The 144,179-nt window shown below is 40.0% G+C and overlaps 2 protein-coding genes and 2 pseudogenes across 5 annotated transcripts; 1 reads left to right on the forward strand and 3 right to left on the reverse strand.

Moving 5' to 3' along the window:
* Positions 1-412: 412 nt before the first annotated feature.
* On the reverse strand, positions 413-80,283 carry ANKRD9 (ankyrin repeat domain 9). 4 transcript variants are annotated; one of them, XM_074213150.1, is made up of 3 exons: positions 80,196-80,250; positions 18,407-18,488; positions 413-1,781 (listed from the first exon to the last, which is right to left on the reverse strand). In XM_074213150.1, the coding sequence occupies exon 3, from the start codon at positions 1,707-1,709 to the stop codon at positions 813-815; it is 897 nt and encodes a 298-aa protein (XP_074069251.1). In that variant the 5' UTR covers positions 1,710-1,781; positions 18,407-18,488; positions 80,196-80,250; the 3' UTR covers positions 413-812. The 4 variants fall into 4 exon arrangements, with proteins under 4 accessions (XP_074069251.1, XP_074069249.1, XP_074069250.1 ...); XM_074213148.1 differs by lacking the exon at positions 18,407-18,488 and having other exon boundaries at positions 80,196-80,283; XM_074213149.1 differs by lacking the exons at positions 18,407-18,488; positions 80,196-80,250 and adding an exon at positions 17,660-17,755.
* C1H3orf33 (chromosome 1 C3orf33 homolog) lies at positions 25,533-26,625 on the forward strand. Its single transcript, XM_074231035.1, is given in 3 exon segments — positions 25,533-25,899; positions 25,902-26,045; positions 26,047-26,625. Coding segments are annotated over 3 exon segments (756 nt in total). The 5' UTR covers positions 25,533-25,623; the 3' UTR covers positions 26,383-26,625.
* LOC141504302 (heat shock cognate 71 kDa protein pseudogene) lies at positions 36,193-38,658 on the reverse strand (annotated as a pseudogene).
* An 11,153-nt stretch (positions 80,284-91,436) lies between the features above and the next one.
* On the reverse strand, positions 91,437-93,968 carry LOC141504310 (tudor domain-containing protein 3 pseudogene; annotated as a pseudogene).
* Between the last annotated feature and the right edge of the window lie 50,211 nt (positions 93,969-144,179).

The raw sequence follows: 144,179 nt of genomic DNA on the forward strand, positions 1-144,179 counted from the left end.
AAATCTAAACCTTTCATTTTAAAGCTTAAAAAATCCAAGCCCAGAAAGGGAAGGGCCAGGAAGTCAGTGGCAGAGGAAGGGCTAGAAATCCTCACTCCCAACCAAGGACTCCTCCTGCTGAATCTTGGTGTCTAGACAGAGGTGGGAGGTAAGTGGAAAGAATAAAATGGACATACAACCACTAAAACCAGTGATTCAAAGAGCTGTGACTGGATGAACTCCCACAGAAGTCCCCTCATGACTCAGACTCGTGCTTCTTTTGAAGTTTAATTCTCCTCCTCCTAAGCTCCCTCTTCATCTGTTTTCATATGTATCCCCTTTCTTCTCCTCTTCACCCCCTCGGCTCCCCCTGCCCCTCCCTTTTTTTTCCCAGATGAGCAGAACCAGGAAGCCTTTAGAGAAGAGGCGAGAATGATGTCAACTCCCAGTGTTTATTGTCCCCCTCCTACTACATAGCAGCCTTAGGACCACAGTTGCATTACAGTCCCCTCACCTCCACTGTGAATCACCCCCCTCAAGCCCAGTGATGACTTGTCAGCTATTTGTTTTTTTAAACAAAATATAGAATGCATTATAGATGTAGATATAGATTCTCCATACGTATGTAAAGTGCTAGAGACAACTCTGAAAAATAGTTTTCATAAAACAAGTGCTTAGTACCTGCCTCCAGCAGAAAGTTATCATGCATTCACATTGCACGCATGCATCCAACACACGTGCACGCGCGCACACACACACAAACCACACACACACACGCACGCACGCAGAAGTCCATTGCAACACTCCAGTAGCAGCTACGAGGACAGGCACCCCTAACTTTTCAACTTTAAGTCCAAGGGTTGGAGGAATGGTGGGAGAGGCAGTTCATCCAGAGCTTCAGGAAAGCGCCGGGGCGAGATGGACCTCACAAGGGCCTGCATGGCCCGGGCAAATAGGGATGGTGGGGCCAGGCCAGCGAGCCACTGGAACTTTTCCTCCCCGAGAAGGCGCTGCCAGCGGACTCGGTCACTGAGCAGCTCTCTCTGCATGGGAGATGCAGAACCTGGGGGCATGTAAAGGAAGAGCAAGTCGAGCAAGACCAGAGGATCCCCAGTGGTCGGAGCTGTGGCTGTTGTGTCCTGCCCAACCCGCCGGAGCAGCAAGTCCAAGGGAGTGTTGCCAGCACCATCACACAGTCCAGGGGAAGCACCATGGCCCAGCAATAAAAAGAGGCACTCAGGTCGGGCCAGCTCACAAGCAACGTGCAGAGAGGTCTTGCCTTCTTCCACACGGTTACATCCCCGGCGGTCTAGGTAGTGAGTACGTTCCTCATCTGGAAAGTCGCGGATGGTCCGCAAGATGTGGCGTAGGATGTGTATGCGGTTATATCGGACCGCCAAGGCCAGGTGCGGTGACGAAGACTGACAGCAACTGAAATTGCGGCTCGGTACTGCCAGAGCCCCCCGCGGGAACTTGGCCAACAGATAGTGGGCGTAGGGTTGGTGGTCATGGACCAGGGCGTATAGCATGGCCTCAGAGGGTGAGTAGGTGCTGGCCCGTCCACCTTCCTCCCAATGGAAGGCCTCAGTGGCCCGCATGTCCTCCAGAAACCACACGGGCAGCAAGTCCCTCACTGCCTGGTAAAAAGCAAAAGACGACTTCTTGCATTGCTTCTGGGACTGGGATGGCGCGTCAAGGCCACCACCCTGTCGCTTGACATCCCAGGGCATGGCTGGGGACTGGCGTCACAAAGGGAACCACAGGACGCCCACGGCATGGGGGCTGGAAGGGTGTGCACAAGCCTGGTGGAAGGAAAAGACATCTGAATCAAATAGGAGCATTGTAAAAACCTCCTCCCTTCACCCTGAAAATGGCCTTGAAGCCCAACCTATTTACTTCACATCACTTTGCTCAGAGGCAAAATGTCAAGTGTGTATGTGGTAGGATTTGAGGAATACAGAAAATAACACAACCCCCCCCCAAAAAAATATCCTTTCTGGGTCTAAATTCCACCATTGAGGTTTTATTCATATATAATATATATAGGTTCAAGCCTCACCCCCCCCCCCCTTTAAATGAATACAAAAGAGGAGTGATCCATTCAGGCCTCTTGGACAGTGAAGTAGGTCTGCATTTATCACTGAGTTAAGGCTTCTGGGAGGGCACTATATGACTTCACAAATTTGTAGCCATTCCTTCCCCTCAAAACTGACTCCTCTTGTCAATGAAAAGTACGTGCGTGGAATCATCTCCTCCTTACAATTTCCTCAAGGCTGTCTTTTCTTTCATTAGATTGTAAGGTCCTTGAAGGCAGGAACTATCTTTTGCCTCTTTCTGTCTCCCCAGTATTTAGCTCAGAAGCGGGCACAAGTAGACACTTGATAATGTTTACTGATTGACTGAAAACAGTTCCCCAAATTCCACCACCTTCAAAATGCTTTCTTTTATCAATCCAAGAAGAGATGCTTTTTCAAGCCTTATTCAATCCCGTGTTTCTCCCCCCAATAAATACAGACTACAGATTCTTTTGCTGCCTATTTCTATTGGTTCAGTGTTTTAGGACATTAAAAATGTCCATTCTTCACCATTTGTACATATTATATATACTGGAAGGCCCCTCCCCATACACTGCACAAAGACTGAAGCCAGATCTTTCTGGCTAAGGACATCCCCATGCTGAGTCATTTTGTCAAAAAAAGGAAGGGGGAAAACCTTGAATAAGCAAATATATGGCATCTACCACGTTCTACATTTAAAACAAGTATTGCAAAGAGCCACCATGACCCACCTTTTCCTTAACTAGCATCTGAACATCTCATTCTCTGGTCTACAATGGATACTGATTCACTTTGCTTTATAATCATGAAAAGAACCCTGGACTCAGAGCTGGGAGTCGGGAAGTCAGTTTCAGTATCAACCATGCCCCAACTTTACTTTGTATGTGACTCTGGTCAAGTCCTTTGCTCAACCCTGAGCCTCAGTTTCCCAACATGCAAAAATGGGAAAAAATAATCCCTATATTCCCACCCAAGTTGCTGTGGGAGGATGGAAAGTATTGAAAGGCTAGAAAGATTTACAGATTCACAGTCCAAATGTGGATTGATTAAACACTATATCTCTATGAAGATAACCTGAAATCAAAGATCAGTTTAGCTTTCTGGCTGTTAAGTGTCTATTTGACCTTACTGAATTTCCTCTTGCTCTAGACTAAGCTCCTCATTCTCACTGGTTGAGAGCTTTTTGGATCCTGTGACATTCTCCATATGAGCCAATTCTCTTGACTTTCAGTCATATATCTATAAATCGGATAAGCCTACCACACAATCTGCTTCATTCAAATCACTGATACAAATTCAGACAGCATGGGGTGTCCAGGAGAGATCACCAAGGCATTATTACACTTTAAGCCTGCTCATTTAACTAGTTGTTAATGTATTTAAATGTATACATTATCATCTATCCCACATATATTCATATCGTCCATAAGAATAAAAAGGAAAGACATGGTTCAAATCTTAATGAAATGCAGATCTGTGGAATTCCCTCTGCACTCCTAACTACCTTTGCTTTTATTATTTTTGTTCTGACCCTCTGATGGGATATTCAGACCTTATTGATTCCAAGACCAACCTCCTAGTCACTATATTATGCCTCCTTGCTATGGGTTTATTGACACATCAAAAACACTTTTAAAATTAAACAAGGTTGGTCTGGCACACCTTGTACTCTTGATCTATTTAATGCTGGTTCCCAGTAACTAGACACATGTCTCTTTTTTTTTTTGCAAGGCAAACGGGGTTAAGTTACTTGCCCAAGGCCACACAGCTAGGTAATTATTAAGTGTCTGAGACCGGATTTGAACCCAGGTACTCCTGACTCCAAGGCCGGTGCTTTATCTACTACACCACCTAGCCGCCCCTACATGTCTCCTTCTAAATGCTCATAAATCAAACTCACCTAATTTATAATTTGAAAGCACTATCTACTTGCCTTTTGTAAAAAAATAATATAATATAAAAAAACACAAACATTTTCCTTCCTATCTCCACTCCTGTAGGGTCTAACTTTCTACAGTTAAAAAAATATCAACAGTTACTCAAGAATCCTAGGATCTTAGATCTGCAGGTAAAGAGGACTCCAAAGGGCCCAACCTTCTCATATGAGAGATGAGGAAGGAGGCCTAAGTGGGTTAAGCAACTTGCCCAGGATAGCAACTTTCAGAGGTAGGATTTGAACATATTCTCCAGCTCCAGAATACAATATCCTTTCTTCCTATTGCACCATTCTTGAGTTCTCATTCAGTCTTGGTATCGTGAACTCAATTCATGACAGCTAAATAGTTTCTTTTAACATACTAGGAAGAGAAAGCACTGTAGAAATGGGAATTTAGAAGAGACCTAGATTTCAGTCTTGCCTCTGGTCATCATATCCATGGGTGACCATGGATGGAGTCAAGGTTCTTCATTCCCTGAGCCACATTTTCCTCATATGTAAAACGGGGATGACAAAACCTACTTCACAGGGCTGTTGTGAGAAACAAATGGGAATGTAAATATACTTTGCAAACCTTCAAGTACTATATAATGTTGAGGATTATTGTTACCACTACTGCTGCTTTACATATCCTAGATTACAGCTCCCTGTTGACCATTCTCAGATTCTTAGGGGAAAAAATAATCTGCTAGAGAAAAGAGAATAAAGGTGAAAGTTTTGCCTTCTCTCACCATCTATGTTCACCCCATTCACTCCTACCAGTGGTACTTTCCCTTCCTTGGGCTTTTTGCCCCAAGCATAGCTAAAAAGCCTGTCTATGATCCTTATGATTAATCAGCCTCTTCAGATCATTCTGAGGTTTAGTGTTTTTAGCCCTTCTCATTTATTAACTTTCAGGTACATCTACCCTGTCTTCCAACTTGTAAATAAGATTTTTTTTCAAAATTTTAATGATCAATGAATTTCTTATGCATCCACATCAATCTCCTTGGACAGCTTCCTCTTAACACATCACCATGCTTTTTAAGTGTCTTCAGGATTCCATTATTTAGAGTATTATTCCCTTTCCATTTGACTTCCCTGTAGAATTTTAGGCTATAGGGTAATGATAGTGGGCCTTCAAACAACAATTTTAGGCACTTTACTATACAGTATACTTCATTTAATTCTCAGAAATGCCTGGGAAGACCAGGTGGTATTATTCACATTTTAAAGATGAGAAGCTGAAGGTCTACAGAAGCAGATTGTAAACATCAGGAAAAGGAAAAGAATCCAGGGTTCTCCGGACTCTCAGACACTGCCCTTCCAGTTGAAAAACTATTTATTAAAGACCTACTATATAACAAAACAATATGCCATGAACTGTGGACACAAGGCTAAAAAATGTAATAACTATTTTCTTTAATGAGCTAACATTCTTCTGGACAGATACAACATAACATCCACACTATAAAAAAAGAGAAGGTATTTTAAGGAAGGAAAGAGCATTAATAACTGAAGAAAAGCAGGAACAGCTTCAAGAAAGTGGCTGAGAAAATCTTAAAGGAAACCAGAGATTCTAAGAAGCAGAGGTGAGAAAGAAATAGACTCTAGTCATAGACTCAGACTGTGGAAAACCAGAGGAGAAGGAGGAGGAATGCTGAATCTGGGTAACAGCTAGTTAGGATATGTTGGCTGAAATATATTGTGTGTGAAGGGAAGTACGATGAAGTAAGTTTGTAAAAAGTAGAAGGTGGGAACCAAATTATGGAGGAATCAAGTTGAGTCAACAAGAGAATAACATGGTAAGCTCTATGTCATAGGAAGATGATTTTGCCAGCCACAAATGGACTGGGGAAAGGAAAGAAATGGGAAAACCAATCAGGAGGCAAGAAAAGAATTCAAGTGGGAAGCAATAAGAGTCTGAACCATGTAGGGACTTTGTGAGTTGAAGGAATTATTTATTAAGGACAGCTCAGAGGTTATGAATCTAAGTGTTACTCTTAACAAATCTAATAGGGACATTTGAAGAAGAGAAAGGAGGGGAAAATAATCCCTGTTTTGGATATGTGAGATTTTGAGAATATAGATTACCAAGGGTAAAGTGCTGAGCTCAGAGTTAGATGTGAGTTCAAATTAGACACTTCCTAACTATGTGATCCTGGGGCAAGTCACCTAACCTATTTTGCCTTGGTTTCTTCACTTGTAAAATGAAAATGATAATAGGTCCTACCCCCCAGGGTTGTTTTAAGGATCAAATGAGATAATAATTGTAACGTGCTTAATAGGGCACTATTTTAAAGTTAACTCTTTATTGTTATCTCCTCCTCTATAAAGAACTCTTAAGATAGAAAATATTGAAGAGAAAAAAAAAAGAAAATAGATCCTTGCTGTCAAAGTTACTTTCAGAGTCACATCCTTCAATTTTGAAGGATGAAATTATTAGTAAGGCAAATCAAGAATGTATAATTTGTTCTGATTAGAGCAGAGACCAATAAGATGTCTAGGCAGTTGAGATCATCTATATTTCCTGGTCTGAGTGTCTCCCAGGGAATCTCCTGGAAGGGGCAGCAAAAATATGAAATACTGACATGGATGGGCAAAGCTAGCTCGCAGGCCTCTTGGCTGTCACTTTTTCTGTCCTTCCAAATCAATGTCACCTTCTCTAGCAGATTCAGGGACAAAGGAATCCAGAGGCCAGGTATGCTGCCCCTTCATCCTCAGCTTAGGCTAAGGAGTTTGATAGAAATGTCTGGTCTGTGATCTTCATTAACTTCTAACCAGTTTGCTAGCATTTAATAAAAAACTACCTATCGGGGCAGCTAGGTGGCGCAGTGGATAAAGCACCGGCCCTGGAGTCAGGAGTACCTGGGTTCAAATCCGGTCTCAGACACTTAATTACGTAGCTGTGTGGCCTTGCGCAAGCCACTTAACCCCATTTGCCTTGCAAAATCCTAAAAAAAAAAACCCAAAAAACTATCTAGCATCATAGCTGATCCTTCACCAGTTTTAGTGCTTTCCTCCTTCGTAATATCCTTATCCTGTTCTCTAGGCAGCTGCAGAGAACATAAAATGTCAGGGCAGAAAAGGGTCTTCAAATCAGCTGGAAGAGATCTTAGAACATAGGACAGAGAGGATAGAGCTGGAGAGAACGCTAGGATCATAATACCACAAAATGTCAGAGTTAAAAGGGTCTTATTCCAATTTCCCACACAGGTAAGAATTGTCTCTGGACCAAGAAAGATCCAGGCTCTACCTGAGGTCTGTCACCAAAGGGTGACAAGACTATCTCCCTAGGTAACCTGATACTTTGACAGATAGCTCCGATGTCACAGATTTGCAATAAGATTAAATGAAGTGTATGAATGCACATATATAAATAAAGTATGTGTGTGTAGTGTTTTGTAAACTGCAAAGTTCTTCAAAATGTTAACTACTTTCTAAAGTACCGTTTTGTTTTGTTTTTTGATTGGAACTGTGATTTCAAATTGGTATGGGGAGCTCCATGATGAAATTCTTCTGCTAATATAGATCTAAACTTAGTTGAGACATCTAGGTAGCACTGACCTTGAAGTCAGGAAGACACAATTTCAAATCCAACCTCAGATAAACTTAGTAGATGTGCAGCTTTAGGCAAATCACTTCAATACCTTCTCAAGTTTCCACACCTGTAAAATTAGACTAGGGAAACTAGGTGACATTGTGAATAGTATTGGACCTGGAGTCAGAAGACTTATCTTCCTGAGTTCAAATCTGGTCTCAGACACTTACTAGCTGTGTGACCCTGGGCAAGTCACTTATCCCTGTTTGCCTCCATTTCCTTATCTGTAAAATGAGCTGGAGAAAGAAATCACAAACTACTCCAGTATCTTTTCCAAGAAAATCCTAAATAGGGTCCCAATGGGACAAGACAACAAAAAATAACAAGAACAAATAAGACTAATAATATCACTTCCATCTCAGAATTTAGGAAAAGCATGCTAATAAGTTGTCTAGGACTGTAGGGTGGTGATTTGTCCCAGATTACCCAGTCAATACTTACCAAGAGACAAGGCTTTTAACCCAAATTATCTTAACAGTATGACGGGTTGCTTCTTAGAGAAGCATTATTATGTGTAAATACAATCTTTTAATTTTTAATTTAATCTTTTAATTTTGCACCATTACTCCTAGATTTGTCTCATGGGGCCAAAAACAGTCCAATCACTCTTGCATGGCAGCTTTTCAAATATTCAAATTCTGCTACATTTTGCCCCTACTGTTGTTGGGTTCTGTCTGCCTCTTCATGACCCCATTTGGGGTTCTTGGCAAAGATATTGGAGAAACTTGCCATTCCCTTTTCTAGTTAATTTTACAGATGAGGAAACTGAAGCAAACCAGATTAAGTGGCTTGACCAGGGTCACACAGCTATTCAGTGTCTGAGGTCAGATTTGAACCCAGAAAACCCAGAAAGATGAGTCTTCCTTTCTCCAGGCTTAGCACACTAACCACTTGGTTACCTAGCTCCCCTATGTCCCACCCACCCCACATCTTCTCTTCATTTTCTTCTCATATAAGTTGATGGTCCCCCCCCCAAAAAAAACACACACCTTTTTTTTTTAACCAATCACTCAGGCTGAGGCTAGAAAACTTGTTATCTTCAAATGAGTCAACTCCTCACTTTAACTTGCCCAACAAATCCAATCCAATGTCAGTCTTGTTCCTCCCTTTAAAACATCTTTTGTATATATCCCCTTCCCTCTATCTACATAGTCACCATACTGGTATAGACTCATACCTGGACTGTTACTACTATTACTAGCCTTCTAATTATTCTGCTTCAAGCCTCTTCCATTCTCCACTCTGTGACCAAACTGACCTTTCTAGAGCATCAGAGTGACCACCTCATTCCCCTAACTCAATAAACTGCCATGCTTCCCAACTACCTCATGAATCAAATATCAAATCTTTTCTTTGGCATTTAAAGCCCTTAACAACCTGGCCCCTTCCTACCTTTCCAATCTTCTCCTAATCCCCCTCCTTCACACTTTCCACATTCCATCTAAAATGGCCTACTGGCAGTTTCTCTATTCCCTTCTCCAAGTCTTTGCATTAACTGTCTTCTCTTGTCTGGATTGCTCTCCCCCTCCTCACCAAAATCTGGCATCCCTGGATTGCTTCAAGACTAAACTCAAATCCCTCCCTTCTGCTGGAGGCCTTTCTTTCCCAGTTTCCCTCCCTTATAGGTAAAGCCTTCTTTCTGAGAGTATTATCCTTTATATACACAGTATCTTGTGTGTACATAGGTACTGACATGTTGCCTTCCCTATTAGAACGTGAGTTTTTTGAGGGCAGGAACCAAATTTTTGCCTTCCTTGTATCTTTGGCACTTAACACAATACCTCAGCATATAAAAGAGCTTACTAGATAGTTGTTGACTGGTTTTGTTTGCCATTCCGGTTTGTTCTACATAATCTGTCTTAACATCTTTCTTTAAATGTGTTGCACAAGGGGTGGCTAGGTGCAGTGAATAGAGCACTGGCCTTGGAGTCAGGAGTACCTGGGTTCAAATCCGACCTCAGACACTTAATAATTACCTAGCTGTGTGGTCTTGGGCAAGCCACTTAACCCTTGAAAAATCTAAAAAAAAAAAATAATAAATGTGTTGCACAATATTCCCAAAAATGGTTTAAAGAGGATATTAACTAGTTCTAGTCAATGGAAACATGGAAAGAAGGAATTGAAGAGATAGAGGGCATGAAGGACACCTGGGAGGGGATGGATAAAGAAGGGTCAGGTGGAGTTGGGGAAAAACTATCAAGGAAGAATTACACTGTATGAAATGGAAAGAAAAGCTTTTTCTTTTACCTCTCTAACCAAATTGGGGGTTCTCTGAGGGCAGGAGGGCAAGGGAGCCAAGTTTAACTTAAATTCAGTTTCCCTCTTCCAAATCTATCCAACACTCCAGCATTACTTCTTTCCTTAAGATATCATTTAGGGGGTGGCTAGGTGGTGCAGTGGATAGAATGCTGGCCCTGGAGTCAGGAGTACCTGAGTTCAAATCTGGCCTCAGACACTTAATAATTACCTATCCCTGTAGCCTTGGGCAAGCCACTTAACCCCACTGCCTTGCAAAAACCTAAAAAAAAAAATTGTCGTTTAGAATGTGATATTCCCCTGCTCCAGAATTTTCCAAAGTTCCCTATTTCATACCATGGGCAATCCAATGATTGATAAGAGTTGAAATGCATCTTGGAAATCATCTTAATGTGACCTTTCTCATTTTAAAAATAAGGAAAAGGGGGCACAGAGGAGTTAAAACTGATTTGCCCAAGATCACACTGGTATTAAGTAAAGAACAGAACTTGAACTCAAGATTTGGGAGCCCAAAGAAAGGGTTAAGAGTCCTGGCGCAATGTTCTTCCTATGTGGAATACCCCCTCCTCTCCCTTTTAATCCTACCTTGAGTTTAAGACCCAACTCAAGTCCTACATTATCCAGGAACCTACACTCTTCTGTTTTCTGGTACATTTAAAAGTTGGGAGTTTTTGTGGTTTTGTTTTTTTGTACCACCTAGTCTAGCAATTAATTGGTATCTAGTCAAACCCTATTTCCCAGGTCACACTGAGGGTTTCAGGACAGCACCAGCCTGGTTTGCTGCTTCTACTTTAACATGAACTCAGCATTCTTTGGAGCATCTACTGTGTTGCCATGTCTTAAACCTCGCCATAGTTTCAGCCCTGACCATCCTGCTGTATCTTAACTCTGACAAGGGATTTTTTGTTTTTTTAGGTTTTTGCAAGGCAATGGGGTTCAGTGGCTTGCCCAAGGCCACACGGCTAGGTCATTATGAAGCGTCTGAGGCCGGATTTGAACTCAGGTCCTCCTGACTCCAGGGCCGGCGCTCTATGCACTTTGCAGCTAGGTGCCCCTCTGCCGGGGCATTCTGTAGCGGTGTGCGCGGGTCGGGCTGCTTCAGGGCGGCCGGGGCTCGTTACAAGTGCTCTAGCGGCCGTGTGTCCACCTGAAAGGACGCTCTGCGTCCGTGCCTGCTCCATGAGAACCGCACATGCTGCTGCGCTGCTACAGATGTATTTGCTGTAGCCACTACATAGACATATACATGTGCTTTAAGTGTTTTTCCAAATATTAAGTTTTCTTAGTGTTATGGCATTCCCAAGAAGGAAATTCCCTCCAGCAACACTGCATCAACCATTACTTTGCAATGTAAACATGTGGGAGCCCGGGGGCCAAGGGGGTAAGTGACTCGCGTAGGGTCACACAGCCGCCGCGTTTCTGGGGCAGACTGGGCTCCGGTCCTGCCCACACCAGAGCTGGCGCGCACTTCCCGGCGCCACGCGCACTTCCCGGCGCCACGCGCACTTCCCGGCGCCACGCGCACTTCCCGGCGCCACGCGCACTTCCCGGCGCCACGCGCACTTCCCGGCGCCACGCGCACTTCCCGGCGCCACGCGCACTTCCCGGCGCCACGCGCACTTCCCGGCGCCACGCGCACTTCCCGGCGCCACGCGCACTTCCCGGCGCCACGCGCACTTCCCGGCGCCACGCGCACTTCCCGGCGCCACGCGCACTTCCCGGCGCCACGCGCACTTCCCGGCGCCACGCGCACTTCCCGCCGCGCGCACACGCACCCTCCCAGTGCTGCGCTACAGGCCGTGCACGTGGCCCCATGCACACTGGCCCGGCGCTATGCCGGGGCGCCCCGGGCTGGGCGCCTCCTCCGGCGCTGCCCCAGGCTGGGGGCGCGGCCGCGCTTCACCTGCGCTCCCCCGCGGGGGCTCCGCCCGCCCCCGGCCCCCTCTGCCCACCGGCCGCGGGCCGCCCTCCCCCGGCCTCCCTCTGCAGCGCGGGCTCCGGCGGCCCGGGCCCCCCAAGCTTCCTCCGGCGGGGGCCGGGGCGGGGGCCGCCGCGGGGGGCCCTGCGCCCGGGGGCTCCGTACTCACGGCGATGCTGGAAGCGGCGGCGGCGTCCTCCCTTCCCGGCCGGGCCGGGCCCCGGCGCCTCCCCGCGCCTCCGCAGCCGGCTCCGGCCGGGCCCGGCACGCAGGGACGGCCGCCTCGCCGCGGCCGCGCTCACCGCCCGGCGCACTGCAGCCCCGGGGGGAGGTCGGGGCCCCGGAACCGTCCGGCGCCCGCTGATTGGGCCTCGCCGGGGACCCTCTCGGCCGCCCATTGGCCGCGGCCCCGGGGACGGGGCCCTGCACCACTGCGTGCGTCACAGGGCGCGGGGCGTGGGTGGGGGCAGAGCCGCGCGCGGGGCGGAACCGGGGGCAGGAAAAGTTCGGCCCAACTCGCGGGGCGCCCGGGAGGGCCCAGCCGCCGGCCCGCGGCCCGGGGGGTGCGCCGATGCGGGGAGGGGGGCGACCTGCCGAGACCCCCCCCCGGGCCGCGGGCCTGCCCAGGCCCCGCCCCCAGCGGGTGGGGGAGGGGCCCTGGGTGCCCCCCCCGGCACGCAGGGGCTCGGCCCCCCCAGCTTGTCCCGGAAGGCGAAACTGGGAGCTCCGAGAGGGGCTGGGCCGGGGCTGCCGCCTCCCCGCCGCCAGGCGTGCGACGGCAAACTGGCTCTGTAGCTGGCTGTCTGTCCCTATGTCCGTGTGTCCGTCCCTGTCCGTCTCTGTCTCTATGTCTCTATATCTGTATCAGTCTCTGTCTCTCTATATATACCTATATCTGTGTCTCTCTCTCTGTGTCCCAGTCTGTCTCTCTGTCTCTCTCTGTCTCTCTCTCCACATATATATATATATATGTGTATATATATATATACACACACACACACACACATATATATATATATATCTTTATCTCAGTCCATCTCTGTGGCTCTGTCTCTGTGTCTGTTTCTCTCTCTCTCTCTCTCTCTCTCTGTATATATATATATATATAATCTGTATCTATCTCTATCTCTCTCTGTCTATCTGTCTCAGTCTGTCTGTCTCTGTGGCTCAGTGTCTGTGTCTGTCTCTCTCACTGATCTATGTCCTTTTGTCACTCTAGCTCTCCTCCTTTCTCTGTCTCTCTTTGCCTCTCTTTCTGTTTCTGTCCTCATCTGTCTCTGTCCTGCCTCCATCTTTATTTCTCCCTCTATCTCTTTGTTTTTCTCTGTCTCCCTTTGTCCCTGTCTCTGTCTGTCTGTCTGTCTGTCTGTCTCTCTCTCTCTCTCTCTCTCTCTCTCTCTCTCTCTATATATATATATATATATATATATATATATATATATCTGTGTCTCAGTCTCTGTCTCTGTGACTGTCTCTGTCTCTCTATATACATCTGTGTCTCAGTCTCTGTCTCTCTATATCTGAGGTCTCAGTCTCTGTGTCTCTGTCTCTGTGTCTCTTTTAAACAGGGAATGTGTATTCTTCCCGGTTTAGGGAGCATGTTTTCTTCCTAGGGGTTCACATACCCCAGGCCTTGCAGTCAGGGTGCAGTGAACTGGACATGTAGTGACCCAGGCATATCGAGTTCTGGAGCTGCCACCGGCTAATCTGCAGCCTTGGACAAGCCCTCTCTTTTCTCTGGGTCTCAGATTTCTCTGTAAAAGAAGGGGTTTGACCCAGACAATTTCTTTGGTTTCTTTACAAGGGCAGCATCTGAGTTCTTGGGGGTTTGCCCCGGGAGGGGGAGAGTTGTCCTTCCAGATCTGCCACTGCATGGTTCTAAGCTTGACCTGGATTTCTCTCCTTGTGATCTGGCTTGAAAAAGGAGGGGGAAGGAGAGTTGAAAGTAGTTGTTTGCCTGGTGACCAGGGAGTGAGTGGCAGAGTAGAAATGGTGAAAGAGGAGGGCCGATACATAATAGAACTGGTGGAAAGGATCCTCTCTCCTGGAAGACTTGGACGTCATTAAGCACCGTGAAATTAGTGGGTAATTATAAAACCATTAATTCTCCAGCTTATACAAAGGCAAAAATAAACATCTCTGTTTTCCCTATTCCTGAGGAGAAGGGAAATGTACACAAACACAAATATAAATAGCAGGTAATTTAGGGGGAGGCACTAGCCACTGAAGGTGAGAAAGACCCCAGGATCAAAAAAATGAGAAGATTGAGCTGAGACAAGTGACACAAATTCCAGCCTTTAGCCTAGCTAGGTATCTGACTTTTTCCTGGTCGAAGTCCCCTCTCCGTGCCCCCCACCTTGTACCCCCAGTAGAATGCTTGAACTTCGAGAGTCCCTAGTGAGCAGTGAAGTGACCCTGCTTCCCCCCTCCAGGCTGCTTTCTTGAATGGGCAATTAACATTCTCCCCTCAACACCCCACCCCCACCCTCACTAATTCTCTAAGATGTTTTTAGTCCTTAAACTTTTCCTGCTAGTTAATGAAGAAAGAGTAAAGGTGGAATAGAAATATGGTTGAACCCTCCTGGAGTTGAACCAAATCTCAGGAGAACCAACATTTTCATCCCACTGGTCAAAGTCAACCAGAAAAGCTGAATCCTGAGGTCCAAGATTTTTTAAAATGGGATTCACACTATATCCCTCCTCTGTTTAATGAGACTTCCCATAATTAATACTATCCACCTAATTAATAAGCCTGATGACTGTGATTCAGGAAGCATTCAGGTCGAGTCAAATTATGGTTCCAAAGGGGAGAAAAATCTCAGCAAACCCTGAACTTTATCATCATGGTAAGTCCAATAATTAAAGTGAAGGAGTTCTAGGGTAAAGGCAAAGAATTAACTCAACCAGGGCAACCTTTCAGAAGATCTAACCAATCTTTTCAGACTGGCTGCCATGGGGAGGGAAGGAGGAGCATGTCTGTGGGATCTGTGTGGGGGTCTGTGATGTTTCAAAAGGCTCCTACTATTGTCAAATAAAAAAAGCTCTGAACTTGGCATCAGAAGCCCAGAGTTTGATTCTTGGTTTAACAGTAAACTATTCGATTTAGGTTGTCTCATTGCCTCTGTCTCAATTTTCCCATCCATAAAATAGGGATAATAAATACACCATCTCCCTCACAGGGTTGTTGAGAACTTTAGAATCATGGACTCCTATAGAACAAATTGATTCCATGTGAATTTTTCAAGTTTGTGCTGTGTACTAGGTGCTTAACATGGTTAATGCTAGGGATACAAAATCAAACAAGTCAGTACCTGCCCTCAAGGAGCTTATAAGAGATATTAAATATTGTTCAGTCCAACATCTTCATTTTATAAAGTTTTTCCTCTTAATCATAATTCTCCTTCCTATTCTATTTATGAGTAGATGTTCTCAAACCTGCCTTCCACCTCTAAAGTCTATGTGTCCTAAGATCTTTGCTTGTGTACAAATTATCTTTGGTCAACTGAAGCACACAGTAGAAGAAGGGGAAGGGAAAAACATTAAGTGCCAAATATTAACTAATGACAAAATTAATAGATGAGGGGGTGGGGGTGAGGTGGGAGAGTGTATCTTCTACTTTCTGGAAGTCTTCTGCAAAGGGCAAACTATAGCACCCTTCAATAAACAATTGTTGAGGCCTACTGCCTGCAAGGCCCCTGGGCTAGATAAACATAGCTATGGGAAGTCTAATTTTTGGAAGACAGACCTAGCTGATAGGGGCATTTAAATTTTAATAAGGGGTTTTTGTACATGTTCCAAAAAGTCTAATTGCTCCTTGGGAGTTGGGAGACCTAGAACTTTGGCACCCATTTCTGGAGGTATGGATGGATAAATTCTGTCATTCCTCATTCCTCCATTCCTTCAAGCCTCCTCCTGCCCCCATGGCCCTCAGTCTGGGCTAGATAGATTAACTAATCTTTAAAGCCCCTTTCAGCTCTGATAGTCAAGATCCCATGAGTCTTTTTATATAAAAATGTATTTTCCTATGTTTTGATTTTGTTACCTATTTCCATTTTATCCTCCTACCTCCTCCTAGAGAGCTTCTCCCTTATAATGAATTTTAAAAAGAGAGGGGAAATATTAAAAAGTAATCAATATATTGAAAAAGTTGACATTCTATGCAGTATTCCACATCCACAATCAGGACTATTATTTACTTTGTCCAGCATTGTTTTTCCTACCTCACAACATCCTCTGGTTCCATGAATAGACACTTGTTAGACCAATTCACAGAAGTGTCTAAACCCTGCTCTCCAGTATGTTATTTAAAAGAGTAATCCTCCTTGCTTTCTTTGATAACTTAGATTTTATTGTCCATGCTTGGTCCACTTGACTACTACTTTAAAAACAATCAAAGCCAAATAGGGTTTGCACTAAATTGCTTTTGGATAGCACAGATCTCTAGGCTTTCAAAATCTGTAATTGGAACACAACTGGAGAAGTATCAGGATTTAAAAGAATAAATTCATCAGCCAATGATCAGGTATGGTTTATTACCTGAAAAAATCTCAGATTTTGGATAAGACAATGTTTTGGGATTCACACTGAGCTTTCAGTTTTCACTAGGCAGGTTGTTCAGCAGAAACAGTGTTTCACTGTATAACTTGGAATCAGGAAGATTGTGTTCAAATCAGCCTCAGACGCTTAACCAGCTGAGTACCTAGACAAGTCACTAAAACTCTTTCAGTTTCTTCAATTGTAAAATGGAGATAATAGCACCTACATTTGTTATGAAGATCAAAGGAGCTATTTGTAAGGTGCCTAACAGATAAGGGCTTAATAAACTATTATTCCTTTCTCCCACCTTTCACTAAAATTTCCACATCTATTTTTTTTAGTATTTATATCTAATCATGTGTCCTCCATCCTATTTTATCTTTAGACAGTTGAATTTTTGAACCCAACTGAAGGACTTTATGAGGCAGCTAGGTGGTACCAGGCCTGGTCTTTGTGATTTCAAATCTGGCCCCAGACACTTATCATCACTGTACATCTCTGGATAAGTCACTTAACCCTGATGCTTCAGTTTTCTCATCTGGTAAAATGAGCCGGAGAAAATGGCTAATCACTTAAATATCTTTGCCATGAAAATCCCAAATGGGATAATAAAGAGTCATATATGACAAACAACAGCAAAGTAGGGTTTCATATTTAGTTTTTAAAAATTTTAGTTTATGGGATTAAACCCATTTTTCTAACCTAGCAAGATCTTTTGTGGATTCTGATTGTCATCAGAAATACGTTGGTCATCCTAGCTTTGTCATCTACATATTTGTGTCATCTACATATTTGATGATTCTGTCTTCCTTTGCCTTCATATCACCTATAACAATTTTTAGGAAGGCAGGGACAAGGCTAGTTGCCTGAGACACTTTTCTAGAGACTTTCCAGGTCCAATTTTTTTTTATTTGAATTTTATTTTCAGTTCCATATTCTGCTCTCCCTGGAATCCAGTTTAAGAGACATTTATTTTGTACATGCTATGTGCAAAGTACTGGTAGATAGAAAGGCAAATTTTAGGCTGGGCTGGGCTGGGCTAGGTAAGATAAGAATTTAGTATGTTTTGATGTCAGTCTCCCTGGAGGGCCAATTCTAGTGCTTTACCCTAAGAGAGAGAAATCTACCTGTATGTTTAACCTCTTTCCCTCTTGCATTTTAAATCACATTACCTGCCTTGCAGTGGAAAATAGTTTTTACCCATGAAAGTTGTTGCCCAATTGTTTCTCCCTCTCCTAACTTCAACCTCTCTCAACTTTTCTCAAAGGCTTTAATTCTCTTATATAAATGCACCCCACAACCAGAAAGACCATTCTGACTCCTCCCCACCCTCACCCCCTTCTTTCTCCTTCATAATTTACTGAATTTTTGTAGTGAATAAGGTAGAATCAACCTACCTGTATGAGTAACTCAAACAGGACTCACCCCTGAGTTCAGCTATACAAGGTCCAGTTCTCCTCTGATCTTGATTTTGAAGGTCAGGCAGAACTAGGGACTAGACATCTGCCCAAGTCTATATTTACCACCTCCCCCACTTTCCACCACTTGCTCTGCGTTTGATAATCAACTCGACATTAACCTTTGCTACTGTGAAAGTGTGATAATCTACTGCTCTATGGTTTTACCCAGAATACCTCAGAGTCTGATGAGTAGGCTTCCTCGGCCACAGTTCTCTGACCATCACTCCCTGTTTCGTCCTTCAAATCCATGCCTGCCCCATTCTGTAATGTCTTAACCCATTACATTTCCATTATGATCTCTGGAACCCTTCTATATTGTTTAATAAACTGCCCTTCATTTTAGGCCTATGTTCCTCCATCCCCTCCCCCCCCATTTTGTTTATGCTAAAGGATATCAGGAAGCCAGTTAACTTGTATGTTCAGACACTTACTGTGTGACCCTGGGCAAGTCATTTAACCTTGATTGCCTTGCATAAAAGAAAAAGAGATAACAAGAGTGCACTGAACATGAGCTCTTTGGGAAACCTTGCCCTCGACACTAGAAGGTCAGGGACAGGGAAGAGGAATGAGATAGAGAGAAGGAGAAAGGGGAGATCATACAAAGTTTTCCTTGATGCTGGGTGCTTATAGCTCAGTTGAGCTGACCCCATAGGACTAAAGGAACTGCATCCTACAATGACTTACCAAATACAGGAGGACTGATTTTGGAGTCAGAGGCTGTGAATTGAATTCAAGTTCTTCTATTTTCTGCTATTACTTGGATGACCTTGGAGGTAAATTAAAGATGATAAAACAGAGGGGGAAAAAAACTCTCTTGGTCTCAGTTTTCTTCTATAAAATGAAGAGACTGGACTAAATCATTTCTAGAGCCTCTTTCAGTGCTAAATTTTATGATTTTATGTTCCTATGTAAGTAGGGGCAGCTAGGTGACTCAGTGGCTAGAATACCAGGCCTGGAGTCAGGAAGATACATTTTCCAGAATTTAAAGCTAACCTCAGACATTTACTAGCTATATGACCCTTGGCAAGTCACTTTAACCCTGTATACCTCAGTTTCCTCATCCACAGACTAAGCTGGAGGAAGAAATGGTAATCCTTGCCATCTTAGTCAAGAAAATTCTAAGCAGGCTCTCAGAGTCATGAAGACTGAAAACAATTTGTGAGCCTCTTATGAGGACTTGGAGGAAAAGGGTATCAGCATGGGGTGAGGTGTTTAGGGAGACTTCCTGGAGGAGATGTTTTGCTATGGATCTTGAAATCTCTAGGGAGGGGCAGAGGACTTCATGTCCAAGAAAAGAATGCTGGCAAATAACACAGTCTCCTCCCTTTCCATTTCTGACTCACTTCCACTCCCCTTTGTATCTGATATCCAAGATTCAGGCATTAGCATTTCTCTCAAACACTCTGCTGGTCCGTGAATTCCGAGGAGGAATGAGTATGTAGAAGACCTGGTCACTGATTGGCACTCCACAGGCAAACATTTCCCTGAACTAGGACAGAAAGTCTGGTTCAGCTCCTGGCTCTGCACTGAACTATATGACCTTGGGTCAGGTAGAAATCATAAACCACAGAAAGCTGGACTTGAAAGGAGCCTTTGAGTAACAGCTCATAGAATATCTGAATTGAAAAGGACATTGGAATCAAAGTACAGAACATCAGCTGGAAGAGCCTTTGGAACCAGAGAAGGCAAAACCTAGAAAGAGCATCCAATTCAATCTCATCAAATCACAGAGATGATAGCTGCAGCTCTCCAAAATGGAGGTGTGATGAATGGAAGTGATGCTGGACCACCTCTTTTTACAGTTTTCAAAAGTGGTTTTCCATTCATTCTCTTATTTGATCTTGAGTGGGAAAGAGGCAGGTTAAGGCTTATTACGATCATCCCTGTTTTACCAAAAGTGAGACCCAAAGAGGAGAATTCTTTCAGTTCAGTGTATAAAAGTAAAAAAAAAATGCCTAAGAATTTTTCATGTTCCATAGTGGAATAGAGATAGTAAGTTTCCTATCAAAGATTTCAAGTAGAGGTTACATAACTCGTTGAGGATTTAAAGGGATTTTATGCTTGGATAGGAATTTTAACTACGCTAATGCCTTCCAATTCTGAAATCCTGTGATTGTGTGTGAATAATTTGCCCAATGTGGGAAAAAAATCCATATTCTACATTTTGAATAGCTAGATGGCACATTGGATAGAGTACTGGACCTGAAGTGTGAGCCTGGGCAAATCACCTAACCCTGTTTGCCTCAGTTTTCCCATTGGTGAAATGAGCTGGGGAAGGAGATGGTAAACCATTTCAGCATCTCTGCCAAGAAAACCTCAAATGTGGTCTTGAAGAATAGAATGTGATGGAACAACACCAATATATTTTGGGCATAATCCTAACAGAGGCAACTTTATTAATGAAATACTAATTCAAGGTATCTCTGCTTAGGGAAAAAATTTACAAAGGAATGGAAATTCATCCTATCTGTTAAAATCTCTTGATTCCTTTCCAGATTTCTTCCTCTCTCCTCCTTGTCCCCTACACATACCAGGCCATTGAATGACACTAAACTTCTTGATGTTCTTCAAACAAAACACTCTATCTGACTTTAGGCATTTTCACTGGCTGACCCCTAGATCTGAAATTTTCTCCTTCATTTCTGTGTCTTTGGTTTCCCTCAATTTCTTTAAGTCCCAGCTGAAATCCTACCTCCTGATTCCACCTTAATTTCTTTCCTCTGTTGATTATCTTCAGATTATCCTTCCTACATCTTTCCTACATCTTCCTATATCCTTCCTATATCTAATTGTTATCAGTGGACTATGGCTGCCTTGAGAGCAGGGATCATTCCTTTTTTTTTTCTGTGTATCCCCAAGGGTTTGTAAGGTTTATAAGGTTTGTTGTTGTTGTTCATTCATTTCAGTCATGTCCCACTCTTTGTGATTCCATTTGAGATTTTCTTGGCAAGGTTACTAGAGTTGTTTGCTATTTCCTTCTGCAGCTCATTTTACAGATAAGAAAACTGAGGTAAAGAGGGTTAGATGACTTGCTCAAGATCACACAGCAGAGATCTTCCTCCAGGCCCAGGGCTCTATCCATCATATTATCTAGCTGCCCCCCCCCCCCATACTGACTAAACTTTAAGGGTTCTATAGTGCCCTTCTTCTGCCACCTTCATGACCATTGGAAAAAATTATTCTTATCCTCTCATTCCACCAGGGGAAATCTTCACATGCTTGGGGTAGGCATCACCCTAACTCACTGATGGACTTGAGGCCTCTTGGTTATACTGAACCTAGTTTAGCTTATCTGCCCAGATGGTTTTACTGGAATATGACCATTATACATACTACAACTTCTTTGAGGCTTTGAGTGAATTGGGTCAACCAGGTGGATACCAGGTGGGTGAGCAGCCCTGGAAAGGACTTGGCAAGCCTTCACACCAAGGTACTAATCCTCCTTGAATACCCTATATATCCCTATAATATGTATCTATATCTATATTATTACATGTACATATATGTATATAATGTATAACCTAAAGAGGGATTTGCAAAAATGAATTCATGATAGTTCATTTAGAATACTTCTGTTTAAAGGTCACATTGTGAATCAGTGACAAAACTGGGCCTACCACTCAGATCTCTTGCCAATATGTTTTTTAATAAACTGGTCTCCACCCATACCCGAGTCCTTCTTTTTTCTTTTCCTTCTGGTCTTTAAGTCCCACTTAATGGCAAGAAGATTGGGCCTTAGAAGATTACAAGAGCCTAAATTTCAAAGAAGAGATTCTTGGAGACCATCTAGTCCCTTCATTTTACAGAAACAGAAATAGAATTCCAGAGAAGTTGTAACAAGGCTATCTATCAGGGGTAGACAGTACTCTGAAGTACAATGTTGTGATTCTGTTGTCTTTTCTGTGTGTGCACATGTGACTCCTGATTGAGCTACTTCTGAGACAGTGATGATGGCTATGCCAAGTATAAAGGAAATATGAGTTCAAATAGTTTTAGGACTTCAAGAGAGGTATTGGAGAGAGGGAAGTATGAACTTTAGAACAGGAGACAAGAAATCTCCATGAAACTACATAGTCTCAAAAATGAACTTGATTCCCAGGTCTTCTAACCTAGAGAGCCCATTTATTCAAAATTATTCTATTGTCTACTCTATTATGTATATTTTCTCCAGTTTTTCTGTTAACTGTTTATTTTGATAAAGAAGCTAACTAGGGGCGGCTAGGTGGCCCAGTGGATAAAGCAGGAGTACCAGGAGTACCTGGGTTCAAATCCGATTTCAGACACTTAATAATTACCTAGCTGTGTGGCCTTGGGCAAGCCTCTTAACCCCATTTGCCTTGCAAAAAAAAAAAAACAACTAAAAAAAAAAGAAGCTAACTGATAGTCTTGTGTAATCAGTTTGGTGGGAAGGAGCTATATTTGGCAATAAGCTCAGCATTACACTCCCCTTGAGAGTAATCAAGAAAGAGGCTTTTATTCTGAATCCTAAAATATCATGCCCCTAGATTACCAATATTTGAAGGGTGGGAGATGACAATTATAACCCTTTGGAGATAGATAAGAAAGGGAGCAAACCCTCAGATATATCCTTATGTTCCCCACAAAGTTGTACATCTTGTCTCTCCAAGGATATAGATGGCTAGATTTCAGATCAGAGGAGAAAGGGAAGAAAATAAGTATTTAAATAGTGCCTACTCCATTCCAGGAACTGTGCTAAGTGCTTTTTACAAATTTTATTTCATTATTTTTCTCACAACTCCAGGAGGTCAGTATAGTTATTATCCTCATTTTACACTTGAGGAAAATGAGGCAAACAGAGCTTAAATGACTTTCAGGGTTACACAGACATTAGTCAATGCCTGGGGCCACATTTGGCAGACCAAGAACTATATCTATACCATATGTAAGCAGGTCCATATCTATATTAGATTGCCCACATACATATCTTACAGAGATAAAATGAAATACCCAAAGTCACACAAGTGTAAACAACAGAGCTCTAACTTTTTTTTGTCTTTTGGCAAGGAAATCGTTGTTAAGTTACCCAGAGTCACATAACTAGGAAGTATCAAAAGTCTGAAGCTGGATTTGATCTTCAGCCTCCTGACTCCAGAGTCAGAACTCTATCTACTTATGCCACCTAGCTGCCCCAATCACATGATTTTTGGACACCCTGATACATTAAGTTGTTAAGCTAGAGCTTTGGAATGTTTGTCAGGTATATCATTTTCCCAAGGACACTAAGGTTTTGTTTTCTTTATCTGGGTATAGCTTTTGGAGGACAGGTAAATGACCACTGAATAGCAGAATCTGGTTTTAGGAGAGTAGATAGCATAAAAAAACAACAGTGTATTTCTGTCTATACCTTCCTCTGCACTTCTCCCCTTTCCTAACTCACTAGAACAGAGGAGATTTCAGAGATCTGGGAATTCAAATAACAAATAACTCTTGAGTTCCTAACTCTGATATAGTAGGAATAAAACTGGATCTGACTCAGAGAGACATAAAATAGAATTTTTGAACTTTCTACTTATTACTTGTGTATCCTTAGGAAAGTCCTTCAACCTCTTTGAAGCTCAGTTTCACAATATGAGTGAGCTGGGAAACTCACTACTTCATACATATGTGAATACATCATTTTGTAAACCTTAAGGTCTTATATAAATGAGGATTAACATCCATATGCTGACAGCTAGATAGTGCAACAGACAAGAGTCCCAGGACTGAACCCAGAAAGACCCAAGTTCATAAATGAAGTTGGACACTGGCTGTGTGATCCTGGACAAGTCACTTAACCCTGGTTGCTTCAGTTTCCTCATCTATAAAATAAGCTGGAGAAGGAAATGGCACTCTGCCTTCTAGGTGATTCCCAAATCTACAAATCTAATTCTAATCTTTCTTCTGAGCTATATCAGGATCATCAATTGCCTTTTGGATATCTTGAATCTGATGTGCTGTAGGCATCTCAAATGCAACATGTCCTAAATAGAAATTATTTTTCCTCAGTCCTCTCCTCTTCTGAACTTCTCTGGTACTGTCCAAGGTACCACAAACCTCTCAGTTCCTCAAGCTTGAAACCTCAGTGCCACCCTAAACTTGTCACTCTTTCACTCCACAGATCAAATCCACAAGCCAAATCATTTCATTATTACCTTCACAACATGTCTTCCTTCCACTCACTCATCACCTTGCACCCAGGCTATTGCAATAGATTTCTAGTTGGTCTTCCTGCCACTTCTCTCCCTATTTCAAACTATCCTCCACTCAGCTGCCAAAGTGACTCCTAAAACCATAAACCTGATTATGTTATCCACACCTCACACCTCAATGAACTCTGTTAGGTCCCTATTATCTCCAGGATCAGCTAAAACTGTTAAACATTTAAAGCTCTTCATAACTTGATCCCTTCATACCTTTCAAGCCTTCTTATTTTGTTTGGGGTCTTTAAGAAGACTAGCACCTCTGGTGGCTTGCCAAGTCCTTTTCAGGTTTCTTCGTCCACCTTTGGTATCCACCTGATTAACTCAACTCTTATCTATGACTCCAAGAAACCATAGCATGCCACACCTTGGTAAAACCATCTGGGCAAATAGACTAAACCAAGTTGAGAGTAACCAATAGGCCTCAAGTCCATTAAGTTCATTATTTACCTATCCCAGATATGTGAAAACTTCCCCTAATGGAATGGGATAATGAGAACAATTTGTTTCAGTGGCCATTGAAGGTGGCTGTATCAGGTGCTATGGAGCTCTTAGAGCTGGGTCAGACATCAAAGTTGCCAAAGTCATCCAGTAAATCCTGGACCATTGTCAGTCATCTTGACTTCTATCACTCTGCTGAACTTTTTTACTGATGACTTTGTGCAACTGTTTCAAATCCAATTCATACTCAAATCAAGACATCACCTGTGATATCATTAATGCTCTTTGAAAATGAAGGACAAGGTAGGGGCGGCTAGGTGGCACAGTGGATAAAGCACCAGCCCTGGAGTCAGGAGTACCTGGGTTCAAATCCGGTCTCAGACACTTAATAATTACCTAGCCGTGTGGCCTTGGGCAAGCCACTTAACCCCATTTGCCTTGCAAAAAAAAACAACCTTACAAAAAAAAATGAAAATGAAGGACAAGCAGCAGCAACAACCTTACTCCCTTCTATGAACTCTATGATCCACACTGGTAGTCATTCCTCCAATTTGATTATCCCCCTTGCCTGAAAATGCTCTCTCTTTCTTCTCACATAAGCCTCTTTAGTTTATTAACTTCTTCATTAGCTCAAAGCATGTCTAAAGGATATCTTTCTCAGTTTTCCCAAGTTGCTAGTGTCTTCTCTGAAATTCTCCTCTTAAAGAAACAGTTCAATAAAACGGAAAGTTATGCACAGGAACAAGTCCTTTCTGCAGTTGTAAAGAGAACCAGATTACCAAAATTTTGAATGTTTTTTTCCAAAGAATAAGTTTACATTTGGATGTAAGTATGTTATCAGTTATAATTTACAACTTGCAGAGGATCCAAAAACATAAAAAAAGGTGAACTTTATATCTTGAAATTATTTCACATTCTTATTATCAACAAGATTTTGCATAGTTAGGACAAATGACCTCCCTAGATTAAAATAACATTTGAGCCCAGTTTAAGAATCGTGTTAAGAATTTATGGCTCAGTCAAGAACCACAACTTTTTACAACTTTATAATTTCCTGAGGGCAGGAGACGCCACCCCCAGAGGAGCGTCCGGCGGAGCCGTCGCCCGAAGACTCGCCGGCCTCCAAGAGGTCGCTGTGGAAGAGCCCGCGGAGCCCCCCGAAGCCGGCTGGGCACTAACGTCCAACGGCAACGTGGTGGCACGCCTTGGACAAGCTGGGAGACGACCACCTCTGCCTCATCCGGAATATTAAGCACTGCGATGGCAGTCACAGGACTCATGGTACTGGGAAGAAGCATTAAATTGACAACCAAATTTGTAAGTCCTTCAAATATTCCATTGGATTTTATTAGAAAAAACGTTAAATTACGAGGACGACTACACCGGGTAACTGAAAGAGGGCTGGAACTGGAGCATATTCCCATTACCATCCCTCTAATTTCAAGATGGAAAAGTCAGCCCTATGAGGTTTTGCTGATAAAGATAGCCAGAGTGGAACTCACTGATGCTGGTCCAGTGTGCTTGAGAAACGAGTTGAGAGACCTTACCGAACTCTGTGGTTCCAGCTGCTGGCAAGGGAAAACTTATCACTTCTTTGTTACCTGCTGATGAATAGAGGCATGTATTTTACTGTAAGTTTGAACGAAGAGATTTTAAGAAGAGGGCTTGGCAGAACTGTTCTTTATCAAAGAACTAGATCATAACTCCAAGGCGTATTGGACAATTCACAAGAACCTACTAAGAGCAGAGCTAGAAGCTGTAAGAACTGGCGCAGGAATTTGGAAGGAAGAGATTGAGAAATTGAATCATGTAGAGAAATTTAAAGATTCATGGAGAGAAATATGGACCAAAGAGAATCCTTTCAAGAGAAGACTATCATGGCGGTTGAACCCAGAGAAAGAATCCTATTATGAAAAGTTAAAACAACAGTCTGAAAACTATAAAAGTAAAGTAAGTAATTGCACTTTTATATTAAAGGTCAGAGAGGTTCTGAGTCATGTGAAACTTGGTAGAAGATAGTGAAATTTTGGAAGATTTCTAGAGGTCGTTGGAAAATATCCGAGAATCCATGAAGTTATGTATGTTTCCTTGAGAAGTATTGATGAGAAAGCCCCAAACTATCAGAGTTTTAGACTTTGTAAGAAGAAAACCTCTAATGGGATTTGAATGTTTTAAAAAAGATGACGGTTGTATATTTTAGTTCAGAATTTAAACAGATTCTAATGAGTGTGCTTTTTAATGTACTTTCATGGAAATGAAAAATACTCTGTAATAAATCACCAAGTTTCAGGTTGTACAAGAATTATGATGTCATTTTAAAAAGACTGTCTAAAACAACTTTATAGTTTCCTTTTATTGAATATTTTAATAAAACTTGTTCAAATTCAATATTGTCCTTATTATGGGCTCTTAACATTTATTGGACCAAAAATTCAGGGATGTTCTGGAGCTGACTTCTCATAAGGGCCTATTGTTAAAATTTTTTAGAGTGAGCTTTGACACCTGAAATCAACATGGATTGATTTATTGTTTTGTTGGTTGTATAAAAAAAGAATGAAGAAAACATTAACAATGGAAATTAAACTTGAAAGTCTGTAGTGTGTTTGTGGGGGAAGGGAGAGAATTGGTTGTTGAACATTTACAAGCACACCCTAAATATTTCTGGCTTCAAGTCCATTCAGGTTGCAGAGTGTGGAACAATAAAACATAATTTAATGCCTGAGTAAATTGGCTCAGTGGATTAAGAGCTGGACCTAAAGTCCCTGGACAAGTCATTTAACTTCTTTTTGCCCTAATCCATTGGAGAAGGAAGTGACAAACCACACTAGGATATTTGCCAAGAAAATCCTATGTATAGGATGTCTAAGGTCCATAGAGTCACGACTGAACAACAACCACAACAAAACCAAAAGCAAGAGGGTAGCATTTCTATATACTGATCTATCCCAATTGCCTTGGTTCAAGAGCAAGATGTTTGGACAAGTGATATTTATAAATTTGAAACAGCAGAAATGACAAAAGACAAGATCTGGACTTAATTCTGATGCTTCTGCTCCTTCTTTTGGTGAATTCTTTCTAGAACTTCCATTTGAGAGAAATGACTTCGACTAGCCTGAGCCATATTCTTTGGATTATATTTCCATGTCCAACCTTCCCTATCTCATCTTCCACTTTTCAGCTTTCTTGTATGAATTGTTTTCTTCCATTAGACTGTGAGCTGTATGTATACTTTGCCTAGCTCACAGTAGTTGCAAAATAAATGTTTATTGTCTAATTCTGATTCTGGATTTCATCTCAGAACAAATTAAAGTTACAGTCCCAAAAGGTTCTATGTCACCCAGCATTTTCTACTGGTTAGAACTTAGATCAGTGTGGAGTTGTTCATAATATCTGACCAATAACAGTAACAGTAGAACAACTTGGTTACACAGTGGATAAAGAATTGGATCTGGAGTCATCTTATTGAGTTCAAATCTTATTTCAAACACCTACTAGCTGTGTGATCCTGGGGAAGTCACTTAACCCCATTTGCCTCAGTTTCCTCATCTATAAATGAATTGCAAAAGGAAATGGCAAACCACTTTGAGAATCTCATCAAAGAAAACCCCAAATAGAGTCAGGAAGAGTCAGACAGGTTTGAAAAACCATTGAACAACAAAAACCTGATTAGCATTTAAAACATCTATCCCTTGTAGTCATTAACCTTATAGACAAGGTCTCTCTAAAAGCTTTTATCTTTTTTTCCTTTCTTCCCCAATTAACACCTTCTGATACTACTGCTAATCATTACAAATGAATAAAATAATGACTTTCTGGAATTTTACCAAAAAGGTGAATACATGCCATTTCAATATATTGATTGGCTATGCTGATTTTTTTCCCTTTCTTTGTTTTTAAAAAATTTTTGTTATATTTGACTGTCTGGGAAGGGGAGAAAGAAGTATATTGGAAAAAATTATGATGATGCAAAAACAAAAGACATCAATAAAAACTTAAATTTTATATAGATGTATAAAATTATATATCTATATAAAATAAGTTTGCTTATAGTCAGAAAGGCAATAGTTAGAATTAGCCTTGGTGGCCCACATTAGCTATTAGGCAAAAGTGCTTTAGACTGTGGTCTGTAAATCCAAGGTTGAACAGCAACTCTCATGTTCTGGGATCTCTGAGGGGACCCTTTCCACAACAAGTAGGCTTTAAGACTGATTTGTCTGTATGATGGCTTGATGCAGAAAGTGTAGCCCTGGTAATGACAGTCTTTACACATGACAGCAAATCACAAATTCATCAGACACAAAGGTCTGGAAGCAGTTTGCTTTTTTAATATTGTTCCATCTTTTTGAGCATTACATAACTAACAGTTGGGGGAATAAGAATCTATAGTGGGGGGCAGATAGGTGGTACAGTAGATAGAGCACCAGCCCTGGAGTCAAGGACCTGAGTTCAACTCTGGAATCAGATACTTAATAATTACCTAGCTGTGTGACCTCAGGCAAGTCACTTAACCCCATTGCCTTGCAAAAAAACCCCACAATCTACCAAAAACCTGTGGTGCACACCAATCAATTTACAATTTGCCCAGTTAGTTTCCATAGAGTCTATAATCATCTGGTTGATACAGTGGAGGGATCTTGATGCCAGAGACAGGAAAACCTGAGATGAAATCTAACTACAGACACTTAGGAGCTGTGTTCCCTGGGTAAGTCACTTGACCCCTGTATGCCTCATTTTCCTCATCTGTAAAATGAGGGTAATAATGGCACCTGGGTTATTGGATCAAATGATCATATTTATTAAGTGCTTAGAAATCCTTAAAGTATTAATTATATAAATGATTATTTTCAACCATTTAGTTATTGCTTATTTATTTGTTATGAATATTTACAAAAAAATGTTTATTATTTATTTTAAAATATAACTATTATTATTGTAGTTATAATACATTAACTATTATTAATACATGTATATAATATATAATTATAATTGATATAATACAATTAAATATATCTATTATTATAGTAGTTAATTACAAATCACTTCTGTACTGTAAATGTAAGCTTTACAAGCTATTTCTCTTAACAGACTGTCATAGAAATCACAATCTGGCAGAGGGAGGAGAGGTAGATAATATCTCTGGGAGTTGTTTTTCTAATTACTTTGATTTCAGATTTATGATTCACAAAGATTTCCCTTGTTTTCATACACATTTCTGTAGCTTCCTTCCTCATAGAGCTCATTGAAATAATTTTAGGATATTTTAAAAGGCTGGGAATTCACTTTTCTTCAAAGAGCTAAGTAAACTTTCTTGTAGGGTTTCTGCCAATGAAGTAGATATCAGTAGGTCCCCAGCTTCCCTGGAGACATCAGAGTCTAGAACAGTTAACCTTTTAGCTGGTCTTTCTCACTGGATTCAGAGATACCACAGTGAATTTGTAGCATGAAGTATGAAGCCAAGAGACTGGCTGGAGGTCACAATTCAGTACTTCTTGTAGTACAGATTAGATCACTTAAACTTCTTTGGAGACAGCGCTTGCAAATTTGATTATAGCAATAAAGTCAATTTGACTGGAGTGAGTTGGCTAATTCTGTTGAAGATAAATCAATGAAGTCTACTTGGAAATGGGAGAAAGGCTAGGTACCTTTAGGTATAGTAAAATAATCATTACATCAGAGATGGTTTTTCCAAGATTATAATGCTGACAAATAACAACACTAAACGCCTTCCTTTTGGTGATGCTTGAAACTGGCCAATGAGAATCTTAACAGAGAATGAGACTCAATCCAGTGGTCATCAGGGGATTTTCCAGGCATCCTGAATTATTGCTTCTTCACTCCTTTAGAAGGACCTTGATCTCAACTCAGGAAAAAGAAAGGTGGTAAAAAGGAGAGAAATGACTAAATATGCTATTACATCAACAAGTAGGTATCCATTACCCTGAGAGGAGGGAGAATTCCCAGAAAAAAGGTTCAAGAAGGCACTAAAGCAATTATTCACTGGAAGATATCCCTGGATTGTTGCATCATTATTAATATCAGTGATAATAGCATTTGTAAAGCTTCTTAAAATTGCAAAGTACTTTACAAATAGAATCTTATTTGATCCTTACAATAACTTTGGGAATAATTACCTAGCTGTGTGGCCTTGGGCAAGCCACTTAACCCCATTTGCCTTGCAAAAACCTAACCCCCCCCCAATAACTTTGGGAGATAGATATTGCTGTCCCATTTACAGATGAGGAAACTGAGGTAGATTGGGGTTTAATGACTTGCCCAGGGTCACATAGCTGGTTCAGTATCTGAGGTCCTTATGACTCCAGGAGCTGTGCTCTAGGTACTGCTACTGCTAGCTGTCTTGGTACTACCTCTCCTATTTGTTTTCTGTTTGAAAAAAGATATCAACTATGGTATGAATTCTCTCAGTTGCAAGAATTTTTAGTCTCTCAGAAAGAACATGACTGGTACAGGTAACCATAATTTAACAGAACCAGAATTTGCATTTAGAAGATTTATGTCTGAAATAGGCAAGATGATACCTCCAAAAAGACCAAAAAGATATCATGATGTTGGGGACAATGCACAGTGTGTCTGACTATGATCAATCATATCAATATGAACTTGGAAGGCTTTGCCATAGGTCCATATGATCATTCAAGTTCATATGATCATTTGGGAGGGAGGATTTTCTAAATTTTCAAATCAAGATAATGTAGGGCAGCTAGGTGGTACAGTGGATAGAGCACCAGCCCTGGAATCAGGAGAACCTGAGTTCAAAACCAGCCTCAAACACTTAATAATTGCCTAGCTGGGTGACCTGGAACAAGTCACTTAACCCCATTGCCTTAAATAAAAAAAAATTTTAAAGATAATGTATTAGAAAAATACAAACTGAAGCACAATTTTCTGATGGACCTTAGCAATGAAGATACTATTTACATATTGCCTAGTGACACATCAGGAACAGATAGATGGGACCAGACTCAGATCTGATGTGAGGTTTGGCTATACAGATCGAGGCTGTCACAGAACTCCTTAGGAAGTCTGGTCTAGGTCATTAGGTCAATCTGGAAAGCAAGTAAGTTTTTAGGATAGAGGTGAACAGAGTGGAAAGGAAAAGAAATCAGTAGGCACATAAGATATTTTGCAATTAGAGGAGTCAAAAGAATCACATAGGCTAGATTTGGCCCAGTTACCTTGGAATAACAATCATTGGTAATGCCTGTTGTGAAAGAGAGTGCTGAACAACAAAGGAAAGGAAAATTCCAGTTTTTATTTAGGACTTGCATTCTTTCAAAAGGTCTGAATCCACAAGTCCTTTGATCAGAAAAACCACCTGATCAAACTCAGCAATTCCTATTTCTGTGAAGACTGGGTGTAATTGAATACACAGATTAGTCCAGCCAACAAAGTAGGAGCATGAGAATTACTTGCTATCATAGCCTTTAATTTGTATTAGAAGGTCCCTCCCAACAAAATTGTACTAGGATTTTCAGAAAAGAAGAAAATATTTTGAAATAAAAGGAAGGAAAAAAGCTATTCTTAAATATCCACAGCCCCTATATTCTTGGTTGTTCACAGACTTAGGATCAGAAATCACAAGAAAGAATAAAATGTCACTCCAGTATCCATCAAGAAAATTTCTGAATCCCAGAAAAAAAAACAGTCCATCCATGGGGATTAAGGAGGTGGAACCCAAATTAAAAGAAATTTTATCTGATTTGCTTTAGATTTATACATCTAGTTCCTTTTTATTATCAATGCAACAAAATATAGGAATCACAGAGACCTTTTCTCTTAGTATTTTTACATTATAGCTTTTTTTTTCACTTTTTCCCTTCATGAATGGATAGATCAGGAAAATATAGACAATAGACCTGTGATCAGTGATCAATTGGATAATTCAGGAAAGTTTCATTATTGAGAAATTGCTGTTACCTACATTACATCACATTTTAAAAATGAGTTCAATTTAGGGGCTTTCCCTTTTGTAATGAGCAGGTCTAGGTTTCAACACGTCCCAATAACACAAAGACATCACTTATGTCATTCATTCAACCAACATAACAAATAAATGCAAATAAAATATTAAACTAACTCCTTTCTCTCCTTCCTAATAATATTATATGATTGTTCCAATTTTTACCTTCTGTCTCTAAGCAGTAATTTAGGAGCTATCTTGTTGCAGAAAGAGATCACTAGTTTAAACAGGTATTTTGTCTTGTCTTGTTTTGTTTTTTGCAACTTTTATGTTCACCATTTTTCTCTACTCAAAGACTGGGAAGAGAATGGTAAACTTTTCTCTGGGCATTAGAATTAGAACTAGGAGGGGTTTCATGTTCCCAGGGAATTGATAGTGGTCTTTAGAATTAAGTCTGGGCAAAAAAAAAAAAAAGGTGGCTTGTGGTGGCTAGGTGGTGCAATGGATAGAGCACCAGCTCTGGAGTCAGGGTTCAAATGGGGCCTCAGACACTTAATAATTACCTAGCTGTGTGGCCTTGGGCAAGCCACTTAACCCCGTTTGCCTTGCAAAAAAAGCCTTAAAAAAATAGGTGGCTTGTGAAAACCTTCTCCTGTTAAATTGTCAGAATGCTAAGTTTGTCCTGGATGGAACTTTTTGCACTGGTTTATTGTAAGAATATTTGTTACTGCAACAACTCCAATAAATGAATTTTGCTTTTCACACCCTTTCAGAAAACCCTGGAGAGTCTTTTGAGAACTAGGAATGAAGCTTTGTAAAAGCATGAGTTGTGGTGGATTTTCTGGGTCAGGACTAAAAGAACGTTTGTTTTAAACTCAAATAGTTTTCTATAATGATTGAAGGGGTATTCCTTTGTTGCTTAGGTTTTTAATTGATGTCTGTTATCTGACCCCAATCACTTTGCCCTTCCATTCCCTGGTCCTCAACTGCTTTAAAGAGATCTTGGTCATTTTGTAGTCATGTGAAGATCTGTCAGTCAACAAACATTTATTAAGTGTCTACTTTGTGCCAGACTCTGTGCCACCTCTGGAAATAATACAAAGGATTTCAGAGTTTAATTAGGGAAGACAAAATTCTAACCCTGTACAAAAAAGATATAGGCTGGATAAATTAGAATTGTTCACAAGCCTGACAGCAGTTTGTTTTTCTCTGCCCAGGTGGACTGATCTACTGCAAATACTTAATATAACTTACTTCTAGAGTCACCTGGACTTTCACACACTTTAGGAAAGATGGCTGACCATTTGAAAATATTCAAAAGGGATCAAAGTACCTAGACCAGATAACTACTATTTATCTCCTTGAGGACTGGAATCTAGATAGAAGGGCAACTGAATTTTCAAGATGATTTCTGGATGAAGGTGAAGCTGAGAGCACCTTATAGTTTTGCTCACCCAGGGATCAATTTCTTCTTCCAGAATTAACCTTGATGGATTATCTGGGAATCAGAGTAACAACTGACTCTTCCTTCACAGTTAGGTTGATGTCAGTTGGACCCTTTTGATTCTGAACAACATGAAGATCTATTCTTAGAGTCTTTCTAGGCAGCTGCTGGAAGAGCAGAAGTTGTCTGAAACCAGATGTTCAAAAGATCTTTACAAAGGAGATCCAGACTGGAGGGGGAACATAGAAGAACTAGCTAGGTACATTGGCCTGAAGGAGGGAGGATCCGAACATGACTCTTGTTTCTATTTCTGTTTTTGTTTTTCTTTATTATTACAGAAGCTAGGAATAGTGCTTTGTGCCTTGAATCTTTCTGACTCTGCCTCCCACAGAAACCATTTCTTCATCTATTGAGGATGGGAATCCTCTAAATTCCTCCAAAAGTGTTTAAGAATTTCATGATAAAAGAATCTTTTGTAAAACTGCAGTTGAATATTATCTTGATTTCTTTTTTTTCTTTTATTAAAGATTGAGTTTTACAATTTTTCCCCCAATCTTACTTCCCTCCCCCTACCCCCCCCCCAAAGCAATCTGTCAGTCTTTAATCATCTAGTTTGTTTTTGGTGATGTTCTCCATCTCTTCCTTAGTCATAAATCTATCTTGCTTTCTTTTTCAAAAATTGTGAGGAACTGGGTTCATCATTATTACCCAGAAAAATTCCCTAAGATCTCCTACAGAAAGAAGAGGGATTAAATAAGTGGTACTGGTTTGTTTCTAGCATTATGCTGAAGTCAACTGGGATTGGCTTAAATCTCCAGTGTGAACTTTTGCATTTCAGAAATGAGCAAATTATACAAATCAGAACTTGACTTATTTTTTTAGTTGATTGTATAGACTTAAGAAAATGATGGAGAAAATATTAATAATGCAGATTAAACACAGAGTGTGTCATGTGTATTTTGTTGTTGTTGTTGTTGTTTTTTGGAGATCAGGCTATAAACATTTACCAACAACCCCTGGTTATTCCAAACAAATTTGATAGCAGCAGACAAAACCTCTTTATTTCCCACCCAGCTCCACTCCTTTCGACTTTTCCATTATGCCCAGTAACCTCTCCATTCAACTCATACCTCATCAGAATTCTATGCCCCTGGGGTCCCTCTGATTGGATGATGGAGAACTCTTCCCAGACTCTCCATTTAAAGAAGACACCCAGACTAGCTGTCTCTTCATTTCCCACCTGGGTACATTGATTTGCATTTCTCTAACATGATCCTATGCGTGGTATCTTCCTTCCCTCCCTTCCCCTTCTCTAGCTGTTCAGTTTCCTTTTGTGTGTTGTCTTCCCTTATTAGATTGAAAGCTCCTTGAGGACAGGCACTGTTGTATTTATATTCCCAGTGCTTATTACAGTACCTAGAATACAATAAGTGCTTAATAAGTGTTTATTGACTAACTGAATGGTTGATCATTGTCAGTCAATAATAACAAATGGCATAAGTCTTATCAAAATGTTATGGATTGGCAGGCTAGGTGGTGCAGTGGATAGAGCACTGGCCCTGGAGTCAGGAGGAGTTCAAATCCAGCCTCAGACACTTAATAATTACCTAGCTGTGTGGCCTTGGGGGGAAATCAACTAATACTAGAACTGTGTCTCTTGGGGTCCTCAGCTAGATATTGCCATTTCACTTCTGACACCAATGAATTAACTTCCTAACAGATAATTATGTTCAGAAACAAGCCATTTACTAACACTGTCCTAAAGAGAGACTAGAAGGCTGGAATTGAGAATTCCCTGCCCTAAGAATAAGGTTCACATAGAAGTTTTTCTATATCCACATAATTATAAAAGTGTTATCAATTAAAAACAATTTATAGTTGGCAGAGAAATCAGAAGCAAGTGCCTAATTCTACTGACTGGGAACTGACTGAGGCTAACCTGGTCCCTATTCTCAGACCCTCAAATTGCTTAAGGGTGACAGCTTTAAGACTATTGTTTTTCAGAGTCCTTCCCCTCCAGTGATTCCTATGTTTGCTTTATGGACTTTCAGTTGTTATGCAAATAACTTACTTTGTGAAACTGTGGCATGTTCCAATCTCCTTTCACCTGCAGCCCTTCTCCCTCTGACATATTATTTACAAGAATCTTACTCTTGGCCTCCACCTGGGATTCTCCAGAACCTGCTGCTGCATGGTACCCAAATTGCAATTTCTTGCCCCACATTTTTTATTTTTGCCAATTTTAAATAGACTTTATTTTCCAGGACAAGAATTGCATTTCCACTCATTTACAGTACTGATAAAGTGCAATGTTGTTCATTTCTCCCTCTGCACACATTCAAGTATTCAGAATGCCCAGATTTATATAGTAGCTTAAATGTTCCTTTAAACTGGCTACTGCCTTAGCTAAAATTTGAGTACTTCAATTTTTGGAAAGTTGTGTGGAATGCTCTTTCTTCTGCCTTGTTTAACCAACTTCTTCAATGGTAGGTCCAGAAGAAGCACCTCTAGATGGGGCTGCTCCACCCCACTGGGAACCCACCAGGCATTCCTCCTGGTATGCTTCCTGGCATTCCCCCTGCACTCTGGTATAGCTTAGTAATAATGGGTTTGCAAACCTTCTCCAATTCTTTTTGCTGATGCTCAAATTCTTTCTTCTCAGCAGTCTGGTTCTTATCCAGCCAGTTGATTATTTCATTACATTTGCCAAAAATATTCTGTTTGTCTTCATCACCAATTTTCCCCTGCATTTTTTCATCCTCTATGGTAGCCTTCATGTTGAAAGCATTAGATTCAAGGGAATTCTTGGAGGACACCTTGTCTCTCTGCTTCTCATCCTCAGCCTTGTATTTCTCAGCTTCCTGGACCATATGCTCAATGTCTTCTTTGCTCAGATGACCTTTGTCACTGGTAATGGTGATCTTGTTCTTCTTGCCCGTGCTCTTATCCGTAGCAGAAACATTGAGAATGCCATTTGCATCAATGTCGAATGCCATTTCAATTTGAGGAACGCCCCTGGGTGCTGAAGGGATTCCTGTGAGCTCAAACTTGCCAAGCAGGTTGTTATCTTTTGTCATGGCTCTTTCACCTTCATAAACCTGAATAAGCACACCAGGCTGGTTGTCCGAATGGGTGGTAAAGGTCTGTGTCTGCTTGGTGGGAATGGTGGTATTACATTTGATCAGAACTGTCATCACGCCACCAGCAGCTTCAATTCCAAGGGAAAGAGGAGTGACATCCAAAAGCAGCAAGTCCTGCACATTCTCATATTTATCTCCTGACAGAATGGCAGCCTGGACAAATGCACTATAGGCAACAGCCTCATCAGGATTGATACTCTTGGTTTTTTTTTTAGGTTTTTTTTTAGTTTTTTTTTCCTGCAAGGCAGATGGGGTTAAGTAGCTTGCCCAAGGCCACACAGCTAGGTAATTATTAAGTTTCTGAGACTGGATTTGAACCCAAGTACTCCTGACTCCAGGGCCAGTGCTTTATCCACTGGGCCACCTAGCTGCCCATAGAATTTTTTTTTGTTTTTTTTTTTAGGTTTTTGCAAGGTAAATGGGGTTAAGTGGCTTGCCCAAGGCCACACAACTAGGTAATTATTAAGTGTCTAAGACCGGATTTGAACCCAGGTACTCCTGACTCCAAGGCCGGTACTTTATCCACTGCGCCACCTAGCTGCCCCGATTGATACTCTTGTTGAAGAAGTCTTGCAGAAGCTTCTGGATTTGGGGAATGCGAGTGGACCAGGACAATGTCATGAACCTGTGGTTTATCTAGCTTCACATCTCTTAATGCCTTTTCCACAGGGTCCAGGGTGCCACGGAAAAGATCATCATTCGGCTCCTCGAAATGGGCTTGGGTGATTGATGTATAGAAGTCAATACCTTCATAGAGGGAGTCAATCTCAATACTGGCCTGGGTACTAGAAGAGAGGGTACATTTTGCATGTTCACAAGCTGTGCAGAGAGGGCAAACAGTTCTCTTGTTCTCACTGATGTCTTTCTTGTGCTTTCACTTGAACTCAGCAATGAAATGGTTGACCATGAGGTTGTCAAAGTCCTCTCCATCCAAGTGGGTGTCCCCAGCTATGGACTTCACCTCAAAGATGCCATCTTCAATGGTAAGAATGGAGACATCGGGGGGCAGCTAGGTGGCACAGTGGATAAAGCACCGGCCTGGAGTCAGGAGTACCTGGGTTTCAAATACGGTCTCAGACACACTTAATAATTACCTAGCTGTGTGGCCTTGGGCAAGCTACTTAACCCCCTTTGCCTTGCAAAAAAAACCTAAAAAAAAAAAGAATGGAGACATCAAAAGTACCACCTCCAAGGTCAAAGATCAACATAGTTCTCTTGGCACCAACTTTTTTTTTTTTGTCCAAGCCATAAGCAATAGCAGCAGCAGCTGGCTCACTGATGATACAGAGCACATCAAGACCAGCGATGGTTCCAGCATCTTTGGTGGCCTGATGTTGGGAATCATTAAAATAGGCAGGTACTGTGACCAAAGGATTTGTGACAGTCTTCCCACGGTAAGCTTCAACAATTTCTTTCATTTTAGTCAAGATCATTGAAGATACTTCTCCTGGGTAGAAACTTTTGGTCTTCCCTTTGTACTCCACTTGGACCTTAGGCCTGCCTGCATCATTCACCACTGTGAAAGGCCAATGCTTCATGTCTGACTGCACAACTGCATCATCGAATCTTTGACCAATCAGACGTTTGGCATCAAACACCATGTTGGTGGGGTTCATTGCAACTTGATTCTTTGTAGCATCACCAATTAAATGTTCTGTGTCAGTGAAGGCAACGTAGCTTGGGGTGGTCCTGTTTCCTTGGTCATTAGCAATGATCTCCTCTTTCCTATGTTGGAAAACCACACAGGAGTAAGTGGTGCTGAGATCAGTGCCAACTGTGGGTTCCTTCGACATGGTCACTGGGGAGTTGGAGGTCATAGCTGACCGGTGGAGAAGAAAAATGGCTGTTGCTGTGCCAAGTAGTGCCCCACAATTTTTGCTATGGTATCTGTATACTCTTTAATTCAGGTAGACACTGGGTATCTTTAAAGAAAAGGCACATAAAAGGCACAGCTGTCCTTACTTCCTATAGGAGATGTTCTTAACCTTTCCTGTATCCCTGTGGTTTATCTTTGGCAGTTGTGTGAAACTTATTCACTCTTTTTCAGAATAAAGTTTTTAAATGCAAAAGATAAAATACAAAGGATGAGCAGGGAAATCAATTATATTGAAATAATGATGTAATGTTTGTCCCGATTCGAGTGCAAGGATATTCTGTAATACATGGTTCTCTAGACTCTACACAGGTTAAGAATTCTTGTCCAAAAAGTAAATCATATTTGTTTTATCAGAAAAGATGTTATATAGTTAGGACAAGGAGTCTCTTAGGCTTAAAATAATATTTTGGGTTCCTGAGACCATCTGCTGCCTCTTCAAGGTAAAAACCAGAGCTTTTTGCAACTCAATCAGTATCTCGAATATACTTAGTTATTTTCATGTTCTCTAGAACTCCTTGAGGTTAGGGAACTTTCTTTCTTTTTTTTCTGTTATTGGTATGCCAAGAACTCAGCATAGTACTTGGATGATGATGTTTGTCCTTCATTCTTGAAGAAGATCATGACATCAGGGAGGTGATGTCATAAGTTCATGAACTGGATTTGAATGAAGGAGTTCTGTGCTAAGTCACCAACCTCACTTTCTTCTCTGGAGTCACCTGAATTCAGTAGCCAGATATGAATCAGAATGACTAGAGATGGGAATGTCCAGGGGAGCGGAGCCAAGATGGCCACAAGAAGGGATCCAGTCTTAGGAGCTCTCTGATAAAACTCATAAGCTAAGGACTCTAACTAAACTTTCGAGAGACAGAACCCACAAAGGGACCCAGTGAGGCAGTTTTCCTACTCAAGGTAACCTGGAAAAGAGCAGAAAGGCTCTGCTCCCCGGGGTCGGAGGGGCGGTCCGGCAGAGGGGTGGCCCGTCAGAGCGAAAGAACTTCAGCCTCCTGGAGGCAGCCCCAGGGCTCTGGGAGCCATGGCTCACAGCAGCGGGGGAGTCTCCTGAGCTGTACCCTGGGGAGCACCAGGCACAAAGTGGTGGAACAGAGGGGGACCTCTGCCAGAGCGAGCACATGGAGTCCAGCCCTCAGGGCACACAGTAAGCAGCTTGGTCTTTCTGTAGCCCAGACCAAGAAAACAGAAGCAGGCAGAGGCAGTAAGCAGGAGCCCCCAGGGCATGAGCCCATTGAGCTGAGGGAGGGGAGTGAAGAGAGAGAGACTGACTAGCTCTGTCCTCTGCCCCTGGAACAGGACTCTGGGGCTCTGACCACATTCAGATCCTGATCCCAGTCTAGGCCCCCCCCATAGAACAACAGGACCCTCCCACCTCGGCCCTGTGGCAGAGGGGGGCGCATATGGTCATTCACTGACCAGGAGGGAGGACAGAGCCTCACACACTGAGACCCTTGTGGGAGTGTCCCAAAAGCTCAGGAAGCACCCCAAAACCAGGCCCAGGCTGGGAAAATGAGCAAGCAGAGAAACAAAAGGAAGACTATTGAGAAATATTTTGCAAATGAGCCCAAGAAGGATCAAACTACTCAGTCTGAAGATGAGGAAGCATAAGCTCCTGCATCTAAAGACTCCAAGAAAAATAGAAATTGGGCTCAGACTATGACAGAGCTCAAAAAAGACTTTGAAAATCAAATGAGGGAGTTGGAAGAAAAACTGGGAAAAGAAAGGAGAGAGATGCAGGAAAAACATGAAAATGAAGTCAGCAGCTTAGTCAAGGAAATCCAAAAACATGCTGAAGAAAATAGCATGCTAAAAAACAGCTTAGGTCAAATGGATAAAACAGTTCAAAAAGTTATTGAGGAGAAGAATGCTTTAAAAAGCAAAATTGACCAGATGGAAAAAGAGATAAGAAAACTCTCTGAGGAGAACAAATCCTTCAGACAAAGAATAGAATTCAGGGAGATTGATGAATTTACCAGAAATCAAGAATCAATACTTCAAAACCAAAAAAAATGAAAAATTAGAAGAAAATGTGAAATATCTCATTGAAAAAAGAACTGATATGGAAAACAGACTTAGGAAAGATAATTTTAAAATTATTGGAATACCTGAAAGTCATGATTAGGAAAAGAGCCTTGACATCATTTTCAAAGTATTACTACAGGAAAATTGCCCTGATATTCTAGAAGCAGAGGGCAAAATAGAAATGGAGAGAATCCACCAATTCCCCCGAGAAAGAGATCCCAAAAAACCAACCCCTAGGAATATTATAGCCAAGTTCCAGAACTCCCAAGTCAAAGAGAAAATATTACAAGCAGCCAGAAAGACACAGTTCAAATATCATGGAGCTGCAGTCAGGATCACACAGGACTTAGCAGCAACTACATTGGAAGCTTGTAGGGCTTGGAATACAATATACTGGAAGGCAAAAGAGCTTAGAATGCAGCCAAGAATGAACTACCCAGCAAGGCTGAATGTCCTCTTCCAGGGAAAAAGATGGACTTTCAATGAACCAGGGGAATTTCAAAGGTTCCTTTTGGAATGGCCAGAGCTGAACAGAAGGTTTGATCTTCAAATACAGGACTCAGGTGAAGCATGGAGATTGGAGGAGAGGGGGGAAATATGAGGGACTTAATGAGGATGAACTGCATGTATAGAAAAATGATACTGATAATATTCATATGAACCTTCTCAGTTAATAGAGCAGGTAGAGGGAGGTTTCATAGTTGAAGCACAGGAGAAAGCTGAATTCGAAGATAAAATATGGTATAAAAATAGAGTCAATAGAAAAAAAGGAAATGGAATGGGAGAAAGAAAAAGGAGAGGGGGAATAGTCCAAGATATTTCACATAATAAGATTTTTTTTATTACAATGAGCTATTGCAATGATATGGAAGGGGGGAGGCAAGGGGGCATGAGGGATCCTTTGCTCTCATCAGAGATGACTAGGAGAGGAAACAGCATATATACTCAATGGGGTATAGACATCTGGAGTAAGAAGGAGGGGGTAGCAGGGGGAAGGGGTGGGGATGTGAATAAAGGAGGAGAGGATGGACCATGGGGGGAGAGTGGTCAGATATAACACATTTTCTTTTTTACTTCTTGCAAGGGGCTGGGATTGGATGGCCTGCCCAGGACCATAGGGCCAGGTGGATTCTGGGCCTAAGGGGTAGTATGGGGGATCAGGGCTTCTTGGCCCCAGGACCAGGGATCTGTCTGCTGCGCCACTCAAGCTACCCTACAGCAGAGTCAGAGTAAAAGGGGAGAGAAAATATAGTACATGGTAGTGGAGAAATATAAAAGGAGGGAGTTGCGATCAGCAATGGCAATGTTGGAAAAATATGGAAGTAACTTTTGTGATGGACTTATCATAAAGAATGTGATCCACCCATGACAGAGTTGTTGGTGTTGGAACAAAGACTCAAGCACATTTTTTGTTATTATTATTTGGAGGAGGGTGCAGGGCAAGTGGGGCTGGGTGGCCTGCCTGGGGCCACATAGCAGGGTGATCTTTGGGTTTCTGGGGTCAGATTTGGACCCAGGTGCTCCTGGCTCAAGGGCCAATGCTCTGTCTGCCACCCAGCCACCCCTACTATTATTACTATTTTATTTTATTTTGGGTCTTTTTTTTTTCTTCTTTTTGGTTTTTGCAGGGCAGTGGGGATCAGGTGGCTTGCATGTCACATGTCTGGGTGATTGTTGGGTTTATGAGGCTGCTGGATATGGACTTGGGTGCTCGTGGCTCCAGGGCTGGTGCTTCGTCCATTGTGCCACCTGGCCATACCTACAATTATTACTACTATTTTTTTAATTTTAATTTTTTTCTCTCCCCTTTACTTTTTTCTCCCAAGCAAGTCTATCTATATTCATGGGGGGGAGGGGTATTTTGTTTACTTGTAAACAAGAATATTTTATTAATGTAAAAAAAATTTGTACAAAATGAGAATAAAAAATAAATAAAAAAAAAAAGAATGACTAGAGATGGCCCTGGATATGAGGTAATCAGGGTTAAGTGACTTGCCCAATGAATCACAGCTAGTAAGTGACAGGTATCTTAGACTGGATTTGAACTCTCATCCTCCGTAGTGGATAGAGCACTACCCTTGCAGTCAGGAGGATGGGAGTTTGAATTCATTCTCAGATACTTGACACTAGCTGTGTGATGTTGGAAAAATCACTTATCCCTGGTTGCTTCACATCCTGGGCCATCTCCAAATCATTCTGATTCATATCTGACCACTGGACTCAGATGGCTCCACAGGAGAAAAATGAGACTGGTGACTTAGCACAGCACCCCCTCTCTCAAATCTAATTCATGTGCTTGTCATGCCATCACCTTCCCAATGTCATAGTCTTCTTTGAGAACAAAAGATGTTTGTATCACAGTGCCTGGAATATTTGTTGTTGTTGCACAGTTCTGTTGTGTGTTCTACTTTTTGTGACTGTAGATCACATCATGCCAACACTGTCCATAGGGTTTTTCTTGACAAAGATGCTGAAGTGGTTTGCAATTTCCTCCTCCAGATCATTTTATACAAGGAAACTGAAGCAAACAGGGTTAAGTGACTTGGCCAGAATCATGCAACTATATGAGTCTGAGGCTGGATTTGGACTCAGGTCCTCCTAACTCCAGATCTAGTGTTCTATCCACTGAGCCATTTAACTGCCTTGACAGGAACTTAGTAAGCACTTAATAAATCCTTGTTACCTGATGGAGTTACAACCCACCAAGGTCAATCTCTTTACATGTGCCCTTGTTCTTATTCCTTCATATATTCTTTAGAAAATTAGCCCCACAATTTTCCCTCTAATCTTGAGATTTTCCCTATCTATTGATTCCCTCCCAACCGAACTATTGACATGTCCAAATCTTCTCCACCCAGAAAAAAACTTTCACAAGACTTTGCCATCCCCTGGAGCTATTGTTTTACATCTCCCCTCTTACTGTCATTCTCTGCAATCTGGTTTCTGACCTCATCACTCAATTGAAATTTCTCTTTCTAAGATTGCCACTGATTTCTTAGTTATCTAATCAAATGGCCTTTTCTTGACATTTTTTGCAGCATGTAACATTGTTGACTGTTCTCTTCTGCTTTTTTTTTCTTTCTAGATTTTCATTACACTGTTTATACCATAAATGCTCTGTCCTAGATCTTTTCTCCTCCTTTCTCTCTTGTTGATCTCATCAACTCTTGTGAGTTTAATTATAATTTCTTTGAAGGTGAATCCTTGATATATATATATATATATATATATATATATATATATATATATATATACATAAACAATTGTTATCTCTCCTGCACTATAGTTCTATGTTTCCACCTGGTAGTTTCTTAGGCAACTGAAATTCAATGTATCCAAAATTGAGCTCATTATCTTTCCCTACCAAACTCACCCCTACATCAGTAAATATTTATTGAGCATTTATTATGTGCCCCATACTATTCTAAGTGCTAGGATATAAAGATAGATCATTGCCCTCAAGAAACAACAATTCTAAAGGGGGAGGGGAAACAATATGCAAATAATTATGGACATATAAGTACAGAGTTTAGATATGATAAATAAAAAGATAAATACGGAATCTACATTATGTTTAAAGGCACCATAGGGTAAAGAATCTGTATCAATACTTATTATATATACCACCATACTTATTGTGTAATATGTAAATACTTGAAGGCAAAATTAATTGATTTGCTGGGAGAAAAAGCTGGTAAAATTATAATTAGGGACCTCAATGGACCCCTTTCAGATCTAGACAAATATAACCAAAGTATAAATAAGAAAGAAGTTAAGGACCTGAATAAACCTTTAGGAAAAAATAGATTTGATAGAAATCTGATGATTACCAAATGGGAAGAGCTCACCATTACGAACTATTATGATGGCAGGGATATTCAAGACACAACTCAAGGAGAAGAGAATGACTCCAAAAAAGCTACAAGCATTCCTTATTCTTCCAGACTACTTTCTGACTTCAGATCTGATAGTTGGACTGGTCTCTGCCACCTCCTGGAGACAAGATCTGGGCTGGTCCTGTTGCTTCCTGGAGTACTGAGTGTTATATTATTCCAGGATCTGAGGGAAAGCATGGCGACTTGCAAATTTTCTTACAATTAAAGTGATCTGATCCAGGGCAAAATCTGATTTCTCCCTCCCTGGTCTGGGCTCTACAAGTTCCTGACCTGGGGTTGGACCTGAGGAATAGTAGACTGTTACTGGGTTCAGTCTTATCAGCCAATTGAAAAACTCTTCATTCAGAGTAGCAGAATTCATTGGATCCCCTTTGATCTGTGTTTCTCATCCTGGTTATTCCTCTGTAGGCTGGACCATATGCTAGGAATGAGATCCTGCTTTGTGCCTGTGGTCTGTGGCTATTAATGCTGGCTTCTGAGCTTCCTCTGTCTAGGGCTTCCCACAGGTTCCCTTCTTATGCTAGACTGAATCTGTGATCTACAACTGAGTGGTGGGTGACAAAATTACTAGTTGGCACTTGTCCCCACTGCAGTGCCCCAAAGTGGATGTGGTGTACAGTTTCTCCCTGGGTATTGGAGTGTTTGGTAAGTAAGACATGTACCCTGCTCCTGTCCCCAGTGTCTGCAGATTTCTTTGTCCAGTTTCCTATGCTAACCTGGACTGAACAAAAGACTCAATGTGACTTTTTCTGAATTTTCCATCATGATTTTGCTTGGTGCATTTTAAAAATCTATTTGAAGGAGATGTGGAAGGGGAGTTCAACTGCATTGCTTCCTTCCATTCTGACCCCAAACAAACCAGTTTTCAAAGGAAGAAATCTAAGCTATTAACAATCAAATGAAAAACAAAAAGATCCAAAATACTAATAATTAGAAAAAGTTAAATTTTAAAAACCCTTAAGTTCTACCTCATACCCATAAAATTGGAAAAGTTGACAAAGGAAAATGACAAATGCTGGCATTATCATAACAAGTATTTAAACTTTAGTAGAGCTTTGAATTGGTTCAGTTATTCTAGAAAGTGATCTGGAACTATGTCCCAAAGGTCATTAAACTATGCATTCCCTTTTACCCAGATATGCCACCACTGAGCCTATGACTCAAAGAGATTAGAGAAAAAGGAAAAGGATCCGAATGTACCAAAAAAAAAATTATAATAGCTCTTTTTCTCTTTTTTTTATAATGGCAAAAAACTGGAAACTAAAGGGCTACCTATGAATTGGGGAATGACTGGAGAAATTATGATGTCTATATGTGATGGAATATTATTATTCTGCAAGAAACTATGGAAAGGACAGTTTCAAAGAAACCTGAGAACACTTAAATGAACTGATGCAGAATGAAATTAGCAAATCCAGGAGAATAATTTATATAATAATAATAATAATAATAATGTTTTAAAGGAAAACAAGTTACAAAGACTTAAGAATTCTGATTATCACTATCCAGAATTCCAAAAAAGTGATGATAAAGGGGCGGCTAGGTGGCGTAGTGGATAAAGCACCCACCTTGGAGTCAGGAGTACTTGGGTTCAAGTCTGGTCTCAGACACTTAATAATTACCTAGCTGTGTGGCCTTGGGCAAGCCACTTAACCCCATTTGCCTTGAAAAATCCCAAAAAAATAAAGTGATGATAAAGAATGTCATCTATCGCACTTAGGGGAAGATGGAGACAAGAAGGGATCGAGTCTTAGGAGCTCTCGGATAAAACTCATAAGCTGAGGACTCTAACTAAACTTTCGAGAGACAGAACCCACAAAGGGACCCAGTGAGGCAGTTCTCCTACTCAAGGTAACCTGGAAAAGAGCAGAAAGGCTCTGCTCCCCGGGGTCGGAGGGGTGGCCCATCAGAGGGGTGGCCCACCAGAGCCAAAGAGCTTCAGCCTCCCGGAGGCAGCCCCAGGGCACTGGGAGTCTCAGCTCACAGCAGCGGGGGAGTCTCCTGAGCTGTACCCTGGGGAGCACCGGGCACAAAGTGGTGGAACAGAGGGGGACCTCTGCCAGAGCTAGCACATGGAGTCCAGCCCTCAGGGCACAGAGTAAGCAGCTTGGTCTTTCTGTAGCCCAGACCAAGAAAACAGAAGCAGGCAGAGGCAGTAAGCAGGAGCCCCCAGGGCATGAGCCCATTGAGCTGAGGGAGGGGAGTGAAGAGAAACTGCAAACTTGGTCCTCTGCCCCTGGAACAGGACTCTGGGGCTCTGACCACATTCAGATCCTGATCCCAGTCTAGGCCCCCCATAGAACAGCAGTGGCCCCCCCCCCACCTCATCCCCATGGCAGAGGGGGATGCTTATGGTCATTCACTGACCAGGAGGGAGGACAGAGCCTCACACACTGAGACCCTTGTGGGAGTGTCCCAAAAGCTCAGGAAGCACCCCAAAACCAGGCCCAGGCTAGGAAAATGAGCAAGCAGAGAAACAAAAGGAAGACTATTGAGAAATATTTTGCAAATGAGCCCAAGAAGGATCAAACTACTCAGTCTGAAGATGAGGAAGCACAAGCTCCTGTATCTAAAGACTCCAAGAAAAACAGAAATTGGGCTCAGGCTATGACAGAGCTCAAAAAAGACTTTGAAAATCAAATGAGGGAGTTGGAAGAAAAACTGGGAAAAGAAAGGAGAGAGATGCAGGAAAAACATGAAAATGAAGTCAGCAGCTTAGTCAAGGAAATCCAAAAAAATGCTGAAGAAAATAGCATGCTAAAAACCAGCTTAGGTCAAATGGATAAAACAGTTCAAAAAGGTATTGAGAAGAATGCTTTAAAAAGTAGAATTGGCCAGATGGAAAAAGAGATAAGAAAACTCTGAGGAGAACAAATCCTTCAGACAAAGAATAGAATTCAGGGAAATTGATGAATTTACCAGAAATCAGGAATCAATACTTCAAAACCAAAAAAATGAAAAATTAGAAGAAAATGTGAAATATCTCATTGAAAAAACAACTGATATGGAAAACAGACTTAGGAAAGATAATTTTAAAATTATTGGAATACCTGAAAGTCATGATCAGGAAAAGAGCCTTGACATCATTTTCAAAGAATTACTGCAGGAAAATTGCCCTGATATTCTAGAAGCAGAGGGCAAAATAGAAATGGAGAGAATCCACCGATCCCCCAGAGAAAGAGATGCCAAAAAACCAACCCCTAGGAATATTATAGCCAAGTTCCAGAACTCCCAAGTCAAAGAGAAAATATTACAAGCAGCCAGAAAGACACAGTTCAAATATCATGGAGCTGCAGTCAGGATCACACAGGACTTAGCAGCAACTATGTTGGAAGCTCATAGGGCTTAAAATATAATATACCGGAAGGCAAAAGAGCTTAGAATGCAGCCAAGAATGAACTACACAGCAAGGCTGAATGTCCTCTTCCAAGGAAAAAGATGGACTTTCAATGAACCAGGGGAATTCCAAATGTTGCTTTTGGAATGGCCAGAGCTGAACAGAAGGTTTGATTTTCAGATACAGGGCTCAGATGAAGCATGGAGATTGGAGGATAGGGGGGAAATATGAGGGACTTCATGAGGATGAACTGCGTGTATTCCTGCATAGAAAAATGACACTGATAATACTCATATGAACCTTCTCAGTTAATAGAGCAGGTAGAGCTTTTATAGTTGAAGCACAGGAGAAAGCTGAATTAGAAGATAAAATATGGTGTAAAAATGGAGTCAATAGAAAAAAAAAGGAAATGGAATGGGAGAAAGAAAAAGGAGAGGGGGAATAGGCCAAGATATTTCATATAATAAGATTTTTCTTTATTACAATGAGCTATTGCAATGATATGGAAGGGGGAAGGCAAGGGGGAATGAGGGAATCTTCACTCTCATCAGAGGTGGCTAGGAGAGGAAACAGCATATATACTCAATGGGGTAAGGCATCTGGAGTAAGAAGGGGGGAGACAGGGGGTGATGTGAGTGATGGAGGAGAGGATGGACCATGGGGGAAGAATGGTCAGATAAAACACATTTTCTTTCTTCTTGCAAGGGGCTGGGATTGGAAGGCCTGCCCAGGACCATAGGGCCAGGTGGATTCTGGGCCTAAGGGGTGGTATGGGGGCTCAGGGCTTCTTGGCCCAGGACCAGGGATCTGTCTGTTGCGCCACTCAGCTACCCTACAGCAGAGTCAGAGTGAAAGGAGAGAGAAAATAGAGTACATGGTAGTGGAGAAATAAGAAAGGGAGTTGCAATCAGCAATGGCAATGGTGGAAAAATATGGAAGTAACTGTTATGATGGACTTATCATAAAGAATGAGATCCACCCATGACAAAGTTGTTGGTGTTGGAACAAAGACTGAAGCACATTTTTTGTTATTATTATTTGGGGGAGGGTGCAGGGCAAGTGGGGCTGTATGGCCTGCCTGGGGCCACGTAGCAGGGTGATCTTTGGGTGTCTGGGGCTGGATTTGGACCCAGGTGCTCCTGGCTCAAGGGCCAATGCTCTGTCTGCCACCCAGCCACCCCTACTATTATTACTATTTTATTTTATTTTGGGTCTTTTTTTTCCTTCTTTTTGGTTTTTGCAGGGCAGTGGGGATCAGGTGGCTTGTATGTCACACGGCTGGGTGATCGTTGGGTTTACGAGGCTGGATATGGGCTCAGGTGCTTGTGGCTCCAGGGCTGGTGCTTCGTCCATTGTGCCACCTGGCCATACCTACAACTATTACTATTATTTTTTTAATTTTAATTTTTTTCTCTCCTCTCTACTTTTTTCGCCCAAGCAAGTCTATCTATATTCATGGGGGAGGAGGGGTATTTGGTTTACTTGTAAACAAGAATATTTTATTAATGTAGAAAAAACATTTGTACAAAATGAGAATAAAAAATAAATTTAAGTAAAAAAAAAAAAGAAGAATGTCATCTACCTCCTGAGAGATAATGGACTCAATATGCAAAAATGATACATACATTTTTGAACATGGACAATATGGACATTTATTTTGCTGAACTATGTTTATTTTTATGAAGTTTTTGTTTTAATTTTTATTTTAATTAAGTGTTGAGAAGGGAAAATAGTAGGGACAGATAATAAATATGAATCAGGTATTAGTTGTCCAGACTTCTATTTAGGGTAGTGAGGCAACATCTATGAGAGATGTTGTGAAAGCAAAAAAAAATGATAAATCTTGCATGATATTAGATGGGTGAAATGAGCGTGAGAGAAGAGTTGAGAATGGCACTAAAATTGTAAGCATGAGGAGGGGCAGAGCCAAGATAGTGGAATAAAGGCAGGGACTCCCAGAGCTCTCCCCCAAACCACTACAAATACCTTTAAGTAATGACTCTAGGGGTAACTAGGTGGTGTAATGGACTGAGCACTGACCCTGGAGTTAGGAATATTTGAGTTCAAATCCACCCTCAGACATTTAATAATTGCCTAGCTGTGTGACCTTGGACAAGTTAGTTAACCCCATTGCCTTAAATAAATTAAAAAATATAAGGATTCAAACCAAATTCTAGAGTGTCAGAATTCACAAAAAAGACTGAGTGCAACAGTTAGGTTTAGAAAGGGCCAGTAATGCAGTCCAGCTGTGCCAGAGAGAAATGGCTCCAACCACCAAGGAACAGACCAAGGAATGCCTGGGTCCATGGCAAGGGTGGCGGTTTACGACCTCTCATTCCAGGGATCGCCAAGGACAATTGGGAAGGTCAGCAGGAAAACTCTCCTGCACCAGAGTAAGAGCAGAGCCAAATCCAGTGCAAGCCTTGGTGCTGCCCCAGTCCCAGAGGACCAGGAGCAGACCTGGAGTGCCACCTGGTTGTTGCTTTTAGAGCTATCTAGGACAGTGAAGGATCAGGGGAGATTGCAGAGAGCTCTTTGCTATCCCCGAGGCAGGATTCTGCTGCTTTGCCCACACTTAGATCCCAGTTGCAGTCTATGGCCCCAGTCTCAGGGAAAGGAGTAGATGCACAACAGAGCTTACTGCCTGTAGCAGAGTAGGGATTCTTCTCATGATTCCAAGACAGAAAGCAGTTCTTGTGGTCAACCACAGACCAGAGCACAGATCAGTAGAGCAGTCATAGCCTCTCATAAGGCCTTGGAGGAATTAAGAACTTTCAGGTCTGGGGGTGGGGGGGTCTCCCTGAAAACAGTTGCAAAAATCCTCAAAAGTGTGGGAGTGAATCCTCCACCCCAGGAGCAGAGCCCTGGTCTAACAAAGAGTTAAAATCAAATCATAGGCTGGGGAAATGAGCAAACAACAGAAAGGGAAAAAATCTGATCATAGCCAATTACTTTGGTCCTATGGAGAATCAAAATACACACTCAGAAAATGACAAAGTCAAAGCTTCTGTATCCAAAGCCTCCAAAAAATATGAATTCGTCTCAGGCTATGAAAGAGCTCGAGGAAAAATTGGGAAGGGAAATGAGAGCAATGCAGGAAAATCATGAAAACCAAGTCAGCATCTTGGTAAAGGAGACACACACAAAAAAAAATTGAAGAAAATAACACCTTAAAAACCAGTTTGGGTCAAAATGGAAAAAGCAGTCCAAAAGGACAATGAGAAGAATGCCTTAAAAAAAGAGAATTGACCAGATGGAAAAGAGGATACAAAAATTTTCTGAAGGAAATAATTTCTTATAATGTAGAGCAGAGCTAAGGGAAGCTGATAACTTTGTGCGAAATCAAGAAACAGTAAAACAAAATCTAAAGAATGAAAAACTAGAATAAAATGTGAAATATCTCATTGGAAAAACAACTGACCTGGAAAACAGATCCAGGAGAGATAATTTTTAAATTATTAGACTAGGGGAGGGGTCAAGATGGTGTCATGAAGGCAGGATTTACCAGAAGCTCTCTTCCAAAATATTCCAAAAACCTTGAAATTCTGACTCTTACTAAATTTTAGAGAGGCAGAACCCACAGAAAGACCCAGTGAAACAATTCTCCAGTCCAAGGTAACTTGATAATCTGTAGGAAAGCTCTGTTTCACTGGGGTCAGAAGGCAAGGCAGTGCAACTAGGATCAAGGGAGTGAATGAACTCCAGTCTTACAGGAACAGCCCTGGGGTACCTGGGACACTAGGGTGCTGGCTCGTGGCAGCAGAAGTGCTATCCAGACTTCTCAACCCAGGGAACACCAAGCACAATTTGTAAGATCAGCATGGAAAACTCTGACCAAGTGAGCAAGGAGTACAGAGACCAGTGTGGTCCCTGTCCAGAAAATAGAAGCAGGCCTGCAGCAAGGAGTGGCCAGCAGCTGCTTCCAGAGTACTCAACCCATGGAAGATAAGTGAGTGGAAGGAGACTGTTGAGGTTTCTCTGCTATCCCTGGGGTAGGATTCTGTGTTTTCATCCATATTCAGACCCTGGTCTCAGTCTGCCCCCCCCCCCCCCCCACTGCCACTGCCATAGAGCAGGGATCCTCCTCACAGCTCCAGGGTAGGGGGAAGTGCTTGTGTTCATCCACAGACCAGAGCACAGGCAGGAGAGCAGTCAGAGCCTCTTATAAGACCTTGAAGGAGTTGAGGTCCTTGTGGGGGATGCCTTAATAATACTCAAAAGCTTGGGAAGCACCTCAAAATCAGGGCACAGGCTGGGGAAATGAGTGGACAGGAAAAAAAGAATCTGACTATAGGTAATTACTTTGATCCCATGGAGGATCAAAACACACACTCAGAAGATAACAAAATCAAAGCTTCTGTATCCAAAGCCTCCAAGAAAAATTGAAGTTGGGCTCAGGCTATGGAAGAGCTCAAAAAAAGATTTTGTAAATCAAGTAGAGGAAAAATTGGGAAATGAGACCAATACAGGAAAAACATGAAAACCAAGTCAGTGGCTTGGTCAAGTAGATACAAAAAAAATGCTGAAGAAAACATCATATTGGGGTGGCTAGGTGGTATAGTGGATAAAGCACCGGCCTTGGAGTCAGGAGTACCTCCGTTCAAATCCGGTCTCAGACACTTAATAATTACCTAGCTGTCTGGCCTTGGGCAAGCCACTTAACCCCATTTACCTTGCAAAAACCTAAAAAAGAATAAAAAAAAAAAGAAAACATCATGTTAAAAACCAATTTAGGTCAAATGGAAAAAGCAGTCCAAAAAGTTAATGAGGAAAAAAAAAACCTTAAAAAGCAAAACTGGTCAGATGGAAAAGGAAATAAGAAAGCTCTCTGAAGAAAACAACTCCTTCAAATGTAGAATAGAGCTAAAGGAAGTTGATGACTTTAAAATAAATCAAGAAACAATAAAATAATGCTAAAAGAATGAAAAAATAGAAGAAAATGTGAAATGTCTGACAACTAACCTGGAAAACACATCCAGAAGAGAGAATTTTTAAATTATTGGGCTACCTGAAAGTCATGATAGAAAAAGAGTCTTCTACAGGAAAATTGCCCTGATATCCTAGAAGTAAAGGGTAAAGTGGAAATTGAGGGAATCCACCAATCTCCCCTGAAAGAGATCCCAAAAAAATAACTCCCAGGAATATTATAGCCAAATTCCAGAACACCCAGATCAAAGAGAAAATATTACAAGCAGCTAGAAAGAAACAATTCAAATATCATGGTGCCGCAGTCAGGATTACACAGGATTTAGGAGCATCTACATTAAGGGTTCATAGAATATAATATTCTGGAAGGCAAAAAAAGCTTGGAATGCAACTGAAAACCCAGCAAAACTGAACATCCTCTTCTGGGGAAAAGATGAACATTCAATGAAATAAGGGAATTTCAAACTATCCTGATGAAATAACAGAGCTAAACAGAAATTTTGATCCCTAAGTACAGGATTAGGCGAAGCATAGAGAGAGTAGATGAGAAGGGTAAATTAAGAGGAATTTAATGATGTTGAACTGCTTATATTCCTACAGAGGAAGATGATACTGATAACTCATATGCACCATCTCAGTTAATATAGCTGTTAGGAGGAGCATGTTTAGACAAGGCACAGGAGAGAGTTGAATATGAAGGTATAATATATCATAAATATGGGAATCAAAGGGTGGAAAAGGAATGTACTGGGAGAAAGGCAAAGAAGAAGTAGAATAGGCTAAGATATTTCACATAAAAGAGTCAAGAAAAACTTTTGTAATAGAGTGGAAGTGGGGAAGGTGAGGGAGAATAAGAGAGCCTTCATTCTTATTGGAAATGGCTCAGAGAGGAAAGAACATACACACTTAATAGGATATAGAAATCTATTACCTTAGAGGGAAAAAGAGAGGAAGGGAATGGGAGAAAGGGGGAAGTTGCAGGTGATAGAGGAGAGGTTAGATCATGGGAGAGGGTAGTCAGATACAATACATTGGGTTTTTTTTTTTGCTAGGTGGTGGGATTGGGTGGCCTGCCTGGAACTGGTAGTTGTTGTGTGTCTGGGATGGAATTTGGGTTTGCTCCACCTAGCTCCAGGGCTGGGTGCTCTGTATGTTGTACCACTTGCCCGCCCCATATCACACTTTTGAGGAGGGACAAAGTGAAAGGAGAGAGAAAATAGAATAAATGGGAGTGGGAATGAATAGATGGAGGGAAATACAATCAGCAATAGCAACTTTGGGAAAAATATGGAAACAACTTCTCTGATGTAACTATGATAAAGAATGCACTCCACCCCAGAGATAAAGCTGATGCTCTCTGAACAAAGAATGAAGTACATTTTTTTCCATTTTATTTTTTATGAAGTTTTTTCTATTTTGGGGGGGGGATTATGCTTACTCCTACAATAAGACTATTTTAGTAATGTGTAAATAAATAAAAATTTAAAAAAGGGGTGGCTAGGTGGCACAGTGCATAGAGCACCAGCCCTGGAGTCAGGATGACCTGAGTTCAAGTCTGGCCTCAGACACTTAATAATTACCTAGCTGTGTGACCTTAGGCAAGTCACTTAACCCTATTGTCTTGCAAAAAAAGCACATAAAAATTTAAAAATACCAATAGTAAAAAAAATTATTGGACTACCTGAAAGTCATGCCCCCCCCAAAAGCTACACATCATTTTTCAAGAAATTATCCAAGAGAGAACTGCCCTGATAATCCTAAAAAGCAGAGGTTAAAAATAGAAATTGAGAGAATCCAACAATGACCTCCTGAAAGAGATCCCAAAATGAAAACTGCCAGGAATATTATAGTAAAATTGCAGAATTCCCAAGTCAAGGAGAAAAGATCACAAGCAGCTAGAAAGAAACAATTCAAATATTGTGGAGCTACAGTCAGGATAGCACAAGATTTAATAGTTTCTACATTAAGGGCTCATAGATATTCTGGAAGGCAAAAAGAGCTTGGATTACAACCAAAAATCAATTAGTTATTCAATACAACTGAACATCCTCTTTCAGGGAAAAAGATGGACATTCAATAAAATCTGGGGTTTTCAAACTTTCCTGATGAAATGACCAGAGCTGATCTTCAAGTACAGGACTCAGGTGAAGCACAGAGAGGGTCATAGAGAAGGGGGACAGGATGGACTAATAATGAGGAACTTAATAATGTTGAACTGCATGTATTCCTGCATGGGGAGATGATACTGATAACTCATATGAACCTTTTCATTTATTAAGGCAGTTAGATGGAGCTTATATAGACAAGGCATAATATATTTTAAAAATGGAGTTAATGGGCAAAAAAGGAATGCATTGGTAGAAATGGAAAGGGGAGGTAGGATGGGGCAAGTTATTTCACATAAAAGAGGCAAGAAAAAACTTTTACAGTGAAGTGGAACAGGGGGAGGGGAGGGGAAATGAGTAAGCCTTACTCTCATTGGAATTGGCTCAGAGAGGGAATAGCATAAACTACTCAGAAGAGAAAAGCATGGGAGAAAGGGAATGGGTGAGTGGGTATGTAGGAGATAGAAGAGAGGGAAGACCATGGGAGAGGGATTCAGAAGCAACACTTATGAAGAGGGATAGGGTGAAAGAGAAAATAAAATAAATGGGAATGGGGGGAATAGATTAGATGGAAATACAGCCAGCAATAGCAACTGTGGGAAAAATTGAAGAAATTTCTCTGATGGACTTATGATAAAGAATACTATCCATCCCAAAGAGAGAGCTGATGATGTTTGAATACAGACTGTAGCATATATTTTTTTTTCACTTTGTCTTTCTTGAGGTTTCTCTTTCTTTGGGGGTGGAGGGCTATGTTTACTTTTACAACTTTTACAATTACTACTATTGTAGTAATGTTTTTCATGATTTCATATTTAACCAATACCAAGTAGCTTGCTTTCTCAATGAGGAGGATTTGAGTGGGAAAAAGGGAGAGAATTTAGAACTCAAAGTTTCGGAAGTAAATGTTGAAATTTGTTTTTGCATGGCTGGAGGAAAATTTAAAACTTAAAAAAAAAATTACAAGCCTGAGTTAATAGATGGATGATGGATGATGGTGCCCTTAACATTACTGAGAACTAAAATCAATATAATGATTATCTCTGATTTCAGAATACTTATAATAAAACATGCTATCTATCTCATGATAGAAGTGATAGATTTAGGTTATAGAATGAGATATGTGGGCAGCTAGGTGATGCAGTGAATACAGTGCTGAGTCTGGAGTCAGGAAATTCATCTTCTGGAGTTCAAATCTGACCTCAGACACTTACTAGCAAGTCACTTAACGCTGTTTAGTTTCGTTCCTCATCTATAAAATGACTTGTAGAATGAAATGGCAAGCTACTCCAGTATCTTTGCCAAGAAATCCCAAATGGGGTCACAAAGAGTCAGATATGACTGAAAAAATGCCATAATAAATGAGACATATATATTTTATATACAATGAGAGAATTTATTTTGATTACTCATATCTTATGAGTAATTTGTTTCTCACTTCTTTTTCCTTCTGATGTATTATAGGATAGAAGGAAGAGAAAATAGTTTTCTGTTTATTAAAAACACTTTAAAAAAGAAAGGTTGGGGTCTTATAAATGAGGAACTATTGCATTTTAAGATGAGTCATCTTAGTTTTTCTTTGGTTGTTTTATTTTGTTCACAGAGTGAAACTTTGTAAAATAAGCATAAAATATATCAACACAACTTTTTTAGAACCAAGTAGGAGGAAATTTGGAAGGGAAGTGGGTGATGGGAAAAAAATAGTCATTTTTGTTTTGGATATTTGAATTTGAGATGCCTATGAGACATTACATTAGGCATGTCCAAAAGGCAACTGGTGATGGCCATTCAACCCAGCTGATGAGATCATCAGGCAAGATTTTATATAAAGAGGTTCCCAGGAAAGACTCTTGGTGAAACATCTATGTTTAGGGCATGACCCAGAGAAAGATCCAGCAAAGGATGAGAAGAGTCAGACAGGAGCTCCAAGAGATAAAAATCTTGAGAGGAAGGAGTATCTAAGAAGAAATGGATATCCATAGCATCAAATGTTACAGACAGATTAAGCATGATTGGTCACTTTGAAATTTCTCTATATCATTTGTACCATCCATCTAGTCACTGAGATTCCCAAGTTTAGTGTTATCAACAGCACCTCACTCTCTCTTCCCTTTTCAAAAGTTCTCAAATCTTGTTGAAAATCCTTCTATATCTGTCCATCTACTTATGCTGCCACTATCCAACTCATTCTCTCATTACTTCTTTTTTGTTTGTTTGTTTTTCTGAGGCAGTGGGGTTAAGTGACTTGCCCAAGGCCATATGACTAGTTAGTATTAAGTGTCTGAAGTCAGATTTTAACTCAGGTCCTCCTGACTCTAGGGTCGGTGCTCTATCCATTGCACCACCTAGCGAGTCCTCCTCATTACTTCTTGCAGTACTATTTCAATAGCTATCTAGACTCCCTATCTTATGTCTCTAGTCTTTCCTCCATACAATTACTAAAATGATTTCCCCAAAGTATAGACCTGGCTATGTTCCTTACCTACTTAATGAACTTCACTGGCTTCTATATTACCTTTATTTTTTTTTTTTTAGGTTTTTATTTTATTTTTTGCAAGGCAATGGGGTTAAGTGGCTTGCCCAAGGCCACACAGCTAGGTAATTATTAAGTGTTTGAGGCCGGATTTGAACTCAGGTACTCCTGACTCCAGGGCCGGTGCTTTGTCCACTGTGCCACCTAGCCGCCCCCTATATTACCTTTAGAATCATATATCAGTGGGTTTTTTTAGCTTTTAAAGTCATTTAAAACCTGGCTTCTACCTAACTTTCCAATAGTACTAACACATTTTAAAGATATTATTCCTCTTCTTAATACAATGGAGTACCTCTGGACAAGCTAACTCTTTGTCACACACAACCCTCTATATCCTCTCTGCTGTACCCTATGAGATGAATGCATTCTTACCTGTCCTTTACTTCTTAGAAACCCTTAGTTTCTTTAAAACCTAGCTAAGCACCATCTTCTATATGAAGTCTTTCTAGATCCTTCCAATTCTCTTTCCTTAAATTACTTTTTGTATTTTTTTCTGTCATACTGAAAGATTTCACTATTGAGGGCACAGCTAGCTGACTCAATTCTTTCTCCCCCCCCCCCCATTTTCTTTCTTCTCCCTCTTAGCCCTCCCCATTTAATAAGTCACATCCTATTAAAGCAAATAGCTTACTTTTTAACCTAGGGCAAAATAATGGCTCTCAGGTTCTTTCTTTATAGAGTTTTTCTATCTGATGAAAAGAAATTAATACAATCAAATTAACCAAGAGTTTGTAGTTAGGAAAATCTCGAACATATAGGTAGAAGTTTGGGTCTTTTTGTTTTTCTGACTAACTTCTGTTTGAGGCAAGAGTCAGGATAAAGGAAATGTTTATGTTAAAAAGAAATTTACAGGGCAGTTAGGTGGTATAGCGTACAGAAAACTGATCTTTGAGTCAAATCAGGCCTCAGATAATATGTGACCTTGGTCAAGTCACTTGACCCCATTGCCTTGTAAAACAAATAAACAAATAGAAATCAAGCAGATGGTTACCAAAAAACCTAGAAAGAGTTATATGAATCCATGCAAAGTGAAGTGAATAGAAACAGAATACTGATGCAATAATAGTAACATTGTAAGTATGACCAACTGTGAAACACTTAACTTTTCTGATCAAGAAAACCTTGCTGAAAAATGCTATCTCCAGAGACAGAATTTACGAACTCTGAATGCAGATTGAAGTAGACTATTTAAAATTTTATTTATTTAAGGCAATGGGGTTAAATGACTTGTCCAAGGTCACACAGCTAGACAATTATTAAATGTCTGAGGCCGAATTTGAACTCAGGTCCTCCTGACTCTGGGGCTGATGCTCTATCTACCTAACTGCCCCAAAGTATACGATTTTTAAACTTTCTTGTTGATTTTTTGTCTTTGTTTTCTTTTGCAACATACCTAATATGGAAATGTGGTTTGTATGACCTCACATATATAATTGATAACAAATTGCTTGCCTTCTCAAAGGAGGAGGAATTTGGAACTTAAAAGTTTAAAAAAATGAATTTTTTACATGTAATTGGAAAATATTTAATTAAAAAAATCAAGCAGAGTATGTAACAATGTCAGTTTCTAGGAAGGCACAGGGAATCCTGGAAGAAGTAAGTACCATCAACTTTTGATCTGAATCTTCTGAGATGCTTCAGAATCCAATGGTACATCTCAGTCTTCTTTTTGTCTTGTCTCAGACTTCCTTTCAATATCTCCTTTCCAGTCTCTCATTTTGGTTGTTGTACCTGTGCTGCCAATTTTTTCTAGTCCAGAGCTAGGGACTTCATCTCCCCACTGTTTCCAAAGAGATAATAATTCATGTCATAAGGGAGTTGGCTTCATCATGTAAGTGGGAAAAAAATGATCAAAAGAATGGAATTTCACTGGTGGCCTGGAGCCTGAGTGGAACACCTCATGGTTCCCTATCCTTTATCTGTGTGTGTTTGATTGTACTCAGTGTGTGCCTCTTTGTGCTCCTGGTTAGATACTTTGCCTCCTATTGGGCACCCAAAGGTAAATCTCTGCTCAGGGGGTTTGCTTCCAACTCTGATTCATCATTTGATTGACCTACTGCTGCACTATCCTTCTCCAACTGTTTAAAACCCCCAGAGACATGTTTGACTAGACAATTCACTATTTCCTTCTTGAACCAATTGAATTTTATACTTCATTAAAAGACCATAAGCCATAAACCACCCTGTTTACACATTTTTAATTTCATTCTGTCCTTACACTGATTACATTTCATTAATTGAAGGGAGGTATGCAACATCCTGAGTTTTTTCACTTAACAATATATATGTTGTCTTCCCCAATGGAATGCAAGACCCTTAAAAGGGAAGAGTTATTTCATTTTTTTTTGTCTTCATATTCCTAGCACTCAACACTGCCCAGTACATAATAGATGACTACTAGATGCTTGTTGATTGATTTTTAGGCTCTTAATACCTACTGGTTAATTGATTGCTTGAAATCAGATCCTGGAATCTTAGAGTACTGTAGGGGACTTGAACTGACTAGCTCTCAAAGAAGTTCACTTTAGTGTGGAGTAGCTCTAATTTTTTGTATATACATAGAATTTCAGAGTACAAAGCAACCTCAGAAGATAATTATTTTTACCCATTCCTGAGCAGAAATCTATATCATCTCCCATGGGACATCATTCAGCTTCTACTGGAAGTCTTTGATTGTTGGGAAACTCATGATTTTCTGGGTAAATCATTTTGCCTTTGGATATCTCTCCAATTGGTAGAAGTTCTTCCTAAAATTGAACCAGCATCTACCTCTGCAACTTCATCCACTTCATTTTGTCCTTCCTTCTCGGGTTAAGTAAATAGAATAGAAAATAAAATCAAATTCAGCTAGCATTTCTTAGGCATTTTCTATGTTCAAGGAGATATGCTGGGTGTTGGGAAGCAAAAAAAGTAATATTCCCTTTCCAGAAGGAACTTACATTGACCTGGTTGAGGATGACATTAGACAGGTGACGCCATGACAAGTAGTGGATTAGATTTCAGTGAGAGAGTGCTGTGCTAAGGATGTTGTGTAGGTGGCCCAGTGACCAGATGATCAGAATGACTGGAGATGGCCCTAGAGGAGAGGCAATCAGGGTTAAGTGACTTGCCCGAGGTCACACATTCACTTCCTGAAGTCGGATTTGAATTCAGGTCCTCCTGACCAAGTCTGGTGTTTTATCCACTGTACCACCTAGCTATCCTCTGAGGGAAAAGGTATACAGGGGTAGGATATGACATCTAAACAGATAGATATGAAATAGGGAGTATGATGAGAAAAAGAAAAGATAAAAACCAGGTGTTCTAGTAATATTTGTTGGGGAGTGGAGAGGAGAAAAGACTTTCAGGTAGGTGCAGGGGTCCAGTCTCATAGGGGTCCTTGGAACCTGACAGGAGGGATAGAGTTGGCAAAAGGAGTTGAGTCAACGCAAGGGCATGAAGGCAGAAGCAGGTTGACTGCTGCTCAGATTTATTTTTATAGTCTCAGAATCATATAAACATCAAGTAAGCAAGCTAAGATAATTTCCTTGATTAAAAAAGTTTACAAATTTCACTATCAATCGTATATTTCATGTGGTTAAAAGTTTGATCATGTAGTTTATGTGGTTACAAATTTGATTATCAATCATGTAGTTAATTAATTTTTATCCCTGCTCAGACCGTGATGACCTTAACCTGTCTGCTACCTAGTTTGTTGCTGCATTGTAAAATTATTAATTCATTTAAAGTTATTAATTAAGCAATTCATTTAATGGAATGTTTTTTATGTGTCTGTATATATAATGTTTTTCGATACGCTCCCTTGACAACTTATAGTAAGGGTAGTTGTGTTTGTCCACCCATCTGGTGACTCCTTCAATAACCAATTTCCTTTCAGCCCTTGCAGGTAGAAACCACAGTTTCTGTGACTTTTTTTATTCTTTCCCAATAAACTAAGGCTGTTAAAGTTCACATATCGGTCACCTATACTAACTATTCTTTCACTATCTTTATCATATATTCCTATGTATGATAAGGGGGGCAAAACTGTTGATTTCCCAGGAATTCTACCTAACCTATTTTGTATCTCTTTTCCCTGTATATATTCTGACATCTCCTTGGAATTCCCAGTGTTGGGTTTTCCAGAGATTTCATAATGTTGGAACCTTTTATATGCCTTGGGGAGAGGCAATCCTGTTAAATTTGGACAGAGTTCACAATCTGTTTTATTCAAGGAATTTCTCTGGAATCCTTCCTTTATAATCATTCCACTATTAGGATGAGTAAGTTTTGCAATCAATATTAGTCCTATTAATATTGGTATACATGGAATCTATATCTATATCTATATCTATCTATCTATCTATCTACATCTATCTATCTATCTATCTATCTATCTATCTATCTATCTATCTATCTATCTATCTATATATACATATTGAAGAAGGAAATGTTCCATCAGGCGGTGTGACTGCCTTGAGTCTTCTTGCCATGACTGTGTCAAGCAGCTTAGAGACCCTGGCTCCCAACAGGTAGGGATGCCATCAAAGACTCTAAGGCAGTCTTTTTTTTAGGTTTTGAAAGGCAATGGGGTTAAGTGACTTGCCCAAGGCCACACGGCTAGGTCATTATTAAGTGTCTGAGGCTGGATTTGAACTCAGGTACTCCTGACTCCAGGGCCGGTGCTCTATCTACTGTGCCACCTAGCCGCCCCTCTAAGGCAATCTTAAGGAAAGCAGAAAGGGTTCTGTTTCTAGGCATAGGAGGCAATGCTTAAATGTAAGGAGTTAAGAAATGAAGTTGAGTTTGGGGAACTTAGTTTGACTGGAATAAAGAATGTATGTAGGGGGTGGCTAGGTGGCGCAGTGGATAGAGTACCGGCCTTGGAGTCAGGAGTATCTGGGTTCAAATCCGGCCTCAGACACTTAATTACCTAGCCGTGTGGCCTTGGGCAAGCCACTTAACCCCATTTGCCTTGAAAAAACCTAGGGGTGGCTAGGTGGAGTAGTGGATAAAGCACCGGCCCTGGAGTCAGGAGTACCTGGGTTCAAATCCAGTCTCAGACACTTAATAATTACCTAGCCGTGTGGCCTTGGGCAAGTCACTTAATCCTGTTTGCCTTGCAAATACCTAAAAAAAACCCCCCAAAAATAAAAAAACCTAAAAAAAGAAAAAGAATGTATGTAACCCAGACCTCCAAGCCTATGGTGTTTTGCATGCTGCTGCATATGTAGAAGCTGACTACTAATTAGAGGAAAGAATAGTAATTTGATGCTGAGAGTTGGCTTAATGGAGCTTGTGGAAAGAGATCATCAGCATATCTCACTATTATATCACCATGATATGGACTTCTCTTCTTCTGGCTAAATATCCCCAATTTCTTTAATCAATTCTGGTATAGCATAGTTTCCATCCAATCACTTCCCCATTGTGGTTTGCCTGTGGCAGTAGATGAGATTACTGGACCTTGAATCATGAAGATTCAGTTCAAATAGGATCAAGGACACTTACCTGAAGTGTGACCCTAGGCAAATCCTTCACCTGTTTCCTCACTTGGACACAGTGTGCCATAAATACTTATTCCATCCTTTGCTTTGAACCAACTCCAGCTTATCCCAAAATCCAGTCTTTCTAAAATATGGTGTCCAATACAGAACACAGTTAGGAGATCTGACTCCCCCATCAGTCTCTCTGACTCTGTGCCTCAAAATCTTCCTAAGTTTTCTTTTGTGTGAATACTCATTTGATTTCGGCATTCCATTTATTATCATAATTCTATTCCATTTATCTTAGATTGATTTCATAACACAGTCTAGTCATACCTCCCCCAGAGAAGGCAGATGGGTAGGAAGGAAAAGGGGAGAAGAAAGAAATGGATCCCTCCAGAGGAAAGACCCCAGTGCCCAAGAAGGGGTGAGGATCCCCCATTCAACTGGCAGAGGAGGAAAGAACTTTATCCCACAGACTATGACCACTAGAGGGCCCTGTGTCTAACCTGGTTTTGAAAATTTCACGATGACCTTGGCAAATGACTTCCCCTCTTTGGTCCTCAGTTTTCCATTCTGTAAAATCAGGGGTTAGATTAGGAGTGCTCGCTTCTAACTCAGGGAAGCACTTTCACCTTTACTGAGACTGGGAGAAGGCTAGGAGAGCATGGGTCGTAAGAGCTGGAAGATCATTTAGTCCACCAACCCTCCTCTTTTGAAAGAGATCAAAACTCAGCATTTCTCACTCCCAAACCACCAGGTAAGAACATAGAGAAGAATGAAAGGAATAGAAGAGGATCTTAGATTGCTCAAGGGGAAGGAAGAGGAAAATGAGAAAAATGTGAAACTCAACACCTTGCAAAAAAATGATTATTAAAAACTACTGTTGCATGCAGTTGGAAAAAAATATGTAGAATATTAAAAAAGAAGGAAGAGGAAGATGAAGAAAGAGGCTGGGGAGAGAACAGAGAGTATGAAGTGGGTGGGGGACTGTGGAGGGAAGAGAGATCGGAGGTAGAAAGGAAGGGAAGATTAAAGAGGCTTGGTCTGGGCACCTGCTCCCCACCCACTTAAAGCCTCGGACCCTTCATAGGTCCCAAGCTAAGCCCAGGTCTGAGCAGCAAACCCAGCCAGAGCAGCCCGACCCCACCCAGATCAGACCAGTGTGCAGGACCACAGTGCAAGGCCCCCACCTTCTGGCCGCTCTCATCCTAGCAACCAGGCTTAGGGGCTCCTCAAAAGTAGGGCTTACAAGCTGAAAAACAAAACAATTCCTCCCTCTCCTGCCCTGGTTTCTGTGGTGGAGAGCCACTGGGAGACGCCACCTGCTCAAGACTCAGAGAACCTGCTAGAAGCACCCACGTCCTCTCCCAGGGCCACCTCATCTGTAAAATCAGAGACTTGGACTCACAGGCTTCTGAAGAGTCCTTCTGGGTCTAAATCTGTGAACCTTTTATATAGCTTTGATTCCTAGATCCAATAGTCGTAGTCAAAAAAGAGCATGAGCCATATAATATTACTGATTAAGAGTCTAATTTGCCACCCACCTCTCCCTAGTTTCATAGGTCTTAGCAACCTAAAAGCTATTTATTTGCATCTTTCATAACTCATACCAGTGTACTTTCATGCCACCCTTTTGAGGGTGACTCATTAGGTAGAAAGTCCATTTAATCTTGGCTCCTGGGCCCACTTTTGGACTTCTTAAATAGTAAAACAGGAATTCTCTGGGGGTTGCCTGGCACACTGGCAAGGTGTGGTTGTTTCTGCTGTGGCTAGGTGACCAAGGAATGGAGAGTCAAAGCCTCCCTTATGGAAGAGGCTGCCACCAAGAAGCAAATGGCCCTGGTTGAATACTTCTGCCACTCCTAGGGCTTGATGCAGGGTGTGCAGGCTGGCAGCTGGTGAAGCCAGACCCCAATATTGAAAAGTCATATTTGGTGAATGGAAGGCAGGTATATCCTCCATCTTGGTATAGCAAAGGTGTGCAGTCAGCCTCCTGCCTCAGCCTCTGTTCCAGGTTATATACTGTAAGTCTGTCCACCTTGTTAGGTCCTTTTTCAGTGGGTGCACTATTTTGGAGGTTACTAACCTATGGCGCATAAACAGTTAAATAGCCACTCTTTCAGCAAGATCTACCCTGAGAGTCTTCCTCCCTATCTCTTTGTGTATTCTTCCATCCCAAGCTCACTGGGCCCCATATCATTCAGCTATGCTGATAATTATGATCTGTCAGTTTAAATGGGCACAACTTCCTTGGCACATTTCTTAATTTAATGTGAACTGCTCCAAGCCCAGCCCTTTGAGGCTATTTACCCTCCATCTGGTACCATCAAGCCAGTCATTGGTTACAGGGTGGCAGCACTCCATTTCTCCATGTAACCCTTTCCCTCCTGGCTTACCAGTCTGTGTGCTTAAGACTATGTTGGTACCTATGGCAACGGAACAGACTTTTACCCAGAAGTCACAGAAACCCTTGCCATTTGAACTTGGAGGAGAGAACTCTGGAAAAGGAAGAAGGAAATCCATCTTGCCACAAGCCATATGGAAGCACAGGGCTGTGTGAGGGAGGTCCCTCCACATCAGGGGGCCCCCTCTCCACCCCCCACCCCCCACTCCATAGCACCTGAGACTGGAGTCGACTGTAATTACACACTATAATGATCAGGACTAGGGGCAGAACTGGAGAAACAGCCAAGAGCTGACTCAGAGTGTGGGCCCCAAACACCTACTCCATTCCAGATCAAAGAGAAGCCTTCCATGCCTATCCAGACCATTCATTTCCTAACTTTCCTTCTTTCTAGAGTGAGGGAATTAAGAGAAACAATTCTAAATTTTTGGGTTTTTTACTCAGTGATCTAGTGAGCCAAACTAACTCTTCCCATCAACCAATCAGAATTAATTAATTGCCTACTCCAGGAGAGGCATTGTGATATGCAAACACAAGACTCAGATAATATCAATTCTCAAGAAAAGGAGGAAACAATGAATAGGCAGGAGACTGGAAAGGGACTTAGAAGTTAACTGTCATGGTGAGGGACCTTCTGCTCCCAATTCAGGTCAGCACCCTTTCTCTGTAATTTATAGCCTTATGGTGTTAAACCTGGGACACTAAGAGGCTGATTGACATGTCCAGAGTCTCACAATCAGTATTGTTCTTTTTTAAAGTTTTTATTTTGGAGGCAATAAGGGACTTATCCAGGGTCACACAGCTAATAAGTATCTGAAACCAGATCTGAACTCAGGTTCTCCTGTCTCTAGGGCCGGTGGGTTATCTCTTGCTGCCATTCATCCAATGTTCTTCAAAGACAAAACTTGAGGGAGTAGCTAGGTGACTGATAGAGCATCAGTCCTGGAGTCAGGAGTACCTGAGTTCAAATCCAGCCTCAGATACTTAATAATTACCTAGTTGTGTGACCTTGGGCAAGTCACTTAAACTTATTGCCTTAAAAATAATACATACATACATACATACATACATACATACATACATAAAAGAACTTGAAACTAGACCTTCATCACTCCAAAGGCATCCCTTTATCTGCTTCATCACTAATCCTGTGCATATTTAAGTATATTTAGAATGAACATATAGAGATAGCTAGGTGACATAGTGGACAGAGTACTGGGCTTTGAGTCAGGAAGACCAAAATTCGAATTCAGACACTTACTAGACATGAGGCCTTGGGCAAGTCACTTAACCCTGTTTGCCTTACTTTCTTCATTTGTAAAATGAGTTGGAAAAGGAAATGGCACAATGACTCTAGTATCTTTGCCAAGAAAACCCCTAGACAACTGGTACCTCCTGTCTCCACACATGCTTTTCTTCTTTCCAGAGCTTCTATATCTCAGCTTTATCTTATCTCTCATTATTGGGAAATGTTTAACAATATCATTAAAGCATAGAAAATATTAATTTGTGGGTTTTTTTAACTATATACAGGACTGTAAGAATCCCTTTCTGTTTCACTTTGACTTTCTAGCATTCTGGGAAAATGAATCTTTTCCTATTGGAATATGAATCTCAAACCCCTTGCTTTAGGGAAAAAAACTTATCCAAATAACCCATTAGTGCTCTATCTGTCTATCTATCTGTATGTATGTATGTATGTATTTATGTATACACACATTTATACATATAGGTACACACACAGATATATATATATATATATATATATATATATATATATATATATATATATATATAGACACAGACATATAGACACACACACTACCTTTTGCCAGTTAACCAGGCATTGAAAATTAAACTGGGCACATATGGAAAATATCCACCAAATTATCATTATATATTTAAGTTACATGCAAAACATGTCAAATACATGTCTATAATACACTTACTCTTTCCATTGAAATTTGTTAAGCTCTTTCCATGTGCCAGGGTCTAAACCCCAAAATATTGGGAATTAAAAAAAAAACCCAAAAGACAGTCCCTGCCTTCAAGAAACTTGCAGTTTAATGGAGGAGACAACATGTAAACAATTATATATAAACATGCCATGTACAAGATAAATAGGAAATAATTAATAGAGGGAAGGCAATGGAATTAAGGGGATTTGAGAAAAGCTTCCTGTAAAAGATGGGATTTTATCTGAGGCTTAAAAGAAAATCAGGATAAACAGAGGTATGGAGAAAGAGAATTCCAGGCCCTGGGGTATGGCCAGAGAAAATGTCCAGAGATGGAGTGTCTTGTTTGTGGAACAGCCAGGAAGCCAGTCCACTGGACTGAAGAGTACATGTTGGGACTCAAAAGATATAAGAGGGCTAGGCTTTGAATACCAAACATAGCATTTTGTATTTAATCGTGGAGACAAGAGGAAACCATTGGAGTTTATTGAGTAGAGGTCAGATCTGTGCTTTAGGAAAATCACTTTAATGGTTGAATGGAGGATGGAATGGAATAGGAGAGACTTACTCATACCATGCAAAATAGATGTTATAAGCACTCTATCATCTGCATATTGACAACCCCAAGAAGTTCTCAGTCCTATGAAGAGGATTATTCTGTACTCAGCTTCCTCATCTTTTTTGGGCATTGATATTCTCAAGTCTATTAGTTTGCAGTTCCAATTCTGGGCCCACAGATGGTTTAGATGGAATTCCAGGCCCTTATTGTGTCAGGTTCTATATCTGGCTTCTGTTCCCATGAGATCCCTGTGGTTGAAGTCTCTGAATTCAGTCCCTCTTCCCATCCAAGTAGAGTCTCCTATCCTCTCTCCTCTATTTTCTTTGGTAAAATATTCCCCTCAATTTGGACTTTGACCAAGATTCCCTCATATAGGCTATGATAGATAGACCCTCCTTGAAGCTTAATTTCTTGAATCTTTTGCATTCCTATCTGACTCTTCGATGGGAAGTCTGATTAACTCCCCCCTTGGCAAAAGATGGTTATAATGCATTATCTTTGGAAGGCCCCAACCATTTTTTTATAGCTATTTTGCATACTGATAGATTACCTAGTCTTCCTCCTCAGAATAATAAGGTAGAAGCTTAGAATCAACTATCCTGTGGTTTTCATGGACACCAAGATTTCATAATCAATTGACAGGTTGTATTAAACATTTACTATTTTCCAGGTGCTCTGCTAGGTACTGGGGACACAAATAACTAATCTTTATTCCCATGGAGGTACATTCTATTATATATGTGGGAGGGGAGAAGTAAGCTTAGAGTTAAGACATGGAGTGTCTTTCATGGAATAGCAAGGACACCAGTGACACTAGATTGAAGAGTATTTTGGGGGGATCAGGAGAGGTTTTGTGAAGAAAGTGGGGCTTGAGTGGGCTTGATGGACTTGATCTCATAAGGAGAGAATGCATTCTAAACTTAGGGGAAAGTAAGTACAAAGGTATGGAGCCCAGGAAATGGGGTATTGCATATAAGCAACAGAGAGAAGACTAGTTCAGCTTCATTGAAGAGGGGTTAAAAGGGAAGAATATGTGCCAACAGGAAAATATAGGTTGGGGTCAAGTTGTAGGTTTAAAAGTCAGAGGAGTTAAAATGTGATCCTAGAGATAATAGGGAATCATGAGAGTTTACTAGAGAGTGTATTAGGAGTATATCTTTGTTTAAGGACAAACTTTAGTACCTATCAGAGGGAGTCAGAAAAGATAAGACCAATTAGGATATTATTACAAAAGTTCAGGCAAGACAAAGATTTTCTCTTATTTTTGACAGATCCAGATCCAGATCCAGTGCAAACTGAGCTCACACTGAATCTCTTCCTCTGGCTTCCATTTCAGCCTCATTCTTCTCTCTCACAGACTCACTGCCCCTACTTTACACCCACACACAAACCACCAGGTTCCTATGCTCCTGACACTAATAATACATAATAAACTGACTTTTATTCAAATTACTCCTTTGTCTTTTCCTCATACTCCTGCTCAAATTCTCTGCCATGAGAGACTGTCACATTGATTGCAAAGCTGGCTCTCAGTTCATTCTCCTTTCAAGCCCAGGGACTATTTTCTTCCACTATGTCTCTAACAACAGCATCAAAGGTACTTTGAGTACATAGTTGTTCTCCCTTTATTCAGTGCACTCAGACTCTTAACTACTATAGGGAATAAAATAAGAAGTAGTTGAAGTGGTTGAGACTGAGTAGGCTGAACAAATGGAGAACAGCTATAAAACCAGATTTCTCGGGGCACATGTGCATACATCTTCTCATAGCTGGCAGTTATAAACCAGACCTATCAAGGAAGTGTTGGAATTCTTTCTTTCTTTTTAAAATTATTTTATTTGTTTACATACAATGGCATGTTTCTACCAATCATTTTTTTTGCAAGGTTTTGAGTTTTATAATTTTCTCTCTCCTTCCCTTTCCTCCCCTCCTCCCTCCCCCCAACAGAAGGCAATCTGATTATAGGCTTTGCAACCATGATAAACAAAGATCAAAATTGAATGTGTTGTGGGAGAAGAATTAGAACCAAAAGGAATAAAGAAAACATTAGTGATAACAGAATTGTATAATGCATAAGATAACTTTTAAAAGTTGAAGATAAACTTTGGTCTTCATTTCAACTCCATAGTTTCTTCTCTCAATATGTATGATATTTTTCATCACATGTCCTGTAAAATTGTCCCTGATTATGATTACCCTGTCTGAATGAGCAAGTCCATCTGGTTGCTCATCACCCCATGTGTTGTTAGTGTGTATGATGTCCTTCTGGTTCTTCCCTTTTCACTCAGCATCAGTTAATGTAAGTCTTTCCAGTCTTTTCTGAAATCCCATCCCTTATTTTTCTTTATAGAATAATAGTGTTCCATCAAATACATATACCACAATTTGTTCAGTCATTCCCCAATTGATGGGCATACCTTCAATTTCCAATTCTCTACCACTACAAAAAAGAAGTTATGAGTATTTTTGTACATGTGGGATGTTTACCCTTTTTCATAGTCTCTTTAGTAGTGGTATTGCTGTATCAAAGGGTATAGACATTTTTTGGGGGCTTTTTGCAGGTCAGTGGGGTTAAATGACTTGCCCAAGATCACACAGCTAGGTAATTATTAAGTGTCTGAAGCCGATTTGAACTCAAGTCCTCCTGAGTCCAATGCTGGAGTACAATCAGGCACAAAGCTGCCTAGATATGTTCATTTTAATTGAGGAGGAGGATGAGCTGTAGATTCAGGTCCCACTGATTACTAGAGGAAGAGAGGGGAAGTGGTTCAGGAGAGGTTTAATGTGACTGAGAGAGTAGGAGTGGATAAGTAGGTGTCCTGGTCAGGTCACCATCAAAACCTCACAAAAACAGAGAAGAACATTACACATACTTGGAATAAAGGCTCAAGAAGCCAGAAATGGGGGGGGGGGGGGAATAAACAACCTTAACTGGGAGTCAGTGGAAAGAAAACTATAACAAATCTGGACAGCATACTAAAAAGCAGAGCTATCATCTTGCTCTAAGGAAAACTGATTGTGGATAATTGATGCTTTTACAGACAGTTCCCCTCTCTTTGGCTTTCCAGAGAGACTAGAGTGACTTGAAACTGGGGTCAATCATAAAAGGCTTCCCAGAAAATCAACCTTAGAATATAGAGTCTAAGAAAGGAAGACAGGATCATAGAACTTAGTCCCAGAAGTCTTTAGAGATCATCTAGTACAATTTCTCTATTTTATAGAGGAGGAAACTGACCCAGACAGGTTAGTGAACTTGACTTCAATCACACACATGTAGTAGGAGAAATAGTAGCAGGAAAGAGCACTCTTTTCCCACTACAACACTGGACTGATAATTAAGAAATAGTTTGAGTTGGCTGGTAGCTAGTATTTGGGTGATTTATTTTCATAGCTCTTTGTCCATAATTAATTCTTCCAGGGTTCTCCAAGTCTTGTGGGAAAGGTAGAGAATATTCTGGTTTGTCAAGTTTTCACTACATACTTAGGGGCAGGCTGCCTGGAGTACAATCCTGAGAAGGATTTAGAAAAACAGAGGTGAGGTATTATGTAGGGGTTAGCATCACTGGTCAAGTGGCTAATCAATAAGCACTAATAAATGTTTTAATATTTAAATGTTTAATAAAACATCTACTATGTTCTGGTACCACCATGTTTGGTTTTTCTCCAAGATTACTTTAATAGTCTTCCCCAATAGACCAACACCTCACACCCTATACCAAGATAATATCAAAATGGATCCAGGATTTAGACATAAAAAACAGTATTATAAGCAAACTGGGAGATCAAGGAATAGTTTACTTGTCAGATTTATGGGAAGGGAAGAAGTTTATGACCAAGGAAGAGATGGAGAACATCATTACAATTTTGATTACATTAAATTAAAAAGCTTTTGCACAGATAAAACCACTGTAATGAAGATCAAAGGAAATGTAGTAAATTGGGAAACAATTTTTATAACTAGTATTTCTGACAAATGACTCATTTTTAAAATATATATAGAGAAGTGAGTCAAATTTTTTAAAAAACTAGCCATTCTCCAATTTACAAAAGGTCAAAGGATATGCAAAGTCAATTTACAGATGAGGAAACCAAAGCGATCCATAGTCATATGAAAAATTACTCTAAATCACTACTTATTAGAGAAATGCAAATTAAAGCATTTCTGAGGTACCAGCTCACCCCTCTCAGACTGGCCAATATGACCAGAAAGGACAATGATCAATGTTAGAAGGGATGTAGGAAATCTGAGACAACTGGTGGAGCTTTGAACTCATCCAACCTTTCTGGAGAGCAATTTGGAATTACACCCAAAGGGCAACAAAAATGTGCATACCCTTTGATACATCAATACCTCTACTAGGGTCTATACCCTGAAGAGATTATGAAAAAGGGTAAAAACATCACTTGTACAAAAATATTCATAGCAGCCCTGTTTGTGGTGGCAAAGAATGGGAAATTAAGTGAATGTCCTTCAATTGAGGAATGATTTAACAAACTGTAGCATATGGATATCATGGAACACTATTGTTCTGTTAGAAACCAGGAGGGATGGGAATTCAGGGAAGCCTGGAAGGATTTTCATGAACTGATGCTTTGTGAAATGAGCAGAACCAGCAACATGGGGGTGATGATCAACCTTGATGGACTTGCTCATTCCATCAGTGCAACAATCAGGCACAATGTTGGTGTATCTGTGATGGAGAATACCATCTGTATCCAGAGAAAGAATTGTGGAGTTTGAACAAAGACTAAAGACTATTACTTTTAATTTTTAAAAAATCCATTATCTTATTATGTAATCTTGCTATATCTTATATTTATTTTTTTTTCTTCTTAAGGAAAAAAAATATTCTTACCTAAGATACACAAGGGGCTTTGTAGAAGTCCAGAAGTCACATGAGGCACTATCTCAGTGTTCCATGATATTCATTTGTGTTTAACATATTTACTTTTCCTCAACCCCAGACTCCTTTTGAGTGATTTAAGATTTTTGAACTACTTTATTTCAAAGGCCTCTTCTAACCTGATGGTCTAAGTTCTATATCCTAAAGTCTCTCTAGCTCTGATATGGGGCTATGATCTGTGAGAATCCTTCTAGTTCTATGATTTAAACTCTGCGGGAAAAATAGAAGTCATTAAGAAGCAAGGAATCCCCCTGAGCTCTGTCTATGTGTCGGTCTGTTTATGTCTGTCCATCTACAGGTTGACTTGTTTATACAAATGGATAATGAAGTCTGCTCTGCTCAACAACCAACTCACACGTAGCCCTGAAAAGTTTAAATCAGAACAGATTTGGAGAAAACAACTTAATTTGAATAACAAGCCAGATGGGGTCCTCCCCCCTCCCTTGGGAGCATCCCTCTTCCCCCTGGCCCCACATTCCCCAGCAATTAGCACAGTGACAATTATTGCACAGAATAGAATCTACCAAATTGGCATTTCAGGAGGGCCTTGGCTCTGGGGAAAGCAGGGAGACCATTCGTGGGTTGAGGCCTGTAAACTTAGCATTTGCCAAGAGCCAGTTATTACAAATATCTCAAGAAAGTTCCCTTGAACACTGTCAGCTGAAAGGAAACTTAAAAGCATGGAACGTCAAACCCAGAAACTACTTAGAATCCTATAACACAGAATGTCCCAGGGACCTTATGGTTAGAGGACAGACAATCAGAACTGAAAGGCATCTTAAGGATCCTAGACATAGAATGTCAGAGCTAGAAGAGGTCTTAGGGTCCTAGAAAATAGAATGTCAGAACTGGAAGGGGACTGAGAATTCTAGAATATAGTATAACTTAATCATTCTGAGCAGTCCTTATTATGTCACCAGATCCTCTTTGGGGGAACTGAAAGAGGACAATGGTCTCTACCCTCAGTGAGTTTGAATTCCAGTTGGAAAGATAAGGGGACTGCCAGAATCACAGAATTCTAATTCACAGAACATTGAATGTCAGAGCTTGGAAGGATCTTAGAGATCATTTGACTTAACTCTCTCTTATTACCAATGAGGAAACTAAATCCTGCAGCTAGGTGGATCCACCACATTTACAACCTGGGAATCCTTCAGTTACCATGTCATAATTCTACCTCCTCAACTACTCTCACATTCACCTTTCCGTTCCATTCATATGAAAAATCACCCTAGTTTCAGGTCCTTACCATTTCTTGCACAGACTATTACTATAGCTCCCTAATTAGTTTTCTAGAATCCAGCTTGTTCCCTTCCTAATCTTTATTCCACAGAGCTGCCAAATCAATATGCTTAAAATAGAGGTTTGAGGATATCACTGCTCTGGAAGCTTCAGTGTCTCCCTATTGTTTCTAGGATAAAAGATTCTAGTTTTTAGGTAAAGCCTTTCACAATCTGGTTCCTTATCTTTCCATGGTGGTTTCTTTTTTTATTTTTATTTTTTAATTTTTGCAAGGCAGTGGGATTAAGTGACTTGCCCAAGGTCACCCGCTAGGTAATTATTAAGTGTCTGAGGTCAGATTTGAACTCAGGTACTCCTGACTCCAGGGCCAGTGCTTTATCCACTGTGCCACCTAGTTGCCCCTCCAGGCTGGTTTCTTACCACTTTACCCTCTAAGTCTCCCCAACACTGTCCAATCAAATTGGATTATTCATATGTGACACTCAATTTCCTAATTCCTTACTTTTGTGCAGGGAGTCCCTTAGGCTAATTTAATTCAACAAATATATATTATGCTCATGTACAGAACACTGTGCTTGGTCATTGGACAAGATATAGAGTTATGATTATGTAGAGTCCTTGGTCATAGAACTCACAGTTTGAAGGGGGAATGGGAGAAGAATGGGACATACACACAGATATCTATGATATCAAATAATAAATAGTGAATGCACAAGTATGGTACAAAATGTTGTGTGAGGTTATAGGCAGGAAAAAGATTATTATTGACAAGGGAATCAAGGAAGAATTTTTTTAAACAAAATATTATTTTTCCAATTACATGCTTTGGTAGTTTTTCAACATTCACCCATTTGCAAATTTATAAATTACACATTTTTCTACCATCCTTCCCTCCCTTCCTCTCCCCTTGATGGTGAACAATCTGGTAAAAGTTGTACATGTACATTTGTGTTTAACATATTTACATATTTTGTGTAAGAGCAATTAGAACTAAGGGAAAATAGAGAAAACCATGAGATAGGAAGGAAAAATATAAAAGAAGTTTAAAAAATGTTACCACTGTATACAGATTCTGTGATTTTGTTTTGTTTTGTTTTGTTTTGTCCCTCTGGATGTGGACAGCACTGTCCATAACAGGTTGTACTTGATCTCTGAGCTACTGAGAGGAGCAGCTTCCATCATGGTCGATCAACTCACAATGTTGTTGTTTATATGTACAATATTCTCTTGGTTCTGTTCCCCAAGAAAGGCTTCCTAGAGGAGAAAGTAAAACTTAGGGCGGTACCATATTCTGGATGGCTTTGAATGCCAAGCAAAGGAGTCTGAATTTGACTAGATAACTATTCGAACCTTACTCAGGGTTTGACCATCCCCATGTATGAGGGATAAAACTGAACTATTTAAAGTTTATTTGGTCCTTGTGTCAGGGTCAAATATGACCCTACATGAAGAGCCTGGGTACAGTTAGTGGTATTTCATACTTCTTTGTTTCATTGTCTTCATCTAGATAAGCTGAAATCATCAGCACTTGACATTTCTTCCTCTGGGGGTAGCCACTTATTCCTTTTATAAGCACCAGGATTCACAAGGTTCAAAGCATGGTTCAGTTGATTAAGGAATAGTGGAGAGGAGGAAATTGGATAAGGGAAGGCTACAACATATTAGCAATGATGAACTGCTCAGTAACAGTTGCATGAAAGATGTCATCAGGAAGCTGTATGAGAGAAAATGAATCAGATGTGAGTGTGGAGTGTGAGTGATGGATAACTGATGGACAGCCTCCATATTCCATTAGTATCCATAGAAAGAAGGAAAAAAGAGCATTTCTTAAGCATCTTCTATGTGCCAGAGTCTATGCTAAGTGCATTACCACTACTACCTTATTTGACTCTTACGACAACAAAAGGTGTTATCTTCATTTTGCAGTTGAGGAAACTGAGTCAGATGGAAGCTGTATCTAAGCTAATGTGAAGGAGACCAGATTTTAATTCAAGTCTTCCTGGCTCCAAACCTAACACTAAGCCTATAATAACCTATAAATGTTGAGCAATTTAGAAGAAGGTCCCTGACATGTTGGGTGGACCCTACAGTGGAAGATGTATGAAAGGACATGGAAAGAGAATCACAGAGGATGGGTTTGCAATTTGGATCACAGATCCATCAAAGTATTGAAGCAAGTAGAATCTTTGTCATCATCACAACAGAAGACTGTACTGTTTCAGTCCATTAAATAACTTCCTTTATCAAGGAACAGCCAGGAAATTGTTCCATCATGTCTTTACATCCTCTTTTTCATCCTTTTTGTTTTTTGGCAGCTGTCCCAAAGATGACAGTTTAAAGCTAATTGATCAACTGTTAAAAATTAGACCTGATGTAGTCTAGTCCGGTGGTTTAGATTCAAAATTGGAATAAAATGATCATTTAGCACTGAACAAAATGGAGATGTGATTTTGATTTACCATAGCATGAAGGATCAACAAGGATAAAGCATTGGTGCAGTCACCTCTATATTTGTCATAGTGGTATACTTGTGTCAAACTTGAAGATGGAAATTTCTCATGGACTGGCTTTTGTACTTAAATCATTAAGAAGTTCTTTAAAATTCTTAGTTCAGTAGATAGAGGCTGGACCTAGAGTCAGGAAGATCTGAGTTCAAATCTCTGTCTCAGTTTCCTCTCTGTAAAATGGAGAGATAATAGCACCTACTTTGTGGGGTTGTGTGAGGATCAATGAGTTATTTGTAATGTTAGGTATCATTATTATTTCCTAAACAATTTTTAAAAATTCAATTTTATTTTATTGTCAGCTTTGAATTTTCTTCCTCCTGCTTCTCTTCCCCCTTTCTATTGAAAACAATTAAGTACTGAGGATAATTTCAATACCTTTTAAGGAGAAACTAGCCTAGCTTGGGTTGGGCAGTTGTGCCACCTCTTGGGGACAAGGTCCTAAAGGATGAGGACCTTCTATCACTTAAAAAAAAGACTTAGGGATGTTACTAGACAACCCTGATCTCAGGGATGAAGAAATGAGACTAGTATAGGATTTCCTGGAGAAGGACAATAAAACTAAAGCAATATAGACAGCAAAAGTGACAATAAGCACTATAACTGCTCCCTGAAGAAGTGACAGAATAGAAGGAGAATGAATTCCAGAAATTTCAGGATTTACCTTCCCATTTTGTAAAGAGTAGGTCCTGAATGTTAATGATCTGTGGTGAGTGATGCTAAAGCTTCACAGTTCATAAGAGTTCTCCTGATATAAGTGATGTCAGTGAGGAAGGATAATACCACGAGCATCAGGACCACAGAACAGTCTGATATAGACACTGATTTTCATCAGGGGTAAGGTTCATGGGCAGCTAGGTGGTGCAATGGAGTCAGGAAGACCTGAGTTCAAATCTGACCTCAGACACTTAATACTTAGCTGTGTGATCATGGGCAAGTCATTTAACTCCATTGTCTTGCAAAAACAAATCCTCAAAAAAGGTCAGGTTCATTTGAGGTAAAGTTCTTATTGTTTGTCCTTCATTCTCAAAGAAAATCATGACAACAGGGAGGTGATGCCATGACAAGCACATGAACTGAATTTGAATAAGGCGGTGCTATGCTGAGTTATCAGTCTCACTTTCTCCTCCAGAGCCATCTGGGTCCAGTGGCCAGATATGAATCAGATCAGCTGGAGATGGCCCTGGTTGTGAAGCAATCAGTATTAAGTGACTTGCCCAAGGTCACCCAGCTAGTAAGTGTCAAGTATCTGAGTCTGAATTCTCTGAATTCTCCTGACTCCAAGGCCAGTACTCCATCTGTTGTGCCACCTAGCTGCCCTCTAAGGAAATAATTATTTTTTTGTGCCATGGTCAATACCAGGAATTATCCTGTACCGTCAACCACTCAAGGATCTCCAACCCACTAGCCAAGACCTCCTCTTCCCTGGCAATGGAAAAAAATAGCTAATCTTTGTTACTAAAGAAATCTATGTTCAAATCCAACCTCAGACACTTAATAATTACCTAGCCATGTGGCCTTGGGCAAGTCACTTAACCCCATTGCCTTGAAAAATCTAAAAAAAAAAAGAAATCTATGCTGAGCGACACCCATTTTTTTCTATGGTGGCTGGGTAGAAAGTTTAAACTACCCCCGCCCCACACACACACACTTACTGAGAAAAGAGCCTAGAGGATCAAGAATTGGGGATATTGTTTGATTTGAAAGCAAGGAATCAAACAATATCTCCAATTATTGGTCCTCTAGGCTCTTCATAATAAGTTGATGTAGGAATTTTGTGAACCACTATGACTCTATCTTGTGACTCAAATCTGAATCTAGTTAATTCCTTTTCTATTCAATTATGGATCTAGTCCAATTTCTGTCTTGTGAGAAAATTTTATTCAATTATGGGAATAGTGAGAAATCATTGTTTAAATTTCATTGTTTGAATATAATCCTGCTTGGCTGGGAGGCTGGACCACCTCTCTGTGTTGCTTAGAGACCAGATTTGTTTAGTGCTTAACTAAGGAACTAGGTTATGCTGACCAGAAACCCAGTCAGATCTGAAGATTGATGCAAGGAGATTTCTCACAATTATATATATATCAAGCAACCCAGATGTCTTATTGGAAAATTGTCCCTGACAGGTCACTCAGTTATGTTTCCTTGTTCCTTTCACTGAATTCAGACACTGGTGGGAGGTAGGTAGTGAAACATCATTTTTTCTGATTTCAGGGAACTGTACTTGTTTGCTCTGCCCCCTCCCTCCTAACTCTTGAAACTCATTCATCTTCCTCCCAATTCAAAAAATCCCAGATTACCTGATGTTGTATCCTGGTGTATATATATATATATTCTTTCATGCATGAAAATCTGTCTCTCGATGGATTTGGAATCCAATGCTAAACTGAAGGAACCTGATCCTGATTTGTTGGACAACTGGCATGTACTGCTTAATAAATCGATATGCTTAGGAGACAGCTTGGCGGCACAGTGGATAAAGCACTGGCCCTGGTGTCAGGAGGTCCTGAGTTCAAATCCAACCTTAGACACAATTACCTAGCTGTGTAACCTTGGGCAAGTCATTTAACTCCATTGCTTTGCAAAAAAAAAAACCCCAATAAATTGATATGTTTGGAAGTTGGAACCTTTGTTTCCTCATCATTTCAATCAATTTACACATCACATTGATGACCACTAGATAGGGGGAGGGTAACTCAGGTCTTCTGGGGGTTGCATTTGGCACATTTATTCATTTCCTCCATTTTGATTCCACAGTTATGGGGAATTTCAAATACTGTCCTTCCACCCCCACCTTCCACTAAAGATCCAGTGACTTCTTAAATGACATATTAAGTTCCAAGGAGTTGATTCAATATAATTCTTAGACAATCTACAAAATATGGTGTCTAGGGAGGGTCCAGGCCTATTACAAGTCAGTTTGGATGTCACAATCTCCCCTAAGAGATAAGTGATACAAATTCAACAAATGATAACTTATACCATTTATTCACATCTGTCTCTAAGTCCTGAATGTTCAAAGATCATTATTCTTGGATCAATGGGAAATTGACTCATGAGAAACTAAGGTGACCATCAGATCTACCACTGGAACCATAGGGGCCACAGGGAGTAATGGACCTGTGTCAAAAAAGGGTCTCTGCTCACTCAGGGCTCCTCTCACCCCCCCCCCCCCCACTTCAAGGACATCATTCTAATCTAATCCAGAATATTACAACCCTTATTGTAGGCCAGGTCTCCTTAGACACATCTGGGAGTTCAGGTTTTGGACCAGAATAACAGAAAACTCTAGTTATCTATCTTATAGTCAACAGAGATTTATTTAACCTGAACATCCAAAGGAGAACCAACAAAGAGACAAAATTGATTTATTTAGGCACAGATTTGCCACCCACTATCACAGTGAAGTGCCACAGTTGTGTCACTGGCAGGAGCTCCCAACTCTTGTGAGCTAAATTTTTGTACTAGAACCACAAGGAAGCTACATCAATGGTTAAAGTCTTAGGACTCTGGACTATTACTTCCTAGAGCACCTGTCTTAGCATCAGGAAGACCTGGATTCCAATCCTACCTAAGACACTTACCAGATATGTAACCCTGGTTGAGTCTTTCTCTTGGGCTCAGGTCCTCTTCTTCTTTCACAAAGGAGGAGTTGGAATGTGGTGACTGCTAAGGGCTCACTCAATTCTAAATTCTGCTTCTAAAACACTGAATACCCACAGCTCCAACTGGAGTTTGGTCCTTTTTTCTCTACAATTCTTAATTCTTTCAGTTCTCAACAGCTCCCAGCAGGGGGAAGTTGTTGATCACAGGCCACTTTCTGTTATTCTGCAGACCTGATGTTTTCTTTGCCTGAAGGTCTTCTCAGTTTTCTAGCAAAAGATACTTTTTTTCTTTCCCAGGAGGTAGGCACAAATTAGCAGATCAACAGTGAAAGCCTGCTCCAGAATCCCTCCCTTCTTTCCCCACAGTTCCCAGACCTCCATTTTTATGCAGCCTCCACAGTTCCTAAAGCGTGGAGACCACCAGAGACCTCCCAGGGGATAGAGGAAATTTTTCTCTCTCCTAAGTCAATCTTTCTCTATTTGGCAGTTAGGTAACATAGGAGTCGGTAAGACTGGAATTCAAATCCAGCCTCATATACATATTTGTTGCGTGATCCTGGACAAGTCATTTAATCTTTCTGCCTCAGTTTCCTCCATTATAAAATGGGAATAATAATAATAGCACCTACCTCTCAGGGTTATTGTGAGGATCAAATGAGATTTTTGTAAGGTGCTTAGAACAGGTCCTGGTAAACAGTAGGGGCTTAATAAATGTTAGTTTCCTTCCCTTATTCACTCTATCCCTTTCCTTTCCTCCTTCTTTTCCCTTCCTTGCTTCCCTTCTTCCCCCCCCCCCCTTCTCCCTTTCCTCCCTCCCTCCTTCCTTGAAAATGAGTCATCTGCCTCCCATAAGTCTAGAGGTTTGGGAGGATCCCCTCAATCTCTCCCAAATTGTCTCTCATTTCTCTGACTGGGGAAAATAAGAGGTGGATGAGAGAGGATTTGGGGGTTTTCCAGAGGGCCCCTTCTTCACCACACCGCAGATGTGAAAACAGAGATGACATGATGTGACTTGCCCAGGGTGAGGTAGGAGGAGGCAGAACCAGGATAATCACCTGCCCATTTTTCTAGTCCTTAAAGGCTTGTCACAGTACAAGGAGAGATAAGCCTTGTTCTTGGCTCCAGTGCACAGGACTAAAGAGCAAAGGGTAGAAGATATAGGGAGGCAGATTTAAGTTTGGCATAAGGAAAAGTTAGAAGGGCCATCCCAAAGTGGAAATGACTGCCTTCCCTTCAAGCTTAGGCTCGGTGATCACTCCCTGGATACATTTCAGATACAAGGATTCTTGTTTAGGGACGGGTTGAACCAGGTGGTTTCTGACATCATCTCTTCTGGCTCTCAGATTCTGGGGTAACCTCCAAATCATGTTGGGTCAAGAGTGAAGCTGTTAATGGAGAAACAGAATGGGAACTTGTTAAAGGAGATAAGAGAAAGGAAAAGAGTTTGGAGTTAGAAGCCTGGGCTAGGGGGTGGGGTACTTTGGGTGTAGTGACCTTGTTCACGTTTGGGATCTGGGATGGGAAGTAATGGGGAATGAGGGAAGATCCCATAGATAAGAAATCAGGCAAGGGTAAGAGTCAGGGATAACCCATAACCTGCTCCCTAACAGAGAAATTACAGTCTTCCTTCTTCCCCCTTCCAGCTCCTCCATTTTCCTTCCTGGGGCTAAGCTCTGCAGATTTGTGTAGAGGATTTAATTAGGAAAACACTGGAATTAGTTTGAACTGGTGATGTGTAAACCCAAGCATTCCCTGACCTTTTGATAAACAGAAGGGGTTAGATGCCTATGTTCTTCCCTTGCTGCTCCAGTTTCCCAGAGACTTTTAAAAACATCTTCTGAAAGCCCACAAAAAGCTACTACTAATGACTGGGGAAGAAGCTGCAAGAGACACTAGTTTCAAAATCTTGCAAAAAAAAAATAAATAAACATAACTGTTGAACTGATGGTTAAATTTCCAATATGAGCATTTACATTTTGGAAGTCAGTGAACACTACAAATGAAAGGTCATATTTTTGTTTTGTTGATTATCCAGACTTAATAAAATGATGGGGAAAAGTAATGGAAAGTCTATTGTGGGTGGTTTTTGTTTTTTTGGATATTTTTGAGATCTGGTTGTTAAATATTTTTCTACATTATCTCTGGCTGAACTAACTGTTGCAAGCCTGACTAGAAGTCCAATTCTGGGAACCTGCCTCGAATTGCCTCCCCAGGACCCCAGGTAGTGGCAGAAAGCCCAAGCCAACTCCTAGAGTTTCCAATTCATTCTCCCCTCATTCCCGGTTTCCTTTGAACAGCTGCTGACAGACAACCTTTTACCCCAAACTGCTCTGGGACACAGAGGCGGGGTCCTTAGGGTCTAATTAACAACAGCACTAGTCTGGGAGAGAGGTATGTGCATTATTTCTGATGAGGAAACAGGATCCCCTTGACTGTCCTGAGGGTGCTGATCTGGGGAGGAGAGAGGCTGGGGGCCAGTCCCAAGGAGTAGACATTGCCTCTAGGGATTGTGATATGGGATGGTATAGAAACCAGATGCCTGAGTAGGGGAGGGGGCAAATCTTACTTAGAGGAACCTGGAGTCAGCCTTTCCTGTAGGATTCCTCTATTCCCCAACAGAGGCCCTCTCAGCCTTCTGTCAGCTCTGACTGGAGAGAGACCAGCAGGGGAAATCTAGAGGATTCAGAGCTAGAAGGAGCTTTAGAAGTCATTTATTACTACTCCCTTTATTTGGGGTGCAGTGGGGAGAGAACTGAACTTAGAGTCAGGAAGACGAGTTCAAATGCAGTCTCAGATTCTAACTGTGACCTTGGTCAAGTTAGTTCTTCTCTGATGGTCTCAGTTTCCTCATCTATAAAATGGGGATGATAATAATAGTAGCTACTTGCCATGGTTGTTATAGGATCATATGAAATAGTCATCGAAAAGTATTTAGCACACACAGTGCTGGTACATATCGAGCCTATATAAATGTTAACTATTATTTGAAAGAACAGGAAACAACCCCATGGAAGCTAAATGACTTGCCCTGGGTCACACCCTCAATGTCAAGGCATCTCCAAATCCAGGGTGCCCCTGTCCCTAAGCCTCCTAAGGTACCATTTCAACAGAAGTTTGGGGTGGAATAGAGGGAAGATTTAGGAATCTCCTTTATATGAGAGACCAGTTGACCTCCAGGCTAGAGGTAAACTTTACCTAAAGGAAATTGAAGTTAGGGACAAGAGTAGATGGAGGAGATTCATTGTTTTTAATCTGGTTTTGGAAAGAAAAGAGTAAAGGAAGAATTGTGGACAGGGTTGGATAGGGTCTCCAACAAAAGGAAGGAAGAATGGAAGGTCTTTTTTTTTCCTGTGGAATATTTTCTACTCTGATAGATATTTTTTTCATCTTTTCTCTACAATCCTAGGACAGGCTGCTGGTTGTCACACCTGACTGCATTTGCATGTTCATACCTGGAATGGTCTTTCTCTTCACCTCTATTTTTTGACATCTCTGACTTCTTTCAAGATTTAGCTCAGGGGGCAGCTAGGTGGCACAGTGGATAGAGCACTGGCTCTGGTGTCAGGAGTACCTGAGTTCAAATTTGACCTCAGACACTTAAATGATTACCTAGCTGTGTGGCCTTGGGCAAGTCACTTAATGCAATTTGCCTTGCAAAAAAAACAACAACCAAAAAAAAGACTTAGCTCAGATACTACTTTTTAAAGACTTGGCTCAGTCTCCCCATTTCCCTCCCCCCATCCCTAGCCACTTGAGTTTTTTGCTTTATGCTTATCTTCCTTTCATCTTTCCTTCCTCCCTTCCTTTTTATCTTCCCTCCTTCTTTCCCTCTTTCCCTCCTCCTCTTCCTCTCTGTCCACATCAGGAATCAGACAAACTTTTACCTGTGAGTGCACTGCCCAAAGGAATATAAATTTTGCTTGCTGACACCAAAAGATATCTTGGGGTTTAAGGGCTAGATTTCTTTCTAAGGACCATACCTTAAACCCAAATCACTCTGGCTCTCAATGATACTCCCCAACCCAAAAGTCACTTGTTTGGACCCTGATTGACTCAGAAAGAGTGTAAATAGCAATTGTTTTAGTCAGAAATCCTGAGGGTTTTCCCTCCCAAATTGATTTTGTTCTTTTTAGATTTTTGCAAGGCAAATAGGGTTAAGTGGCTTGTCCAAGGTCACACAGCTAGGTAATTATTTAGTGTCTGAGGCCAAACTTGAACTCAGGTATTCCTGACTCCAGGGCTGTTGCTCTATCCACTGCACCACCTAGCTGCCACCTAGCTTCCCCCTTTACCTAAATTCTTAACCAGCTTTAATCAATGCATGAATGTTGCCTCAAACAAATTGAGACCTGGGAAAGACTTTAGCTTAAAAAGACCAAGGTCGTCCACTGTATCTGGGACCATCTTCCTGATCTATATTTTACCATTGAATTCAAGTGACTCAGGAAGAGAGAGTAAGACTGGTGACTTTGCCCAGCCCTGCCTCACTTAAATCTAATTCATTTGCAAATCATGATATCACCTTTCTGATATCACCTTTCTGACATCACCTTCAGAAAGAAGGACAGACAACAACAGTAATAGCTATCTTCTCCTTTATATTTGGAGCCTTTGGAGCATGCCCAGTTCACCTAGGACTTGGGAGCACCCTGTGACCCTCATGGCCACATGAGGAGCCTCCTTTGATTAGCTTTGTCAGACTGGTCAGACAGTCTCTCTTTCCTGCTGGAGCCACAGGTAAAGATCACAGTCCACTTGCTTGAGGACATTGATCTTTACCAATAAGGAGAGTCCTATATCAAGTCCTATATCAACTGGGACCTGTCTTACTTGAATCATGTATGTACTTATTTATTTGTTTATTTTCTCTATTAATATATAAAGTTACTGACAGGTACTATTTTTATGGGTTTGTCTTTTTTTTATATCCCAGTACTGTCACATAGAAAATCAATAATTCAATCAGTCACTCAATCATCCAATCTATTATATGCTGTAGATATAAAAAGAAGCAAAAGGTAGTCCCAGTCTTCAAGGAGCTTACAATCATCTACGGGGTGGGGGGTGGGGGGAGACAACATGAAAACAGATGCAGACAAGGCAAGCTACAACAGGATAGATGCTTTAAAAATGCTTGGGTCATTTGAATAATTCAGTGATCCATAAACATTTTGAAGCATCAACTAGGTGCAAAGCAGGTGAAATGTTTCTTGCTTTCAAAGAAATTCTCTCTCTCTCTCTCTCTCTCTCTCTCTCTCTCTCTCTCTCTCTCTCTCTTTTTTCCCCCCCAAAGCAATGGGGTTAAACGACTTGCCCAAGGCCACACAGCTAGGTAATTATTAAGTATCTGAGACCGGATTTGAACTCAGGTACTCCTGACTCCAGGGCTGGTGCTCTATCCACCTAGTCGACCCAGAAATTCTCTTCTTATAAAGAATTCCAGATTGCCAGGACTGAAATGACCTTGGAAAGCATTTGGTCTAATCTAAAGAGAAAGGGAATAAGGGTCAGAGGGACTGGAATTCACTTAACTAGCTCTAGATGATAGACTTACTCTGCCTACAACACACAATCCAAATTTCCTGATTTTCTTTTAGTTTCTTGACCATGACCAGGGTGGCAGAAACAGGAGGGTGGTGGGAAAATGTCCAAAAGGAAACGAAGACTGGGGAAGGAAGGAGAGAGAAAGGAAGAGTGTAAAAGCTGAGAAAAAAGAGTGTGTGTGTGTGTGTGGGGGGGGTATATAAAGGTGGGAGCCTGGCAGGGAGACAAGAAAAGAAATGTGAAAGTTAGCAAAGATCAAGAAAGAAGCAGAAAAATAAAATAGAAACAATTTTTAGTGTGTGTGTGTGGGGGGGGTGCTGTAGGGTGTAAGAAGGGGTATCTCCTTAAGGAGATGAAAATCAAGGCAATAAGTCAGAAAGATTGAATAATCAGGGAAAACTTCATGGAGGAAGTGGCACATAGATCATAGAGTTGGAGTCGATTATGAAGATTGTCCAAGGCACTATTGACTCCGATAACAGAGGAAGCTGGCACCAATAGGTGGCAGAGACTTGCCCAAGGTCACACAGATAATGCTAATAAGAAAAAAAAATCTCTTCAGAACTCTAGCTTCACTTGGGTTCTCTTTCCCTGGCCCCTCCTTCCTCCTGGGGTTTAGAAACATTCCTAGCTCACTGAATTCATTCCCTGGGAGCCAGTTCTTCTGCAGCTCTAAAAATAGCCTCATTTATACTGCAGCCCCAGGAGGCAGGAAGCAAGCCTAATCCTCATTTGCCAAGAAACTGGAGAGAATGCAGAAAAAATAAGGGTGCCACCCATTCAGCCCCCACCTCTCCCTTTATTCCCCCCTGTGCCCCAGGGGGTACTGAGGGTTCCCCCTCCCCTCCTCCTCCTGGCCCCCCGAGCCTTGCCCCCTTGTCTAGCTCAGAGCTCCCCAAAGATTCCACCATTCCTCAGAGACCAGGTGACCCTTAAAGTGGATGATGTTGGGAGTTTTCCCTCACTGCTTGTGCCTAGGCACCACCAGAGTGAGAGTGAATCTTGGCTCCCCTTCCCTGAGGAATTGCCACATTCACATAAGACTGGCAAGATCCAACCAAATGAGGCTGTAATGCTGGAATTTCAGGCATTGTGACAGGTGGAGCATCTCATATTTCACTGCGTAGGTGCTGGCTCAGGGCTGGGAGGAGCTGAGAGACAAGGGAACATCACAAGCCTAAACATATACCTCCACAAGCGAAAAACACAGACATGTAAATAAAAAGAACTCAGCTTTTATCTCTACCTAAAATGAAGGCATGGCTGATCCAAAGGGCAGTTTATGTGGAGCTGGGAGGGACTTGTTGGATGCCCAAATCCAGAGAGATTTTGTTAGCCCTGCATTGGGTCTTAGGATTTTAAATCCTAGCATTAGACTCTTATTAGTTGTGTGACCCTGGGCAAGTCACTTAACCCTGTTTGGTCAGTATCTCATCAGTAAAATGAGTTGGAGAAAAAAATGGCAAATCACCCCCTTGTTTTTGCCTGAAAATCCCAAAATAGGATCACAATTGAAACAACTCAACAGAAGAATGACCTAATTAGTAGGTCTGGACCCAGAAGCAAATCAAAGACCACTAAGGGAGACAGAGATTCAGTGGGAGGAGTCAGAGGAATTGGATTCAAATCCTATCTTTTCTACTTAGTATGAATTACTTTGAGTCTAATTTCTTTGGGCTTTCATTTCCCCATCTGTAAAATGAAAGTGGTCAGATTTCAGGACATTTAAGGGTCTCTCATATCTTCTCATTTTAATAGATGTTTGACTTTCCTTTTAGGATACCATAGCTTGTGCAATATTCTCCATTGGAGGCCTCTCCCACCCTTTAGAGGACCCACTCCAGGTGTTCACATTGGCAATTTGGGCCCAACTTGTGGCAGAGCATTCAGAGCTCGTATTGGTCTGATCAGCCAAGTCAGACACAGTGTAATTTGTCTTAGACATAGTGATGTCATTTTGGTCTTCTTCTATAACAAAGGACAAGAACCAACCACCGCCCCTGAATTTCAGTACTAAGGAAGATGGATGACTATTGTCCTACCCTGCTCCCCACTGCTGATTCCAAATCTTTTCTTCAAAACCTCTTTCAATGACCTTTCTTTTTTTTTTAAGTCAATTTAATTCCATTGTGCCACTGTTACCCCACATTTGTTGATCATCTGCCAGCCTTCCTCTTAATCTTCCAGTTTGATTCATGGTCTTCCTCTTACCCTTATCTCCTTTAATTATCCTTAGGAAAGTCAATGATTCCTCTAGCAACCCATTTCTCATCCTACTTCATCCCCTGACTTTTTCCATCCCCTAGCAGTCCAGACTGGCATGGTGATTGAGCCTTTGATTTGGGAGAAATTGGTGATGCTGTTATAAAAATGAGAGTTCTTAAAGTTGAAAAACTCACACTAGTCCTGGAGGTAGAAAAACTACAATTTTATTTCATAAACCTTTATTTCACAGATTAAAACTTTTTTTTTCCTGGAGAGACAGTAAGCTGCTTGAGGACAGGGTCAATAACAAAGGTCTGGACGAAAGTGCCTGAGGGAAAAAGAGAAAGGAAAGCAGTCATTAGAGCTGGCTGGGCTTAGAATGGAGTGAGAAGGGCTATATATAGAGAGGCCATATGTCTCCAGTGGCATAGGCTGGTAGTATATGGTTCTAACTTAGTGAAAAAAAGTGGCCATCTTGCAAAGTGAAAAAGAGGGAAGAAAGAGAGAGAGATCTGGAAGACCTTGCTTAAATGCATTTCCATAGTAGTTTGGTCAAGGGTGGGGTTTGGGGAGTGGTTTAGCAACCTGGCTCCAGGTATTCTGTAATATGTCCAAAGAGTGGCTAAGACTGTACTCATTACCCTTGGATGGCATTACTCCTTTCTGACCCAAAGGGTGTGATCTTCAAATTCAACAAAGTCATTTCCTGTGCTCTGCTTCACCTTGAAATTCTCCATTTTTTGGAATTTGCACACCTCCAAGATCAAAACTTTGAAAATCTCAACTGTAATCTATTTTGCCTATTCCTACATTCTGATGTACAATCCTTTCATTTATTCATATTCTCCTTTCTTATTCCCAAGCCTCATGACAACTGGTGGCACAATGGAGAGTGGGTAGACCTGTATCAAATGTGGCCTCAGACACTTGGTAGATGTGTAACCCTCAGCAAGCCACTCAACCCTGTTTGCCTCAGTTCCCTCTTCCCTCTCTTATAAAATGAGCTGGAGAAAAAAATGGCAAATATTTCCAGCATCTTTGCCAAGTTAACTCCAAATAGGGTCATGGAGAGTTAAGCATAACTGAAAAATGACTGAACTACATGTCCTCTACTATTGAGTGAACATTTTCTTTGCTGTTCCTCCCTCCTGACTCTAGGCTCTCCCCCATGCCTAGAATGGTCTCCCTCTTCATCTTACTTATTGTCTTCTCTGCATGCTATCTCCTTCCTTAGAATGTGAGGGCAGAGACTATTTTTGATTTTGTCAGGTGCTTAGCATAATGCTTTTTTTCTTTTTCTTTTTTTTTAGGTTTTTTGCAAGGCAAATGGGGTTAAGTGGTTTGCCCAAGGCCACACAGCTAGGTAATTATTAAGTGTCTGAGGCTGGATTTGAACTCAGGGACTCCTGACTCCAGGGCCAGTGCTCTATCCACTGCGCCACCTAGCTGCCCCTACATACTGATGCTTCCAAAAAAAGTAATGTCAGGTTTTAAAAAATCGAAAGTAATCATACAACTTTAGGTTTTTGGCAAAGCAAATGGGGTTAAGTGGCTTGCCCAAGGCCACACAGCTAGGTAATTATTAAGTGTCTGAGACTGGATTTGAATCCAGGTACTCCTGACTCCAGGGCCGGTGCTTTATCCACTGCCACCTAGCCGTCCCCATTAGCATAATGCTTGAGGAATAGTAAGTACTTTATAAATGTTTGTTTACTTTTTGACTTGTTAGTGAAAGTAAAGATGTAATTGTGGGCTCTCCCCAACCCAAAAGTAGTTAGGTGAAAAGCACCAGTTCTGAAATCAAGAAGACTTGAGTACTAATCTGATCTCAGACCCTTACTAGCTGTGTGACCCTGAGCAACTCTACTTGCCTCAGTTTCCTCATCTCTAAAATGGACTGGAGAAAGATTTGACAAACCACTCCAGTATCTTTGCCAAGAAAACTCAAAAAGGGAACACAGAAATTTGGACAATACTGAACAACAAAAATATACTGACCCCCCCAATTCAAGTTCATTCATCTCCTAAAATCTAACCAGGGATCCTTTGGTAAGGTCCGTGACCCTCAGATTAAGAACCACTGATCTACATTAAAAAGGGTAAAAATTCCAAATGTACAAAAATATTCATAGGAGCTCTTTTTGTAGTGGGAAAGAATTGGAAATTGAGGTGATGCCCATAAGTGGGAATGGCTGAACAAATTATTGTGTATATATGTGATGGAATACTTGTTCTAGAAGAAATCATGAAGGATGGGATTTCAGAAAAGCCTGGAAAGACTTGCGTGAATTGATACGGAGTGAAATGAACAGAGCCAGAAGAACATTATACCTACTAACAGCAACATGGGATGATGATCAACTATGATGGACTTGTTCATTTTAGTAGTACAATAATCAAAGATAATTTTAAATGACTTATGATGGAAATTACCATATCCATATCCAAACAAGGAACTGTGGAGTTTAAATGAAGACCAAAGCTTATTATTCTCAATTTAAAAAAGTTTTCTTATGTATTATATCATTTTCCCCTCTCTGTTTTCTTTCTTCTGTTTGAATTTGATTCTTCCCTCACAAGATGATCAATAAGGATCTATTGTTTATCATGGTTAGGGATTGCTTTTTGTCAGGGGAAGGGGAGAGAGAAGGAAGGGAGGAAGAAAATGTGAAACTCAAAACTTTGCAAAAAAACAGATTGGTAAAACTACCATTGCATGTATTTGGAAAAACAAATAAAAAATTGTAGAAAAAATGAAAAGAATCCCTGATCTACAAGGATGATTTAAATCTATATGTTCAGCATTGATTTGCTTCTGAGTTATAATACCAAATCCCCAACTTTCTGATGTACCTTTCTCTCTAAATGTTCTATCAACATCTTAGACTCAGTATTGACAAAATAAAAGATGATCTTTTCCTTGTTTAAACTTTACTATTTCTGTTGAGACATTCATGTCCTGACTTACATTTTCTTTTCTCTCTTTTTTGATATCAGTACACTGGTTTTATTGAAAGTAGAAATAACACATTGCATTGTTTTATAGATAAAAAGATTTGTTTTATTGTAATTCAGAATATTTTCCCAAGTTTTGTGTGGATCAAATGACTATTTTTTTCTTCAATCAACTCCATCTTACTTCAGATAGTAACATCCTCCACTTCTGCATTTTATTCTGAAGGGAAAGCTAAAGGTCAATCATCAGGGCAGCTAGGTGGCACAGTGGATAGAGCACTGGTCCTGGAGTCAGGAGGACCTGAGTTCAAATTCGACCTCAGACACTTAATAATTATCTAGCTGTGTGGCCTTGGGCAAGCCACTTAACCCCATTGCATTGCAAAAAAAACCCAACCCAAAAACAACAACCTAAAAAAAAAAAACAAACCAAAAAAAAAAAGATCAATCATCAAGTCTTGACCAGGATGGTTTAGTCAATAGCTCCTTTGGTTGGAAACTGTTATTTCTATCTGCTCAGTTTCTAGTCTGGGGAAGCTGGTAAAATTGCTGGATTGGCCTTGTTAATCAGCCTGAGCTGGTCATATCTTCCTCTTTGGAACTTTAGTGTTTCATCATAGATATCTTCTTTCCATGTTTCTTCGTGAATGAGCTTGATGGTGATTAGAAGTACCATTTCATAGTTTCCATAATCACTGAATTTAACAATTTAACAGCATTCCAGAAGACTGAAGCGCTTCATTTTCTACCTGGCAAAACTTGTCTTCTCAATAAAGTGCCATTTCCTGGTTTTCATATTCTACATTGCACAGGAAGAGAAGGTTCCAATATTTTTTTCTGGTTTGATTGGTCCAAACCTCTTTATGGGCCCACTTGTATCAAAAAACGCCTTATAATCAAAAGTAGATTTAATAGGTCCAACTTGTCTTTCTTTATTTGAAACTTTAACCTCTCTATTTGACATACTATTGAAGCCATTAGTTCTAACAGAATGGAGTAATCAGTATTCATACTAAAATGTTTCTCATTTTTCATACCTTACTTATTGTTCATGTTTTTCCTTTCATATGACTGATTGAGGTTTGAGATTTGGTTTTCCCTTTTCCCAGCTTTTGATTATTATGGTCTATAGTTTCTTGAGAAAGTGGGTTTTCTTTTACCTCCAAGTAGATGGACCTTGGCCTGTTTTATTTTCTATAGAGTGATATATCTTTTTTTAAAAAAAAATACCACTATTCTGGTGAGAAGATGAAGACTATGTAGTATCCTTAATTCTGTCATTTCTGGCATAAGTTGTATCACACAGCTCTTTCTTTGGTTTATACTTCAAGTACCACAAAAGAGTTCTGTCTTTTAAGACCTCTGCACCTGATAATTCACTATTCTCTAAAATGTGTCTTGAATTTGGAGTGTCCCTTTGAAAATGAGGAGCTTTTTCATTCTGTGGTTGTCTGGTATCTTTTTTTTTTTTTTTAGGTTTTTGCAAGGCAAATTGGGTTAAGTGGCTTGCCCAAGGCCACACAGCTAGGTAATTGTTAAGTGTCTGAGACTGGATTTGAACCCAGGTACTCCTGACTCCAGGGCCGGTGCTTTATCCACTACGACACCTAGCCACCCCCTATCTGGTATCATTTTAAGGATGATATCTTGGTTTATTATAATCTTTCATTCCATTTTGTTCATTATTCAACAGTCTGTGTTACCCCTGAAGAAGAGACTAAGACTGTGATTTGGATTCTTCCATATTTAAAGACCCTATTTTTGAATCCAAGAAATCAAATAATATGCTGGGTGCTGATGACCTGGAATTTCCTAATTCCTCTTCATCTTCACAACTTCCTCTTTTCCTCTCGTTGGTGGACCCAAAATAAGTTTCTGCTTTTTTGCTGTTGAGAAGGACATTTAATGCTACTTTTAAGTTATTGCTATTATCAACAAGGGCATGCCTAAATGCTTCTTTTTAGAAGACCAATTCTGTTATATGCTTCAGAGCCTTTTTTTATCAATCAACTCAGGATATATGCCTTCATATTTTTCCTTCAGGCTTTGTTTTCTTTTCTTTCTGGAAAACTTCCCTATTTTGATTCCCTTGGTACTCATGTTGAGATTACTTCTAGCATAACCACCACTTCCTCCAAGTGTCTTGGTCTTTGTTCTTTGAAACTCCTGCAATAGCAGCTATTCTCTGCTTTTCAAACTCATCATTATCACCTGGAGGTTTGGCAGGAGCTGTCACCTGCAATGTCTTTCTCCCATCAAGTTCTCTGCTATCCACTTGGACATGAGACACACACCCCTGTCTGAAGGATACAGAAGGAGGTTGCCACCTTCTGTTTCAATCTTGCTTGTGTTTGACAAGCTTCTCTGAAACTCTTACCTTCAAGGACTACAGTGTTTGAGTCATTCAAAAACAGGAATCCATTTTTTATATCAATAATGCCCAAGAGTTTAACTTTGGTTCCAGGTAGTGTGTTTGGACTCATTTTTGACATAATTAAATTCTGCAGCTGTGCAACTTATTTGGTCATCAGTCATCTTCAAGGACAATTTGAGATTCTTCATTATCTTTTGGGGCAGCAACATTGTGGATTTTTTTGAAGCTGAGGAACACATGGACCTTCGAGTTTTTCTGCTTTCCTGCCATTAAAGCCACTGGGGGGGGGGGTGTGAAATTTCTTGCCTATGGTTTTCAAATATTAAGGGCAATCAGGATGATGCCATTTATATTGATTCTGTCAGAAGAATTTTTTTTTTAGGTTTTTTTTGTAAGGCAAACGGGGTTAAGTGGCTTGCCCAAGGCCACACAGCTAGGTAATTATTAAGTGTCTGAGACTGGATTTGAACCCAGGTACTCCTGACTCCAGGGCCGGTGCTTTATCCACTACGACACCTAGCCACCCCTGTCAGAAGAATTTTTGCATTCATCTGAGTGACACCAACCCACCTGGGACAGTGTTGTGCTCTAGACCTCAACTGTGACAATTCCCTGACCTACATTTTCACTACCTCCTGAATTCCCCAGTTGCCAAGGTCCAGAAAAAATCCCATCTTCTGCAAGTAGCCTTTTCCAATCCTTCTTAATTCTAGAGCCTTTCCACTCTTGATTATTTCCAATTTATTCCATATGTATCATCTTGTTTGTAGATATCTGTTTGCATGTTGTTGTCACCCCCTAGACTGTGAACTCCTTGAGACTAAGCATTGATTTTGAATTTTGGATGTTTGCCTTTCTTTGTATCCCCAGCGCTTAGCACAGTGCCTGGCAGAGTAGTTGTTGGAATATGACATTCCAAAGGCAAAAAAAAAACCCAACCCCCAAAACTTACTGTATAAAACTGAGTAGTATTCTAGGGGGGGGTGGAGCTAATTTAGTGTAATTTTAAGCTATAATAATAATAGAAAGTATATAGAATGGCAGAGGAGCAGTTGGGTTCCATTCTTACAAACAATTACTAGTTAAGTTACCTTGGCAAAGTTATCTATTATTGGTTTCCTTCTCTGCAAAATGGGGGTGAGTTGTTTGGATTTGATGGATTTTAAGGTTCCTTTAAGTTTTGAAATCTTTGGTCTTGGTGAGTGCCAGGTGCTATATTTTAGAAAGGACATAGGCAAATTTGAATGCAGAGGAGGGTGACCAAGATGGTAAAAAATAATGGACACTAGATCATACAAGGAATAGTTATGATTGAAGAAACTGGGAGTATTTAACCTGGAGAAGAGAAGGGTTGGAGTCAAGCAAAATGTCTAACCCTTTTTCACATGTAGAACAGTATACACATATAACATGCCTAAAGTCAGCTGATATGAACTCTTTAGAAGATAACCAAAGATTGAAATATGGGCCCACATCTCCATCATCATGAACTACTATATCTTCTCAATAGGACTTCCCACCAGTACTTTCTTCCTGTTCTAATTCATTCTTCATACTCTGTCATAATGGTCTTTTCTGCTTTGCCCTGATTGTGCCACTTCTCCTTTTCTACCCTTCTGTGGTTTCTGATTGCTGATTGAGGAAAGTTTAGGCTTCTTGGTCTGCTCTCCACAATCCTTTTTTCCCACATTCCTTCTTTTTCCTTTTCCCCTTTCTGTTCCCTCTTCCCTTCCTTTCTTCCTTTCTTCCCTCCTTTCTTTCTCCCTCCTTCTTTCTCTCCCTCCTTTCCTCCTTCCTTCCTTTCTTTGCCCTGAACATGGCCAAGTGTGGGAGACAAACTGAACAAGGACAAACATGGCCTGTGGTCCTTGTTTGTTTTGTCTCCCATACTTGAAATGTACCATTCACCCTGCTTCCCCCTTTAAACCCCTTCAACTCATAATTCAGATATCACTTGTTCATGGGAGAATTTCCTTTATCCCCACAAGTTACTTTAATTCCCACCCCTCAAAGCAATTTGTTTCTATTTTAAGCATATGTTATTAATGGAGAGTCTGAGAGTGAAGGTTTTGGCCATTTGAATCCATAAGGTGGAAAGTCAAGTGTATATAATAGAAGAACAAGGTGGAGGTGGCATCACATTGAAAAGAGAAATCATGGTGGAACAGAATGAATGCTGATATGGGTTTGAATTGTGCCTCTAACACCAACTAGCTGTATCACCATGGACAAATCATAACATTTCCCTGACCCTCAAGAATGGTAAGAATAATCTTTATAATTTCCATCTCATATGGTTATTGTGAGGAGAGTGTTTTGAAAATGTTAAAGTGCTATCTATGTGAGCTACCATTTTTACACTTTGGGAGATTTCTCACACCCTTGGCAGATTAGAGAACTTCACTATATGGTACCCACCCAATGTGTGGTCATTGATCCCCCTTGCAAGCACACAGTTCACAATGCTCAGAGAATAAAAGATTTATTTTTATGTTGAAGAAAAGAAGTAGAATTCTTATGAGAGCAAACAGAAAATACCAACACTTGCCAATGAGTTAGCAAATCTTCCCCAGAGATCTGTATAAGTATAGGTGCTTATATTGCATCAAGTAGAACTCTCAAATAGGCATCCCATAACTCTCAGGAGGTGGCATCCATCATACCTCCTGTAGTTCTCTACAAAAAGCAGAAAGTAGGATCACTACCTCTTTTTCCAGAGGAAAAACCTCTCCCTGAACTCAGTTTAGCAGATGAAGGGGATGATATGTTTCAGAGATGCTCTGTTGTGGAGTCACTGAAAACACTAATACTCAAAAGATGAAGGTTATTCCTTTGTTGTTATTTCCATCTCCAGCTTCATACAACAGTTTGCCCAGTAGTCAGCAATGAAAGTCCAACATGGCTACCTTGAAAAACAGGCTGGATGCAGACTGAATACCATTGCTTCCCCGAATCTTGTTCAATGTCTTTTTTCTGCCAGCTTCTGAATGGTGTGTTTCCCACACCTGGGTCTGAATTTCCTATGAGTATAGAGCTCTACAAGACATTTCTACTTTTCCTTCTATCCCCCGCCCCTACTCTTCCCTCTACCTCCAATTCTATCTTATCCCCTAGAGATTACTCTGTGGTCAGTTTGGTTGGGATATTAAAATTAGCTAAGGCTGCTTTCAATAGCATCTAACATAGAGGGATAGATGAAGAAGTCAAGCACTCCCCTGATATTACAATATGACAGAAAAAACATTAATTCTTGATACACTAGTTCTGAAAGTCTTTGAAAATGCAGAAATCAATCTTAGTAGCTAATGTTTCCTGGGACAGCTAGGTAGCATGGTGGATAAAGTGCCAGGCTGGAATTGGGAAGACTCATTTTCCTGAATCTCAGACACTTAACTAACTGTGAGACCCTGGGTAAATCATTTAACCCTGATTGCTTCAGTCTCCTCATCTATAAAATGAACCCAGAGAAGGAAAGGACAAACCATTCCAATATCTTTGCCAAATGGAGTCATAGAGAGTCAACAAAACAACAATGTTTCTTGGGAACAGAAAAATACCTAGAAAGAGAAGTCTTGTAGGTGGGATGGTATCAATTCATTTTCATGGAGAGTACTACAAGAAGCATTGTCTGGTTAGTCCTGAGAACTTGCTGCTGACATTCCATTGGAATTCCCATTATGGGGCCAGTTGTGTACTAAGGGCTACATCATAGTGGACTCTGTCTCTGAAACAGGAATGTTTTCTGTGCACAGTGCTAATGTTTACACATTTTGCTGTAGATCTCTATTTGGTGACTATCCACATCCATTTTGGAGAGAGTAGGTGAGAATTTTTACTAATAAAAAATTTCCATTCTGAAAAAAGATACTTGATTTCCATGACATTGATAAATTGTATGTCAGAAGTTCAAATCCTGTCCTGCTAATTACTACCTGTGTTACCTTGAGCAAGTTGCCCAACTTTTAAGGACCTGTTTCCTCAGATCTATAAAATGAAGTCTTGAATTAATTTACCTCTAAGACTTTCTATATTCTATGCTATGCCTCTTATGATAATAATACTCAGTTCAAAAGATCTGATTCTTTTTATATTTTAGTTTTTCTAATTACATATAGTTTCCAACATTGTTTTTTAGTAAGATTTTGAGTTCCACATTTTTAGCCTCTCTCTTCCCTGCCCCATGCCCATGATAGTGAGTGATTACTCACTAAATATATATATATGTACATATATATATGATATAGTTTATACATGTGCAATCATGTTTAACCTATTTCCATATTAGTCCTGCTTGTTAACAAAGAATCAGAACTAAAGGAAAGAAAAACCATGAGAAAAAGGACAAAAAGCATAAAACAAGTTTTAAAAAGTGAAAGTAGTTTATTTTGGTTTGCATTCAAATTTCATAGTTTTTTCCTCTGGAAGTGGATGGCATTTTCCATCACAAGAAAAGATCAGTGATTTTTTTGGCATGGGGGAACTCTACTCATCAGTGGAAATCAAAAATCCTCATGTTTGGGGGAAAATAAAATATTTTAAATTAATTAAATTATCTTGATATCTTCCTGTATAGCTCTTCATAAATTGCCATTGTTAAAAATCAAAACCAAAACCTCTCAAGGCACTCTGCATTTAGTTAGACTGTTAGTCCTTGGGTGACATTCATTCATTAAATAAGCATTTATTTGACACCCACTATGAGCCAGGTACTGTATTAGGTGCTGGGGATGCGGATGAAAATAAAACAGTCCCTGCCTGCAAGGAGCTTGCATTTTTCTCTGTGTGATGGTTATACAGTCTGTCTCCAGGTTCAAACTAGGAGACTTTCCAGCTTGGAGGGACCCATCATAGGGTTACATGCTGAGAAGTTGGACATGGTTTTTAATGGAGGCAATAATGACAATAATGATAGTAATGGGGAAGATGATGATTATAGGGAGTACACAGTTATTAGAGCTTATAATAGAGATGCAAACAGATGAAATCAAGGATTAAGGAGCATTCACTTGCCGGCAGTTAGGGATTGTTCAGGGATCTCTGTAGAGAAAGCACCATGTGGATCACAGGACAGACTGGATCAGAGGTCTGAAATGTGAACAAACAGGCACATCAAGTCAAGGCTTCTTCAGAAACAAGGTCTACCTCATTTAGGGACCTCTTGTATAATCTCCACTAGGGCTGATCCCAGTTCCTCCAGGAAGCCTTTTCTGATTCTCTTTAGTTGTAGTACATTCACTCTATTGATTATCCCAGTTTATCCTATATATAGTAAGTCTGTCTGTAGTTGTCTCCCAGATTAGACCATGAACTCCCTAAGATTAGGAAGTGTCTTTTTATATTGCTTTGTATCTCCAGCCCAGTGAGTGCTGAATAAATGTTTAGTGCCTGATCCAACTAGAGTTAGTGAAAGAATCAGGGAGCTTTTTCTTCTTCCTCAATAAAATGAAGTGTATTTGAGAACTTCTAAGTTATCTTCTGTCTCTTAATGCAAATCCTACCCAATTTATGAAACCTAAGCAACAAAGCAGTATAGTTCGTTGGAAAGATGAGCTTTGTGATCTGAGAATCTGGTTCAGGTTCTGTCTCTGGCATTCACTAGTTATCTTTGTGAGAAAGGCACATAATCTCCTGGTCCTACATTCCTGATCTGTAAAAGGAGGAGGTCATTCCAAGGCTCTTCTATCTCTAAACCAAGTTCTTGTGATAAGGTTATTCCTACCAAGGCAAGCCTTAATTATCCTACTGACTAGGAAGGATAGAGAATACTCAGGAACTAAATTTTCTTATTAACTCAGTGGCAGTGGGAATATCCAAAGGTTGTGAATTCTCCCAAATATCTGAGTCCTTTTCTGATTGCAGTCATGTCAATTATTGGCTATCATTGACTCCTTGGAAGACCTCAGGACCTTTCAGCCTTAGATTGGGAGCCAGTAGGCTGAGGTTTGTCTGACTACTTCCTGAGTGTGAAACCTTGAAAAAGTCATTTCTTTTCTGAGATTCAATTTCCTTATGTGCAAAATTGAAGAGTTGGATTTGCAAGGGCAATGCTGTACATTGGAAAGTATAAATTTAGAGTCAGAAGATCTGGGTTCAAATCCTAGTTCTATGTTTTATGACATGTGTGGCCATGGGCAAGTCATTTATAGGCCTCAGTTCTCAAGATAACTTCTGAAGTCTCTTCCAGATCCAAATCTATGAACCTACAATCTTCTACATGAAAAAAATTTTAACCTGGGTTCTATGTACTTAACCGCCCCCCCCCCAACATTTTGATACTACTATATATTTTATTTTCTGCATTTTTAAAACATTACTCTGAGGGGTCCATGGACTTCACCAGACAGCCAAAGAAGTCAGTGATATAGAACATGCTAACATTCTTTGTTCTACATTCTTATATTCCTGACTTGTCTACTTGTGTTGTCCAGAGGAATATTGATAGAGATATTTCTGAACAGGCTTGAAATGCCATCTATAAAAGTGCCCATCATCTGAGTAATAAAAGCACTGGACCTGAGTTCAAACCCCAGCTCTGGCACTGACCTATGAGTCCTTGGGCAAATCACTTCAATCTGAGCTTCTGTTTCCTCTTCTGTTAACAAGAAGGGGTTGGACTAGATGACCTTTTAGTTTTACCTCAATGACCCTATGACTCAATCCTCCCTGAGGTTCCATTCAACAGGGATGTTCTATATTTAAAGAGAAGGCAATAAGCCCTGCCCTCCCTCCTTCCTGGGGTAGTTGTGAGACTCCAGTGGAAAAAAGCATAATGGAAGTTACTACAAACTCTAAAGTCCTATCAAGACTGAAAAGTGAAATACACATGAAAGATTTTTTCAAAAATCATTATTACTCTCTTAAACTGCAGACAGATGGAGATGGGAAATGTCTGGTTGTATTCCAGGATGAGATAAAATTGATTGCTTTAAACATCTATTCATAATCTGGCTATGTTTGTCTATGGCTGAGTGTGTGTTCAGGTATTCCTTCATGTGAATATATCTCTCCTGTATTACTAATGAGGTTAGTACTAAACAGATTGTTTTATAAATGTGGTTCAATTCAAAATTTATTCAGCACATTCTCTGAATAAAGTACTGTGCTAGGTGCTGAGAAAAAAAGCATTAAAATATGGCACAGTCCTTTACCTTCAGGGAGTTTACAATCTCCAGATAAGGGCTATGTGAGGTTAGAGATATAAGTAAAGGAGAGTCCTACGTGAAGAGGTTTGAACACTTTCAACTGGGGCCTTGAGGAAAAGCTTCATGGATAAGGTAGGGTCAGAACTGAGCAACTGAAAAAAGGGGATTTAAATAGGCAGATCAGAATCATGGAATTTCAGAGCTTAAATTTACCTCAGTGGTCATCTATGCTAATATATATTCATGGGAATTTTGAATCATGTCATGGATAACAAACACTCAACCAGCCCCTGCTTGAAGACCTTTAGTGACCACAATACCCTCCACCTCCTGAGGCAGCCCATCACACTTTGGGGCAGCTCTAATAGTTAGGAAAATTTTCCTAAAATCAAACCTAAAAATTTCAGTTTTTTCCTGCTTCCAGACATTGCTAATGGTTCTGTGTTCTAGAGTTGAGTAGAATCAATCTCTTCTTCCTGTACCAGCAGCATTTCAGATAACTGAAGAAAGAGATCAGCCCCGTCTCCCCCAGTTCCCAGGCTTTTCTCTTCTGGAGCTAAATATTCCCTTCTATTGATCTTTATATGACATGAACTCAAGTTCCTTTCAAATCCTAGTTGCTCTCCTCAGCATACTCAATAATGCTAGCTCAGTAAATAAATACTTCAAATGTGGTACAACCAGGGTGGAGGACAGAGGAACTGGTCCCTCCCAGTTCCTAGAAGTGATACTTTCCTGAATGTATCCCCAAATTAAACAAACTTTTTTTTTGTCTCTTCATATCAAGTTTTGTTGTTGTTTAGTCATGTCTGACTCTTTGCAACCTTACTTTGGTGTTTTCTTGGCAAAGATACTGGGGTGGTTTGTCATTTCTTCTCCACCTCATTTTACAAATGAGGAAATTGAAGCAAACAGTTATTTGCCCAGAGTCTGAGACCAGATTGGAATTCAGATCCTCCTGACTCCAGGCCAGGCTCACTATTCACAGCACTTCTAGCTACCTCATTTCTTGGTACCCCTCCTGTTTTCTTAGATCTTTAAAATATCAATTATTGGCAGTGGCTCAGCAATCTCAAAATTTCATCTGACTCAGGTGACTTAAATTCATCAAGAGTATGTAGGCACTCTCTTACTATCTCCTAATTTAACTGGTTATGCCTATTTGTTTTTCCTTCATTTTCAGTGCAAAATAAGAGAAAAAAGAAGAAAAAGAATAATTGTTTGGATTTGCTTTTTTTTGTTGTCAATTATCGTAGGCTATCCATTTCCCTCTATTTACAGATGATGAAGCTAAGGCCTAGGGAGATTAAGTGACTTCCCAAGGGTACACAGGTAGTTAAGTATCAGAGGCAAGGATCTGGTATTAGATCTGGTAAGCTGAGGAATGGGGACTCCAATTTTATTAAGCATTCTTTCCACGATACCATGCTGCCTCTGGTCATCCCAAACATCCCAAGCAGCAGTCCCATCTGTTCTTTGATCCTCCTCTTCTCCCAATATAGCTAAATGTAACAGGTGCAAAGAGAACATTTTCCATGGGACCCCCACATGTAACAGATGTGAATGGGGTTCTGGGGTCTAATCACATTCATTTGTAGCCATCCAACCTCAATCTGCACTTGACTTGATGCTGTATATTTAATTTATTAATCTTGTACTCTATAATAATCCAAGAGCATATTGAATAATTTATTTCTCATTAATAAGCCTGTAATCTCTCCTCATTAATTAACTGATTTAGCTTGAGTTCTCACTCACTCCAATTCATTAAATATTAATTATTCAGTGAATAAAAGAAAACTCCTTTCCCATTAAGAATGAGCCTTATTTATATTTAAATAAATATTAAAATAACAATATATAACTTATTAACACATTGAATAAACATATTTATAATATTTTGACAATGACCAATTTCACTGCCAAAATCACTTCAAAATTCCATGATGATGATAATAATAATAATAATAATATTTATATAATACTTGTGTGTTCTAGACATACTCTGCTAAATGCTTTATAATTACTATCTCATTTAATTTTCATAACAATCCAGGGAGGGAGTTGCTATTATTAGCTCCATTTTTATAGTTGGGGAAACTGAGGTGAACAGGGACTTGCCCAGGATCACACAGCTAGTAGTATAGCTCTGAGATCAGACTTGAACTAAGGTCTTCCTGATTCTAGGCCCAGCTCTCTATATACTGCATCAGTTTACTACTACTATAATAATACTAGATTTATAAAATATTTTAAGGTTTACAAAGAACTTTACATATCTCATTTCCTTTTTTTTATAAGAGCCCTGTGAGATAGTTGCTATTATTTTATCTCCAATTTCCAGATGAGGAAACTGAGGTTGAGAGAGATAAAGCGAGATCTGAGAGCAACATTTGAACTCAACTCTGCTTCAGTAATGTCATTAATTTAATTTCCTTCCACTTTTTTTTTTTAGGTTTTTGCAAGGTAAATGGGGTTAAGTGGCTTGTCCAAGGCCACACAGCTAGGTAATTATTAAGTGTCTGAGACCGGATTTAAACCCAGGTACACCTGACTCCAGGGCTGGTGCTTTATCCACTGTGCCACCTAGCCACCCCTTCCCTCCACTTTTCAAGAAATTATGGATTACTTTCTGTTTCTCTCAAGATATTAAATGAAGTCTCTGAAATCTTCATAAGAGGAAACTGAAAACAGCCACTTTCGAAAAAGATCCCTTCGTCACTTAACGCCTTTTCCTTAAATAAATAAAATTTATTTAAAAAAAGAAAGATCCCTTTACCTATTTCCTCTCTGCTTTCCTTGGTTTCTCTCAATCTAACATTTTAATAATGTCTCTCACATGATGTCTTCCTGTTTCCATAGGGAAAGGTGACTTGCATTAAGTTACCTCTAAATGCCAGCGGGACTTTCTCCTTACATTCCATCTGAAATCTAAATGCTTCAGTGATAATATCTGAGATCCTATCTGGCTCATAAAGAAACTTAGTTTCCATAGTCCCTGGGATAGAGAATTCTGAAGCAAGGTCACAGCTACTAGGTACAGTGGTAGAACATTAGCCCCAGAGAGTTTGAATCCAACCTCAGACATGTATTAATTGGTGATCTTGGGCAAGTCACTTAACCCTGACTTCCTCCAAAAAAATCAATATTCCAAAATCCCTTTAGTTGTCCCTTGCTTTCCTATCCAATCTCAAGACCCAACCTATACTCTGGCATTCTAGACACTCTTATAATATGCCATACTTCTTTGCTTTCATCTTCTGTTATCCACCCTTCTGAAAGTAACTTAAAAATCGAGGTTGGTTGGTGAATTACTTGCATCTTCATATTGGTCTATTCATATAATTTACATTTTTTCCTTTTCTTTGAAATTCTTTCAACTTGTGTCTTCAGATTTTGATCACTGAGGGTTTCTCAGTCCTCCTTGGGCTCATTTTGTCTCTAGAATTTTACTCCATGGGTATCCTATCATATTTTTAATTTTAAATCTTGGAAATCTTTCCCAAAATTTAAGCTGTATGTCAGATTCTATATCTAGTTTTTTTTTCTTTTCCTCCATCACAAACTCTAGAAGGAAGTAAAGTGATTACTGTCCCCCAAGGATTTCATCTTTTTTTAACTTCATTAGTGAGGTTCTTCCCATTGCTGAAAATTAAATCCAAAACATAATTTTTCCTTGCTGGTTTCTCTTCCTTTTGAAGAAGAAAATTATCATTCTGGAAAGACAAGAAGTTATTTACTTCTAGTAGTTTTTGGCAGAGAGAAAGCTTAGATTATGTCTGGATAATTGAAGTAGCCCATCATTACCATATTGTGATTGTGATTTGTTCCCAGAATTCCTTGTTTGTTTCCTTTTTCTTCCAAGAGCTCTGTATTAGACTCCAGTATCAGGTAGGCTTTTATTTCTTCATTGATCTTTAATGGTTAAGATTTCAGAGACTTCATTTCCATCATGTTTCTTCCTTCTTGTTCCTTGATTTTCCTAGGTGAAGAGGGAGTATATAAAGAAGTATATACAATATATTTCCTAATGTGCAGTGGTATCGCACAACCTCTTTTAGCTATCTCATTTCATTTGAATAAAAATTTGAAAGTCATAGTCTAGAGCTACCAAACTCCAATAATAACTGTGAGGTCAACTTTAACTCCTTGTATCAGAACTTCTAATTCTTTTTGCTTGTTGCCTAAACTTTGGGCATTTGTGTTTAGATAGTCAAGACTATAGGATAGGCAAAAGGAGAGGAAAGTAGGAAAACAACCAATTATTAAGAGCTTACTATGTGCCAGGCCTGAGTTGAGTGCTCTAACAAATCTCAAGGCTTTTGCTACAGGCTCTTTTCTTACTTTTTTTGTTTCCTTTGAACTTCTATTCTTTTTCCTTCACTCTAGGTACATTCTATTGTAACTAATTTGGGGAATATAAATGGGCAGTTTTCTCCTCCCTTCCCTCATCCTTTTTAAAAAATTAAATTAAATTAAAAAAACCTTTTGATTATATTTGCAAGAAATTCTTACCACTCTTTTTATACAAGTTCTCTATTTCCTGGTGAGGAATCTGTCATTCCTGTTTTCAGCCGTGGTCCAGACATCCAAATTTCATCTTTGGATACTGTCTTCTTAGCTAGTTAGCTGTTTACTTCTCACATCAGTTTTTCCCCTTCTAAATTCCTTGTGAAAGAAATTATTATTTTTTCATTATATTAATAAATGATTAAGGGACACCAGGTGGTGCAGTGGATAAAACATTGACCCTAGAATCAGGAAGACCTGAGTTCAAATTTGATTTCTGATACTTGACACTTAGCTGTGAGACCTTGCACAAGTCACTTAAGCCAGATTACCTTGCAAAAAAACAAATATTAAATTAGAACAGAGGTCTCTTCTTTTTATTTCCTGTTAGTCTCTAAGGGACAAAGTTGATAGATGAGATTGCCCAAATCCTCAGGGTACAAACCTGGATCTTTGGCAAGACCCCACCCAGTTTAGAAGACCGTACTTCAGTTTAAAATGTAAACAGAATCCAGTCTGAGTTTTTGCCTCAAGGAAATAAGCCACAGTCTCAGAACCCTCCATTAGAATTTAGATGACAAAGCTTATGAAGGTAAAAAAACAACCAGAATGGGGAAAGAGAGAGAGAGATGGATTCTTTTGCCCAGATTGCTGGTGGTGGTTGAGTTTCACAATCAAGTCAAGTTCTCAACGGGGGGGGGCTGAATACTTTTTAGCCCAAATCCTCATTAATATGTCTACCTACTTATTAATTATTCACTAATTAGGATTCACTTTCATCTATTTCCAAAGGTATTTAAGTATTCAGGGATGCTCAATCCATGATTTTGTCATTGGTTGTTGAGAGATATCAATGATCAACAATTTATTGATTATTTGCTAGCCTAATTAATAAATTGATTATTAACTACCCAGCAACTGTCACTTGGGCTATTCATTCATCATACTTGTGTGGTGGGAGCACTATCCTTACCCCTGCTCCCCATGCATTTTTAGGCTAGTTTTTCCATAAAAGTTATTAAAATTATCTTTGAGACCTGATTGGCTGAAAGAACCAAGCACTCTGCCCACTGCTATCACTTCCTGGTCACCCAAACACAAAACAGCCAGCTGCTCTTTGATGCTTGGTGCTTGGCAGACTATGATAGACAACCTAGGCAAGGCTGAATTAATTCAGCGTGTCCTCAGAGATGATATTTGTAAACTATTTATCAGAGGGGCCTGACACTAAGTTGTGAGCATTTAATACTTCTTAGATCTTTCACTTTCTCTTCACTATCATTCCCCTGCTATAGCTAAGTAAATCTTTTGTTACTTGTTGAATGATCTACAAATGTCTCATTTTGTTCTAGCATAAAACATAAACTACCAGGAAGTTGGCTGACCTGAGTCAGACCCAACCCAGAACATCTTTGCTTCAATTAGCTACAGTGAGGAAAACATAAACTATACCTTTTATGTCTTCAGTTTCTTGCCTAACACTTTGTAATATGTGGCAATATTTCTTGGATTCCTTCTAGCAGTACTGTTTGTGCCAATGTGAATCACCAAAAGTGGGTAGTCGTCAATTATTCAAATCTTGGGAGGTTCTTTATTATATTGTGGAAACATGTCCTAGGAAGACAAAAGTCTTTTCTTATCAAGCCAAACCAATAGCTGCCTCAATAATCCCTTCTTCCTCTGATTCTCATTGAATAATCTCTTCCCGGTAGCTTCATTGCCTTTACTTTATCATTCTTAAGAGCCACGCAGCCATTTCATCTCTAATATTTCCAACCCTCTCCTCTGCAGGAAGTGTCTCAAATTAGTTTTTTATCTCCAAGGTTACAGTTTCCTTTTCCTTTCCTTCCTCTGCTGTGTGACATCTTACCCTTTAGCCTCTTCTTTGGGGTCAACTTTCCCTCCTGCCATTTCAAAATGATTTTCCCTCTTCCCCGTGATCCTCTGAATTTTTTGCTGTTATTGCTGTTTTAAAGGAAGGTTTCATTGTGTCTGATAACAGATTGAGGAGAGCTATTCTTGAGTCCCATCCTTTCTTTTCTAGGAGGGGAAGGAGCTTCCTGGTGATACAACAGAATTGCAAACATTGCACATTGAACTGTCTCTGGAGATTTCTTCCTGCTTACCCTTCCGAATGAGATTCTAAGCCTTGTTTTTGAACAGCTTCTGTTTATACTTTACTTCCTAAGCACCTGTTAAGACCTTTATACCTTTTATCAACTCTCAGCAACTTTATAACCTCACCCTACTTCCTTCCCCTTTCTCCTTAACCCATTTGTTTAACCAATTTGTTTTCTTTATCCATTTATTTTATGAATTTGTTTTACTTACCTTGCCTTACCAAGCCAAGTCTCTTCTTTTTCCTTCTCTTTGCATCTTCTTTATGTCCTGACTTCTTAGTCCTTTTCTTCCTTCTCATTGTCTATTAATTTTTTTTAAGGTTTTTGCAAGGCAACAGGGTTAAGTGACTTGCCCAGGGCCACACAGCTAGGTAATTATTAAATATCTGAGGCTGGATTTGAACTCAGGTACTCCTGACTGGTGTTCTATCCACTGCATCACCTAGCTGCCTCCATTTTAATTAATTTTTAATGAATCAATCCTTTTTCCTTCAGCTAAAGTTACCCTTCCACAGCCTATTCTCAAGTTACACCAGATTTTTCTGAATTTCTTCTCCCTCAGTTTGAACCTCTAGCCTTTTTCACGAGTCCAAATCTTTCAAAATCACCTTCACAATTTCTTTCTCATTATTCAGCTTCTTATTTGCTCAAGCCTTCCACCTTCTCTCTCTCTCTCTCTCTCTCTCTCTCTCTCTCTCTCTCTCTCTCTCTGAAGCTTCACCCATGGAAGCCAGAAGTAGAATAAGGAGATGAGGAGGGATTCCAGTGCATTTATGGGAGAACAGAGGTTTGGGAACAATTAGTTGTCTAATTTGTGAATGATTGTTGTGAAATAAGTCTTAAAACAGTAGATTAGAATCAGGATGTAAAGAGTAGTAAAAATTCTAAGTTAAGAAATTTGCATTTTACCCTTTGGAAAATATGGAACTGCTGAAAGTTTTTGAACAGGAGACTGATAGATTTGTGCATCAAGAAGATCATTTCTGGGGCAGCTAGGTGGCACAGTGGATAGAGCACCAGCCCTGGAGTCCGGAGTACTTGAGTTCAAATCCGACCTCAGATACTTAATAATTAATTACCTAGCTGTGTGGCCTTGGGCAAACCACTTAACCCCTTACCTTGCCAAAAAAAAATGATTATTTTGTCATCTCTCTCAAGAACAGATTAGATAAGGAGAAGACTGGAAGCAAAGAGATCAGTTAGGTTAAGACTATTTTAGTGGTCTACATAAGAAATGTTGAGATTGGCAATAGTATGAGTGGAAAAGATAGAATACCAGAGGTAAAGTCAACAACTGAATAGATATAAGGGGCAAAAAAAAGGATGGAGAATCAAAGATGACTCTAAAGCTTCCAATCAGGGTGAGTAGGAGGATGGAGCCATCAGTTAAGGAAAAAAATAATACATTCAATTTTTGACATTTTGAATTTGAGATTTTGCTATGCATTCAGGTGGAAAGGTCTGGTGAACTACCTATTTGCTGGTGGAACTGAAGTTTGGGAGAGATATTAGCCTTGAAGATAGAATTTTGGGACCCAGCTGTATGGAGATAATGATTGACTTCATGAGAATAGATTAACTTGCCAAGGAAACAGAGGAAGAGAAAAGGACTCAGAAACATCCATCTGAAGAGGGTGGAGGAGGAGGGTGAATCAGAAAAGCTCACTAAGAAGGAATGTTCAGCCAAGTAGGAGGAGAGTCAGAAGGGGGTTGTGTCTTGGATACATCAAGGGAGGAAAGTATTTAGAAAGAAAAGATTCACTTATCTCTGTTCATGCATGTGTATTTATCTCTGTGTTTTTCCATCTTTATATTTATGAGACTGGGGGATCTCTATATGAGTAAAATAGTATCTATTTGTATGCATATTTTTGTATTGAATATATCTCTAGATATACATATTTTTGCATTTGAGTATATCTCTAGGTATTACTTATGTCCATAAGTGTATTTGTAATTCTTTAATATGTATCTCTTTATTACTTGTATGTATATGTCCTCTCTATCACTAATCAGATTGAGATTAAAAACTTATTGTTTTAAGTCTGCCCCTTATCTGGTAAGGAGAGCAGTAACATCTCTTATCCCCCAGCATGGGATAAGAGATTGCTTTAAAATGTATTATATAAAGAGCAGTTCCTGAGCATAACAATGTATCTGTATACAAGGATAAGCAAACTTGCATTTTCTCTCTGAGCTCAGTACTACGACCTCTGCCTGGTGGGCACCAGAGCTCTGTTGGTGGTGGTATTCTTCTCCAGAGAAGTGATATAGTTAAAAGCAGGAAGCATCTCCTGCTGGGTCTCCAGCCCCTACTCCTGATTTCTCAAACTCAGAAATTACTGTCAGAGTCAGAAAATAGATTCAAGGAAAGAAACACAAAACAGAAGAGCTACCCAGACACCTAAGGTTCAGTTTAAACTCACCTAGCTAACCACATGTTCCCAATGCCGTATATTCCATTACTGTTGGATACAGAGTGGCAAGAAATATTCCACCTTTTCCTTCTTGCTGAAAGTCCAAAGGAGACCTGAAGCTAGAGTTAGTTGTTCTCTTCCAAGAGAGGGTACCTGTCTAAGAGAGAGGAGAGTCCAACTCTTGTAACTATAGAGGGGAGATTCCTCCAAAAGAATCCATCCCCCATGACTTTCTGCTCCACAAACCTATCTCATGTCACTAGACTATGATGACTCTGCAGAAGAAAGTGAGACTAATGTCTTTGCATATCCCTGCCTTACTTAAATCCAATTCACTAACACCTCAAGGCTTCACCCTCCTGATGTCACTGCTCCTCTTTGACAAGATAAACAACTACAAGGTTAACGTAGTCATTGCAAGAGGAAGTTCTTGTCTTTTGGCAAATGCCAATTCATCCTCTAGGTTCCAGGACAGATGCTTCATGAGACTACCCTACTGCACATTTCTCCTCCCTAATCTGATTATTACCTTTTTTTCACAGTGTTTCTGAGACAAGCAAATGAGAAAAATAAATGGGAAGTAAACTATCTTACTGGTTTGATATTTTTACTTCTTGGTCTATTTGCATATTCCCTTTATTAATATATTGCAACTAATCCCAAGATTTTCTTACTGTGAGTGATGTTTATCCATGTTTTTCTCTAACTTCTTCAGACCCTGTGTCCAATGTGTTCCAGACTTTCCTTTTAACCATTTTGTGGATGCCAGTGCAATATGTGGGACTATCATTCTCTTTCCCTTGATATATGACTGACACACCTTGTCTTGTGGATAAGTCCTTGTCTTGATGTCTCAAATGCAAGTCATTGTTGGAAACACACTTGTATCCTTCTTATCCTCACTATTCCTTTTGGCATTCATTTTCCTTTGGTCATCTACAATTCTGAGTCTTCTGAGATCATGGTTTTCTATGATCAATAAGCCCCAGGGCATCACCAAGACAGTATTTTATATTAAAAGGATGAATTCTTGTGAAAGCAAGTCACTTGGGAAAATTGAAAAGTGTGAATTTCCTAAATGTGATCAAGCCAACAGGACTCTCTACTTAGTTCTTCTTGAGCCTTACTTGTGATTCTGCAGTGTTGAGATCCATGAACCAAGGCACTAAATGGATGGACTGTTTCCTCTAGCTGATCATTATCTGGGTCATCTGAATTTTATGCTCTTTGGGTAGTTATGGAAATCAATTTCAAAAGATCATGAATTTCATTAAGGAGACTTTTTAGCAATCTGGGGCACAGTGAAGAGACCTCAGAGTCCATCTGGTCCAGTCCCTTCATTTTACAGTTAAGGAAATTGAGGCTCAGAGAATAAAAGTAACTTCTCCAAGGTCCCAGAGTAGGATTTGGCAAACATAGGATTCAAACTAAGGTTCTCTGACTCCAAATCCAGAATTCTTTCTACTGTACTGTGTTGCTTCCTATTAAATAAGGATCACTTGGGTTTTCAAGTCTTAGCTTGACTAGGTAGATACAGGGTCAAGCAGAAAGTCAACATGAGTTCAGTCTTGACTATGATATATATTAATTATGTGTCCATGGGCAAGTCAATTAGCCTCAGTACCTTAAACAACTCTTTTAAGACTATAGACTGCAAAGTTGCTAAACTGCACTGGTTAAGGGAGTTTCAGGGAGATAGCTCTCCTACATTAATAATAATAGGTAATATTTATGTAATGCTTTATAGTATACAAAGTATTTTTACATATATGTTTAAGAATTAGTTTAAGAATTAGATGCCTGGAAAGGCAACAAAAGAAGTCAAATAATATAACAGCTGGGAAGTCTGGGGGTCCTAGTTCCACTATGTACATAGTACTGACTGATGTTTTTTTTTTCCACCAAGGCAAATGGGGTTAAGTGACTTGCCCAAGGCTACACAGCTAGGTAATTGTGTCTGAGGTTGCATTTGAACCCAGGTACTCCTGACTCCATGGCCCGTACTCTATCCACTGCACCACCTAGCTGCCCCTTGACTGAATGATCTTGAACAAATAATTTAAACTCTCAATGATCCAGGCAGCTCTTCAAGATAGTAAATCACAAAAGAGCTACAGGTCTGGATTGAAAGAGGGAGTTTCTTGTTGGAAGTTCTTTTTGCCAATGAAATCACATATCTGGAACAATAACAATGATAAAAAGAATTGAAAAACTGCCTTGATTTCAAATGCCTTACGCTATGGAGCTAGCTAGTCATCCTTAGCAGTCAAGAGTTATCTTTGCTCCCTTTCTCCACTTGGAGGTGACTCAACTTTTACTGTGATGAAAAGACACAAATTGCATGGCTTAGCAGGAGAGCTAGTATCCCTCAGGGCTGCCAGGTCAAATGCCTTTGGTCAGAAAGGCTCATCAGAAAGGCAAAAACTTAATCAAAACATCTGGAAAACCACCCCAACCTGCCAGTATAGTGTGGATATGGCATCACCCACTTCCCCAACTTTTCTTTCTCTCTAGATTAGGAGCACGCTTGCTCACCCCACTCCTACTGATGGGTTTGGGGTGGAAGGAAGTTTCCAAAGGCTGTGCCATACTCCTGACTCATTCTGTGGGTCCTAAGGGTGGTTCTAATATGGGGAAGTTACAACTCTACTCTCAACTAGCTCTTGAGTTCCAACCATTATACTTATCATACTTCCTATGAAAAAAAATCAACTGAAAAAGTCACAATTACTTCAAAGCAAAAGTAAGAGTAATCCTAACAGAGCAGTTCACCCATAAAAACTGAGTCACACAAGCAGGATGCTCTCAGAAAAACTTGGACTTCTATGAACTAATGCAAAGAGAAATGAGCAGAACCAGGAGAACACTGTATATGGTAACAGCAATATGATCTACTGGGAATAACTTAGTTATTCTCAGCAATACAATGATCCAAGACAATTCTGAAGGACTTATGATGAAAGATGCTGTCCATCTCCAGAGAAAGAACTGGTAGGGGCTGGCCAGGTGGTGCAGTGCATAGAGCACTGACCTTGGAGTCAAGAGTCTCTGAGTTCAAATCCTGCCTCAGATACTTAATGATTACCAGCTGTGTGGCCTTGGGCAAGCCACTTAACCCCATTGCCTTGCAAAAATCTAAAAAAAAAACACCCCAAAACTGGTAGAATCTTAATACTAATCAAAAATACTTTTTAAAAAAAATTTTCTTTTGGGGTTTATGTTGGTTTTTTTTAATGTTTTCTTTCACAACATGATTTATCTGGAAATGGGTTTTGCATGACTATACCCCTAAAACTTATGTCAAATTCCTTGCCTTCTCAATGGATGGGGGTGGGGCGAAGAAATGAAGGGCAGGAGAAAATTTGGAACTCATAATTTGAAGAATAAAAAATAGAATGTTAAAATTATCTTTGCATGCAATTGGAGGGGGGAAATAAAATGGTAAATTAAAAAAACTGAGTCAAACACTCCACTTGATGTTCACATGGGAGAAGAGTAGGCACAGACTTATAGAAACCTAACAGAAACATAGGAACAAGTGTGCATCGCAGGCCTTAATGTCCCTTATCTCCCTAGGGAATAGCCTTTACCAAATATCATCTGCTAAATGGAGATATTCTTTTCCTTATTTCTCCACTCTCTTTCTGGGAGAGACCCTTCTCCCCTAGTTTCTACCTAAAGCTTACTTGACAAAATGCAAAGCTCTTTGAGTGAAAGAAGAGATCCTAAATCTGGAGCCTGCAGAACTATTGAGGTCTATTGGACTCTGAGGCAGCATTAACTTAGCAAAACAATTCTACTTAGTCTGGCATCTTTAGTGTGATTCAGATTTGCTCACTGGGCTCTGAGGGTTTATATCCACTCAAGCTATAGATAGCAATGAAGGACAAAGCAGCCCAGCTTTTTCCTTTTCTCCACTAGATCTTCAAGTAACAAAGCATTCTTCCAATCAAATCAGTTCCCAGCAGCAGTTGCAAAATTGATCTTGGTTGGGTTCAGCTTGAAGCACTTGCTGCTCTTTTCTGATTCTGCTTGTCTCTTCTGGGCTACATTTCTATCTTCTCTTATCAATGGATGCTAATTTTGCTTCTTCTGTCACTAATTCTAGCCTTTCACTGATTCCTTCAGGGTCCCCTAGTGAGAATTGACTCACCTGAACCATAAAGTAAGGAATCATATTACTATTAGACCCAAAACAGATAAGCAATGTTTGATTGCTCCATAGTTATCAAAAAAGTTCTTAATGTCAAGGTGTTCCTGGCCCTCACCCTCAAAGTCTACATAATTTGTTGTTGTTCAGTTGTGTCCAACTTTTCACAATCCCATTTAGGGTTTTCTTGACAAAGATTTTGGAATGGTTTGCCATTTTCTTCCTCGGTTCATTTTACAGATGAGGAAACTGAGGCAAACGTGACTAACTTGGAGTCATACAATTAGTAAGTGTCTGAAGCCAGATGTGAACTCATGAAGATGAGTCTTCTTGCCTCCAAGTCTGGTGCTCTAACCACTGTACCACCTAGCTGCCTTCCCACAATAATCATGGGGGCAGCTATGTGACGGAGTGGATAGAGTACAGGCCCTGGAGTCAGGAGGACCTGAGTTCAAATCTGACCTCAGACACTTAATAATTTCCTTGTGTGACCTTGGCCAAGTCACTTGATTCTACTGCCTTAAAATAAAATAAATAAAATTCTCTATTAAAAAAAATAGAAAATGAATTGTTGGGAAAATAAGGTACTCAGACAATAATCATTGTTGGAAGGGTTGTGGGAAATCTGGGACACTAATACATTGTTGGTGGAGCTGTGAACTCATCCAACCTTTCTGGAGAGCAATTTGGAATTATACCCAAAGGGCAATAAAATGTGCATACCCTTTGATCCAGCAATGCCACTACTAGGTCTATACCCTGAAGAGATGATGAAAAAGGGTAAAAACATCACTTGTACTATATTCATAGCAGCCCTGTTTGTGGTGGCAAAAAATTGGAAATCAAATGAATGTCTGTCAATTGGGGAATGGCTTAACAAACTGTGGTATATGTATATGATGGAACACTATTGCTCTATTAGAAACCAGGAGGGATGGGAATTCAGGGAAGCCTGGAAAGATTTGTATGAACTGATACTGAGCGAGATGAACAGAACTAGAAAAACATTACACACCCTAACAGCAACATGGGGGTGATGATCAGCCTTGATGGACTCGCTCATTCCATCAGTGAAACAATCAGGGACAATTTGGGGCTGTCTGCAATGGAGAATACCATCTGTATCCAGAGAAAGAACTGTGGAGTTTAAACAAAGACCAAGGACTATTACCTTCAATTTAGAAAAAAAAAACCCTGATATCTTATTGTCTGATCTTGCTATCTCTTATACTTTATGTTTCTTCCTTAAGGATATGATTTCTCTCTCATCACACTCAATTTGGATCAATGTATACCATGGAAACAATGTAAAGACTGGCAAATTGCCTTCTGGGGGGGGGGGAAGGGAAGTAAATTAGGGGAAAATTGTAAAACTCGAAATAAAAAAAATCTTTGAATAAAAAAAAGATAGCCATCTTTGCTCTCAGTGAGCACTTTTTCTCTGAAAGACCTCTTTTCTCAGGAACTTTTAGTATTCTCTGAGAGGCTACTTTCTCTAAATCTTTTCCTTCTCTAAGGTCAGTTGTGTTTCTGCCCAAATACTGAGAGGCTTCTTTTTTTTTTTTTATCTTTGAATCAAATGCCCTTTCAAGAAATTAAAAACATCCAGATTAAAAAGGGCTACCCTATTACAGCAAGACTGTAACTAGGTGGTCAGGAGAGCCTGAGTTCAAATTTTGACCTCAGACATTTGACGAGTATTTGCTATGTGACCCTGGGCAAGTCACTTCAACCTGATTGCCTCACATCCAAGGCCATCTCCTGTCAACCTGAGTCATATCAGGTCACTGGACTCAGATGACTCTGGAGGAGAAAGTGAGCCTGGTGCTTTGCACAGCACCCCCTCACTCAACTCCAACTCATTTGCTTCTGACAACATCACCTCCCTGATATCATGGTCTTCAAGAAGGAAAGGATGCTGTGGAGGGAGACTAGACAACTGAATAGATGCATGGAGGAAAGAGAGAGGAGTCAGGGATGACTGTTCCTTAAAAGTACCATCTATTCAGTTGTCTAGTCTCCCTACACAGCACCCCTTCCATCTGTCCCCCACCACTCATGCAATCACTACCCAAGTTCAAGTCAGGGTAACAAACATCCATTAAGTGCCTATAATGTACCAAAAGAACTGCCAAAGAAAGGTAAAAGCAGTCTAATGGGGGAGAAAAGATGAACACAACTATATACAAACTAGATAGAAACAGAATTATTTGGAGATAATCTCAGGCCCTCATCATCACTTGCTGGTATGATTTTAATTGACTCCTAATTGATCTCCCTGCCTCAAGTCTTTCCACATTCCAATTCATCCTCTATCACTGCCAAGGATCTTAATTGAAGCACAAGTCTGACCATATCTCCCACCCCCCATCCCCCCAAGATTACTTCCAGGGACAAATAGAAACCTCTCTTTTTTTTGTCATTTAAAGCCTGACCCCAATCTACTTTTCTAGAATTGCATAGTACTTTCCTGTACTCCAGGAACACCATGTTCCATTCAAATGGCCTCCTTACTCATATATGACCATCCATCTTCCACCTATGTGCCTGACTGTCAGCTTTTGCCAGCTCTCCTCCACACCCACAATGCTCTTTCTCCTCAACTGTGTCTGGAAGAATATCTAGCTCCTTCAAGACTCAGTTCATCTGCCAGCTTTTACAAAGCTTTTTCTTGCTCACAGCTGCTAGTTCCTTTCCCATGAAATCACCTTGTAGTTATTTCATATATACTTACATGGTTATAAACATGTATATATGTGTATGTGTATATGTATACATGCATAAATTATTTTGTTCTTTTTCAGTTGTTTTCAGTCATGTCTAACTCTTTATGACCCCATTTGGGGTTTTCTTGGCAGAGATACTGGAATAAGGTTTTCCATTTTCTTCTCCAGCTCATTTTACAGATGAGGAAACTGAGGTAAACAGGGTTAAGTGACATGCTCAGGGTCACAGAGTCAGTGTCTGAGGCCAGATTTGAGCTCAGGTAGATGAGGCTTCTTTTTTGACTCTAGGTCCAGCACTATATCCACATCTATCCAGGTGCAGTGAATAGTGAAGGTATGTATGTGTATATGCCAATATACACATATGCACATATGTATGTATATATATGATTTCCCCTGATAATCAGAATACAAACTTTGTGGGACACTTTTGTATCTTAGAAATACACAAGAAATACTAGTTGGTTGAGTGACCTATACCATATGACTTCTCTGTCACACAGTAAAATATTAATAAACATCTGTTAAATATAAGTGTCATAACCTGGGAATAACTGATGGGCGGTGTTTGAATGGGGTGATGAGAAGACAGGAGCTCTGAGTTCTGATTCAGTTTCTGGCTGTGTCACAAACTCATTGTCACAAGTTGCTTCCTCTCTCCAAACCTCATCTTCCTTTTTTCTTCTATAACCCTGCTTCTGTCCAAGCCTGTGGATTTTTTTTTTTCAGAGAAATATTTCTGTGCTGCATGCTGCATGTGAAGGAGATGGTGTGACCCTTCCTGGTTGAAAGAATGTTCAGCTTTGTGCTGAGTTCTTGCTAGGGACTTTGTTAGTCACAGACTCACCAGAAAGGACTGCCCATGAAAGCTAAATTCAAACTTTTGGATGGCTAACTGGAGCCCCTGGAGTCTCAACCATAGTGGGGGAAACTGGCTTCTCTCATGTCTCTTGATTTCTAGCCCTGGCTGCTAGAGACAGCTGAAAGTGGACTTCTACTGGTGAGATCATTTCCTCTCCCTTCTCTTACCTTGAAGAGCCCATTTACTCATATATATTCTTTACTATATTCTGATCAATGGAACATTTCCGATTTCTGTTTAATATTTTGCTAGGATAAGTGGATTTTCTACTATTTGCTGCCTACCATGTCTTTTGTATAATGGAGTCCTTGATGGGAAGAGGCTAAGCTGTGGAAAGTGCCTTTTGTTCTAAAACTAGACTTTGTACTCCTAGATTAGAGATACTTGGAGGATGGAAGACAGATATATTAGCCCAAGGCTCCTCTTGGAGTCTAGAAGGTAGATTATCCAACCTCTTCTATTCCTGGACCCTGCCTCTTCCAAATTCCAGGTATGCCACTGGTAGTGGCAGGGAGGGCCCTTTTTTGCGAAAGTGGGCCAGATCCTAGATCATGCTACCTTTGAGCTGCATTCTATGTATTAATACACTACCAATCAGCTCTAATCTTAGAGAGATAATAGCTACTTAATATACCTCGTAGCTTTCCTCATAGTAACTCTATGAATATTATTTATCTTGGGGTAGCTACGTGATTGAGTAGATAGATACCAGGTCTAGAGTTAGGAAGACCTGAATTTAAGTCCAACCTCAGACCTGTAGTAGTTGTGTGACCCTGGGCAAGTCATTTAACTGTTTCAATTTCCTCTCTGCAAAATGAGGTGGAGAAAGAAATTGCAAACTTCCAGTATCTTTTGCCAAAAAAAGCCAAAATAGGGTCATGAAGAGTTGGACACAACTGAACAAGAAAAAAAAAGTTATTACTCTCATTTTACAGGAAGGAAAGCTGAGGTTTAGAGATCAGTGACTAGGCGATACAGCAAGAAGCAGAGCATTGATTTCAGGTCCTTTACCTCCATGACTAGTTCCTACTTCTCTACCATATGGCTTCTTGATAAAGTGAGAGAATTGAACCAGCTCAGTTCTGAGGTTCCTTTTCTCAGTCTCTGAAAGTTAATCTTTCCGGGTTAACCTATAAATCCTATATCCAACAATATTAAGATACAGGATTTCCTTCTGAAGCATGAAATTATTTCCCTCTTCCTTTCCAGTCCATCACTTCTGGGAGGTTGCATCCTATTACAAATTCTTTTTTTGTGTCCAGCTTGGAAACTGACTTCTCCAGCCCTGGAGTTGGCATCTTCCACATCTTTTGACCCTCTGCCCCCCCCCATCTTATAGATTCAGAGTTTAACCTCAGAGAAATTCTGCTGGTCCCCTGGGGTCTAGGGTGCTTCAGCGCTCTCTCCTGCACCCATGAGGTCCCTCTGCTCTGAACCTAGGCATTTGTTTGGATTAGATTCAGGTCTGGGGGAGCTGCTTCTAAAGAAAGACATTAGGCTCCCTGTCTCACACTCCTCTCCAGCTCATTAAACCCTTCCCTGGGACCCTAAGGATAAATTGTTTGAAGCTTCAATGTTGGTGCAAGTTCGGGATCCCCCTCCCCAAATGGGGAGAGAAATAGAAATCTGAATCAGGTTAGGCACAGGTCTTTATTTCTACACACAACATACAAGCAGGCATAAAATGGAATGTCTTAAAATTAAATGACTAAACTTATAACTACACTTACAATCTGCTGGGAGGCTGATCTGTAAACCTCATCAGAACAAAAAACAGTTTGCAAGGCTGCTAATTAGGCATTTTACATTTCCCTTCGGTTTTTGACTGTCCAAGTAATTTTTAGGACATGTTTACTAGTATAACAACAATCCTCTCTATGTGTGTTTGTACATAGAAACTACCCTTGCTTCCAACCACTCCAACTCAAAGGGGCCCTGAGAGCCTGAGGTCCATGCCACTCCACAAGGTCTCCTCCAAGGTTAGATATATCTGCTGGAGAATGAATTTCAATCAACTTCTCAGGAAAGGAAATACAGAACAGAAAAGGAAGCCCTCAGGACCATGTTCAAGCTTACTTAATTCAGTCCACACTCTGTGGAAACCCTGATAGGTTGGAGGGAAAGGGTGCTACCCAATACTTGACTTTCCTTCACTGGGGCCTTGAGAGTTCACCACCTGCTAAATGATGGTCAGAGCAAGAGGACAAGTCAGAAACTGCCCTTCTCTTAACTGACTTGGAACACTCTACCTACCTGCCACTGTCATAGTTTTGGGGGGAGGACTATAGGACTCCTCTGGGTCATCATGTCATGCCAAAATGCTACATCCTCCCATTGCTGGGCCATCACATAAGCAGAAGCAGGCCTCAAAGTCCCCACATGATAAACTGGAACCAGTATGCACCCTTGGATGGTCTCTGAATTGAATGTCTGCAAAATTGGAGGATGTAAAGGAACTCCTTCCAGAGAAACCATGATGATACGTGAGGGAAGTGCACATATGGAACATCTGGAACTGGTTCCATTTGACTTAGAATCTTTTCCTGTTGGAATACAAATAGTCATGTCTTCAAAGGGGCCTGTCTCAGTTTGTACTGGCTTTCATTGCTACATTAGAGTCTGGTGGAGCAAAGTGACTCTCCCTTGTGGTATGTGAGATCATATGGTGAGGAAGTAGGGCCTTCTTGCCTCCTCCCTTCCTGAGGCCATATGGTCCTCCTAGAGATAGGCCTGAGTTCTTAGCTTTTTTGATTATTCTTTTTCTTTCTAGGTCCAGTTACAGGTATTTGGAAGTCTAGGATCCAGGTAGATTATTGTAACTAAGGCAACATTGATGTTCTAAGGAATCCAAGCAGAGTGTTGTTGTTAGTCCAGTGTTGATTCCCTTAGGAGCACAGGTCCAGAATTCAGGTCCAGCTTAAGCTCACAGAGATGCTGTCTTCAATGTGAACCTAATGCTCTGTATGACCTAAGCTAAATTTTGAAACTAATCTCTCCCCTACCCTAAGACTGAGATGCCTGTATAGAGGAGAGGAGCAGGGAATTGTGATGTTTGGGGTGGCTAGGTGGCACAGTAAATGGGAGGCTAGGTGGCACAGTGAATAGAGCACCAGTCTTGGAGTCAGGAGTACCTGGGTTCAAATCCGACCTCAGACACTTAATAATTACCTAGCTGTGTGGCCTTGGGCAAGCCACTTAGCCCCATTGCCTTGAAAAATCTAAAAGAGAGAGAGAGAGAGAGAGAGAGAGGGAGAGAGAGTGATGTTTGCATTTTGTTCTGACTTATCTTTGAAATAAATCTCTTTGTAAAAGCTACCTAGTATTAAATAGTTTATTCAAACTGGAGTGCTAATTACTGAACACTTGTAAATGGATGGAGTACAGTTAAAGCTGAAAAGAATAGCAAACTGGAGGGGTGTGATGTAATCAGCTTGTCCCTGAGAGAGAGAGACAAGAGCTTCTGCACATGTTAGTATTCAGAGCCAAAACAGACCTAACTGATCATAGTAATTGATGGAAGAATGTTAGAACTGGAAGGAATCTCAGAACATATATGAGTGTGAAGATGAAATCTGTAGCAACTATGTGGTGTAGTAGATGGAGTGCTGGGTTTGAAGTCAGGAAAATCTGAGTTTAAATGTGGCTTCAAATACTTACTAGCAATATGACTCTGGGCAAGTTACTCAATCTTATTTGCCTTGGTTTCCTCATCTGTAAAATAAGCTGGAGAAAGAAATGGCAAACCACTCCTGTATCTTTGCCAAGAAAATTCCAAGAGTGGATACAATTGAACAATAACAAGATGTTACCTAGAACTTACAATATCATACCTGGAAGGGAGATTAGAATATAGAATATTAAAAGTGGTAGAGGGACTTAAATATCATAGAACAAGATAATGTTAGGATGAGAAGTCAAGCCATCTAGTTTGTAGGAAGGGAGGTTGAAGGTCAGAGATAGTAAGTGGCTTTTCCATCATTAAACAAGTGCTAGGTAAGATAGATATGAGCCCAGGTCATTAGACAGATGGATGGATTGATTGCTAGGAAGATAGATAGATGGATAGATAGAAAATGGATGGATGATGGATGAGTGGATAATGGATGGATGGATAGATTGATAGATAATTCACTAAAACAGTTACCATGTGCCAGATATTGTGTTAAGTGTTAGAGTAATAAAAAAAAAACCAAGATAGTCTTTAACCTCCAGCAGCTTATATTTAAGAGAAAAAAAAATTAGGGGTGCTTAATAAATGTTTATTGACTATTCACCATAACTTACATTAATCATTGCACTCTTTTTTTAGGGTTTTTTTGCAAGGCAAATGGGGTTAAGTGGCTTGCCCAAGGTGACACAGCTAGGTAATTATTAAGTGTCTGAAGCCGGATTTGAACCCAGGTACTCCTGACTCCAGGGCCCATGCTTTATCCACTGCGCCACCTAGCCGCCCCAATCATTACACTCTTAAAAAAATTTTTTTTATTAGAAGTTCATTCTAATGGAGAAAGGTAACATTTATAAGAGAGCAGGAAAGCAGGTGAAGAGTAGGGAAAGGTCCCTGTGAAGGATACAGCAACAGGTGAAAAGATACAAATGACCAGCTACAAAGCCAGAAGACTAATTATGAAGCATGTTTCCTACCCCTTGACAGGGACATGATTGCTTAGAGGGAACAATGATTAAGACATGTATGTTATGGCACAATCAATGTAAAATTTGTGTTTTATGTATAATACATATTTGTTACAAGGAAGAGCTTTTCTTTTGGTGGGGAGAATTATGGGAAGAATGGGAGTAGTGATAATGATGCAAAAACAGAAGAAAAGAGTGTCAAGGAAGATATTTTTAAAATACACAGCAAAGAGCAGAAGAATTTCAAACAGCAACATGGACAAGCAGGAAATTTTGGTACTATGAGAACAAATTTAATATTTACTTCCAAAAAGATATGGGTGTACATTATAGAGATTTCATGTAGAATCTTATCTTTCTGTCTTTCTCTGTATACAGACATTTTCTTGTTTGTTGGTGTTTGTCAAATTCATAATTTAAAAAAGATTTAAAAATTTTTACCAACTGGAAAGACAGAGTTAGTATCCAAAGAGATCTTGACAGGTTGGGACACTGAGCTAAATATATCTAATTAGATGAAATTAAGGATAAATTAACAACTTTATATTTGAGTTAAAAAAAACAAACTTCTTCCCAATACAAGATGGAATAATCAAATTATTTAATATTTTGAAAAAGTCCTAGAGGTTTTATTGGGATGCCAACTCAGTATGAGTTTGCCCATCCATTCATTGACTCTTTTTTTTATTTGAAAACTTAAGAGGCCATTATAGGATTATTAATGACCTTAATATTATTATGTAGAGGGGAATAAGGATGCCTGAAGAGAGGGAAAGAGGAAGAAGAGGAAGTAATGACAGGTCAATGTTACAGTCAGAACATATACAGTATTTATGGTTTAAATTTACCATCTTACATGGGTGTGGTTTGTGGTTCCCCCAAACAATTAAAATAATATCAAAAATCACTGATCATAGTTCACATACTAGATATAATGAAAAAAGGTTAAAATAATGTGAGAATTACCAAAATGTGAGAGTACATGCCGTTGGAAAAATGGTGCCAGGAAATTTGTTCAATGCAGAGTTTTCACGAACCTTCAATTTAAAAAAAAAAATGCAATATCTAGGAAGGGCAATAAGGAGAGATGCGATAAAATAAGATATGCCTGTATAGATGTCCTAGATCAGCCACCTACTCTGGTTTCCTCAATTTGCAAAGGTCTAGAGAGGTGTAGGGACTTGCTGCTACCCAAGGAGGACCTAAATATGAATTGCAGGAGCATCAGGAGTGATGGAAGCTTAAATGGAGGATCTAGTACTTTCAGCATCAGGAGGAAACTCCAGCAAAATTCCTGCTAGAGAGCCATTTCTCTAAGAATCTTTCAACATCACTGACTCAGTCCAGAGGGAGGCTTAAGGAAGCTAATTAACACAGTTCCTTTTATTCAGGATGCCTGTAGATATGCAACCTAGAAAATCATATAGGTTTCATAGGCAGTTACAAATAAGGAAAGAGACAGACATAGAAGGAGAGTGCAGTCGAAGAAAAGAGGGAGGGGCTGAGAGAGGGAGAGGGAGAAGGAGAAGATGGAAGGGAGATTGAGGGGAAGGGGGGGGGGAGAGAGAGAGAGAGAGAGAGAGAGAGAGAGAGAGAGAGAGAGAGAGAGAGAGAGCCTTTATTCCTCCTGTTTTCCTCAAATTCCCTGTATCCCATCCTTGCCAAATTATCCCCACACTTTGGCAGTGGTGCCAGTCTGGAGAGCCCAGCTCCTGCCTCTCAGGAAGCAGGACAAATTACTTGGATGGAGCTGACTGAAGGGAGATGACTTGGGCCTGCATCCTGGCCCATACTACTAACCATGAGTCTGACCTTGAGCAAGTCATTTCTCCAGGTCTCAGTTTTCTTCCCCTGTAAAATCAGGGGTTTGGACTAGATCCCCTTCCAATCCCCAAACCTTTGATCCTGTGCTCCAGCTCTGCATATCCCCCCACCTCCCCCTATTCATGGGAATACACTTTGAGAACAGGTAATTTTGACTTTTGGGGCAGGGCTCAGGCAATGACTCAGTGTTTCAGCTCCTTCTTTGAACCTGGGAAAATGAACTGCTTGTTCCTCAGCACCGAGGCAGTCGCCCACACACCTGGAGGCCTCAGGAGGGCTTCCTCTGGGGCTCTGCCCTTTAGCCAACAACAGGCTTGGCAGCTGGGCAGCCAGGCCAGAGGTTTGGAGACAGAACTTGGCCACACCCACCACTCCAGAGCATCCTCTGGTCTTCAGAGCACCAGCATTTCCTTTGTGGAAGGAATATAGAATTTGGGGGTATTGAGGGACTATGAATGGAAAAAAAGAAAGGGTCACTTTCCTCAGTATCCTGAGTTCTGTCATAGATTTACTGAGTATTAGAGCTTTAAGGACCCTTGGAATTATAGAACCTAGAAGGACTGGGAGAGGGCCAAAGAATGATAGAAAACAAAAGGTCAGAGCTAGGAGTGAGGAGCTAGAATGCAGAATTTTGGGACTAGAATCATTAGTCTAATAACCTTATTTTATAGATGAGGAAACTGAGGCCCAGAAAAGGCAAAGGGTGTGTCCATGGTAACAAAATGAGTTCCTCAGTGGCAGAGGTGGTAATTAAATCCAGGTGTCCTGATTCCCGGCCCAGGGCATTTTAATTTGCATTCCCTATGAGTCAGATGGTAGGAGGAGATATCTTGGAACTTCTTTGGGAGTGAAGCATTTTTCCTCTAGTAAAAATACTATAAGATCAGTTTTTTTTTTAAAAAAAGAAATAAATATTGTATAAAAATGAAATATCATTATGGCTAAAAATGAACTGTAGGAAATCCATCTCCAGATAATTGAGAGCTGGGGCATTATTGGAGGGTCCTGACGTGGCAGAGCTTGCCAGTGGGTGGTTTGCCCAGGCAGCCTAGAGCCCTTAGGTCATATTAGCTGCAATAGTTGGGAGTGTTCCAGGGAAACAGGCCATCTCTCTCTTTGATGAATTGTTATGATGCTTCTGGGGACCAGCAAGAGGTTCCTCTGTCTCAGAGAAGACTCAGAGAGTCATGTAGACCTGCTCCTGCAACACTATCCTTACTCAAATAGCAGACCTAAGATATATATATGTAGAAGACCCACTCATACTTGCTATGGACAATGCTGTCCACAACCAGAGGAAAAACCACAGAATCTGAATGCATACTATGTTCACTTTTTAAAAATTTCTCCTGTTTTTCCTTTTTATCTCAAGGTTTTCTTTCTTTCTCTTTGTAGCAGTAATTTCTCTTCACACGATGACTAATATGTAAATATGTTAAACACAAAAAATGTACATGTACAACTTTTACCAGAATATTCAGGGTGGTAGAAAAATGCTAACATAAATTTGCAAATGGATGAATGTTGAAAAACTACCCCAGCATGTAACTGGAAAAATAAAATAAAATTTCAATAAAAAAAAAAGACCACTCATTCAGGGAGAGGACTTAATGGAGTCCTGTAGATACCAGAAAGGGCACAGCCTGTATCCTCCTCCTTTTCAGACTTTCCCTAGCAGGCAGCTGGGAAACCCTGTGAGGGTAGTGTGAGTATTATTATTCCCATTATATGGATGCTGAAATCAGAACAGAGATATGGGCCAAATAACCCAGAGTCACAAAGACAGAGCACCAGATTCAAACTTGAGGTCTCTGACTTAATGTACCACTCTTTCCTCTATGGACCACAGAAACAGGCATATAGATGTCTAGTTATAATTGGATTGATAGATGTGAGAGAGAGAGAGAGAGAGAGAGAGAGAGAGAGAGAGAGAGAGAGAGAGAGAAAGTGGGGTAGGGAAGGCAGGCAGGAGGGAGAGACAGAGATACAGAGAAATAGATACAGAGACAGAGTTAAAACAGACAGAGTTAGAGACAGTCAGATTTACCATGAGGAACAAACAACAGCAATTTAATTAGAGTATTCTAAGAATTGGGGATATGGATACAAAGAAACAAGACAGTCCCTATCCTCAGCAAAATTGTACTCTAATAGGAAAAGAATACACATAAAAGCATTCTGGAAAAGGAGAATGTTTCACAAACTGGGGCAGGTGGAGATGCTGAGGAAATGGGCTGAAGTCTGGATCTAGTCAAGATAAAGTAAAGTCCATCTTTTGGAGTCCCTGAGAGTTTCAGCAGGGTAGAATCCAAATAAATTTGGAGTGAAGTAGAAGTTGTGAAATCTGGAAATGGCAATAAAATGAGGTGAGGAAACATAGTTTAGAGGAGAAAGGGTTATATAAAACACAAACATACATAGTACAAATACATTTTTCTATGAAGATGAACATGATAAGGACCTTGAAAAATACAAATGCACATACTAAGGAAGTCTGGAGGAAGGATATATTCTATTTATTAGCAGGAATGCTGTGGGATAGAAATCAGGGAAGGCTTGGTGGAGGAGTGGGCATTTAAGCTAAGTCTTGAATGATGACTAAGGTGAAGAGACAAGAGTGTGTAGGTAGGGAATGGAATGATAGGAGCAAAGAATGGGCTTGATGTGTCTAACTTAGCTAAAGCAAAGTGTGAATGAAAGGGAGCAGAAGGTGGAAAAGCTACAATAAAAGGCTGGAGGGATTGGAGGGAAACCCTTGAAGGATTTTGAGAAGGGGAGAAAACTGAAGAAAGTTGTTGTTTAGAGAGACTCATCTAGTGGAATGGATCTCTCTGGGCCCTCTTCCTCTCTAGACTTTTGTCCCCATCTGTGTCAGCAACCTTCTCATCCTGGAAGAGCCCCTCCCCTTCTTGGACCCTTTCCCTGATTAGTCATTTCTTTCTGGAACCTTCATTTTAAGAAAGGGCACCTTTCAACATAGTCAACCATATACTTTTTATTCTTCTCACCCCATCCTCAACTACATACATAGTAGTTAATATTTTTCAGTCTGTCAATAAGCATTGATTAAATGCCAACTATGAGCTATTAGATTGATTGACTAGATTGTTAAAGGAAAGACTGGAGGTAGGGTACTAATCTTAGGTAGGGGGAAAAAACCCTGTATTTGAATTCTTCCTCTGTATCCCTGTAGAGTTTGGTATCCTAAGTCCATAAAATGAAGACTTGTATTTGATGATCTCTCTAAGGTTTTCTGCCTCCCAATTCTAAAAGGTATGAACACTTACCTATGAGCCTGGTGCAATAAAATAAGATTGAGGTAATGAGGCCCTGAAATGAGTTAATTGTGGCTATGGGAGTGGTCATTGTGAGGAGGTGTGGCCTCTGAGGAAGTAGTTGATAGGGCTTGGTGATTGCTTGCTTGTGGGAGATAGGGAGAAGGGAAGAACCAAGAAAGACTTTGAAGGTTCAAGCCTGGGTGGACTGGGAGGTGCAATGGCAAAAGTAAGGAAGTTAGGAGGAGGGTCAGGTTTATGGAGGAAGATGATAAACTCAGTTTGTTTGTCATAAGATCTAGATCTGGAAGGGACCATATATTAAAGATCATTAGTTCAAGCCCTTTATACAGAAGAGAAAATTGTGGCCTAGAAAACTCAGGTTTTCTGATTCAAATTCCAACTCTTTCTCCTTAAGTGAATGAAGGGACATTCAGGTGAAAATGTCTACAATTTATGTGGAGATAACAGACAGTGGGTCATTTCTATCCCCTAAGCTCCATTTCTTTTCTTCTCTTATTCCACTCTCTCCCCATCATCCCCATTCCTGCCACATATGATCAATGTTATAAGCCTGGATTAACTGCTCCCCACCTCCTATGAAGATTAGGGTTTTTCCTTCCTAAAGTCAAGGAAGCTATTCCTAAGACTGGGGTGACTCCAGACAAATAAAGCCCACACCAGGTGACTGTTGACCCTTCCTGGTAGTTTCTGGATATGATTGAAGTGGTTGCCTAAGAGTATTACTAAGTGGAGTTAGGGAATAAAAACACCCCACCAAAGTGGGGTTAGAAAATTACAAAGGCCAAGATGGCGACAAGAGTGGATCATGTCTTAGGTGCTCTCTCATAAAACTTTTAAACTAAGGACTCTAATTAAATTTTTGAGAGACAGAACCCACAGAGGGACCCAGTGAGGTAGTTCTCCTGCTCAAGGTAACCTGAAAAAGAGCAGAAAGGCTCTGTTCCCCGGGGTTGGAAGGATGGCCTGCCAGAGGGGTGGCCCGCCAGAGTGAAAGAACTTCAGCCTCCTGGAGGCAGTCCCAGGGGGCTGGGAGCCGACCCTTGGCTCACAGCAGCTGAGGAGTTACCTGACCTACGCCCCAGGGATCACTGGGCACAAATTTGGGGAACATCAGGGGAACCTCTGCCAGAGCAAGCACATGAAGCCCAGCCCTCAGGGCACACAGAGAGCAGCGTGGCTACGGCAGTCCAGATTCAGGAAACAGAAGCAGGCAGAACCCGTAAGCAGGAGCCCCCAGGGCATGAGCCCATTGAACCTAGGGAGGAGAGCGAAGAGAGAGACTACAGAGCTCTGCCCCTGGAACAGAACTCTGGGGTTCTGACCACATTCAGATCCTGATCGCAGTCTAGGGCCCCCCCCCATAGAACAGCAGGGCCCCCCCACCTCAGAGCCCTGGCAGAGGTGGGGGTGCATATGATCATTCACAGACCCGAAGGGAGGACAAAGCCTCACACACCAAGACCCTTGTGGGAGTGTCCCAAAAGCTCAGGAAGCGCCCCCAAAACAGGCTAAGGCTGGGAAAATGAGCAAGCAGAGAAACAAGAGGAACACTATTAAGAAATATTTTGCCTGTGAGCCCAAGAAGGATCAAAACACTTAGTCTGAAGATGAGGAAGCACAAGTTCCAGCATCTAATGACTCCAAGAAAAACAGAAATTAGGCTCACACTATGACAGAGCTCAAAAAAGACTTTGAAAATCAAATGAGGGAGTTAGAAGAAAAACTGGGAAAAGAAATGAGAGAGATGCAGGAAAAACATGAAAATGAAGTCAGCAGCTTAGTCAAGGACATCCAAAAAAAAATGCTGAAGAAAATAGCATGCTAAAAACCAGTTTAGGTCAAATGGATAAAACAGTTCAAAAAGGTATTGAGGAGAAGAATGCTTTAAAAAGTAGAATTGGCCAGATGGAAAAAGAGATAAGAAAGCTCTCTGAGGAAAACAAATCCTTCAGACAAAGAATAGAACTCAGGGAGATTGATGAATTTACAAGAAATCAGGACTCAATACTTCAAAACCAAAAGAATGAAAAATTAGAAGAAAATATGAAACATCTCATTGAAAAAACAACCGATATGGAAAACAGATTTAGGAAAGATAATTTAAAAATTATTGGAATACCTGAAAGTCATGATCAGGAAAAGAGTCTTGACATCATTTTCAAAGAATTACTACAGGAAAATTGACCTGATATCCTAGAAGCAGAGGGCAAAATAGAAATGGAGAGAATCCACAGATTCCCCCTCCCCGCCCCGAGAAAGATATCCCAAAAAACCAACCCCCAGGAATATTATAGCCAAATTCCATAACTCCCAAGTCAAGAGAAAATATTACAAGCAGCCAGAAGGACACAATTCAAATACTGTGGAGCTACAGTCAGGATCACACAGGACTTAGCAGCAACTACATTGGAAGTTCGTAGGGCTAGGAATATAATATACCAGAAGGCAAAAGAGCTTAGAATGCAACTGAGAATCAACTACCTAGCAAAACTGAATATCCTCTTCCAGGGGAAAAAGATGGACTTTCAATGAACCAGGGGAATTTCAAATGTTCCTATTGGAATGGCCAGAGCCGAACAGAAGGTTTGATCTTCAAATACAGGACTCAGGTGAAGCATAGAGATTGGAGGAGAAGGGGAAAATATGAGGGAATTAATGATGATGAACTGCATGTATTCCTGCATAGAAAAATGACACTGATAATACTCATACGAACCTTCTCAATTAACAGAGCAGTTAGAAGGAACTTTTATAGATGAAGCACAGGAGAAAGCTAAATTTGAAGATAAAATGTGGTGTAAAAATAGAGTCAATAGAAAAAAAGGAAATGTAATGGGAGAAAGAAAAAGGAGAGGGGCAATAGGCCAAGATATTTCATATAATAAGATTTTTCTTTATTACAATGAGCTATTGCAATGACATGGAAGGGGGGAAGGCAAGGGAGAATAAGGGACTCTTTGCTCTCATCAGAGGTGGCTAGGAGAGGAAACAATATATATACTCAATGGGATATAGACATCTGGAGTAAGAAGGAGAGAAGGGGGACAGGAGGAAGGAGTGGGGATGTGAATGAAGGAGGAGAGGATGGACCATGGGGGGAGAGTGGTCAGATATAACACATTTTATTTTTTACTTCTTACAAGGGGCTGGGATTGGATGGCCTGTCTGGGACCACAGGGCCAGGTAGATGCTGGGCCTAAGGGGTGGTAGGGGGGCTCGGGGCCTCTTGGCCCCAGGGCTGGGCATCTGTCTGCTGTGCCACTCAGCTACCCTACAGCAGAGTCAGTGAAAGGAGAGAGAAAATGTAGTACACGGTAGTGGAGAAATATGAAAGGAGGGAGTTGCGATCAGCAATGACAACAGTGGAGAAATATGGAAGTAACTTTTGTGATGGACTTATCATAAAGAATGTGATACACCTGCGACAGAGTTAATGGTATTGGAACACAGACTGAAGCACATTTATTATTATTATTATCTTGGGGGGGTGCAGGGCAAATGGGGCTGGGTGGCCTGCCTAGGGCCACATAGCAGGGTGATGGGTGTCTGAGGCTGGACTCTACCCGGGTGCTCCTGGCTCAAGGGCCAGTGCTCTGTCCGCCCCCAGCTGCCCCTACTATTATTATTATTTTATTTTATTTTAGGTCTTTTTTTTTCTTTTTTTGCTTTATGCAGGGCAGTGGGGTTGGGGTGGCTTGTATGTCACACAGCTGGGTGATTGTTGGGTGTATGGGGCTGGGAATGGGCTCGGGTGCTCCTGGCTCCAGAGCTGGTGCTCCGTCCACTGCACCACCTGGCCAAACCTACAATGATTACTATTATTTTTTTAATTTTAATTTTAATTTTAATTTTTTTCTCTCCCCTTTACTTTATCACTCAAGTGAGTCTATTTTTTGGGGGGGAGGGGGTATTTTGTTTACTCTTAAACAAGAATATTTTATTAATGTATAAAAAAATCTTTGTACAAATGAGAATAAATAAATATTAAAAAAAGAAAATTACAAAGGATGCCTTTTAACAATTTCAAACAAAAACATTTTTAAAAATTTAATTCTGGAAAGTTTTTGAATTATAAAATTTTTAAAAAGTATAATTGTATAATTAAAAACCTTCAGAATTAAGTTCAAAGAAAATGTTTTAGTTTGTTTTTAAAGACTTTATAATTTCTAAATTGAATTTTATTAAATTGAATTATAAAAACCTTAAGAAAAATTATGATAAAAATTCTAATTCAGAAAAAAAGAGGAAATATACATAAAAGGAATAGTAAGTTGTACATAATAGATTTCCAGTTTCATGGGCAATCTCTTTTCAAAATTATAATCTTATGGAAATGTTTGTTCTATTCCATAAATTAAAAATAAAATGCATTAAAACATTTAAAATCTAATTTAAAATTTAAAAACTTCCAGAATAGGGGCCAGCCAGGGGGCCCAGTCAATAGAGCACTGGCCCTGGAGTCAGGAGGACCTGAATTCAAATCCAACCTCAGCCATTTTTGCAAGGCAATGGGGTTAAGTGACTTGCCCAAGGTAGCTATGTGACCTTGGGCAAGTCACTTAACCCCATTGCCTTGCAAAAACCTAAAAAAAACCCTTCCAGAATTAAGTTAAAAGAATTTTTGTTTTTCAAAAAGTTTCTTTATGCTTAAAAATTGAATTTAAATAAAACTTAATTTATAAAAATTTAGTTTAAAATAATTTTAAATTAAAAAATTTCAGAATCAAGTTAAAATGTTTTAAAAGAGATTCTTTATATAGTTTTTTAAAAATTTAACTATCAATTTAATGTAAAATTTAAATTAAAAAAGCATCCAGAAATAAATTAAAAGAAAATATTTGGGTTTGTTTTTCAAAAGAAAATCCTCCAGGGGCAGCCTAGGTGGTGCATTGAATAGAGCACCGGCCCTGGATTCAGAAGGACCCTAGTTCAGAAGTGACCTCAGAGACTTAATAATTACCTAGCTGTGGGACCTTGGGCAGGTCACTTAACCCCATTGCCTTGCAAAAACCTAAACAAACAACAAAAGAAGAAAATCCTACAGAAAAAAAAATGGAGTTAAAGCCCTTTGTATTTGGTGGATGTCTCTAGGCTCTGTATGTCAAAACACCTTGGTATACTGACTAGATGAGTTTCCATATAGAGAAGAGGAAGCCAAGAGTGATGGATTTTTAGTGAAATACTTTCTATGGTCCTTCTTGGTCATTGTTTGCATCCTGTTGCCTCAGAGTGAATGTAAATAGCAATTGTTTCTATTTTGATCAGAAACCCTGAGAAGCTCTCCCTCCTAGATTGATTCCTACCCTCCTCACTAGGTTAAAGAGGTCCATCTTTGCCTCTTTTCTATCTGACCTAGCCTTAAACACTATGTAGTGCCTTAGCCAAACTAAGACCTGTTAAAGACCCTAGGTTAAAAAGGCCAAGGTCTCCCACTATATCTAAGGTCATTTCCTGTTCCCCTGATCCATATCTGGCCCCTGCACTAGATGGCTCCTGAGGAGAGAGAGAGGCTGGTGACTTTGCACAGCCCTCCCTCTCTAAAACCCAATTCAGTTGGGTCATGGCAGCACCTTCCTTCTATCATGGTCCTCTTCAAGAAGGTACTTCAAGAAGTATCAACAACTAAATAAACCTCAAATTTGGTAACTATTGAATGACCTATAAGTGTCATTTGTCTTTTTAATATAGAATCTATACTATCAGGCTGCTAGCCTGAGACAGACTCAGTCCATTGCAACCCCTATTTCATCTCTGGGATACTCTAAGAATTGTAAAGAGATTCCAGGATTTTAAGTTGGAAGGGCCCTTATGAAGTCATCTAATCCTATGGCCTCATTTTCAAATGAGGAAACTCACCAGAATGGTAAGACCCAATCTCACCAATAAAGCCAGGATTTGAACATGTTCCCTGTAAACTACATTGCCATCTAGGTCTCATGGCTGATGGAAGATTTTTTTTATTTGTAATAGGGGCTTCCTTTTATGTTAGTGCTTCTTTTATATCATCATATGAGGAAAGACTAGGAGCACTTTCTCACTTTTGAAATGGAAACAAGTAGAACAACCAGAATTCAACAATATGTCATGAACAAGAGACTCAAAGCAGAAAGACACACACAGAGTTAAAATAAGAGGCTGGAACAGAAACTATTATTCTTCAGCTAAAGTAAAAAAAAAGACAGAAGTAGTAATCATGATCTCAGACAAAGCAAAAATAGACCTAATTTAAAAAGATAATCAGGAAAATTATATTTGGTTAAAATGAAGTAATGTGGGGCAGCTAGGTGGCACAATGGATAGAGCACCAGCCCTGGAGTCAGGAGGACTTGAGTTTAAATCTGACCTTAGACACTTAATAATTACCTAGCTGTGTAACCTTGAGCAAGTCACTTAGCCTCACTGCCTTACAAAAAACCAATAAAATAAAATAAAATAAAATAAAATGAAGTAATGTAAAAAAAATTACAGTAAGTTTCTCTGATAACGGCCTCATTCCTCATATCTGTAGGGAACTAAGCCAAATTTATTAAACAAAATATGAGTTATTTCTCAGATTTGAACAGGTAGTTTTCAAAAGAAAAAATCAAAATTACCTATAGTCAAAGAAAAAAGTTCTAAATTACTATTGGTTAAAGAAAAGCAAATTCAACTTGGAGTACCACCTCATATCAGAAAGACAAATGCTAGAGAAAATGAGGAAAAATAAGTACATTAATGAACTATTAGTAAAGTAATAAACTGGTCCAACTATTCTGGAGAATAGTTAGGAATTATGTCCAAAGGATTATAAAACTGAATATTCCCTTTGACCCACTACTAGGTTTATGTCCCAAAGAGATCAAAGAAATACAAAATTATTTAGAGCAACTCTTTTTGTGGTAACAAAGAACTGGAAATTAAAGGGATACTAATCAATTGGGGAATGTCTGAACAAGTTGTGGCATATGATGGTGATGAAAAATATGGTAAGACTGATATGAATAGATCCAAAATGAAGTGAGATCTGCGAGATATTTGTGCACCGTAACTATAATGCAATGATCATCAACTGTGAGAGTTGATTATTTTGAGCAATCACTGATCCAAGATAATTCTAAAGGACTTATGATGAGTCATATGATGAGTCATCAGAGAGAAAACTGATGAACTTTGAGTGAAAATTGAAATATAATTTTTATCTTATTTTTTGCAATATGACTAATGTGGAAATATGAATTTGTGCATGAAACATATATGAAATAACACATGATGTAATTTCACAGGGGTAACTGATATTTGTTTTCTCAGTAGGTAGAAGAGGGATAGGAAGGAGGAAGAGAATCAGAAACTCATTTAAAAAAAGAATGTTAGAAAAAATAAGTAATAACTTTTTTAATAACATTTTTTAAAAAGGAAACTTTATGCTCAAAGGTCCTGAGGTCCCCAGTTTCTGAAGATCAGAAAGGGACTGTTGCTTTAAGTCTAGTTTGTAAGTACTCAGCTTATAGACATATGCACATGGTAACTTAATAAATTCTGTTTGATCTGTGTATGAGTATACATTTTAATTAAATTCTTTTCATGTGTGAGTCATCATTTCTATCTCCCAATAGGCATTTTTCAGTCAGTCATTGGGAAACTTGTCTACATGATTATATTTGGACACATTCCTGGATTCCTTCCCTTCCAGCCTGGATGATCTGGATCTGGGGTAAGCCAGGTTCTCCTGGTGCTCTTGAGAAAGGAGATGCAAATGCTATATGTGCATGTTGACAAGCACTTTACCATGCTCCTGTGTGGTCCCAAGAGGCCAGGAGGGCAGCTTAGATCCCTGGCATCATCCCTTGAGAATTTTTATAGCTTCAGGAAAATATATCCAAATTCTAGGTGCTATTAAGGAGACCCCAAAATCCAAGCCTGTTAATCTCCCTGAAAAGAAAAATGAGTCACAACTTCCTGAGGACCACAAGAGCATCTGGGCTATGTTACCCCAAGTAATATGGAGGCAGAAAATGTAACAAAAATTCAGGGAGTCCCTAAAATCTTATGCAGTTTTAACTTGATTATTTTGAACATCACACCTAGAAAAGGTCTTAGAAACATAAAAGGAAAGCCTAGAAGGAAACTTAGAAATCATCTGTTCCCTTTGCCCTTATTTTGCCAAAGAAGAAAACAGAAACCCAAATTGGGGAAGGACAAAGTACTGAGAAGAATGCTCTGGAGTCAGAAGACTGGAGTTTGAATCCTGCTTTTACCTTTAATTTGTAGGATGTTGTGTCTGAAGGGAAACCCAAAGGGAAACAATTCCACTGAGGAGGAAAAAAATATCATTTGTCTGAAGATACCCAGGGAACTCATCAACTAACCTGAATTTTAAAAAAAAATTATGTATAATACATATCGTGATATAGAACATGTTATTTATGCATAGTATATGATTATATATCAATAAAATAGTTGCAATAAAATGTGAAATCCTTTTTTTGTGTTCTCTGGTTATGGAAATGAATGTCTTATGTTAAGTTCAGAATATTTTCTTTAAATTAAAAAATGAAATTTAAAAAATGAAAAATGAAAGCAAGGCTCAGTAACTGAAGATGAATTTGAGAAAACAACATGGTTCTGTAAAAGCAGCAGTAGATACACTAAAGTTTGGGGATGGAACCAAGATGGCAGAGAAAAGACAGGAAGTTGCCTGAGTTCTCCCAATTTGCCTTGGAAACAATATTAAAAATCAAGCCTCTAAATGAATTTTGGAGTAACAGAAAGATGAAATGAAATAATTTTCCAGCTCACGATAACTTAGAAGGACTTCAGGAAAGGTCTATCTCATTTGGGTAAAAGGAGAGCACAGCCACCAGCATAGATGGTGTCCAGGTAAGGCAGTGGGATGCTCTTAGCCATCACACAGATCAGCAACCAAGTCCTCTTGCTGATGGTACAGCAGGCCAGTTATGAGACCTCCAGCCCCAGTGCAAAAGGCAAACTTCCAGCCTGGAAACCCCAGCACAGAAAGTACAACCTGGCAGGGCCACCCACTGCAGTGGGCAAGCCAACAGTACCTGAGGCCCTGGTTATAGCAAGATACTAGGTCTCTGGCTCCCAGGACCAGAAACTTGGAACAGTGCTCCAGAAGTAAAACTCAGTTTTTAAAGTCACAAAACAGGCTAAAAAAATGAGTTTAAAAAGAAAAGAACCATGACCATAGAAAGTTACTGTGGTGACAGGGAAGATCAAAACACAAACTCAAAGAGTATAATAATGTCAAAATGCCTACAGATGTGAAATCTTAAAGGGCAAGATGAATTGGTATCAAGCCCAAGAAAACCTTCTTGTAAAGAGCTTGAAAAAGATTCTGAGTTATAGAATAGAGAATCAACACCTTAGGAAAAGGACAAATATTATCTGAAGATAATAATAATAAAAAAAAATACATTTGCCCAACTCTAAAAAAAAAAATACCCTGAAGAAAGCAACTCCTTAAAAAGTAGAAATTGTTCAAATAGAAAATAAGGTACAAAAGCTAATTTAAGAAAATAATTCCTTAAAAATTAGAATTGGAGAGGCGGCTAGGTGGTACAATGGATAGAGCACTGGTCCTGGAGTCAGGAGTACCTGAGTTCAAATCCGGCCTCAGTTAATAATTACCTAGCTGTGTGGCCTTGGGCAACCCAATTAACCCCATTTGCCTTGCAAAAAACCTTAAAAAAAATTAGATTGGACAAGTGGAAGCTAATAATTCTATGAGACATCAAGTATCAGTCAAAAGAATAAAAAAATAGAAAAAAATGTAAAATACCTCATTGGGAAAATAATTGATATGGAAAATAGATCCAGAAGAGATAATCTAAACATCATTGAACCACCTGAAAGCCATGATCAAAAAAAGAGCCTACATAGCATCTTTCAAGAAATTATCAAAGAAAATTTTCCTGATATGATAGAATCAAAGAGTAAAATAGTAATTAGAAAAATTCACTGATTACCTCCTGAAAAAGATCCCCTAAATGAAAAATCCAAGGAATATTATAGTCAAATTCCAGAATTATTACATCAAGGATAAACTACTGCAAGCAGCCATAAGTAAACAATTCAAATATCAAGGAACCACAGAGTTACACAGGATTTAGCGGTTTCTACTTTAAAGGACTGGAGGGCCTGGAATATGACAATCAGGAAAGCAAAAAAACTTGGATCACAATCAAGAACTGATGAAAAGACCAGAGTTAAACAGAAAAATCTACGTTCAATTACAAAACTCAAGAGATGTATAAAAAGGTAAACAGAAAAGGAAAAAAAATATTAAATAATAAGGTTAAAATGTTTACATCCCTACATGGTAAGATGGTACTTGTAATTCTTGTGTCTCTATTAGGGAGTTATAAGTTATAAGTTATATATCTCAGATAGAGGCTTTGGGTATAAATTGACTTTTATGTGATAATATAAATAAATTAAGGGTTTAAAAAAGATCGTACTGGGAAAAAAATAAAGAGGGAGGCAGAATAGGATAAATTACATCACATGAAGAGGCAAAAAATGATCTATTACAGTAGAGGGAAAGAAGGAAAGGGATGAGCATTGTTTGAACCTTACTTTCTCTCTTTTTCTTTTTTTGCAAGGCAGTGGGGTTAAGTGAATTGCCAAAGATCACCTAGCTAGGGAATTATTAAGTGTCTGAGTCGGATTTGAATTTAGGACCTCCTGACTCCAGGGCTAGTGCTCTATCCACTGTACCACATAGTTGCTCTGAACTTTACTCTCATTGAATTTGGTTCCAAGATGGAATAACATACACATTCAACTTAGTAGTGATATTTCTCCAACCTGTTAGGGAATTAGGAGGGGAAAGGGGAAAGAAAATGGAGGGGGGGGGTTGTTAGAAGGGAAAACAGATTAAAGGAGGTTGTGGTCAGAAGCAAAACATTGGTGAGGAAGGATGGGGGAAAGGAGAGAGAAAAGTATAAACAAGGGAAAAATAAGATGAGGGAAATAAGCAGTAATCATAACTATGAATTTGAATGGGATGAACTCTCTCATAAATTGGAAGGGGATAGCAAAGTGGATTAAAAAACAGAATTCTACAATATATTGTTTATAAGAAACACATTTGAAGCGGAGAGATACACATAGAATAAAGGTAAAAGGGTGAGCAGTATAGATTATGCTTTAGATGACATAAAAAGCAGGGGCAGCAATCCTGATCTCAGATAAAACAAAAGCAAAAATAGAGCAAATAAAGAGATAAGGAAACTATATCTTGCTTAAAGGACCATAGACAATGAAGTAATATGAATACTAAGCATATATGTACCAGTGACATAGGTTACAAATTCTTAGAGAAGTTATGTGAATTATATTAAGAGATAGTAAAACTTTACATCATCCTCCCCCTTTCAGATAAATCTAACCATAAAATAAGCAAGAAAGAAGTGAAGGAGGGTGGTTTAACTTAGAAAAGTTAGATTTGATAGATTTTTGGTGAAAATTGAATGAAGATAGGAAGAACTATACCTTTTTCTCAGTGGTATGTGGCACTTACACAAAAATTAAGGGCATAAAACTGTCATAATCAAATGTAGAAAGCCATAAATATTAAATACATCCTTTTCAAATCATGTTGTAACAAAAATTACATGTAACAAAGGGTCATGGGAAGATAAATTAAAAATTAATTGAAAACTAAATAATCTAATTCATAAAAATGAGTGGGTTAGACAACAAATCATAGAAACAGTCAATAATTTCATTAGAGAGAATGATGATAATGAGAAAATATACCAAAATTTTTGGAAGGTATCCAAAGCAGTTCTTGGGGGAAATTTTTTATCTTTAACTGCTTGAGTGAAAATAGAGAAAGATCTGGGGGCAGCTAGGTGACGTAGTGGATAAAGCACTGGCTCTGGAGTCAGGAGTACCTGGGTTCAAATCATGTCTCAGACACCTAATAATTACCTAGCTGTATGGCCTTGGGCAAGCCACTTAACCCCATTTGCCTTGCAAAAAAAAAAGAAAGAAAGAAAATAGAGAAAGATCAGATCAATGAATTGAAGATGAAACTAAAAAAAACTTTTAAAAAGTACATGTTAAAAATGCCCAATTAAATGCCAAATTAGAAATTCTAAAAATCAAAGGAGATATGAATAAAATTGAAAGTAACAAAACAATTGAATTAATAAGTAAAACTAAGACCTGATTTTTATGAAAAGACTAATAAAATATACAAAACTTTGGTTAATTTGATTAAGAAAAATAAAGAAAAAAAAACAGAAATCAGTATCAAAAATAAAATGGGTGATTTCACCACCACTGAAAAGGAAATTAAAGCTATAATTTGGAACAATTTCACTCAATTGTATAGCAATAAATCTGACAATTTAAATGAAATGGATGAATATGTACCAAAAATAAATTGCCCAGATTAATAGAAGTAAAATACTTAACCCTATTTTAGCTAATGACTACTGTTTGCTAATTTTTTTTTTTTTTTTTTTTTTTAGTTTTTGCAAGGCAGTGGGGTTAAAGTGGCTTGCCCAAGGTCACACAGCTAGGTAATTATTAAGTGTCTGAGGCTGGATTTGAACTCAGGCAGTGCTGACTCCAGGGCCGGTGCTCTATCAATTGTGCCACCTAACCACCCCCATTTACTAAAAAAGGACTCCAACTTCTGGGATAAGAACTCACTGTTTGACAAAACTTCTGGGAAAACTGGAACTTAGTATGGCAGAAACTAGACAAGGATGAACATTTCATACCATATACCAAGATAAGATCCAAATCGATACATAATTTACATCTAAGCAAATTAGAAGAGCAAGGAATACTTTTACCTATCAGATCTATGGAGAAGGAAGAATTTATAACCAAAAAGAGATAGAGAACATTATAATATACAAAATGGATAATTTTGCTTACTTTAAATTAAAAGATTTTTACACAGTAAAAACCAATACAACAAAGATTACAAGGAAAGCAGAAAACTGGGAAACAATTTTTATAGCCATTGTTTCTGATAAAGGCCTTATTTCTAAAATATAGACAATTGAATCAAATTTATAAGAAATCAAATTCCTCAATTGATAAAAGGTCAAAGGATATGAAGAGTTTTCAGATGAAGAAATTAAGCTATCTATAGTCATATAAAAACGTTCTAAATCACTATTAATTAGAGAAATGCAAATTAAAACTCTGAGGTATCACCTCACACCTATCAGATTGGCTAACAAGAAAGAAAAGGGAAATGATCAATGTTGGAGAGAATGCAGGAAAACATAGACATTAATGCATTGTTAGTGGAACTGTGAACTGATCCAACCATTCTGGAGAACAATTTGGAATTATGCCCAAAGTGCATACCATTTGATCCTGCAATATCACTATTAATCTGTATCCCGAAGAAATTATAAAGGGGAAAGGACCCACATGTACAAAAATATATGGCCTGACACATGGCAGGAATTTAATAAAATTTTATTGAATTTATAACAACTCTTTTGAAGTGGTTAAGAATTGGAAATAGAGGGGTGGCTAGGTGGCTCAGTGGATATAGCACTGGCCTTGGAGTCAGGAGGACCCGAGTTTAAATCTGACCTCAGACACTTAATAATTACCTAGCTGTGTGACCTTGGACAAGTTGCTTAACCCCATTGCCTTGCAAAAACCAAAAGAGAAAAAAGAATTGGAAATCAAGATTTCCCAACATTTGGGGAATGGATGAACAACTTGTGATTTATTAATATAATGGAATACTATTGTAAAATGATGGTAGGAAAAATGGGTTGCCTAGAGAGGTGATGAACTTTCTTTGCTTAGAAGTCTTCAAGTAGAGTCTGGGAAACCATTAGTCAGTTATATTAGAGTGGGGTTTCCTTTTATGTACAGATTAGCCTAGAGAATTGCTGAAGTCCCTTCCAGTTTTCAAATTCTGTGATTCTGCTTTAATTTATTTCCCCTTCCTGGGCCTCAGTTTCCTTATCTGCAAAATGGGGAAAATAATAGTAATATTCTTAGTATCTGATGAAGTGATAATGTCTACAAAATTCTATGTAATCATAAAGCATTATAAACTTGCCAGTTATTACTATTATTATTATTATCCAGGATCATCCCTCAGTCAGTTTAGTCGAAAAAATGGGACTGAAGTTTCCTGGCTCCTAGTCCAGTGATCATACCACTATATATATAACTTTGGACAAGGTGTCATGCCAACATACTGTCATTTCCCCTTTTAGAAAAACTCAGTTTTGTCATCTGTAAAATGAAGATGATAATACTTGCACCACCTTTCCATCCTTTATGATATTCCATCTCCCATTTTCATCCCTTCATATAGACTGCGCCTCATGCTTGGAATTTACTCTCTCTTCACTTCCACATCTTAAAATACTTAGAACTCAAAGCTGAACTCAAGCTCCTACATCAGAGCTATACAATCTTAGGTTATCTTAGGGCCGCATTAAAATAAAATAATTATTCTAGGGCTGCACCTAGAATAAAAAATACAATACACTAATATAATAGTTAATTTGTAGTCTTACCTTAGGTTCAACAAGCACTATGAAAAAGTCATGGTACTTTTAACTACTTAGAAAGTGGGGGAACATGGGTCATCAGTATAACAGGCAAAGGCACAAAAACGTGAAAGCAAACACAAAGTAACAAAGTGACAACAGTATAAAGGTAGGTGCATACTGACTAGTCTGCATTTTACAGACAGAATTTATCCCACAAATCGATTGAAAATTCCATGTCATATGTTCCATCTTAATATTGCTTAAAAAAATCAAGGAAAATTAACATCAGGGGTGGCTGGGTGGCATAGTGGATAAAGCACTGACCCGGGAGTCAGGAGTACCTGGGTTCAAATCCAGTCTCAGACACTTAATAATTACCTAACCATGTGGCCTTGGGCAAGCCACTTAACCCCGTTTGCCTTGCAAAAAAAAAAAAACTTAAGAAAAAAAATTAAAAAAGAAAATTAGCATCAATGAGATTATTTATTAGTGATGGAATTAAAAAACCTAATATGGGAGCAGCTAGATGGCGCAGTGGATAGAGCATCAGCCCTGGAGTCAGGAGTACCTGAGTTCAAATTCGACTTCAGATACTTAATTACCTTGCTGTGTGGCCTTGGGCAAGCCACTTAACCCCATTACTTTGCAAAAACTAAAAAAAAAAAATCTAATACACATTCCATGCAAATTATTATTTTATTTTTTCATTTGTGAAAATTAAAACCCACAGGCAGGTGCATAAAATCCACACTGGGGGCCGCATGAAACCTGGGGCCATATTTGGACAACCCTGTCTTACATGAAGCCTTTCCTAATTTCACCAATTGATAAAGCCTCTTCCCAAAAAATTATCTTGTACTTATTTTTTATAGATCTTGTTTATAGCTTCTCTAGGCTAACACCTTTCCTTCCCATTTGTATGTTAGGCACCTGTTAATCACAGTAAGTTCTAAGTACTCTGTAGGTACACAATCTTACTTATATGTTTGTCTTTCATTAGACAGAAGGAAGACAGAATAAGCTCAAAATAAAGGCATTTACTAGAGTAGCATAGTAGATATACATTTTCACCTAAACCTAGCACACCTTATCCCACAAGTCCCACAGCTTCAGTGAAGAGAGCGATGACACAAGATCAATGAATAATTAATAAATATTTTTAATATATGTAATTTTTCCTCAATTACATAAGACAATTTTAAAACACTTTTAAAAAGTTTTGAGTTCTAAATACTTTCCCACCTTCCCCTCTACCTTCCTTGAGATGGTAAAGCAACCAATATTGTTTATACGTGTTCAATCATGGAAAACATTTCCATAGTAATCATTTTATATGAGAAGACCAAATAAAAAATGAATTCAAGAAAGTGAAAAATAGCATGTTTCAGTGTCTAATCAGACAATTTTAGTTGTTTCTCTGGAGGAGGACAGCATGCTCTTTCATGATTCCTTTATCATGAGTGTTGAAGAGAACAGTGAAATCATTCACAGGTCTTCATCATGCAATATCATATAGTTACTGCACAACTGTTCTGTTCTCTCTGCTCACTTCACTTCGCATTACTTCATGTGTTTCTAAGTTTTCCTGAAATTATCTGGCTTGTCATTTCTTATAACACAATAATATTCTATCACAATCATATACCATAGCATGTTTAGTTATTCCCCAATTGATTGGAAATCTTCTTGGTTTCCAATCTTTAATCACCACAAAAGATCTGTTATAAATTCAATAAACATTTATTAAACTCCTGCTATATGTTAACCATGGGGCATACAAAAAAGAAGCCCTGAAGGAATTTATAATCTAATGGGAGAAACAACATGCAAAGAAGTTTGTAGGTGGAGCCAAGATGGCGACAAGTGCGGATTGTTTCTTAGGCACTCACACATAAAACTTCTAAACTAAGGACTTTAATTAAATTTTCGAGAGACAGAACCCACAGAGGGACCCAGTAAGGCAGTTCTCCTACTCAAGGAACCTGGAAAAGAGCAGAAAGGCTCTGCTCACCGGGGTTGGAGGGGAGGCCCACCAGAGGGGTGGCCCACCAGAGCGAGCCGTGGCTCACAGCAGTGGGGGAATCTCCTGATCTATGCCCAGGGGAGCACTGGATACAAATTGAGGGAACAGCGGGGAAACCTCTGCCAGAGAGAGCACGTGAAGCACAGCCCTCAGGGCACACAGAGAGCAGTTTGGCCAAGGCAGTCCAGATTTAGGAAACAGAAGCAGGCAGAGCTAGTAAGCAGGAGCCCCCAGGGCATGAGCCCATTGAACCTAGGGAGGGGAGTGAAGAGAGACTGCAGAGCTCTGTCCTCTGCCCCTGGAACAGGAGGCTGAGGCTCTGACCACATTCAGATCCTGATCCCAGTCTAGGCCCCCCTGTAGAACAGCAGGGCCCTCTCCCACCTCAGCCCCGTGGCAGAGGGGGACACATATGGTCATTCACAGACCAGGAGGGAGGACAGAGCCTCACACTCTGAGACCCTTGTGGGAGTGTCCCAAAAGCTCAGGAAGCACCCCAAAACCAGGCTCAGGCTGGGAAAATGAGCAAGCAGAGAAACAAGAGGAACACCTTTGAGAAATATTTTGCCTATGAGCCCAAGAAGGATCAAAACACGCAGTCTGAAGATGAGAAAGCACAAACTCCTGCATCTAATGACTCCTTGGGCTCAAGCCATGACAGAGCTCAAAGAAGACGTTGAAAATCA

Source organism: Macrotis lagotis, chromosome 1 (genome assembly GCF_037893015.1).
Source record: "Macrotis lagotis isolate mMagLag1 chromosome 1, bilby.v1.9.chrom.fasta, whole genome shotgun sequence".
NCBI lineage: Eukaryota > Metazoa > Chordata > Mammalia > Peramelemorphia > Peramelidae > Macrotis > Macrotis lagotis.

Excerpts from the sequence above, each read along its gene's own strand:
- ANKRD9 (XM_074213148.1), bottom strand. The coding sequence starts at position 1,709 with ATGCCCTGGGATGTCAAGCGACAGGGTGGTGGCCTTGACGCGCCATCC.